The 144179-nt window shown below is 41.6% G+C and overlaps 2 protein-coding genes and 1 non-coding gene across 3 annotated transcripts; 1 reads left to right on the top strand and 2 right to left on the bottom strand.

The window, feature by feature from the left end:
• Window positions 1-30628: 30628 nt before the first annotated feature.
• LOC126295192 (ankyrin repeat domain-containing protein 17-like) lies at window positions 30629-80441 on the bottom strand. Its single transcript, XM_049987496.1, has 4 exons — window positions 80381-80441; window positions 52685-53267; window positions 48103-48255; window positions 30629-31105 (listed from the first exon to the last, which is right to left on the bottom strand). The coding sequence occupies exons 2-4, from the start codon at window positions 53248-53250 to the stop codon at window positions 30721-30723; spliced, it is 1104 nt and encodes a 367-aa protein (XP_049843453.1). The 5' UTR covers window positions 53251-53267; window positions 80381-80441; the 3' UTR covers window positions 30629-30720.
• Window positions 55444-55517, bottom strand: Trnat-agu (transfer RNA threonine (anticodon AGU)). The gene has a single exon. It is a non-coding gene; the product is annotated as a tRNA-Thr (tRNA).
• A 3004-nt stretch (window positions 80442-83445) lies between the features above and the next one.
• Window positions 83446-134063, top strand: LOC126295191 (ankyrin repeat domain-containing protein 17-like). The gene is made up of 4 exons (XM_049987495.1): window positions 83446-83610; window positions 113650-114226; window positions 121709-121840; window positions 133529-134063. The coding sequence occupies exons 2-4, from the start codon at window positions 113661-113663 to the stop codon at window positions 134016-134018; spliced, it is 1188 nt and encodes a 395-aa protein (XP_049843452.1). The 5' UTR covers window positions 83446-83610; window positions 113650-113660; the 3' UTR covers window positions 134019-134063.
• Window positions 134064-144179: the final 10116 nt, after the last annotated feature.

Below are 144179 nucleotides of genomic sequence, written 5' to 3'. Positions count from 1 at the left end.
GATTTTGTATTTATAACCCTGTATTCACCTGACCAAAAGTCTTGTTCCTCCTGCCACCGAACTTCACTAATTCCCACTATATCTAACTTTAACCTATCCATTTCCCTTTTTAAATTTTCTAACCTACCTGCCCGAATAAGTGATCTGACATTCCTCGCTCTGATCCGTAGAACGCCAGTTTCCTTTCTCCTGATAACGACGTCCTCCTGAGTAGTCCCCGCCCGGAGATCCGAATGGGGGACTATTTCACTTCCGGAATATTTTACCCAAGTCTTTGGATTTCCGTTTCACGTGGGACTGCAGCCAAGCTGTCGCAAGTTCTGTCAAGTACGATAATAAGGGCACGTTTTGTGCTGTACATTACTGGCAGACCGACTTAGCGGTAATACGGGACAACAGCGTTACCGGCGCATTTGACTTGGACAGCACTGGTCGGTCAGCTGGTACAGCTAGCCTGGTGTGGCGTGGCCAGCTGCAGTTCACTCGTAAAAAGAGACGAGCAGAGGAGCAATACAGCTTCGAATGTCATATAATTTTTAAGCAGAATGAAATAATACACTGCAAATCTTCCACAACACGCTCCTAAGACGACTAGACGAAAACAGTAACACGTTATCGTTTTTCGCTAAAGTACTATTGAAAGTAAAAACAAGAATGATGAATATTCCCGACTTAACCACAGGGTAATTTTTCTGCATAAGCTGTGTGAAGTAAGAAAGTGTTGAAGGATTTCACCGTATAGTTAAATATTAAAGCCACTGAAGGTATTACTTAAGTCAGTCGTTTGGTAATCTCTTAGCTCCTTCCTTATCCGAATCCGAGAAATACATTTCAGTTCTGGAAGTGTCACCTGCTACGTTGATAACTAGCCTCAACAACGGAGTCTAGGAAGCCAACCAGGGGCAGCAGTTTCTCTTTTTGGCGAGCCGTTCTGTATCCCGCATACCGCCAGCGTTCGGCGGTGCCGTGTGAAAAAACTGCGTCTGTTAGTTCCGTTACGTTTGGCACCTTAACAGTCTTGTTACTTCTCGGGCCAAATCCAGCAGCTTGGCTCCAGATCAGTTGTGTTGGGTTCATATTGTAATGGCACAGTAGCAAATGTAGCCGGCCGTGGTGGCCGAGTGGTTCTAGGCGGTACAGTCTGGAACCGCGCGATCACCACGGTCGCAGGTTCGAATCGTGCCTTGGGCATGGATGTGTGTGATGTCCTTAGGTTAGTTAGGTTTAAGTAGTTCTAAGTTCTAGGGGACTGATGACCTCAGAAGTTAAGTCCCATAGTGCTCATAGCCATTTGAACCATTTGTAGCAAATGTAAAAATGCAGCATATGTGTGATGTGTTCGATGCTGTGAAAATGATTGTTTTCCATGCTTCTACGATACTTACCTACCTCTGCGGTATAAAACGATGGACATAGTCCAAATAAAGATGATTTGGTTTTTCATTTTTGCCTTAAAAATTTATTATGTTTTCTTAATTTAAACAACTTTTATGAACAGTCTTTCACAAAACATCGATAATCAAGAATTTGTATTTGAAATGGAGGCAGGAATTTCGCGTCCAATATGTAATTAGAAATAAGAAGACGTGCATTATTCATAAAAAATGATGATGAGTTTTATAATTACGAGATGTACGTATTTCAAATTGAACGATAAAAAAAATGATACTGAGGACATTCGAACCATTGCACGAATTTTCGCATTTGATTCACACACCAACACACTACCAACTGCCCTAGACATTCAATGTGGCTGTGTTTATCAGTTGCATTATATACAATCGTGGGAAAACTTAAAAGCCGATTTCATACGTAAATTTATGAAAGACATTAAGAACAACCTATTTCACGGCACTTTTTAACCGTTTTCCACATGCGTGTTTCACTACGGAACAGAAAGCAGCCTCAGCCATTTTCATACTACGCGTTAACAGCGCGAGAATCAGAGCACAACGGAGCGTAGGCTGTGACTATACACGATTTTTTGAAATGAAAACTACGTAGCTAAAGTGTGATTCATAAATACGTTGATGAATGTTAATACATTAGAATATATTAAAGTTTCATTTAACGTAACTTAGTAATAAGATATCTAATACATAGCCGGCCGCGGTGGTCTCGCGGTTCTAGACGCGCAGTCCGGAACCGTGCTACTGCTACGGTCGCAGGTTCGAATCCTGCCTCGGGCATGGATGTGTGTGATGTCCTTAGGTTAGTTAGGTTTAAGTAGTTCTAAGTTGTAGGGGACTGATGACCACAGCAGTTGAGTCCCATAGTGCTCAGAGCCATTTGAACCATATCTAATACATAAGTAGGACCTACTTCCAAGAGTGCAACAACGCCAAAGTACGTGTGCTACTGCTTCTGACCACCAGTCATCGCGTTTGTGTTTCTTTACATCAGGTTTATTCTTACGATGACAGGGTCATAGCACAGATTTCCGGATACTATTAGTTATAAAAGCAACGGAAACATAAATTCATAGAGCACCATGCGCATTTAATTAAAGTAACTGCATTGCAGGGATTGCTCAGAAGCGATTCCGGAAAACACACTTCGTTTAAATTCAAAAACACGGTTTTCTCTTCAGTCAGATTGATCCGATGGACGAGTAATTGCTCATTCCTGTGAAAACAGATGCACCTAATTAATACAGAGTTATTTCATTAGAATGGCCGCCTGACGAGATTTCCCTTCTAATTCTTAGGAAATCGACAGAATTTTCAAATATTTTTTCGGATTTTTTTTTGGTTCGTGAATGAACTTTTCAAATTTTTATTGAACAATTCGAACAAATTTATTGAATGGTTTTTGCGTACATGAGAAAACGTAAGGGAATATGCTACAGGACGCGGCTATACTAACTATTCCGTGTACTGAAGGACTGTCTAAAAACTAAACTCCTTCCGAACAGTCCATGAAGGCCCAACGGTACCGACCGGCCGCCGTGTCACCTCAGTCCACAGGCGTCACTGGATGCGGATATGGAGGGGCTTGTGGTGACCACACTGCTCTCCCAGCCGTACATCAGTTTTCCAGACGGGAGCCGCTACTTCTCACTCAAGTAGCTCCTCAGTTTGCCTCACAAGGGCTGAGTGCATCCCACTTGCCAACAGCGCTCGGTAGGCCGGATGGTCAACCATCCAAGTGCTAGCCCAGCACGACAACGCTTAACTTCGGTGATCTGACGGAAACCGGTGTTGCCACTGCGGCAAGGCCGTGGGCGTGAAGGAATGTCTAATAATGTTCAAATCTTTTTCCACAACAGGAGCGCTTTTCGCTCCTTGTGCCGCAAGGAATCTACTGTTCGTCCATTGGTACTGTCAGCCAGTTTGATGGGAGTTTATTACCTAATGGAGGTTCAGATTAGAGATGAGTACTTTTAACTGCATATCGAATGACATACAGTATTTAACGATATTGTGAACGATGAAAGGGAAAAAGGAAAGAGAGTACATAGCCAGGATCTGAATCTGTGTGGCCAGCGTTATAGTTGTGAATCTTAGGCGATGCGCTACACCCGCAAGTATAAGGAGGGCGCATAATATTTTTTTTTTTTAAAGAGCATGGCTGTCATGACAAGGAAAAGTAGGGTTTCTCTGAGATATGAACCCACCACCTCCTGCAAGCCTACGAAGGATCATATTCCTTCTTTTATTTATATTTTTGCTTCCCTGTTCCTACCAATTTCGATACGGATAGAACTATAAAAAAAGGATCTACACGTGGGATTGAACTTACGTTATCTTCTCCCCACCCAGATGTGCCCCTTTACCTTTTTTTGTAATAGAAACGAACAAAGCTGTCCGCCAGGTGGTCTGGGGGTAGGGTGGGGAGTCATCCAGAACTGAATCATTGTCACGGGGCCCATCAGTGAACCACATTGATCAAATAGGAAAGGAAACGGATACATCGGAGTAAAGTAAAGGGTGCCGGTATGGCTTTTGTTTCTTTGCAAAAGCATTAGATAACTACACATCTGTGTAGTATATGTCACTCAAATGTTTCTCTGACATAACCAGAAAAAGGACATCACGGCCACACCGGCCGGCAGGAAAAAGGGGGTACCATTTCTTGTGCATGTCTTCTATCCATACATGGTGTAGTACCTCCCCAGTTATGGAGCTCCATCTCCAGCGTTGATCTATGGTGCAAAGATCCGCAGCGAGCCCACTATCACTCTGCTTTGGGTGTCGGAAAGAACCCCTTTCAGGTATTTGGTTGGTAATGTATATTCGAGAGGGCCATGTATGTCCTGACGTTGTGTGTCCTGAACCTATTGCCAATAACCATGATTCGTTTTCTTCTAATCCTGGTCGAGATATTCATTGGACATGCCCTTAAACGATTTTGGTGCATTATGTTCGGTGGGTGAGAGGTAAGAGTCCGCTGGAGGAGCATCCATGGTTTGATAACCTCGAGTTGGAGAGTGAAGTTAACATGCAAGATTGTGGTACATTGCACACATCAGTGTCTCAACGACAACAACTCAAGCACAAAAGGAAATTGATTAGACCAACAGGGCTCGCTACAAATTTGTAATAGTATCACAATGCCTTGCCTGCAGTAAGAAGAGAAGACATTTGGATTGACCACTACACTATTGGTTATCGAACTTCTGGGTTCTTGGCTTCTATGGTGTTGCAGGCAAAATGATGCAGTAGCATCTGGGAAAAATCCACCACCCTCTGTGGTCATGTGGTTGGGAGTCAGCATGTGCAGAGTTGTATACTGTGATGAAGTCAGAGATATGGAACAAGGGGGTGCAACATGTGTGACCATCACTGGTGATGACGATTTTGAGCAAACTGTGTGTGACACACGTGTGGCGTTCAGTCCGTTGTTTCATCGTGGGGCACATATATAAGGCCATACCCTTTCCTCGCTTATTGATAAGGTCCAGTCCACCATCACATGGAGAAAGGACGTCATAGCAAACCTTGGTATCGAACCTTCAGAGGTACTGGCGCCTCAGCTCCCCTGCCACAGGAAAGAATTCTGCTACATGAACCAGTTTTGATGCCACGTCAGTGTCGGAGAGTTCCATAGGTTGGAGGGGATACAGGTTGCGTGGGAGATTCTGGCAGAAGTTTTTATGTCCGAGCTGACAGTAGCAATCTGTGTTAGTTCATCTTCACCACACAATGCACATTACTCCCAAGTATTGAAGTTCATCCACCTGAGTGAGGGGGAACTCCCCATTCTGCAGAAGGCCACGTCCAGTGTTCATGACTCATGACTTGGCTACGTTCAGAAGACTGCTTCTGGTACTCCCCATTGCATAATCCACTCCAGTGCGACGCGAATCTCGGCACCCGATCATACAAGATGGAGAAAGTCGTCAGTGTGAGATCAACACTGAATGATATGAGCATGTAAGGACAGAATTGAAAGATAGGCTAACAGACCTCTTATGTGTGGCTCCAAGGCAGCTGCGTATGAAATAGTGGAGAGAGGGCATCTCTGCAGTATGGAGCACCAGATGGTACCATCCATCCCCACCACTCTACTGTTGATCTGCACTTGCAAGGCAAGATCAGTTAACAGTCAACATACAACGTCGATGAAAGGCACCCGGAAACCCAGATGGTGCACTCTCAACAAGAGAAAGAGGTGTAGTGTTCTGTCGAAGGCGACGAGTGCAGCACGAAGGCAACAAGATGCCGATAGTGCTACAAGTCCCAGGAATCGCTGATGGCCACATGTTGATTGATTTTGTATGCTTATGAGGTGTGCTCTGGGGATAGAATTAGTGGTAGTATGATCTATATATGCATTGCCAGAAGTCTAGCACAGACTTTAGCATTTAACATGGTTTGCAGATGGCAAGCACCAATCGTCAAGACCTAAAGAGCTTGTGGATCTGTATTAGTAGGTCTGTGATGTAGTTGGGGGTCATCAGTTCTTGGTACATATCCACCCACCACAACATAATTAAGTTGCACAAAGTTCGCTAAAATTCAGTTGGAAGACTGTCTGCTCCAGGTGATGGTTCACTACTACTTTGTTATGTGCTGCACCAACATCATCTGGGATGTTTTCCTCGATCAGTGTCTAATGTGCATGTCACATGTCGCAACACGTCCTCAGTCGTTCATTCATCCACATTGCTTCCATTGTAAAAGTGGCAACAACATTCCACAAAGGAGTTAACGATGGCCGTTTTGTTGGTAACCTGTTGGCCATCCTTTGTGATGTGAGATGTGATGAGCTGCCAATGGTGCTATGCTGTGGTATGGTACGTGGAAGGTGGTTCCTCAAACACAGCGTCACAGTGCTACAGGTGGAATTGGAGAACGGCATGTGGAGCAGAAACATATCGACCAGGTTCCCCCCTACCTTCCATCCCCAACAAAATCTTACACAACTCTCTGTTCCAGAAACACAAGCCAGAGTGGACCTTCCTGTATACTCCCTCTCAATCTGTGAGTTCGCTTGGTTGATAGGTGTCAGTATGACGTAGGGTGATGGACATCATACCACAACAACCCCATGGACATCGACCTGTACCCAGCTCTACTCCTCCCCAGGACAGAGAACCCGCTGGTGATTCCCATTTCTTCCTCCAACTATCCTCCCCTGCTTGGGGAGAGAGTGGCGTACTAAACATCAGGCGCAGAAGTCACCAACCACAACACATGCAACGTGAAGATTGCAACTAGCTCGGCTCCATCGTCTTAGTTGATGTGGGTCTTTGTGACCCAGAACTCAGGGCCAGGCCAGGAGAGCGAATTAACAGCTCTCTGGACAGGTCACCAGGCAGCGTACACAGCGACGTTAGAGGTCGTTGACAAATTGCACGTCTTCATGCATCTGGCTTGTCGTATGTCGTAGAAAAGCCTGCAAGGCGGCTAGTATTTAGGCCAGTGGACGAGCTCCAGACCGCAGTTCTCTTGCAGCCAGCAGCTGGTAACAGATCTAGCAGCCTGTCTCTAAATTGCTTCGAAGTCATCCTTGAATCCGACCTGGTACAGATCCCAAACACTCAAGCAGCACTCAAGAATAGGTCGCACGAGCATCCTATACGCGGTCTCCTTCACACATGAACCACTTTTCTAAAATTCTCCCAACAGACTGAAGCCGACCATTTGCATACCCTACCACTGCTTCCACATGCTCGTTCGACCTCACATCGCTTTACAACTTTATGGCCAGGTATTTAAATGACTTGACTGTGTCAAGCAGGACGCAAGTAATATTGTATCGAAACATTACAGCTCTCTTCTTCCTACTCTTCCGCATTAACTTACATTTTTCCACATTTAGGGCTGGATGCCATTCACCAACCAGAAATTTTATCTATAACGTCTGTATCTTACAATAGTCACTCAACTTCGACACCTTACCGTACACCATGGCAGACTGCTGCTCACCCTGTCCGCCAAACCATTTATGTATACAGAGAACAACAGCATTCCTGTCACACTTCCGTAGGGCACTCCTGACGGTACCCTTCTCTCTGATGAACACTTGCTGTCAAGGACAACACACTGGGTTCTATTATTTAAGAAGTCTTGAGCTACTCACATATCTGTGAACTTATTCCATATGCTCGTTCCTTCGCTAACAGTCACCATGTCATATGCCTTCCGGAAATGGAGAAATATGGAATTTCCTCTTGATTTTCATCCATAGTTATCAGTACATCAAGTGAGAAAAGAGGAAGCTGAGTTTCGCACCACTGATGTTTTCTAAAACCGTGCTGATTCGTGAACATAAGCTTCTTAAACTCAAGAAAGTTTATTATATTCGAACTGAGAATGTGTTCAAGGATTCTGCAGCAAACAGGATTTACGGATTTTGCTCTGTAATTTTGCGGGTCCCTTCTTTTACCTTTCTTATATACTGGAGTCACTTGCGCTTTTTTCCAGTAGCTTGGTACTTTGTGTTGGGCGAGAGATTCACGATAAATGCAAGCTAGGTAAGGGGCCAATGCCGTAGAGTACTATTTGTAAAATCGAATTGTGATTCCATTTGAACACTACCTCCTCTCAACATGTAGAAGAGATGTCTTTCGTTGTATCGAAGATGAACAAGTGCTCTTATCTCTTTAGGTATGTATTTTTTTATGTTTAAGGGGGGACTAAACAGCTAAGGTCATCAGTCCCGGTATGCATTTTAAAGCCCATATTAAATACCCATGTTTTTCCTATTTTGGTCGATACTGCCACCTCTGAAGGTTTTTTGGTGGAGTCCTGGATCACACTGTAAATGCATGTAGTGAATAAAATCAGGAGCATGCTTAATGGATGCAGTGGGAAATTCAGTTTATGCTTCACTAAAGGTGACTAAATGTAGTGCCATGCTGTACTCATACTTTCACGTGATGTGGTTCATACTATATAGGTGACCAATTACTGGTAACTCTCCAGACAAACAAGTCTTGGGAGGTCAACTCTGTCATGGCAAAGCAACTGGTGGACAAGACCGACTCACCTAATCAGAAATAGAAAGCCTCACAGAATATTATGGTCTAGACATCAAGAGAAACAGTGAGAAGTGAGATGAGATGAGAAAAGCAATTTGGGCAACTGTGTTTCACACAACATCCACTGATGAGCATTCAGAGGATGGCCTCTGACCTGAAGGAAACACTTGATGAGGCAAGTATAATAGGTGTGAAGCTAATGGACAAAAACGTGCAGATGCACACCACATGCCAGAAAGTGCTATGGTAGAACCAAAGCCAGCTCATAGAGCATTCCAGATTCTAAGCTCCTGGCAAAACACAGAATGTGAATGAAAGCTTCAATAGTTGCACTTGGAAACACTTGCCAAAAACTTTTTTCTGTAAGTTTGTCAGCTTTCAGGTTAATGTGGTGGATCCCGTAATATGTTTTAATGACGGAGTAATGACCTGATAAAAACTATCACCAAACTAGGCGCCGAAACGGAGGATGACTGAAAATTATTGTAAGAAAGTGAAACACCTATAGCCTTCCTTAAGGTGTTATTTATTGCATAGCTTCCAGTTTCGGCGCTTCAACACAGAGTCTTCAGGCCTTAGCTGATGCTGAGGGGGTTATCACAATCTATAAATAGTATGCATCAATGGCCAACAAAACTGGTTTACACAGATTGTAACTGTGATGTCGTTGCTCCCACTATCAACTGTTAGTTGTGGGTTGACAGTTGACAATAAAACGGATTGCAAATCTTTATCTGCAGTTTCTCATTATCAACTTTTCTACATATTTAAGTATCTTTATATCTCATACAGTATTAACACTACAAAAAGAAAATTTGCATCATTAATTATACAGTGATTGCCTACACAGAAAACGACATTATTCAACAATGTTTTACATATTTTAAGCTGAAGCTTGCCATATGGAGAAAAGAACTGACAATTTTTTTAAAAAAAAGTACGCAGAATAACATTTAGTTAAAAATTGCTGGTTTACGGTTTCAAAACGTTAATAATTAAAAGAATATAATTTTTGTCACCATTGTGGAATTACAGTGTACCTAAAATAAAAATAACTAGTAATTCTGTTATGTAAGATAAAAATCAATATTCACTCCATTATATATTCCACAATATTTAATTTCTTTACGTAGAGGTCACATCATACTGATTATTTCGTTAAAGTTTCATGCCAGTATCTATTAAAAGTTTTGAGTTACTAAACTTCAAAGCACTAGTGTGAACTACAGGCCATGACTTCCACGTACCTTAATACACTCCTGGAAATGGAAAAAAGAACACATTGACACTGGTGTGTCAGACCCACCATACTTGCTCCGGACACTGCGAGAGGGCTGTACAAGCAATGATCACACGCACGGCACAGCGGACACACCAGGAACCGCGGTGTTGGCCGTCGAATGGCGCTAGCTGCGCAGCATTTGTGCACCGCCGCCGTCAGTGTCAGCCAGTTTGCCGTGGCATACGGAGCTCCATCGCAGTCTTTAACATTGGTAGCATGCCGCGACAGCGTGGACGTGAACCGTATGTGCAGTTGACGGACTTTGAGCGAGGGTGTATAGTGGGCATGCGGGATGCCGGGTGGACGTACCGCCGAATTGCTCAACACGTGGGGCGTGAGGTCTCCACAGTACATCGATGTTGTCGCCAGTGGTCGGCGGAAGGTGCACGTGCCCGTCGACCTGGGACCGGACCGCAGCGACGCACGGATGCACGCCAAGACCGTAGGATCCTACGCAGTGCAGTAGGGAACCGCACCGCCACTTCCCAGCAAATTAGGGACACTGTTGCTCCTGGGGTATCGGCGAGGACCATTCGCAACCGTCTCCATGAAGCTGGGCTACGGTCCCGCACACCGTTAGGCCGTCTTCCACTCACGCCCCAACATCGTGCACCCCGCCTCCAGTGGTGTCGGGACAGGCGTGAATGGAGGGACGAATGGAGACGTGTCGTTTTCAGCGATGAGAGTCGCTTCTGCCTTGGTGCCAATGATGGTCGTATGCGTGTTTGGCGCCGTGCAGGTGAGCGCCACAATCAGGACTGCATACGACCGACGCACACAGGGCCAACACCCGGCATCATGGTGTGGGGAGCGATCTCCTACACTGGCCGTACACCTCTGGTGATCGTCGAGGGAACACTGAATAGTGCACGGTACATCCAAACCGTCATCGAACCCATCGTTCTACCATTCCTAGACCGGCAAGGGAACTTGCTGTTCCAACAGGACAATGCACGTCCGCATGTATCCCGTGCCACCCAACGTGCTCTAGAAGGTGTAAGTCAACTACCCTGGCCAGCAAGATCTCCGGATCTGTCCCCCATTGAGCATGTTTGGGACTGTATGAAGCGTCGTCTCACGCGGTCTGCACGTCCAGCACGAACGCTGGTCCAACTGAGGCGCCAGGTGGAAATGGCATGGCAAGCCGTTCCACAGGACTACATCCAGCATCTCTACGATCGTCTCCATGGGAGAATAGCAGCCTGCATTGCTGCGAAAGGTGGATATACACTGTACTAGTGCCGGCATTGTGCATGCTCTGTTGCCTGTGTCTATGTGCGTGTGGTTCTGTCAGTGTGATCATGTGATGTATCTGACCCCAGGAGTGTGTCAATAAAGTTTCCTCTTCCTGGGACAATGAATTCACGGTGTTCTTATTTCAATTTCCAGGAGTGTACATTAAAGCTATTTGAATGACAGTGTCGATTACTTATTTAGAGAATTTTGTGGGGAGTAAAAGTCTAAACTTTTTTAAAACTAGTTATACAACGTGTGTACGTTTAACCCATACTTATCAGTTGTGCACAATCTTGTACAATGGAACAGAATGAGGTCTTTTACCATGTAGCATCTGACATTTGAAAATGAACAGAGCTTTTTTAATCTGTTGACAGTGTTACTTGTTTTGAAAATTTGTGTTAGTTTCCAACAGTTACTTTTCAAATTGTATCTGACTAGTTACATGTTTTTGATAAACATTTTACTTAATGAATTTTCTGATTACTAGCCTGTTGTAAATATGTAACACATAGAGTACTAACCATACTATCGACAAGATTCTATCGATTTGCAACACTTTTAAATTTCAGTTATATAGTTATTTCCATGTTCGTGGCAATGTTGCACCTCAGAACAATGTTTCACATTTGGAAAGATTTTACTTCTCTGGAGTAATATTTGTATTTCCAGAAAAAAGACTGAAGCACGCAAAAGTGTATGCCGTCATTTAAGAATGGGATAAAAAAAATATCGAACATGAAACTTCTCTTTCATGGCAGGTTAGAGCCAAAGATCGGACAAGTGTTCCAAGGCACAACAATCTCTCCTACTAGTCACGTGAGCGTTGCGTAAAACGCAGACTACTGTCCTCGATGGAGGAGGTGACCCTGAGTGTATGAGGATCCGTTCACATTGAGATGGCCTCCTGCTCGGGCGACCTGTCCCTCGACCTCAGTCTGCCTCGTGCTGGCTGCACATTTGCTTCGTTCTGTGTGTCCTGTGCCAAGCGTAGTTTGGGCTTCCTGCTACCTGAAGTTCTCAGTCTTTTGGCAACCGTTCCTAAGTACATAGTACTAGTACCTTTTGGAGCTAGCGAGCCGTAGTGGCGGAGCGGCTCTAGGCACTACAGTCTGGAACCGCGCGACTGCTACTGTCGCAGGTTCGAATCCTGCCCCGGCCTTGATGTGTGTGACGTCCTTATGTTAGTTAGGTTTAAGTAGTTCTAAGTTTTAGGGGACTGATGACCTCAGAAGTTAAGTTCCATAGTGCTCAGAGCCACTTTTGGAGCTAAACAAAGAAAATCAATAGCGTTTTAACCCCAGTCTGATTTTGTAAGGATGTGATTATTTCCCTGGATGACGAATACAATATATCTCCAGCCACTCCAAACTACCTAACACTATAAACAGTGTGGATGGGGCTGTCAGAGAGAAAGAAAATTTATAATTAATTATTTCTGGGAAAGGACTGTATTACGGAACCACCAAGAGCCGGTCTAGGTTTGTTCAGTTCAAAATCAATAGGAAACTTACGCGAATGACAATTGCTTAAGTATACATAGCGGCGTCACGTGCAGAAGAGGAAGAGGTATAGAATGTCCATGAGGATACTGAACGGGCAACTGAGTACACAGGGAGACATGATTATCGAATAATCTTGAGGGGTTGCGCAGCAGAGGAAAGAATAGAAGAAAGTGTTATGGGAAACTATAGGTTTGCTAAAGCTAATGAGAGAGGAGAAAGACTAACTCAAAATTCTAGGAAATTTCAGTTTACTGATCAGAAATCACAAGAGGAACACATACACATGGAAAACACCTAGAGATAAGGAAAGATTCCAAATGGTTTACATCGAAATGTGACTGAGATTCCGAAATGAAATTTTGAATTGTAAGATGCACCTGGGAGTAAATGTAGAGTCAGATCACAGCTGAGTAGTGAAGAGTAGGCTGAAGTTTAAGAGGTTCGTCTGGAAGAATGAATTTGTAAAGAAGTGGGACAATGAAGTTCCTAAGAAAGTTGAGATGCGACTGAAGTTCTCTAATGCTGTAGATACCGTCGCTACAAGTTAGGTATCGCTACAAGTTAGGTAACTGCGAAGAAACGTTGGGTTCCAGAGGAAATTATTCAGTTGATCGAAGATAGAAGGATGTACAAAATTGTCCAGGGAATATAAGAATACAATACTTTCAGCATCGGGGCAGACTTTTTCAGGAATTTTTTGAAAAAAAAACCCTACTTGCAGTCTTGTTGAGGAGGTGCAGCGGTAGCGATACCTGATTGTAAGCCAATGCCTATTTCCTTGGGGCTTGTTGATTGTACTGAACAGGTCTTCAGTGTCACCCCTAAATTTATATTTACCGTCAAAAGGTAAAGTAATTGGTCTCCAATGATTAATTGCCAATTGCTTAGCTTACGTTTTACTGGAAATCATGCAGTTTTATTTCCCAGTCTGAGTTTATACAAAATTCAGAGTAAAGATGGTTCTGTTCGATGGTGAGAGACATCAAAAATTTTATTTCACATCTTTCGGTGTGTCACAAGCCTTTACGCTGCCCGCATTTCAAAAATTTCTTAGATAAAATTGTAATTCGAATACAGCCAAATCGTTCTGGTAGCTAAGACAAAACACTTAAAAAATGTGAAGTAGCTATCAAAATTTTTTAAAAATATATGAAGTTTCAGGGTGTTTCCCTTTAAAATAGAAGTTAGCTGTTTATAAAGGAATGAACAGTAACATGATGGTCGCGTTAGAGACTTCAAAGTGGTCAGACCCATCGTCATCAACGTACCAGTGCAGGATGTCTATTCCATATGTCTGTTGTAGGTGATGATGTCTTAATACTCTTGATGTTGTATTAATGTGCCTCAGGACTTCGAACACAAATAAAACGTTCAGTTTATGACAACATAACAATAGATTCCATTCAAAAGATGATGGAGACTTGGTAGGCCAACAGCGAGAAGCTGCTGTCAAAACAAAAAAGAAGAAGAATGGCTGTAGAAAGTACTCATTATATGGGTGCAGAGAAGTTAATGTCTCAATAATTTTCCCAGCATTTTCTCTGTGAAAACACATTTTTGTTTTCAGGAGGAACACTCAGTGGGTGAATCAGCAGTTAGATCAAGTTATCAACAGTCGTTCAGCCTCAAAAGGGTTGGGCAGTTTCACTGATTTTTGGGTTATGTTAACATTTTGGAAAAACCGCCTACAGCTAGAGCTTACATACACTTATCGAATGACGTTAGCGTGAATAGTTTCATATCAAAATCAGTCTGGCAGGCTTCTGTTTCCTCAATGAAAATTTTCACTAGGTTACAAGTGTGCACGTACGTTTATCTCGTTGTTTAGTCTTACATGGACAGGCTACTTTTTTACGCAATGAAGAGGACGAAACCCACCCACAGTGTTTCACTGGTGGACCTCCAGCTAAGAGCTTGTCTTCGAATTAGCATTATTCGAAAAGTGGTGCCAGACACTGATCCTTTATTGAGAAGCAAAATAAGTAAGATTCATTGACGTTCTGCGCTCTTATGTTTAATGTTTAAATAAAATGGTAACGAAATACAGATTTGTCAGTTTAAATTTCATCCAAAAAGGCACTCATCAAAACGCGCAACGGTCATAAGAAATACCTGGTTTCCTGTTGAGCTAGCCCCCTCAGCTGCATCATCGAAATATTAAAAGAGATATTAAATATAAATTTGCCACGAAACGCGTTAATGATCCACTCTGAAGCGAATGGTGGTTGGTGTGGTGTGGGAGTGAGCCAGTTCACAAGAGCAGCTGTGCTGGACTGCTAGACTTCTTAGCGTTCCTGTACCTGAGAAAAGCCGGTTACCCCGGCAAGAGCCCCATGCTCCGTGCAAGTGTCACTCTATGTTCATGTCACTCTGTGCAAGTGTTCCAACCCCCTGGTAAATTCTTGCTTGGGAGAGAGGGTAAGGAAGAATGCCATTTCCCACCCTCTCCGCTATCTGCACCAGTCGCAGCCGTGCAAATCTGATGGCGTCGGCCGCCTCGTGTACACACGTGTCTGGAGGGAGCGGGGCAGCGTCCCGCTACCACGCCTATAGGCCACTGAGGAAGTTGCGAGGAGCTGTCAAAACATTTGCGGGCAGTGTATACGCACGACCTGCGGGCCACAAGGGGCTGCAACACATTTCTATCTGACCTAATACAACCAAACAGCCATGCAGTACCATCAACTGGAACGTCTGACTCACAGTCAGGCATTGCGTTACTGCAGGACATACACAGATGGAAGAAAATGAGGAATCTGTACACCCAGGGGGATGTGATATCAGGAATGGCTGTCAGGGACCCAGTCACTGACAATACCATCCCATATGATGGGTGCATTGCAACCACATCAAGGGGCATGTCTCGCCAATGTCAAGGGGCCTATCTGACTCACAACCCATGGTCAGGCATTGTGGTGTTCCATGAGATACATACATGGAAATGACGAAGAAGGGGTACACCAAGGGGTTTCTACTCACTGGCAACACCACAGCACTACAAGACATCAGAGGAGTGAGTCGATGTGCCTCTAGCCAACTGGAGAGCTATGGTGGTGTGACATGTAGGGTTGCTGTCATTCAGTCCCTGCGGCCGACGCCCATCTGCTGTGTCTGTGTTTGCCACCATGTCCTGCAGTAGGCTCGTACGCAATACATGGCAGGATCGACATGAGCTACATAAAGACAGTTGGAGAGAAGTCAGAGTGAAGGAGGTGACTTATATCGCAGATGAATGGACCACAGTCGCTGACAATTGCACATCAAGTCTTCCCAGTGTCCTCGCCGGCCAGTGTGCCCAAACAGTCTTAGGCGCTTCAGTCTGCAACCGCGCGACCGCTTAGGTCGCAGGTTCGAATCCTGCCTCGGGCATGGATGTGTGTGATGTCCTTAGGTTGCTTAGGTTTAAGCAGTTCTAAGTTCTATGGGACTCATGACCTCAGATGTTAATTCCCATAGTGCTCAGAGCCATTTGAACCATTGTCCTCCTAGTATCCCACATGGAAGTCCAGCCACATGTGCTGATCCCATTAATGTGAGTCAAACATTCCAGAGTACTTTGAACATAAAGTGAGTCTTGTATGCTCTCTTTTTATTGGGACTGAAAACTATTCATTGGACTATTTTTCAATTATTGTTTCTCATGTATTTGCTGAACTTTACTGCACATGATTACTGGCTGACAGTAGTACACACCTCTCTGTAAAGTCCTGTGCGTGTACCTGGGAGCAGGACTGATAAAATATTGTCTGTAATTTATTTATTTTTTAACATCTCTTTTGTACATGTCATAAATTTTAGTCAATTTCGCGACTTCATAATTCAATGTTCTTGTCTCCACTTGATCAGTAGTTTAACTGATAATATGAAGAAACCTCATTCTGATGATTAATGGTTTATTCTAATTGACTGATTTAATGACACTGTGTGATTCAAAGGCAATGTTTTTAACATTCATCACTCCCAGAACATGAACAAAAGCATACTTTATGTTCTCTGCATAAACTTGGTATTACATAGTACTTATGCTTAATTTTATTTATTGATCTTTTTCACAGTATTCCGTCTTGTCATCTTGCGTATTTTACGTCATTTTAACTTCTCTTTTATTGATGTTTCTTGTATAGTGATTTTGTTTTCTTTTTCCTCTCTTTTTATGTACTGCCTATGTTATTTTATCCTGTGATTTTGTGTATTTTATTCATCTGAGTTCTTACAAAAGACTGAATGCGCTGTATCAATTTCTACTGATTATTATATCCATAATTTCATCCACAATCTATATTTTGCAGTCGTTTGTCTTGCATTCTGCGTAAGGTAAAATGTTTATTTTATCATAATATTCATACCTGAATACTTGGTAAAAATTTTGATTCTTTTTGACACATGTTTTTCTTATCTCTCTATTTTTGGTACCTTGTTCATATTGTTAAAAAAATGAAAATCCCTTTCCCTGGAAAGAACACTCCATGCTCATTTTTTTTCTGCTGAAGTATATGATTATGAATGCCTCCATATGAACTGTTCCACTGAATTTACAAAACAAATTTCGCTTTTACAACATCTCTTCGAATCTGTAACGTTCGAAGCATTTGTGCCGGAAACTGAAGAGAAAGATGAATGGTGAGGCCGTGATTTAATATCTCAGTGAGGTTTCAACACTAACAGTGAATAATTTCTCAATTTATAATTATTAATGCAGGTACGTTAGGCCTATGCACTAAATGGTAGGCAACTCGATTTTTGCAATACTCGTTCTGCCTCTTTTATTTATCTTCAGTAGTCTGTAAATACATGTCGTTCTTTATACATATAATAAATGTGTTATACAGCAGATGCAATATATTACTTTATTACATTTTGTAACACAAATTTCGGGATGTTAAGTTATCTTTTGGTGTTACTTACGATTTCCAGTGATGCTACCCCATTTGTGTAGTTCTGCACATGTGTTAATTCGGTCCCCATGGCCGAATTGGAAGTCACTTGCTCTTATCATTTCATGATCATCATGTGTGTGTTTACAGTGTTCAGTGTTGCCAACTGTCGCTGAGTGTTTATATTTCGTCTTGTGATTGTGTTTTGTGTGTGGTTTGAAAATTTTCATTTGTTTTGTGTGTGTGTATTTTGTTATTTGTGAATGTATCGTCCCTTGCGAGAGCATTCTTTTTATTTTTTTTAAAGAAGTGAATATCTGCGCGTGGTGTGTGGGTGAGTTTGTGTGTGTGTGTGTGTGTGTGTGTGTGTGTGTGTGTGTGTGTGGTGGGTGGGTGGGTGGGTGTGAGTCACGTATCATATTAGCCACTAAAACAATAACAAAGAGAAATCTGAAACAGTACCAGAGCAGATAATTGATGAATCTTCCTGTTTCCCATCTTCTCTCTCTCTCTCTCTCTCTCTCTCTCTCTCTGACTCTGCCTCTCTCTCTCTCCCTCCCTCTCTCTCTCTCTCTCTCTCTCTCACTCTCTCTCTCTCTCTCTCTCTCACACACACACACACACACGCACACACACACATTCACAACTCAAACAAAATACGAAAGATAAAACTCACAGCAACAGTTGCAACATTCCACATTCTAAACACACACTTGTTGATCACAAAATGAAAAGTGCAAGTGATATATAGTAATAAATGTGCTAGAAATCGGCCATGGGGACGAATGAACAAATCTTCATGGCTACACATATGGATTAGCAGCACTGCAAATCGTAAGTAACACGAAACGAAAATTTAACATCACGAAACGTGTGCTACAAAAGTTGTATCTAACCTGAAAAACAAAGAGTAAAAGATGACAAAATGTAAAAGAGTTACATATCGTAACTGCTATGTAACACATTCATTGTATGTATAAAAAGAAACAGGTATTATAAGCCACTGAAAATGCTTCAGTTCGGAACCTCGGGACTGCTACGGTCGCAGGTTCGAATCCTGCCTCGGGCATGGGTGTGTGTGATGTCCTTAGGTTAGTTAGGTTTAAGTAGTTCTAAGTTCTAGGGGACTGATGACCTAAGATATTAAGTCCCATAGTGCTCAGAGCCATTTGAACCATTTTTTTGAAAATACTTCATAAATAAAAGAAGCGAAACGTGTATGGTAAAAAACAAACTGTCTTTCACTTAGTTGCGTAGATGGAACATTGGTCTACGAATTTTGAATCAACTAAGGAAAGACGAGAAACAGAAAAAAATGGTGATTATAATTTATCTTTCATGCTCAGTATCAGTCCATATAACCTTTTTGTCGTGTATCCATGCCATATCTTTCATGTCCCAACTTTCGTCCGCTATAGTGAATGTGTGAGTAGTCTGTGTGTGGCACTTTGGTGGACTCTACGACCAATTCAGCCAACCTTTGTGTAGAGTTTGAATAGAGCTACGTTAGATCAAAGAGACATTACTGGCCACAATTCAACAGCTAGTGTAAGGTAGCCACCACATCGTTTCTGGCTTCTGCGAGGACCCTGGCTACAGTGGCGTGTAAGCTTTACTTTTTTCCTTGGTCGCCAGTGAGTAAGGTTGGTCTGAATGGCCATCTCTGGCGGCGTAGGTTGACATGTGTAAGACTGTGTTGTGTTTCAGTTTCTAGTAGTCCTTCTTCAGTACAGGCACCGGTATTTAGCATATGGCAGTTCACATCATTTTACATTTCTTACAAATGTTTAAACAATGATATGCATAAAAATACAATAAAACACAGTTAATGGGCAATAGAATTAAATAGAGACATCAAGATTATATATGGCCAATACAATTAAATACAAACATCAAGATTATATATAAAGTCTTTTACAGCATCTGCCACTGTACACTCTTCGGTCGCACTCTTGGACGATGTGGTGGATGGACTGCCTGTTTGTCCCGCAGCCACAGTTGGGAGTTGGTGTTTTCCCCATTTGCGAAGAGTATCTGTACATCTTCCGTGATCTGTCCGTATTCTGTTAAGGGATGACCATATTTTACGTGGTAGTTCATATCCAGGCAGTCTCTCAGTGATGCAGGGAAGGGCTTGACAATGCTCTGGGCACCCCTCTCGCCACTGTTCCCTCCAGGTCTTCATTGCATCAAAGTCTATACTTTGCAATTCCTTGGTTGTTATCATTGTTGGATGTCTAGACCGAAGTCAGTTTCTTTCCAGATCAGGCTTGTCGCAGTGTATAGGGAGCTGGGCATTGTCAAATGTCTTCCTATGTTCCCGGAGAAGGGCATTCTTCCGACGAAGGTACTGTACAAATCATTTCAGTTAGAGACCGGTGTTATTTTTATCAAATATCAGTTTACTTTATGTGATCCTTTGTTCCATAGCAACTTGGTGGTAGCGAACACTGACGCAAAATGAAGTAAAACTCAGTTTTGCATATTATGTAAAAAAGTGTCATGTGCTTTTCTGCATACTGTTTATTTGATTTATCGTTTGTTCCACATTTCATTTTCTTGGTTTAGTAACGTGTATTCTGCTGCAGCATGTGCGTTTCTTGTAGGTTATCAGACTGCGATCTAACGTAAGGACCTATCGTGATGGGATTGTTTTGTGTTGCCTCATCATCACTGTAGGCTTATACCATGAGAAGCAATGAGAGGATGTTGTTTAGTGGCTGGAATCCTCTTTCTGCAACACAAACTGCACATATGTATTAACAGGGATCTTTATTAACTTAAACAGGGAGCTAATTAACTTAAGATAACCCAGGTGTTGTGGTACAAGCTCTAACATAATAGTCCATGTTAGCATCACTGCTGGTGAAGTACAAGTCCGCTATACACACTACTCTGGTCGCTAAGTGCTGCCTGAGACTGAGACTCTGAGACTGTGACTGATTGCGAGTGCTGACTCTCTGTGACTGACTGGGCTGGGCTTATTGTTGACTCCACTCGGACTGCGGTGGCGATCTAAACACAGGCGGCCGAGAGGGCGTTGGCGGCGCCTTTCTTACGAATTTGTCTTTGGCCCCTCTCCCGATAGGCTCGCTTCTCCAGCGCCTACTATCGATCTTCCCGCAGCCTCTTTGCCGTGCGGTATGCTGGCGACAGAGCGAATCCTCAGTTCCACTGCAGAGTAGATGTGGTTTTGTTATAACTGTACCGCAAATTAGTGAACCTGTACCGAATTCCTGGAAAGGGCCTTTGTCCTCAGAAATTGGCCATCAAAACTAGTTACGCTGACCCATTGTTCTTAAACGTAGAATATAGGAGCATTCCTCTAAATTCTATCCCTGTCTACTTTGTGGATAGTCAGTGCGAGTGTTCATGTATGTGTGTGTAAACAAGGTAATGTTATCCATTACTTAGCAGATTCGGTTCCATGTATGAATCCTGTGTTGTTACGACAAATAGTGTACCATATGCCGAATTTTAAGCACCAGCATCCCAAGTAATTGTGTTTTATTTAATATCCTTACGTGTTTTAGTTCAGAAATAAACGTTCAGTGTCTAACGATCTCAAAGACTTTTTTCGACAATCTACTTAACCAGTATGTAAATGAATTTGAACCACCAATCTAATTTTTTGTTTCTGGTACTAGTTCAAATGAACCGAATGGAAGCTTTGTTCTGCATAGTGGTTATAGGTATTTAAAGTCAGGCACATATTTTATTCAGAATTCTGACCTTGTTGTTAAATCTAAGTTTTGAGAAAAAACTGGTATCATTTGATAAGTCAGTATTCTGCAGAGGAATGCATTATAATGGAAGTTAAATAGAACACTTTCAGAAAGACGGTCATTCTTTGAAGCCCTGATGAGGAAAATGCAGAAAAACACTATGGAAGGGAACTGTCAATTTCTTGTGCTGCCTACTTTCTATGCCAGTGGAGAGACTTGTGGAATAATGAAAGAGAGGCATTACACAGTCTTTTATCATGTCTGAGTCGTGAAAGAAATCAGTCAGTATTGGTATGGAGTACATGATGCCATTCACTGTACATAGATATTTGAAGTGGATTTCTGTACATTGCTTCATCAACATCCATACTCTGTAAACCACTGAAGCGCATGGCACAAGATGCTTCCAATGGTACCACACAGTAGTACCTCACGGCATTTTGTTCACATATGGAAAACAATAAGACCGACTGCACAGTTGCCTCTGTGCATGCTTGATTTAGTTTTATCTTGTCTCTGTTATATATTCTTTGCTATATATTCTTAGGTTTCTCAAGTAATGCTAGTTGTTCAAGCTTTTGAACCTGCTTTTGTGGAATAGATGGAGTCAATATTCAAATATGTGACAGTACACGATTTCTAGCACTGCTATGATATTCTCACCTCGATGAAACAAACCTGTAATCATTCACACTGCCCTTTGTATACATCTAATATCTCCCATTCTCTCAATTTTTGTGGTGGGTCCAGCACACTAGTAGAATATTGGAGTATGGATTCTGCAAGATATTTGCAAAGTACCTCGTTTGCAGACTAACTGACAATTTCGAGTATCCTACCACAGATCTGAAGTTTGCCACCTTCTTCAACTACGGCAGAGCTCATGTGATCGTTGTGTTCATAACTCTATAAATACTTGCACAAGTGGACTGATTCTAGTTTCGAGGCACTGATATTGAAATCATAGTATTTTTGCTCTTGCAGTGGATGAAATGAAATGCACACTTTTATACTTTGGATCATTTAAAGAAAGCTATCAACCTTTACACCACTATTAATGCATGAAAGATCTGAACACACTGTGCTCACATTTGGGTGGACGAATGTTTGTCCCTTCAGGCAAATGCCAGGATGGTTTCTTTGAAAGGGAGTGGCAAATTTCCTTTCCCATCCTTCGCTCAACAGATGGAAGTGATGACGTCGTTGTTTGGTCTCCTCCCCCAGATCAACCAACCAACTACGATCTGAATGTTTCTCAGCCTGTTGTACCACACTGTACTTCATTAAAGCAAAACCTATAATTTTCAATATTGTTACGTTTTGTCACTGATATACAACATGAAGACAAAGTGTCACAACACACTTCCCTGGGAAACACCTGCAGTTACTTGCACTGCTGTCGATGGCTCTCGAACTAAGATAAAATACTGCATTATTCATACCTTTAAATCATCAGTCTAGTCAGAAATTCCATTTGCTAGCACGTATGAAGGACTTATTTCAATAGTTGTACAAGTCCATTTTTGTTTATATTGAGATACAGAGTCCTAAAGTTAAAAGAGCACTGAAAAATCTGCAGTTCACATACCAAAAATAGTCAAGCACATGGCTTCTTGCCGGAGACGAACCTTTCTTTCTCTCTGACTGGCTCATTAATTTCAGACGCATTATAGACAGAAAAGTGGAGGTAATGGACTTGTACCACTATAAGACCTTCATATGTTTGTAAATTAGCCAATAGGCGTTGTTATATTAGTTAGTCAAATGCTGTTTGTAAATAAACAAATGCTGGATCTACCTGAGACCATGATCAAACGCTTTCAAGGGGTAATGTGAGAAAAGCGTGAGATGGGTTTCGGATTATCTACATTTCCGAAATCGATTCTGGTTGGCATTAAGGAGGTAATTCTTTTGCATCTACTGCAGATACTATTTCACCGTCTTTTTTAAGCAATGCCAGATATACGTTTGCTGTCTATTTACGTAGCACATAACAAAAATGAAAGACTTAAATCTGTGCCTAAAGGCTTCCTAAGTGTACCAGTATACTGGAGTACGAAAGGCTTATTGTGTGCAACAGTTTTTTCTGCCACAGATATATAGCTCATCGTTTAGAAAAATTCAGGAAAATTCTTTCATATTTATTGAACGTTACACTCAGATACTATATAATTTCGCCAATAATGACTTAATTAGAATTATTTACTTGTTTTGTGGGCCTACACAGATGATTCTCTTTGCTTTTATAATTTTAATTACTACATCACTGCCGGCCGCGGTGGTCTCGCGGTTCTAGGCGCGCAGTCCGGAACCGTACGATTGCTACGGTCGCAGGTTCGACTCCTGCCTCGGGCATGGATGTGTGTGATGTCCTTAAGTTAGTTAGGTTTAAGTAGTTCTAAGTTCTAGGGGACTGATGACCACAGCAGTTGAGTCCCATAGTGCTCAGAGCCATTTGAACCATTTGAACTACATCACTGCACCATGCAGACTGATGTGTGTCACATCTCCTGTACAGTGTTGTGAACTTATGTTGTTATTATGTGTTCAAACCAGACAATCTCTCTCCTGCCTGATGTGCATCTTAAATTGTATTGACGAAATTAGAGAATCAATATTTAGAGATTAATAATTGTTTTCATTTTTCGAATATGCTATCTTCAGTTTCTCACTGTAGTACTGCACCTGCATACTCCTCCAGCCCTTCTATCGTAAACAAAATGAAATCCTGTTGGTTTACATTTTGTTACAAAAAGGACTATACACACATAAAAAAGTCTTGCATCACCCCATTTCCTAGAACTCCTGAAGATAGACGTTCACTGTGCACATTGTATCACAGACATAGTCAGAGATGTCACTAAACCGGCCCAAAGATGTAGACAACCACGCATTAGCAGCGCCTATTAGACGGAGGGGGGTCCGACAGCCAATCAGTTGCAGTCATTCCACCAAGAAGGAGGTACACGGCTCGTGTTGTCTGTAGTTCAAGCATGCCTAGACGGTCAATACCGCGTCCTTATTGATACATTGTGCCAGAAAGGGCTCTCAACAACGGAAGTGTCCAGGCATCTCGGAGTCAACCAAAGCGATGTTGTTCGGATACAGGGAGACAGGAACTGTCGATGACATGCCGCGCTCAGGCCGCCCCAGGGCTACTACTGCAGTGGATGACCGCTACCTACGGATCATGGCTCGGAGGAACCCTGACAGCAACGTCACTGTGTTGAATAATGCTTTTCGTGCAGCCACAGGACGTCGTGTTACAACGTAAACTGTGCGCAATAGGCTGCTTGATGCGCAACTTCACTCCAGACGTCCACGGCGATTTCCATCTTTGCAACCACGACACCGTGCAGCCCGGTACCAATGGGCCCAACAACATGCCGAATGGACTGCTCAGGATTGGCTTCACGTTCTCTTCACCGATGAGTGCGAGTATGCCCCCAACCAGACAATCGTCAGAGACGTGTTTGGAGGCATCCTGGTCACGCTGAACGCATTGTATACACTGTGCAGTGAGTGCAGCGAGGCGAAGGTTCCCTGCTGTTTTGGGGTGGCAGTCTGTGGGGCTGACCTACGCCGCTGGTGGTCACGTAAGGCGCCGTAACGGCTGTACGATACGTGAATGCCATCCTCCGACCCATAGTGCAGCCGTTTCGCCTGCATATTGGCGAGGCATTCTTCATGCACGACAACTCGCACCTCCATCGTGCATATCTTGTGAATGTCTCCCTTCAGGATAACGACATCTCTCGACTAGAGTCGCCAGCATGATCTCCAGACATGAACCCTATCGAACATGTCTGGAATATACTGAAAAGGACTGTTTATGGACGACGCGACCCATCAAACACTCTGAGGCATCTACGGCGAAACGCCGTTGAGAAGTAGGACAATGTGGACCTACAGTGCCTTGATGAACTTGTGGATAGTATGCCATGAGGAATACAGGCATGCATCAATGCAAGGCGTGCTACACGGTATTAGAGGTACCGCTGTGTACAGCAATGTGGACCGCCACCTTTGAAGGTCTCGCTGTATGGTGGTACAACATGCAATATGTGGTTTTCATGAGCAATGAAAAGGGCATAAATGATGTTTATGTTGATCTCTATTCTAGTTTTCTGTACAGGTCCCGGAACTCTCGGAACCGAGGTGATGCAAAACTTTTTTTGGTATGTGTATTATATTGTCATTATATTGCAGCTTGGAAGATGGTGTGTAACTATTGATTGGTAGTCAGAAGCAAAACTCCGAAAGTCGAGACTGGGGCCTGTAATGTTGTGTCACGTATTCTGGAAAACTGCGAAGATCTTTCTATCTGCGAAGGCATTTTTTTAAAATATCATGATCACCACTGCTTTCTGTTCCTTCGAATTGGAGTAGCATTCACGTGTTTGTGTGATGTGTTCACAGACTGTGTAACAAACTGCTAAATCAGTTTCCCAGTTCCTGTAGGCCATAATTCGCCAGACTGCCGGCTGGGGCACAGGGGGCGTTGTCAATGGCGAGTTCTGTCCGACCAGAGTCGCTACACTGCTGAAATATCGCCGGGTTGAGGCAACTGCAGTGCAGGCAGACAGAACGAAAATGTGGAAAGAGGGAGAAATTCTTTTAGGAGCCTGTAATGTGAGAGTGAATTTCCTCGTTACCTGATACAATAAATGGTAATGTTTCCTCTAACTGCAGCATTGCAGCTGGAAATTGTACGATTAGAGGCCGTTCTATGATGATTTTTAATTAAAAATGAAGTGGTAATATGATTTCAGGAGGTAAGCACATAACATTGTGCGAATATAGGTTGTTGTTGTTGTGGTCTTCAGTCCTGAGACTGGTTTAATACAGCTCTCCATGCTATTCTATCCTGTGCAAGCTTCTTCATTTCCCAGTACCTACTGCAACCTACATCCTTTTGAATCTGCTTAGTGTATTCATCTCTTGGTCTGCCTCTACGATTTTTACCCTCCACTCTGCCCTCCAATACTAAATTGGTGATCCCTTGATGCCTCATAACATGTCCTACCAACCGATCCCTTCTTCTAGTCAAGTTGTGCCACAAACTCCTCTTCTCCCCAATTCTATTCAATACCTCCTCATTAGTTATGTGATCTACCCATCTAATTTTCAGCATTGTTCTGTAGCACCACATTTCGAAAGCTTCTGTTCTCTTCTTATCCAAACTATTTATTGTCCATGTTTCACTTCCATACATGGCTACACTCCATACAAATACTTCCAGAAATGTCTTCCTGACACTTAAATCTATATTCGATGTTACAAAATTTCTCTTCTTCGGAAACGCTTTTCTTGCCATTGCCAGTCTACATTTTATATCCTATCTACTTCGACCATCATCAGTTATTTTGATCCCCAAATAGCAAAACTCCGTTACTACTTTAAGTGTCACATTTCCTAATCTAATTCCCTCAGCATCACCCGACTTAATTCGACTACATTCCATTATCCTCGTTTTGCTTTTGTTGATGTTCATCTTATATGCTCCTTTCAAGACACTATCCATTCTGTTCAACTGATCTTCCAAGTACTTTGCTGTCTCTGACAGAATTACAATGTCATCGGCAAACCTCAAAGTTTTTATTACTTCTCGATGGATTTTAATACCTACTCCGAATTTTTCTTTCGTTTCCTTAATACAAAGATTGAATAACATCGGGGAAAGACTACAACCCTATCTCACTCCCTTCCCAACCGCTGCTTCCATTTCATGCCCCTCGACTCTTATAAGTGCCATCTGGTTTGTGTATAAATTGTAAATAGCCTTTCGCTCCCTGTATTTTACCCCTGCCACCTTCAGAATTTGAAAGAGACTGTTCCAATCAACATTGTCAAACGCTTTCTCTAAGTCTACAAATGCTAGAAACGTAGATTTGTTTTTCCTTAATCTTTCTTCTAAGATAAGTCGTAAGGTCGGTATTGTCTCACATGTTCCAACATTTCTATGGAATCCAAAGAGCTCTTGCCCGAGGTTGGCATCTACTAGTTTTTCCATTCATCTGTAAAGAATTCGCGTTTGTATTTGGCAGCTGTGGCATATTAAACTGATTGTTCGGTAATTTTTACATCAGTCAACACCAGCTTTCTTTGGGATTGGAATTATTATATTCTTCTTGAAGTCTGAGGGTATTTCGACGGTCTCATACATCTTGCTCACCAGGTGGTACAGTTTTGTGAGGACTGGCTCTCCCAAGTCTATCTGCAGTTCTAGTGGAATGTTGTCTGCTCCTATGGTCGTTGTTCAACTTAGGTCTTTCAGTGCTCTGTCAAACTCTTCACGCAGTATCGTATCTCCCATTTCATCTTCATGTACATCCTCTTCCATTTCCATAATATTGCCCTCAAGTACATCGCCCCTTTATAGACCCTCTATATACTCCTTCCACCTTTCTGCTTTCCCTTCTTTGCTTAGAACTGGGTTTCCATCTGAGCTCTTGATATTCATACAAATGGTTCTCTTTTCTCCAAAAGTCTCTTTAATTTTCCTGTAGGCAGTGTCTATCTTACCCTTAGTGAGATAAGCCTCTACATCCATACATTTGTTCTCTAGCCATCCCTGCTTAGCCATTTTACACTTGCTGTCAATCTCATTTTTGAGACGTTTGTGTTCCTTTTTGCCTGCTTCACTCACAGCATTTTTATATTTTCTCCTTTCATTGGTATCAACGTTAAACTGCAATTAATCACACTAGCTATCAAATCATTAGTGCTGCAGACGGACGAGTAAATTCAGCCTGTGATCAAAACTAATGTGTTATGAACACTGGCAGTTATATCACATTGTAAATAAACACCAAAATTAATGCAGCATCTGTATGGTACACATCGAAGAAAACTCAGTCTGATACCCGAGGTGACGATATATTCTAACCATAGAGCATATAAGGCAGTAATCTGTGTATTATAAAATTTACAATGCTTGCACAAACATATTTCTAACATGCACTTTTCAGTACACGAGTGTTGCAGGAAACTGGTGCTCAGTAATGCAGTATTTCTCGTTTTTTGTTGAGTTTTGGAGAAGGGAAGCTTGTCTCTTGTTATTTACATTAGTTGATAGACATCTTCCTTTATAGCTCTTGTTGTGTTACTACAGAAGCTATACAGGGTGATTCACTAAGATATGTAAATATTTTAATATGTTATTCTGCAAGTAAAAGTAAAGAAAAAAGGTTCATATAAACATAAGTCCGCAAATGTTTAGTTACAGAGTTATGGCTAATAAAGGATTTTGCCTGAAATTTTGCAACTTTGCTACTATGAAACCATCGCAAAACTGTTTGAGGTTAAAGTAAAGCAAGAGTTCCATTTATTTTGTTGTTATTGGTCTGGTGAATGTAATAAAACATGCCGTAAACGTCTATCTGCAGTAGTTTTCCAGACCAATAACAACAAAATAAATGAAAGCTGCGCTTTACTATAACCTCGAACAGTTTTGTGATCGCTTCATAGTAGCGAACTTGCTAAATTTCGGACAAAATCTTTTATTAGCCATGACTCGGTGACTAAACATTTGCAGACCTATGTTATATGAACTTTTTTCTTTAGTTTTACTTGTAGAAAAACATATTAAAACATTTGCATATCTTCGTGAATCACCCTACACATGTATAGGGTGGTCCATTGATCGTGACCAGGCCAAATATCTCATAACATAAGCGTCAAACGAAAAAACTACAAAGAACGCAACTTGTCTTGCTTGAATGGGAAACCAGATGGCGCTATGGTTGGCCCGCTAGATGGGGCTGCCATAGGTCAAACGGATATCAACTGCGTTCTTTTAAATGGGAACCCCCATTTTTTATTACTTATTCGTTAGTACGTAAAGAAATACGAATGTTTTAGTTGGACTACTTTTTTCGCTTTGTGATAGATAGCGCTGTAATAGTCACAAACATATGGCTCACAATTTTAGACGAACGGTTAGTAACAGGTAGGTTTATTAAATTAAAATGTAGAACGTAGGTACGTTGGAACATTTTATTTCGGTTGTTCCAATGTGATACAAGCACCTTTTTGAACTTATCATTTCTGACAACGCATTCTATTACAGCGTGATTACCTGTAAATACCACATTAATCCAATAAATGCTCAAAATGATGTCCGTCAACCGCAATGCATTTGGCAATATGTGTAACGACATTCCTCTCAACAGCGAGTAGTTCGCCTTCCATAATGGTCGCACATGCATTGACAGTGCGCTGACGCATGTTGTCAGGTGTTGTCGGTGGATCAGGATAGCAAATATCCTTCAACATTCCCCACAGAAAGAAATCCGGGGACGTCAGATCCGGTGAACGTGCGGGCCACAGTATGGTGCTTCGACGACTAATCCATCTGTCATGATATACGGTATTCAATACCGCTTCAACCGCACACGAGGTATGTGCCGGACATCCATGAAGTTGGAAGTACATAGCCATTCTGTCATGCAGCGAAACATCTTTTAGTAACATCGGTGGAACATTACGTAGGAAATCAGCATACGTTGCACCATTTAGATTGCCATCGATAGAATGGGGGGCAATTATCCTTCCTCCCATAATGCCACACCATAAATTAACTGTCCAAGGTCGCTGATGTTCGACTTGTCACAGTCATCGTGGATTTTCCGTTGCCCAATAGTGCATATGATGCAGGTTTACGTCAGCGCTGTTGGTGAATGACGCTTCATCGCTAAATAGAACGCGTGCAAAAAATCTGTCATCGTTCCGTAATTTCTCTTGTGCCTCCAGTGGTAGAACTGTACACGATGTTCAAAGTCGTCGCTATGCAATTCCTGGTGCATAGAAAGATGGTACGGGTGCAATCGATGTTGATGAAACATTCTCAACACCGACGTCTTTGAGATTCCCGATTCTCGCTCAATTTGTCTGCTACTGATGAGCGGATTAGCCGCGACAGCATTTTGAACAGCTACTTGGGCATCACCATTTGTTGCACGTCGTGGTTGACGTTTCACATGTGGCTGAACATTTCCTGCTTCCGTAAATAACGTAACTATCCGGCGAACGGTCCGGACACTTGGATGATGTCGTCTAGGATACCGAGCAACATACATAGCACACGGCCGTTGGGCATTTGATCACAATAGCTATACGTCAACACGATATCTACCTTTTCCGCTATTGGTAAACGGTCCATTTTAACTCGGGTAATGTATCACGAAGCAAATACCGTCCGCACTGGCGGAATGTTAGGTGATACCACGTAATTGTACGTTTGTGACTATTACAGCGCCATCTATCAGAAAGCGAAAAAAGTGGTCCAACTAAAACATTCATATTTCTTTACGTAGTACACGAATTTGTAATAAAAAATGGGAGTTCCTATTTTTTTAAAAAAAGCAGTTGATATCCATTTGACGTATGGCAGCGCCATCTAGTGGGCCAACCATGACGCCAATTGGTTTCCCCCTTCAAGCTAGACGAGTTTCGTTCTTTGTAGTTTTTTCGTTTGATGGTTATTTCGTGAGATATTTGGCCCGGTCACTATCAATGGATCACCTGGTACATAAAACTGCACAAAGAGGGGTACATGCAATGAATCCAAGACTAAATTTTCTGTACTGTTTTTATTTAAGAAAAACATGATAAGATCAATTAGTGAATCTTTATTAATTTTGCTAGTAAGTTTGTTGTACTGATGGTTTCATGTTAGCATCTCTACAATCTCCTGGTGGCCGCACACCCTGGCGACGTATAGCGGCGTGTCCCCATCTCCGTCGCGGGCCCCCTTGTCGGCCCCTGCCTCCAGCAGCCGAGACACCACCTCTGTGTGGCCGTACTGTGCGGCCAAGAGCAGAGGCGTGCTCTGCCAGTTGTTTCTGGCGTCCACCTCAGCCCCATTGCGCAGCAGACATGTCACAGCCTGCAGACATCCCTTCCGAGCAGCCCAATGAAGGGCAGTGTCCCTCTTGAATGTGTCCCTCGCTCTCACATCTGCACCAGCCGCGAGCAGCGCCCGGAGACTTCTGATTGCCCCCTCCTTAGCCGCATCAATCAGCTGCCTGCCCTTCTGCTCTGCGGTAAGGCCCCTGCAAAATACTGAGGAGTTCTCACACATTTCTCCAAATACACTCGTCTAATGAAGAAAACTGTCGTAGAACAAGAGCAGTTCCGAAAATGGAGAAACATACTATTTATAAGGAATTTATTTACTCGAAATAACACACACACACACACACACACACATACACACACACACACAACGACATACACACTTTAACTTACGTTCTTATTTCTTTTATGTGTCTGAAGACAACAACAAATCTGCAGGTTAGAAGAGTAAATTAGCATTTTACAATTTCCAGTGCGGTAGGGTCCGCAGCTGCGATGAATTTTTTGAATGATTTCTTGAAGCCTTCAGCTGCCATTCTATTTATTTCCTGTACGATTGTACAATTTCGGACTTAAACCATTTTCAAGTATCTAAACCGGAAGTTTCATACATTGGGTACATTACTGACACTTATGATTTTGATGTAGCAGCAAGTCATATCTGTAGATATACTAGGCGCATTATATCTTACTTTATGGATGATTTTTTAGTAACAGATTATGCCACATACGTCGCTGCTGCTATGACACCATGTTGTGCAGTGTCAAAACGCACGGGTTACGTTCGCCTTTACAGCTGATGAGCATCCGACCTGACAAATGGCCAAAAACACCTGGTGCTTACTATAAATATGTGTGTACGATGTATTAAGCGCGACAAAACATGTTATAAGTGATCCGAGAGCACCGACGCAAAAAAAAAAAAAAGATAGTGGTGACGGGACTTCAGCGATGCAACAACTCGCCATCGCTGGGTCCAGAGATGCTGCCTGAGCGACGCGCAGCAGCCGGCCACTGTCGTAGGCATCCGACAGCATCAACGAATAATTAATTAAGTGTCAAAAGTTGGCGTGGAGCTGCGTGTTTGTTCTTATAAGTGGTTCCTATTGTATGATGTAAGAAGGTAGTTAGTTTCCGAGTAGACCTCTTACCGTCTAAGTTGATATATCGGGCTACATCTAGGTCGGATTGGATACCGACCCATTGCGTGGTGTGTTGAGGCACTGCAGTTGATGTTTAAGGCTTGGGAGAGGGAAAGAAGTTTTGGTAGTAGAACCAATATCTTATTTTGGTGCAGTTCACGGAGGCAGTGTGGATACTTCATCTTTTAGGCCCCTGTTCATGTACGTGGCTGTGACGGTAGTTTACTCCCAAAGCTGAACTGTGGAGTGTACGTAGGCACTGTGTGATTTTATAAATAGTCGCGGATGAGACACTGGTTTTGGCGAATTTATGTGCTACGGTGATCGATTACTTGTCGTCCTGGGGACAGTTCGGTAGTAAGGAACAGTTTGCTGCGATAGATACAGCATGAGCCGTGTTAGAGAGAAGGAGATTTGCAGTTGATGAGATTTGGGAATCGTTGGAACCGATATCCTGTCTGTGGTGTACGATTAGTGGTCGCAGCCCGCCCAGAGGTAATTGGGTTGTTAGCTGCCTTGTTGGAGTGGTATGGTAGTGATTGTCGTGTGTCGAGAAGGAAAAGAGTCGAACACATTTTTGTTGTTGTTGTTTAAATACCACAATCGTACAGCGGACCTAGAATTGGCTCTTATGGATTCGAACTGTTTCAGTGTACTATGATAGGTCGCACCAGTAGTTGAGTTGATAAGCGACGAGGATAAAAGGAACCATTTGCAAGTAACAACTAAACGAAATCTTTGTTACTCAAAGTGACAAGTGACCTTTTTCAATTTGGGGAACTTAGCGCGTCGAGTTTTGCTAACGCCTGAAGAGGCCCAGAATTGTGTTAAGTTGTTACTTAAGGTGGCGCCTAGGACTTTATTTGTTTATTTATTTATTTATTTTTATTATTGAATTTCCGTTTTTGTGGGGTGTGTTAGTCTTTGCTGGCACTCGCTCACTGACGTGAATTAAATTGAATTGAGACACCTAGACCCAATAAATACAAGTTTTCTTGCGTTAAAAGTAACCCTTCGTGTGGTCAATTAGTAGCTGTTCTGTGTAGCTATATTTTGTGAGAAAAGCAAAGGTTTAGTTTCAGAGATATTCATAACGCTTTGTAAGGCACAATTTTACGATGGTATTTGTGAGTTTTGCCTCATCAAAAAGTTCATTAATTGAGTTGATCCACGCTAAACATACAGAGGTTAGATATTCTAAACAGTTAAAACGATTTCATTTACGCAAAGAGTATCCTAAGTAATTTTAGAATTGAAGTTGTCGAAAGTTATCACAGACAAGTCAGCGGTTGTACTAATAACAAAGATTGGTAACTCTGTGGAATACGTTACTTCGTATTATTTACATAGGAACGCTGGACTAAACAGAAAGAAATTTAATGATAGCTTCAATTATCTAAATCCTTATAGATATCGGTGAGAGCAACTTAAAGTGAATTGGTCGTAACACGACGATATATTGAATATAGATATTGTAAGTAATTAAAAGATTACGATACTTTTCCAGACATAGTGTGCTGCATTGTAAGAATTTTGTTGTGTGTGAGAACAATTGCAAGCTAGAAGTAACATTTAGCTTGACATAATATAAACAGTTATTATATTTAAAGTAGTTTGGTGTTTTGTTGTGTCCGATAGTACGACAACAGGAGTTGTTATCGAAATCTGCCTGTCCCGTAATTGGCTCTGAGGACTATGGGACTCAACTGCTGTGGTCATTAGTCCCCTAGAACTTAGAACTACTTAAACCTAACTAACCTAAGGACATCACACACATCCATGCCCGAGGCAGGATTCGAACCTGCGACCGTAGCAGTCACGCGGTTCCGGACTGCGCGCCTAGAACCGCGAGACCACCGCGGCCGGCTCCCGTAATTGCTGCTTGATATTGTTTGTCAGTGTCATTGGAATGTTTTAGCGTGTCTATTCGTGGTGTTATAGTGTCACTGTGCGATTACGAAGTTGTGTGTAGTAAAGGTGCTGTTTATTATTATTCGACATTTGACTCTGCCGTCCCGTCAATGTTTATGATTGCTGCAGTAGTAGTTATCCGAGGGTTGATCTGTCTTCAATTCGTGTTTTAAGAGTGCAACTACGGTACGAGATAGACTTCGAGTATTTGCCAGGAGTTTCGCTACGACTAGAATCTTCTGAAAACTAATAGCGATCCACAGTCATAACATCGACTGTAAAATTAAAGCTGTACCAAATTAATGCTGTAGTGGTCGATTGCTTCGCTCAAGTAATTTTGCGCGGCAGGAAGCCATACATCAGTGGCATACCCGGCCGGAGTGGCCGTGCGGTTCTAGGCGCTACAGTCCGGAACCGAGCGACTGCAACGGTCGCAGGTTCGAATCTTGCCTCGGGCATGGATGTGTGTGATGTCCTTAGGTTAGTTAGGTTTAATTAGTTCTAAGTTCTAGGCGACTAATGACCTCAGAAGTTAAGTCGCATAGTGCTCAGAGCCATTTGAACCATCAGTGGCATAGCGACGTTTGTAAAGTACGATCCGTTGTCGTAGTGAGTTCAATCTGGAGTACCGCCAGTTGGCTCGTTACAATGTTTTGCTCACAAATTAGTTTGAGGTGTTCGCGCTATTTCAGGAACACGTTAATTTCGATCAGTTTACTGGACTCTCGTTGTTCTCAGTACTATTTCATTAGAATACTGTGATAAATGCGATATGTAAGATCTTTGTACCAACTGTTCAAAAATGACGTGCTCCTACAATAACAGAACAAATAATTGCAAGTTATTTTAAAGAAATTACATTCAGTAATATTTACACCAATAACGAACGATAATTAAATATAACTGAGAACAAAAAACATATGCAGGTTAAGTAGCAAATTTCTGTAAACTAATTATAATCTTCCTAGTGATAAGTACGTTATGTATAAGAGATGTGCAACAACTGCTCGAAATTAACGTGCTCCTAAAATAGCGTGAACACCTCGAACTAATTTATAAGCATAACATGATGTCATATGAGCAACGACGTATATGACATAATCTATTACTAAAAAATCTTCCATAAGTAAGTTATAACGAGCCTAGTATATCTACGGATATGATTTGCTCCTACATCAAAATCACAAGTATCACTAGTGCATCCAATGTATGAAACTTCACTTTTAGGTACTTGAAAATGGCCTAAGGCCGAAATAGTACAGTTGTAGAGGAAATAAACAAAATGACAGTTGAAGGGTCCTAGAAATCATTCAAAAAATTAGTATTTCATACACTTTTCTGGATTACCATTTGGACTACTGCTCTGACTAAATCTTAGCTCCTTGAACAAACTGTGGACCTCTCGCTGATGATGTGTATGCTGAGAAATGCACTTTGTCGATTATACCCATGTGTGACAGCCTCACTGCATGAGCATAGCAGACAATCCTGCTTCCTGATACTACAAACTGTGTGTAGCTTTTGCTCAAGAGTAAAAGGTACCAAAATCTTTTATAAACTAAAGACATTACTGAACAAATTCATTCTGTTATTCTGCCAAGTGAGATATTGCAACTGATAAACCTAATAGCCACCAATCTATAACACACACACACACACACACACACACACACACACACACACACACTTTTAATGAAAATATAATGTACAAATAGGGCTGTTAATGTTGCTGTTTCAATGAAAATCTTTCTTTTCATATACACCAGTCGGATTCAGTGTTCGGTCATTTCTATGAAATGCTTCTTAGTATTTCCTATTTAATGACGAGACAGGTAATTTCTCCTGGGAGCAATAGTGCTTTGCACTTACCATCAATGTAATGTTTTAGAAGTTTCTGATTCCCTATAGATGCTTTAATTCCCTACATTTTAATGTTTGCTTCCTTCTTCAAATCCATTACCTTTTTTGCTAACCAAAGGTTGTGGTGGGGAGGCTTGCGTGCCTCAGCGATACAGATAGCCGTACCGTAGGTGCAACCACAACGGAGGGGTATCTGTTGAGAGGCCAGACAAACGTGTGGTTCCTGAAGAGGGGCAGCAGCCTTTTCAGTAGTTGCAGGGGCAACAGTCTGGATGATAGACTGATCTGGCCTTGTAACACAAACCAAAACAGCCTTGCTGTGCTGGTACTGCGAACGGCTGAAAGCAAGGGGAAACTACGGCCGTAATCTTTCCCGAAGGCATGCAGCTTTACTGTATGATTAAATGATGATGGCGTCCTCTTGGGTAAAATATTCCGGAGGTAAAATAGTCCCCCATTCGGATCTCCGGGCGTGGACTACTCAAGAGGATGTCGTTATCAGGAGAAAGAAAACTGGCGTTCTACAGATCGGAGCCTGGAATGTCAGATCCCTTAATCGGGCAGGTAGGTTCGAAAATTTAAAAAGGGAAATGGATAGGTTCAATTTAGATATAGTGGGAATTAGTGAAGTTCGGTGGCAGGAGGAACAAGACTTCTGGTCAGGTGAGTACAGGCTTATAAACATAAAATCAAATAAGGGTAATGCAGGAGTAGCTTTAATAATGAATAGGAAAATAGGAATGCGGGTAAGCTACTACAAACAGCATAGTGAACGCATTATTGCGGCAAAGATAGATACGAAGCCCACACCTACTACAGTAGTACAAGTTTATATGCCAACTAGCTCTGCAGATGACGAAGAAATTGAAGAAATGTATGATCAAATAAAAGAAATTATTCAGATAGTGAAGGGAAATGAAAATTTAATAGTCATGGGTGACTGGAAGTCGGTAGTAGGGAAAGGGAGAGAAGGAAACGTAGTAGGTGAATATGGACTGCACAGAGCACAACTTAATCATAGGTAACACTTGGTTCAAGAATCATAAAAGAAGGCTGTATACATGGAAGAACCCTGGAGATACTAAAAGGTATCAGATAGATTATATAATGGTAAGACAGAGATTTAGGAACCAGGTTTTAAACTGTAAGACATTTCCAGGGCAGATGTGGAACCTGACCACACTCTATTGGTTATGAGCTGTAGATTAACACTGAAGAAACTGCAAAAAGGTGGGAATTTAAGGAGATGGGACCTGGATAAACTGAAAGAACCAGAGGTTGTACAGAGTTTCAGGGAGAGCATAAGGGAGCAATTGACAGGAATGGGGGAAAGAAACACAGTAGAAGAAGAATGAGTAGCTTTGAGGGATGAAGTAGTGAAGGCAGCAGAGGATCAAGTAGGTAAAAAGTGGAGGGCCAGTAGAAATCCTTAGGTAACAGAAGAAATATTGAATTTAATTGATGAAAGGAGAAAATATAAAAATGCAGTAAATGAAGCAGGCAAAAAGGAATACAGACGTCTCAGAAATGAGATCGACAGGAAGTGCAAAAAGGCTAAGCAGGGATGGCTAGAGGACAAATGTAAGGATGTAGAGGCTTATCTCACTAGGGGTAAGATAGATACTGCCTACAGGAAAATTAAAGAGACCTTTGGAGATAAGAGAACCACTTGTATGAACTACAAGAGCTCAGATGGAAACCCAGTTCTAAGCAAAGAAGATAAAGCAGAAAGGTGGAAGGAGTATATAGAGGGTCTATACAAGGGCGATGTACTTGAGGACAATATTATGGAAATGGAAGAGGATGTAGACGAAGACAAAATGGGAGATACGATACTGCGTGTAGAGTTTGACAGAGCACTGAAAGACCTGAGTCGAAACAAGGCCCCCGTAGTAGACAATATTCCATTGGAACTACTGACGGCCTCGGGAGAGCCAGTCCTTACAAAACTCTACCATCTGGTGAGCAAGATGTATGAGACAGGCGAAATACCCTCAGACTTCAAGAAGAATATAATAATTCCAATCCCAAAGAAAGCAGGTGTTGACAGATGTGAAAATTACCAAAATATCAGTTTAATAAGTCACAGCTGCAAAATACTAGCACGAATTCTTTACAGACGAATGGAAAAACTAGTAAAAGCCGACCTCGGGGAAGATCAGTTTGGCTTCCGTAGAAATGTTGGAACACGTGAGGCAATACTGACCCTACGACTTATCTTACAAGAAAGATTAAGGAAAGGCAAACCTACGTTTCTAGCATTTGTAGACCTAGAGAAAACTTTTGACAATGTTGACTGGAATACACTCCTTCAAATTCTGAAGGTGGCAGGGGTAAAATACAGGGAGCGAAAGGCTATTTACAATTTGTACAGAAACCAGATGACAGTTATAAGAGTCGAGGGACATGAAAGGGAAGCAGTGGTTGGGAAGGGAGTGAGACAGGGTTGTAGTATCTCCCCGATGTTATTCAATCTGTATAATGAGCAAGCAGTGAAGGAAACGAAAGAAAAATTCGGAGTAGGTATTAAAATCCATGGAGAAGAAATAAAAACTTTGAGGTTCGCCGATGACATTGTAATTCTGTCAGAGACAGCAAAGGACTTGGAAGAGCAGTTGAACGGAATGGATAGTGTCTTGAAAGGAGGATATAAAATGAACATTAACAAAAGCAAAACGAGGATAATGGAATGTAGTCGAATTAAGTCGGGTGATGCTGAAGGAATTAGATTAGTAAATGAGACACTTAAAGTAGTAAAGGAGTTTTGCTATTTGGGGAGAAAAATAACTGATGATGGTCGAAGTAGAGAGGATATAAAATGTAGACTGGCAATGGCAAGGAAAGCGTTTCTGAAGAAGAGAAATTTGTTAACATAGAATATAGATTTATGTATCAGGAAGTCGTTTCTGAAAGTATTTGTTTGGAGTGTAGCCATGTATGGAAGTGAAACATGGACGATAAATAGTTTGGACAAGAAGAGAATAGAAGCTTTCGAAATGTGGTGCTACAGAAGAATGCTGAAGATTAGATGGGTAGATCACATAACTAATGAGGAAGTATTGAATAAGATTGGGGAGAAGAGAAGTTTGTGGCACAACTTGACCAGAAGAAGGGATCGGTTGGTAGGACATCTTCTGAGGCATCAAGGGATCACCAATTTAGTATTGGAGGGCAGAGTGGAGGGTAAAAATCGTAGAGGGAGACTAAGAGATGAATACAGTAAGCAGATTCAGAAGGACGCAGGTTGCAGTAGGTACTGGGAGATGAAGAAGCTTGCACAGGATGGAGTAGCATGGAGAGCTGCATCAGGCCAGTCGCGGGACTGAAAACCACAACAACAACAAGGTTGTGACTGTACTGTGTCGTTTTGTCTACCCTCAGATGACTTAACTATTCCCTTTCTTAAAGCTACCCATTTGAGTTCTATTTTATTCCTTTCTTCTGTTTCAGGCAATAATTTCCAAATAATCTTTATGAAACCTGCAACAGACTCCAGTCCTTTCAAATAATTCAAGTTGTAGCTCATTAATTTCCTAATTTTCTGAAGTTGCACCATTTTAACTCTTTAGCTCATGAACTATAAATTAAGTTCAAAGTGCACAGTTATCCCTGGAAATGATTTCCACTTAATACACTGCTTTCGAAATCTTTGACTTACCATTATGTCATAATGTGAAATATCCTGGTATCTCCATATATCTTTTACGTTTAGAATCTCGTTTCCTTATTTTTAAACCAAATCTTAGCAATGATAAAGTTGTATTGTGCAATTTTTTTTTTTTTACTCTTTTCTTGCCTGAACTGTTCACCATGAACTTCCATATTAGGTCAGTCCAGACAAATATCTTGATAAAAGACTTCCCACCATTTAAATTTATATTTGTTGTTAATAAACTACTCTTTCTGGGAAATGCTTTTCCTTCTACTACCACTTTGCATTTTATATCCTCCCTACTTCAGCTGTCGATGGTTATTTTCTTATGAAAATAGTGCTAATGATCATAAGAGCAAACTGTGAGACCTAAATTACATCTGAAGCCAGCATAAATATTCTGAGATATGTATATCCATTTGATGCTGGTTTAGTTAATATTATTAATTGGGTATTGTTGTGACATCAGAATATGTGGTGCAATCAAGGAGAGTTCGTCAAGAATTAATCTTAACATTTTAAGCGTTTAAGAACGTATGAGCATGTACACAGTGTGTAATGAGATAGTAAATCAAATACTGACTTTTTTGATGTGGCTAGCCAATAGATCATTGGTTCAATATGGATGCCTGTCAATGAGAGTGTACATTTTGTGTGAAATAAACAAACATGAACTTTTTTGTGAATTTAACGAGCCTGAAATACTACACAGCTCTTTCCCAAGAGCTTACTTTAGTCAGCTAGCGAACCTAAACTAGTATGTGAAAACAAATTTATAGCCGTCTAACACTCAAGACATCGCAATTTATGTGTATGAATACTACAGCTACTTTTCTGGTTTTCCTTTATTGCGCTACATTGTTCTTTGCCCTACGTTAGTGATTAGATTTGTGGAACATACTGAGGAATGTGAGCATTAGTAGAGGAAGCTTAAGTCAGCTTGCTAAGCCCCATGCTTTCATGCACAGATCGAAAGGCTACACCACTTCAGTTGGTTCGTTTCTGTTCACAATACTTATGTTGAGTCTATTACCATCATTCATTTGATGCCACAATTCCCTACCCTGTCCATTATTGAGGTTTTGCAACGCTTTCGCCAACACATTGTCTCCATTGTGTGAAGCTTTCTTTTTGTTTCCCTTAACAGGTTTCACAATTCTGCCATATTTCCAATTTCCCCAAAGCTCTTGTAAATCGCTTTTTTGTAACTTTGGAGACTTTGGCACTTTCTGCCCACTAAGTTTTTATAATGATTGTCAACATTATGACAATATTGTGGGTATGTAAGATGGTGTAAGACTATCACTTATCTAGTCTGTCAGCATCTACAAAGCCTGGGATGCTTCCATTTTTTGGTTGATTCAATAACTGTGCAGTGAACAAGTTTTGTAGCCCACACACAATGTATTCCTGTTCTAATATGCTGTTTGCTGTCCTCATTAGGCAGTCTATACAGCAACATCAAGGGAATTTTAAGGCATGTTGAAATGATTGTAACACATCTATTTGTGTAGAAGGAAGTGTAACATATCATCAAGGGAGAAAAATTAGACTCTTTCCAAGCATGGCTACCACTCCACAAAATCCTTTCGGGTAAATATAAGAAGCTGTATTGAGGGTGAAATGTGCAATACTTTCGCTAGCTGCTTCTGTAGCCTGCAAATGACTGCTGACAATAATATATGATAGATGATACCTCAAATGAAGGCAATCCAGACTATCTTTTATTGCTGGTCGAGTCGTGGGAGCTGTGAATCAAAATGGGTATGCAGAACTGTCTGTCATTTACTGTACACTGCTAAAGTGGGTTTCTGAACTTTCATTGAGCATATCATACAATGTTAAAATTATATTTCGTAACAGGTTAACAGAGGCCTATCAGTTAAATTGCTCATATAAAATCTTTTGTGCCGTTAATTACATCCTAAGTAAACATAACAGAGCCTAAGTGAGCAGTTTGCTTACATAAGGAGAGCTAGGACAAGAAGCTAGTTTGTTTACATAGGGAGAATAATGGACTCACTGTTCCCCCTAGATATGTAGTAACACTACTCAAGAGAACTGTAAGCACAACTATTCAGGTACAAACCTGCTATATTCCCAAATCTGCGATAGAAAATAGAGTGGAACCGTATGTAGATTAACTCCTTAACTGTGGACGATTTTCCGATTTTTCCATACAAAAGCGTGGAGCATTTTATTAGATAATGAGATTGATTATAATTATAATAATGTAACAAGAAAAGCAAAAACTTACTTCAGAGTTGATTCTTAACTGACATTGAGAGTAAATATAGTGGGGAAACTGAAAGTCGCGTTCAACGTTATAAAACCAGAACAAACATACTGATAAATATTCTGAGTCTTGTATATCTTAAAGCAAGGTCCCACACACAAGCTCGAGGATGAAACTGCTGCCACATGAAGGTATATGTGTGGTATGTGAGTGGGACTGTATACCATGAAAACCGAGACTACCGCGGTTTGCCGACCGGAGTGGCTGTGCGGTTCTGGGCGCTACAATCTGGAGCCGAGCGACCGCTACGGTCGCAGGTTCGAATCCTGCCTCGAGCATGGATGTGTGTGATGTCCTTAGGTTAGTTAGGTTTAATTAGTTCTAAGTTCTAGGCGACTGATGACCTCAGAAGTTAAGTCGCATAGTGCTCAGAGCCTATTGAACCATTTTTGAACTTCCGCAGTTTCAGGCGATAAAATAGCAGTTACAGAGTGCAAACAGAGCCGAAATTACGTCCGACGCGATAATCGCGGGCCTCACGAAATTGTCCAGAAACAGCCGAAAGCAGAAGTCCACGTCAGCCGCAGCTGGAGGATTAAGGTACAGAGGTATTATTGTATCACGTTATCAGAGTCTTCATCCACCTTCCATTATAAGTTCTTTTACTGAATCTCTGAAGGAAATGAGTTACCACATTTTGTAACATTGATTCCTGTAAATCAGTTCCTCAGACTCCAAGACGTTACTGCAACCAATCGTTGGCCTCTACTGAAACAGATGGCTCATGCAGAGAACTCCAGTTGTCTGAGTGTGGCAGTCCTTCCTGAGTCTATCCAAGACGGCACACACAATTCAACTCATCTTCAGGTATTCAAATGTACTTTTCTGACATAGAAGGAAACAAGTTCAGTCCAGTTACTGGAAAATATCATGTCGCAGCCGCACCAAACAGGAAAATTTTCTGTTGCACACAAAAGATTTACTCAGAATATTTCACATATAGGGGCATTATGTCGGCTATGCTTTATGTAGGCTACGTTTTAGCGAATCCATACTTTCAAATATGCACGAAATGCACCGAGACCTATAGTAGTGCACACTTAAAGTAAAAAGGAGGAAAAACACACACACATAAAAGCTGCACCAGCTGTAGAGTGTGAGTGTATACTAATATTTTATGCTGCTTTCTATAGTAGCATTAGAAATACTCCTGTCAAGCAGACATTGGCTTCGTGAACAGATTGTCTGCTACACGGTGCTAATATATGTACTGTGAAATAAGAAAGTGTCACTTGTGTCAGAAAACCTCTCTTTACTCATCCTAGCAGAGAATATCTGTATTCTCATGCGGCAAACTGTGTGCCACAAGAGTTAAATAATAAAATGTGGCAACTTCTCTACAAATGAAAAATTATATAAAAATAATATTGTTTTCAAATTCTGACAAGATAGATGTTCCAACTGGTAAACGTACTATTCCTTTTGCATTTACTTAGTTTAATTATCTGTGAATATTAGAAGCGTATGGAGATGCCAATGGGACTGTTACATTTTAAAATAAGCCTATGCAAAGAGACGAAAAATTAATGATCTGATAAACACTTTGTATAGGTATTCAAAAATAATCTTAACATGCTGGTAATTTATATGAAAAGCTACCTATTGCATCCTATCGAATGGTAAAGTAGAAAACGTGAGTTTTGAACAAATCCACTGTTTTCAACAGCCTGAAAGTTGTTTTGAATCCCACAGTGCTTTACTAAGTGTGGCCATGGTGGAAGTGGTGGGCCTTTGCCTGCCTCTGGTGGGTTGACTGGTTCGCTCAGACCCACCATCTGACATGGAATAGTAGCAATGCTGATGTTTCATTCCGAAATGGACAGAAGTTAGAACTTGTAAGGACTGTGTGTCTGAATCAATCCCTGATGTGTGGAATCCGAGACTTTACCAAGGAGCAATCATGTACAATATGTGTCTATCTTTTAAACTGTTATAACGGCAATGCACTGGTAGGGTTCAGTGACGTTTTAGTCACTTAGTTTACCATGTACTCTCATCACTGAAGTGCATATTTTCTTGAACCTGCTCGTTAATTAGCAACTGTTTCTCTCCACACCACTTCTTGTTGAAGTACTCTTTGCTCCATTCCGACACATGTTTAGGATGGCAAAGTTACTGGAAGTCTACACTCTGTATCCTGGGACATACGTATGAGCACTTCAGTGCTTAAGGAATTTTTAACTGTTCAGATGATAATCACAAGATGCAGAGGTATATTTAGTTAACGCCTGGAGACAGGGTTAGATTACACCTGGATTATATGACGATGAGATAGAGGCTCCACAATTAGATATTGTATTGTAAGATGTAATATCCACAAGTAAATATAGACATAGAGAACAATTCAGTAATGATGATAAGTACATTAAAGCTTAAGAGAACCATTAGCAGAAATCTAAGTGTAAATAAGTAGGGTCTGAAGTGCCAAGGAATATGACATGCTATTTAAATTATCTGAGGTTGTAGATAAAGAAATAACAAAGAACACATTAGGCAGTTAATTTCAGCATGAGTCGATTTATTCAATAAAAAACCGACCACAGAAGTTGAATAGACAGTTGCAGATACTGTAAAACGAACTCTGAAGAAATACTGGTGAACTGAAAGAAAATTTGAATTGAGTGACGAAAGAAGGAAGAACAAAAAAATTGAAGAAAAGACAGGAATACAGCCGTACACATCACTAACGAGTAAAATCAATAGGAAGTTAAAGGACATAAAGTAAAATATCTGCAGGAAAAATAAGAAGAAAACGAAAAGGAAATGGTCATTGGAAGGACAGTTTCAGCACACAGAAATGTTTAAATGCTAGAGCACCAACACTGAGAGTTCGAAAGAATGCTGCTGTTCAACACCGACGAGAAAGCGATGGGTGGAAAGACTATTTTGAAATCCTCTAAGGGAGAGGAACCACTAGGTACATAGTATGTACATTAGGACATGGAACTCGATTATAAAAATTTAGAAGATTCAGTATTAGACCCAGAGTTTAACAATATTTGGAAAACCTGTGAACAAACCAGGTGGAATAGTTAGATAATATACCTTCATAATTTCTTAAATCATTGGTAGAAGTGGCAACCAAACGATTATTCAAGATAGTATGTAGACTCTACGAGACTGCAGACACACTATCACACTTTCAGCAAAATATCTTTCAGATATTCCAGAAGCGAGAAAATGCATGTGAGTGCGAGAACTTTTGTTCAGTCAACTTAACAGCTCGTGCATCAAAGTCACTGACAAGAATAATATACAGAGGAATGGAAGGGAAATGAGGGTCTGTTTAGATTTAGGAAAAGTGAAGCTACCAGAGAGGAATTTCTGAATTTGCAGTAGATAATGGAAGCAAGATACAATAAAAATCAATAAATTATTTAATCTTCCACTAACAACATCTGACAACATGAAAATGTTGCAAGGTGTTTGAAATTCTCAAAAACTGGGTATGAGGCATTGGGAAATGAAGGTAATATACCGCATATACGATAATCAGAAGGGAACAACAAAAGCGGAAGAAAGACCTGTCCAGATTAAAAAACTTATAACTCAAGAATGCAGTCCCCTCCTCGGCTGTTCCAACTTAATATGAAAGAGTCAATGTCGGAGATAAAAGTAATGTTCAGAAGCAGAATTAAGATTCAGGCTGAAAGAATTTAACTGATAGGCACATTTGACAAAATTGCTATCCTCAGCGAAAGTGAGAAAATACTGTGGGCTGTTGAATGGAATGAAGTGTAACCAGCACATAAATTAGATTTATAAACAAAAGAGGGAACATAGTAACAGAAATAAGAGTTGGTATAATCTTATGATCAAAATAGGGAAGTACAAAGTAGGCGAGGTGAAGGAATTATGCTATAGTGGAAAAAAATTGTGCATGGTGTACAAAGCAAAGTCGTTAAAGAATACAAACTAGCACAGACAAAATCATGGTACTGATGTAAAACATAGGCTTTGATTTGGGAAAGAAATATCGTAGAATGTATATTTGGTGCACAGGATTGTACGAAAATGAATCATGGATTGCGGGAAAACAGCAGCAGTAGGGAATCGAAGCGTTCCAAATAAGGTGCCATAGAAGGATGTTGAAACTGAGGTGAAATGGTAAGGACAGAAAGGAGGGTCTTACTGTAGAGTCGGTGAGGGTAGGAGTATAAGAAAAATCCTGACAAGTAGTAGGGACAGTTTGGTTCGACATAGATGAAGAAATCAGTGAACTGTCATGATACCGTAGGTAGCTACAGAGAATAAAAACTGTAGGAGAAGACAAAGACTGAAATAGATGCATGATATAACCCACGACTTTGGGTGCAAGTGCTACTTGGATGTAAAGAGGTTGTCAGGGGAGAGGAAGTTGTGGAGAGGCACATCAGACCAGTCAGAAGCCTGTATCCCCACATTTTAAGGAAAAAAAGAAACAAAACTGGGAAGCACAGAAGGGGAGTTCAGAACTGTTAATCTATTATTGAAATAGCCACAAACGTCATCTATAAGATTTTGCTTTGCATGTGTATGTTTACTGGAACTCATTTACCCATTCTACGGCGATATGAACAAGCCACTCCACATCCTGAGGAGCTCATGCAGAACGGCCCTTCTTCACTATGAGTTCCTTCTGTTTTACTTCTTGAACACTGTACTTCTTGTTACCAGCAATAATTTAACCAGAGCTCTAGAATTATTTCTTCTCTCTCATTCATACTACATACCCCACATTGTAACATAGCACTGACCTTAAATTCTTTCCTACTACAGCATTTCCATACCTCATGATTGTTATATCATCATCTTTTTTTACGTACTTAGTTACCAGTTCAGTGCTGTCGTATACTTAATCTCCCTACATCTTCATTTTCTGCATGTGACACTGCATTATGTTTCTGATGCTGGCATTGATTTGCTGATTATGATGAGAATAAAGCTATCACTGAGCTGTTTAAAATAACTTTCTGACCTATCCTCCTATTCACAATAAACCTTTCTCCCATAATACCATTTTCTGGGGCTGTTGATACGACACCACATTTGTATGACCAGATATCCAAATCATCATTCCATTTCGCTTTGCTGATCCCTACTAAATGTAGATTGAGCCTGAGGCGGCTGTTTCATACGAGAGCTTTTCATGCAGTGCATGACTGCATTTAACCCCTTGTCGATTCACAGACCGCCAGTCACGAGTCGTCTCTGATTGTGAGAAGAATTCACCTTTGCCAAAACAAGGATGCCCTGGTTTGTCTTACCCAGGAGTCCAAAGCTTTGACCAGAGTCAACCAAAGAATTCATTTCAGTTTCATCATGTTTTGTAAGAGAAAACACCATTTTCTCAACCCCTTGCTTAGATCAGAATGCCGTCGGAAGCAGTATTTCAGACATTTGTCTTGTGTGAGATATGAGCGATTTCAGCCAGCTATCTTTGGTGTAATGGTGAGACCACAGCGAGAGACAATCACTTCAGTTGCCTTCATATGATCATGTGATTTGGATGTATGATGATTTTCGTTAGGTAAAACTGTGTCTGTTTCCTGCTGCATTTGAGATGCAGGTTTCACATTCTGATTGCTTGGTCTTTGTTCTCATTCTCAAAAATGTGGTGATTGAGATCTGCCTCTGTGCTAGGAAGCTGTAAATTCAAGTGACAGAAACAGTTTCCACCAGTCGCAATTACATTTTTAACCAATTTATAACTTTTTTTTCTTTTTCTGAGACATTGTTAGGCAGGGATGTTAGATACTTCGACTCTATATTTGTTCATAGACATAATGGTGAAACTGTATATTTCAACTGCTTGTAAATTGAATTGGGTTCCTGATATGTTTTGTCTTCACAGATTTATTACCTAACACCTTGTTTTTCTGAAACTACCAATTCCACCATGTGTATCTGCTTCCACGAAACTTCCTTGCTGATTGAAACTATGTGCCAAACTGAGACTCGAACTCTGGATCTTGGAAGCTGTGAGGACAGGTTGTGAGTCGTGCTTTGTTAGCTCAGCCGGTAGAGCACTTGCCTGTGAACGTCAAAGGTCCTGAGCCTCGGGGCGGCACACAGTTTCAATCTGCCAGGAACTTTCATATCAGTGCACACTCTGCTGCAGAGTGAAAATCTCACTGTAAAAACATCTGCGTCCATGTTAAACCTTTACACATAGTTTCATGGGGAAACAAGTTTATTGCATTTATCTTGCGTATACATATACTGCGTTCATAACGTTCAATGAAAACTCTTGAGTAGCTTGAAAGGCAGTGGCAGCTTACTAGTATTTACAATACATTTACTTTTTAGATTTTCTAGGTAATGTGTGTGTGAGAGAGTAGTGAGGGAACCCACCGCAGACGGGAGACGACGTCGTCATCAGGCGGTGCAGTGCGGCTGTGTTGGGCAGCCGCGGGCGGCGAAACTGCAGCAGGAGTCTGGCTGTGGGGCTTGCGATGGGTGTCTGTAGTGGTGGTGGTGGGCCTGCTGTCGGCAGGAGCTGGCGAGCTGCACACACATAGAGGAAGAGAGGGGGAGTGTGGCCAGGCGTGTTCACGTGAGGACCTGGAGACAGTTCACTACAGGCAGCACTGCTGAGGGGTTGTCCACACATACACTATGTCAACAAAAGTGTCCGGACACCTGGCTGAAAATGACGCACAACTTCGTTGCTCCCTCCGTTGGTGATGCTGGAATTCAATTTGGAGTTGGTCCACTGTTGGCCTTGATGACAGCATCCACTCTCACAGGCAGCCCATTATTCACCAAGTGCTGCACTGAGGAGAAGTATCGATGTGGGTCAGTGATGCCTGGCTCGAAGTTGGCGTTCCAAAACATCCCAATGGTGTTCTGCAGGATTCAGGCCATGACTATGTGCACGCCAGTCCATTACAGGGATGATAGAGGTGTAACCGCTCCGCCACAGGCCCTCCATTATGAACAGGTGATCAATCGTGTTAAAAGACCCAATCGCCATCCTCGAATTGCTCTTCAACAGTGCGAAGGAAGAAGGTACTTAACATTAATTTAGGCCTCTGTTGTGATAGTGCCACGCAAAACATCAAGGAGTGCAAGCCCCCTCCATGAAAAACACGACCACATCATAACACCGCCGCCTCCGAATTTTACTGTTGGCACTACACACGCTGGCAGATGGCATTCACGATACCCACACCCTGCCATCGGATCGCCACGTTGTGTATCGTGATTCGTCACTCCACACAACGTTCTTCCACTGTTCAATCGTCCAATGTTTACGCTCCTTACACCAAGCGAGGCGTCGTTTGACATTTACCGGCGTGATGAGTGGCTTATAAGCAGCTGCTCGAACATGAAATCCCAGTTTTCTCACCTCCCGCCTATCATAGTACTTGCAGTGGATGCTGATGCAGTTTGGAATTCCAGTGTGATGGTCTGAATAGATGTCTGCCTATTACGCATTGGCATGGCAAATTATAGCCAGTAAATGCGTAGCCAGGTATTTGAAAATGAGAACCCACACTTGTAAGCATCAGTCAAATCATGGAGTGGTTAGTCAGCTATGAAATTTCTCACTGAGGAGAACACACAGACTAATGTCTGGCACTATGGTTACCCATTACGGATATTTTAGAACTCATGACTGTTAATTGAATGTAAATACATAAAACTGCAACCAGCCACTTTTTTCGACAGTTATTTATTATTCCTTGAACCGGTTTTTGGACCTGTTCAGTTTCATCTCCAGATGGTTTTCTGGAAGTTACATCACTCTTTTTACCATAATGCTGGATGCTAGCTCTGTGATAGGTATGAAACACATTTTAATTTAACATGATGAGTAATGTTTATCTGTCGATATGGATGGAAAATTTTAGTTTCATACTTACTGTGACAGTATGGGCAGCTTTTTTCTAATAGCATCCCTCTGTCTGCTTCCATTTTTTGATGGCCAGTTGGTACATCACTTTATGTATTTCGACAGAATTTGTATACATTTACAGTGTGACAGCGAAACTTTGCCAGCATGCAGCATGGACCATACAACTGTTGCATGTTACAAAGATAGACATATTTTGCTCACAGATGTTATTTATTATTGTTTGAGTGTATTAAAGACGATATATGGGCAAATACTTTAATCAGACAGGCGTTAACATGAGAGTTCGAAATAAATAAATAAATAAATGTATTACTACAAGAAGAAACTTCAAGTGATCTGACGTCTTATTTCTATTCGTATATTAAGATACAATGCAGTCAGTTTGTGAGCAAATACTTTAATCAAGATTGGCATTAACATGAATGCCCAGGAATAAAATAATCCAGAGTTATAGTATTTGCAATGATATGCAGCTTTTTGTATGACCATGAACTTTATATTTAAATGTAAAATAATAACAAAACTTCAAATGAACTACTGACTTATTTCTCTTCCTACATTAACATCTTGAATATTAGAAAGGGTAGATTCTGTTTATTTTAGCTAAAGCTAATATGTATAAAAGTTATAGTACTGTAATTAAAAACAAGAACAAAGGTTCAAATGAGTTGTTGACTGATTTCTGTTCTTACCTCAATGTGAATTATAATATTAGTAAAAGTAGATTCTGTTTATTTCAGCTAGAGACAATACATATAAAAGATATACTATTTGTATTGAACTGCAGCTGTTTATATGACCATGAGCTTTAAATTTAAAACAAGTACAAAGTTTCAAATGAACTGCTGACTTGTTCCTGTTCCTGCATAACCCATCTGGGATAATGTCTGGAAGCTGAATATTATTCCCTGCATAATGAATTGATGTAAAATGTTATATAGCACTGGACTGGCTTGTATTCTCTTAGTGTCCAATCCAGAATTATGACAGGGGAGATTTCATAAGGGGGCAGTGCTTCAAGCACTACTTAACCAAGGTTCGTTTGTAATATACTTGTAATTGAAAAAAAATTGTGTGAATGATCTGGTGTAAACATAGAGCTTTACAATGAAGCAAATAACGATGATTAGGTAGAACTGGAAAACGGAAAGTATTGTTTCAAGCATTCTGCTGCATCGTACCTCACAAAAGCAGTTGTCTTTTATTGCAGTAACCGACTATGATATCGATGTGCCAGATGGCATATATATAGAAGGTGTTTGGAAATTCCAGTTACAAGCTTCTATGACATGTGGAGAGAGGTGAGTATATGATGTTTTCAATAAGAACCCGTGTTCAGAAAGGTCATACAATGAGGCTACAGAGCCCCTGTAAATATGTGAGTATACACAGTGATTGTGTGATGATGTTACAAAGTTTCTAGGATGATGGAAAAGGATAAATGTATCAATTTGAGGTGAGGGTGCCTGTACCAGAAACGAAAGAGTCGAGAGTTATAAGGGAAAACCGTGCTGATACCTCTGACACTGGAATACACATACTGGTACTGTCGCTGCTAAGATTGTAGGGTAGGCAACTTTCAGGGGTGGTAGTCTGGATCAGAAGAACGAAAAAAGTGTCCAGCAATAATGGGCTCAAAGTTCCATGTCTGAGGAGCTGTGAGCTTCTATTGAAACAGTGCTTGTAGCTCTTAAGGTATGCATTTTATAAGCCATGTTCACTACACTTTTTTTTCGTTTTTTGGGTCATACAACCATCTCTCAAAGTTCCCTACTCTACAATCTTCCTAACTTGAGTACCAGTACATGTACTCTACTATCAGTTAGTTCGTTTCTGGTTATGGGACCCCTATCTCAACTTGATACATTTACCCATCTACACACATACATTTAAAGGCACTGGCGCCTATAATTTTGACGCTATGTAGCATCGTTGGATGAGGTCTCTGAACATTGGCTCCTATTCAAAATATTAAACACTAACTCCTCTCTAAACATCCTAACACATTGTAACAGGAATTTCCAGACATCCTGTATGCGGGGTGTTTGTTTAAACTTGAGACAACTAAATATCTCGCAACATGCCTCATACAATAAAATAAAGTTTTGGGCGAAAAGTTAATCTCTCTCTGTGTTGCAGTGGGATGCCTCCTAACCACCCCACCTGCTTGAGTGGGGTTAGCTTTACATTTTCATAGGGAACTACCAACTGTTACTGTATCTTCAGATAATACACAAAAAAATGTAAGGTTTACTCAAACTATGGTTTCCCAGTTGTAGCAGATGGCAGTGTAATCGACATATACCAAGTGCGTCTGTTTTTACAATTAGGAACAGATACATTTGATGTACGATACGTGAATGCCATCCTCTGACCGATAGTGCAACCATATCCGCAGAATATTGGCGGGGCATTCGTATTCGTGGACGACACTTCGCCCCCATTATTCACATCTTGAGAATGACTTCCTTCAGGATAACGACATCGCTCAACTAGAGTGACCAGCATGTTCTGCAGACATGAACACTTTCAAACATGCCTGGGATAGATTGAAAAGAGCTGTTTATGGACAATGTGACCCACCAACCACTCTGAGGCATCTACGCTGAATCGCCATTGAAGAGTGAGACAATCTGGACCAACAGTGCCTTGATGAACTTTAGGACAGTATACCACGACGAATACAGGCATGCATCGCTGCAAGAGGAGTGCTGCTGTAATACTAGAGGTACTGGTGTATCAGTAGAGGTACTGGTACATCAAGTACGATGATACAACTTGCAATGTGTGGTTTCCATGAGCAATAAAAAGTGCGGAAATAATGTTTATGTTGATCTCTATTCCAATTTTCTGTACAGGTTCCGGATCTCTCGGAAATGATGTGATGCAAAACTTTTTTTATGTGTGTGTGAACAATCTACAAGCAGCTTCTTTATTTGTCAAAGAAAATTCGCCTCATAGCACAAGAGCAACTTAGGAAACCCTGTTAGGAACATCACAGTCAACAAAAACTAGTTTTGGAGCAGATAAACATACAGATCTGTGAGAATATGTAAACATATTGTCTGCACTTACCTACTTTCTACAGATGGTTCAGCAATTAGTCTAGTGAACTCCACGAAATCGTGTGGGTGGTTGACCACAGCGTCTGCCCATCCCTGCGTCGCCATCACCTGCTGCGTGTGGGCCTTTACGAAGGAAACAGCAGCCTGCCTGAGGCCGGGGCAGGCGTGTCTAATCGCGAGCACAGCTGCGGCCACTGCCGTCTCCACCCCCAGCCCTGCAGCAACCTGCTGCTCGCAAGATTCTTTCAGACTCGTCACTCCGTATTTGTCGGCGGCAGCGAGCAGCTGGGGGGCCATGCCAGGTAGCTTAGGGGGCTGTAGGGTGTAGAGGTACGACAGCAGTTGCCGCAGCACCGGGCCCTCCACGTCAGGGATGGTGATTTTGCCGCTGCTGGCCTCCACCGTATCGTGGCTGAACATGGCAGCGAACACGGGGCTCCTGGCTACCAGGACAGCCCTGTGAGCCAGTAACCGTGTGTCGCCAGCCATCAACTTCACCGTGGCGTCGTCCCCATCGTCCAACAGGGAACCCAAGTCCACGGCTGTGGGCTCCTGAACGCCCTTAACAGCTTCCATGGTGATTCTGGGTGGTTCTGAAACACGACATCACTGAGCAGTCCCTTGACCTTACACTCCACCACAATACTGTATGATCCACACACAGACCTGTGTCGAGCTGCAGTTAGTAAAAACTATCCTTCAAATATCAATTGCAACACCAGGACACTCTTGTGGAAAACATTAATAAGACCATTTAAAGGACGTCCTATTTGTTTCTTTTCGTTTGTTCAAACACCGCCAGGAAGGATGGATATCTCACTTCCCTAATTTCTTTCTGGACTGCACTGTTACTTCATCAGGAAGTCATTTGAAACAGAGATCCACCATAATACCGATAAGACCAGAGGGTGCTATAATAGTACAGGGTCATTACAATTAAACTTTCGCTGCTTGAGCCAATATAGCTACGGAAGAAACTGGTACAGGCATGCGTATTCAAGTACAGACATATGTAAACAGCCAGAATACAGCACTGCCGTCTGAAATGCCTATATAAAAATGGTTCAAATGGCTCTGAGCACTATGGGAGATAACTTCTGAGGTCAACAGTTCCCTAGAACTTAGAACTACTTAAACCTAACTAACCTAAGGACATCACACACATCCATGCCCAAGGCAGGATTCGAACCTGAGACCGTAGTGGTTCCAGACTGTAGCGCCTAGAACCGCTCGGCCACTCCGGCTGGCCGCCTATATAAAATAACAAGTGTCTGGTGCAGTTGTTAGATCGGCTTCTGCAGCTACAATGCAGATTATGGAGATTTAAGAGAGTTTGAATGTGTTATTATAGTTGGCGTATGAGCGGTGGGACACAGCATCTCCGAGGTAGCGATGAAGTGGGATTTTCTCGTAGAACATTTCACGAATGTACCCTGAATATCAGGAATCCAGTGAAACATCAAATCACCGATATCACTGCAGCCCGAAAAACATCCTGCATGAATGAGACCAGTGATGACTGAAGAGGATCGTCCGATGTGATGGAAGTGCAACCCCTCCACAAACTGCTGTAGATTTCAATGCTAGGCCTTCAAAAAATGTTGGGTCCAAATTAAATAACATCAATCATCGATATGGGCTTTTGGGGCTGAAGGTCTCCTTGTGTATCAGTGATGGACTTCACAACACCTTTACACCTCGTCTGGCTCCGTCAACACCAACGCTGGACTGTTGATAACCAGAAACATGTTGTCTGGCCGGACGAGTCTCATTTAGAATTGTACCGAGTGGATGGACATGTACGGGTATGGAGACAACCTCACGACTCCATGGACCCTGCATGTCAGCAAGGCATTGTTCAAGTTGGTGGAGTCTCTGTAATGGTATTGGACATGTGCAGTTGGAGTGATATGGAAACTGAAACGTCTGGATAAGACTCTGATGGGTGACATGTATTTAAGCATCCTGCCTCAACACCTGCATGCATTCATGTCAGATGTGCATTCCGACAGAGTTGGGCAAATTCATCACGACGATGCGACACCCCACACGTCCAGAATTGCTACAGAGTGGCTCCAGGAGCTCTCTTGTGAGTTTAAACATTGCGGCTGGCCACCAAACTCTCCATACATGAACATTAGTGTGGATACCTTGGATATCTTGTGTTGTTCAGAAGAGGTCTCCACGTCTCATACTACGGATTTATGGAGAGCCCTGCAGGATTCATGACATCAGTTCCCTCCAGCACTACTTACGACATTCTGCACATTATAGAGGAATGTATGGAAATTAATTTAAAAATGTACACAACTACTGTAGATATGCAGAAAGCATTTGATGGAATACGATGGCAAAATCTACTTAAGGACGAATTAACTTTCACATTGTGTGTTGCTGCAAAGTAACATAGCTTGAAGAAACAGGTACTGTGTAGACAAAGAACTGCAACAGTATAGTACAGAAGGTAACAAAGAAATGTCCAATGATACAAAAAAGTGCTTCTATTATTCACAGATAACTGTTACATTGAAGGTACCAGGAATAATGCCAGTGCCCTGGATATTACAAAAAGGAGGACTTGGTTCTTAATAGGGTGTGTGATCACCACAGATGGCAACATAAGCTCTCCAACGTATTCCCATACTGACCACTAGATTGGGGAGGGGTTATGTAAATTAAAGGAGGAAGGGGGAGGGAGGAAATGAAACGGACTATTGATATCAGCTGCCTCAAGACCTTGTGCAACATTAGTGGCAACGAGTGAAAATGTGTGCCAGACTGGGATTCGAACCCAGGACCTCCTGCTTACTAGGCAGTTGCTTTATCCACTGTGCCATCCAGACACAGTGTTTATCGCAGTTGTGAAGGCTGTCTCGTCACGCTTCTTGGCCGACCTATCTGCCGTGTTTGTGCGCATCCTCCATGATCATTACTTTGAGATTCCCACAGGAGGTCGGATGTAACTGTACGTCAGCTCTGAATGTGGTGAATACACTGCCCATGAAGGTTAATTAACTATATAGATGTGTGGCTTCTGATTTTTTGGACGTGTCTGAAGGAAGACATCACATATTGATATAATCTGGGAGGAGTGCTTGTGGTACGACATTCCACTCCTCAACCAGCGTGGCTGGCAACTGCTGGCTGGCCATTGGTGCATTTTGCACTACAATATGTCTTTCCAATGCCTCACACATGTATTCAATGCAATTTAAGTTGGGGAAAAGGACAGATATGTCCATCTGCTGAATATCCTCTCGTTCTGAGAGCTTCTACAGCTACACTGTTTGATGCAGTTGTGTATTGTCATCCATAATATGAAGGCAGGACCGAATGCAGCCCTGGAAAGACACACATGGAGAAGGAGAACAATGACACAATAACATTGACCAATCAGTGTTTCCGGTTCAAAGATATGCTGGTCAGTACATACAAGCAATGTTATCCATCTTCACACCAAAACGCCTGAACCATGAACATGACCATGTTCCTGGGTGCATTACATGCTCACACTTCTCGCCATGTAAGTGTCACTATGCAGACTAACTTTACTCTCATCAGAGAAGAGCGCATGCCTACTCTCCTCATGGGTCCAGTGCTTATGCTCTTGGCACCATCAGAAACGGTGTGGCCAATGTAATGGTACCAATGGAACAGAATGCACTGGTTGTCAGTCAAGGAGACCAACCCATGCAGTTGCTGTGCTACTGCGGAGTGTGGGATTGTGTGCCTTGCAGTGCTTTTAAGTGTGTTTGCAACAGCAGTCACTGTTAGCCTTGAGTCTCTTCTTGCATGTTGCACAATGCAGTGGTCATCTGAAGTGATAGTTGACCACGGTTGGCCACCTCGTCTCTCTCGGACAGCAATGCCTGTGGTTTGGAATGCTCCCTATGCACTTGAAACAACTCTGTGCACAGTACCAAATTCTTGAGCTACAGTCGTCATACTTTATCCTTTTTCTAGTTACCCAACGATCCTTCTCTGAGTGAAGTAAATCAGACATTCCCTCTGATCCATCTCTGACAACGGTTCCCAGTGTGAAGTAATCCAAATATTACCTCCAGTCAATTCTGTAACGAAGAACATGACCACCACAACCACCACCACAGTGCACCGTAACCAATAGATAATTGGCACACAATATATATTCCTGTTCCTTCGACATCCCCATTTGGGCTGCTGGTGTCACGATGGCCTCACTCTGTGTTAATGTCCAGTTTTCTATGCGTTATCATGGGACCTCTGGCAACATGTCTCTGCATTTCCATTCATTTCGATGGAATATTAATTTGTTATGTTACTTTGTCCAACTCACCCTTACGTTTTGCAGAGCAGTTTAGCTTGAGGTAGTGTACTGTGAAGAAAGTAAAAATGAAGCACAGACACCAACAAAACGTTATAAAAACTAGACAGACGTTATTAGTTTGCACTCTACATAGGCAGATGCACACTGCATATATAGGAGAGATATGATGATACACAGGTGTCCACAGAGATTAATCAAGGGTGGGGCAAGAGTGTAAAATTTCCATTTTTGATATGATGAAACATCTCATGTTACAAAAACTAAATTTCATAGGTGACATGAAAACTTAATATATCTTAATGAACTGATGGTAATGCTCACAATATAGAAATTAAATCTCTCTATTTCAGATTTCTGAGAGGGGTAAGGGTGACAAATGCCCTCTGTTGCCTACCTCTCTTATGGACAGGTTTCTGATAATGTCCCAGGTGTTTTAAGTGAAGCTGAACAAGATCTTGAATTCATGTTAAACAAAAGGAATAAGGTTATCTGCAAAAGAGTCTGAATGACAGAGTCCAGTTTGTGGTGAAGGAGGACAAAAGAAATGTTGCTTACATGTATGTGACAATCTAGTGGAGAAAGATGACTCATTTACTTATTTACTTATCTAAGACCTCAGGTATGGAAGAAGCAAAGACCAGACAAGCAGCTGAATTGCTCAAGGAAGCAGTGGTTTCAATTAAAAAAAGAAGATATTAACGTCTTAAAGTAACAGCCTCAAACGACTAGTAGCTTTCTGAAAGTGTGGCCTGGACTTTGGGGCTGAAGAATGGAGAAGACTGAATTTTTTTAGGTCTGTTGTTACGAGTGGGTCCTGACAATCACATAGCCTCATAAGATGACAAGTGATGAAGTCCTTACAAGAGTGGAGGATAAAGAGAGTGTAAGAAATAATACTGTAAAGCAAAGGTCAGATTCTATAAGGACAGAAACTGAAGGAATGAAATACAATTTGGGACTTAAAACTATGTCTCGTGATTACTAGTCATTACACCTTCCACTGCTTCCGCTTATTTGTCTATCAAGGATAAAGCTGAGCAATCGCAGTTCCATCAGATCAAAATATCAGATTGTTGGTTACCTACTGAAAAATGACAAGTTCCAAAACCGAATCATAAACGGATATGTCAATGAAAAAAAAATAGACGAACACGCAACTGAAACACACCGCTCATAATACATGAAAGTGAAGAAGGAAGAAAGACGTGAAGACAAGATCTCTTGCCAACTCATTCTAGAACTGAGCACTCAAGAAAAAGTTCTTGCAAACACTTTAGAGTAGGCAGCTAAGTAACTGATATTGCAGTATCTTATCTCTCAATTCCCTGTATCAACTTTACGTATCGTGTGTCAGCATTTCAGATTATCTCAGTCATGTCACTTTAACAGTGATGATCTGTGTGTTTCTAACAGTCAAACTGTTATACAATCCTGTTGGCGGAACATCTGAAACTGGGCACTGTACCAGACGTTGGAAATACCGCTCGAGTTGTAAGTAGATCACGAGTGGAATAACGAGATTTACGCTTGCTGGTAACCCACCGCGGCGCTCGGGGTCACAGCACGAAGTTATAACACCTGATGATGGGCGTATAAGAGCCCGAAACCGGTAGTATTCTAAATATAAGAACCTTACACTGTAGCGGTATTTTCAACCTCAAGTAACACTGTTATTTATCGCAGCCCACGCCGTCTTTCGGCTTAGAGCTTTCCTTCTCACTCGATCATTACCAGCGATTGTTATTTTGCCACATGTGTGATTTTTAACCTGTCACAGCCGATGCCATGCTTGATGTGCAATGCTTCACAACAGAAGCCATACTTAAGTGTCCAACAGTTCTGTGCAGTCGGCTGCGACAGCTGTGAATTGGCTGGCGTTTACTCGCCCACGCCAAGCTTTGAAAGCCAGATACAAGGCATGTCACAACAAACATAGAGCACTCTGCAGTGCCGAAAATATGCCGCTCTCCTAGAACGATGTCTGAATAATTCAGTATCCAACAACAATAACTATTCAAAGTCCAAGAAATAAATTCCTTGTTTTCTTCTTCTTTCTGTATTCACAGCAACTTTTACACGATGAACCCCTTTAGTGCGACGTCGCAGAAGGCCAATGATGTTCGCGGTAGTATGTTCCTAACATACAACATGTGATCAAAAGTATCCGGACACCCCCAAAAACATCAAAAACATAAGTTTTTCATATTAGGTGCATTGTGCTACCACCTACTGCCAGGTGCTCCATATCAGTCACCTCAGTAGTCATTATACATTGTGGGAGAGCAGAATGGGGCGCTCCGCGGAAATCTCGGACTTGGAATGTGGTCAGGTGATTGGATGTCACTTGTATCATACGTCTGTATGCTTGATTTCCACACTCCTAAACGTCCCTAGGTCCACTGTTTCCGGTGTGATAGTGAAGTGGATACATGAAGGGACACGTAAAGCACAAAAGCGTACAGGCCGACCTCGTCTGTTGATTGACAGAAACCTCCGAATGTTGAAGAGTTTCGTAATGTGTAATAGGCAGACATCTATCCAGACCCTCACTCACGAATTCCAAACTGCCTCTGGACTCACTGCAAGTTCAATGACAGTTATGCAAAAGGTGAGAAAACTTGGCTTTCATGGTCGAGTGGCCACACATCACGCTGATAAATGCCAAACGACACCTCGCTTGATGTGAGGAGCGTAAACATTGGACGATTGAACAGTGCACAAACGCTGTGTGGAGTGACGATCACGGTACGCAATAGCTGTCATCAAGGGTAAGGGTGAGTCAACTCCATATTGAATTCCGGCATTACCGATGAAGGGCGCCATGCACTTGTAACTCATTTTCAGCCAGTTGTCCAGATACTTTTGATCACATAGTGTATTGTCTACCATCCAACCGCAATATTCTTCGTACATCCATATTTAAATTCGACGATGGTAAGACACCAGCTGGTATAATTTTTATTAAAAATGACACTCCTCCAGCTGTACTTAAGATTTCATATTTAGTTGGCTACTAGTTTCGAAGTTGCGTCAGCGCCATCTTCAGGCCCTATATAACACAAGCATTGTACAGAGAGTGGGTATTATACATTATTACGTACATGCAAGATCGCCCTCAACACAGTAAAAAACAATTATGAACAGATTTCGAGTACGTTCGCAGCAGTATGACTGTACACTGCATTAGAGAAACTATAGATGTTCAAACCTGCTGTTTGCGCGGTTCAAGGATGCTCAATACAATTGACAGGATGTGCATGAAAGTGATCTACTACGATATGCACATCAAATTGCGTGCGACATAAATTATAGTGATCTCGAGGAAAGTAGTGGATGGATCCATAACTTCAAACAGTTCTACAGAATTGGAAGACAAGAGATAACGAAATTTGATATGAAGTGTCAACATGGCGATGCATGAGAAACTGCGGAATCGGCCCGAAAATTTTTAGATGAGGTAAACAAACTTATCCCCTCGTTCAGTAAGGAATTTGTTTTCAGCTGCGACCAGACGCGATTTGAAAAGGATATGCATGTGAAATGCACATGGGGAACAGAGGTACTATAACGGTACTTTGCGGGCAGGCGTGTCAATTAGCATCATATTAATTAAAATCGGGGATAAATAGCCTTTATTTTGGAAGAATTAAAAGGGGGAAAGTAACGAAACTTTAATAACTGCACAGTATTACTAAGAAGCAATATAATGAAAAGCAATAAAAAGCAAAGTAGCAAAGACCAAGCGGTGCAGGAAGATATAGGGGCGCGTTTGTTTTTTAATACATGTAAAAGAACATGTAAAACATTGAGCTCTCTACCTTCACTTATTGCGATCGGGCTAGTCGATGAAAAAGTGGTACGCGACTGCGAAATTCGTTAAGGAGATTATTTAAAGACTCTTCAAGCACATTACGTTTGACGAAGTGGTCAGAGACGTTTATTGTCGGGAGAAGTGAAAATGTTTCCGACAACATAATTGGAACTTTGTGTTAGCTGTGAAAAATACTCTTGGGAAACTATGATGGTTGTGGAACCCAAGAAAGTTGTACACAACGGAAAGCTATAGTTTACGTAATTATGCATTTTATAAAATTGTGAAACGCGTGTGCGCGGAACATTAAGAGAATCTTATCCTTGGACGGTTGCGGGGGTAATTAATAGAAACAAAAAATAAAAATAATTAGCTACCAGATATTAATTAACGGGGACCTAAAATACTAAAAACAGTGCATACACCGTTAAATTGAACCCTGCGTGTGAAAGACAATCACATCGAACATTTCGAGAGCGAAGAATAGACATTTAAGTGCCGAATTGATAGCCGGGGTCGTGTCGATATTTGGACATTATATGACACGCGTTATTCAAAACACGATATCGACCATTTTAATGCTGAAAAGAAGCATAGGATTATCACCCCCAATCCCGATTCATATTTCATATTTAGTTAGTTGAAAGAAATGTGTTAATAAACAAACTACATTTCAATTTTATCCACGATTTTGGCTTCATTACATAGTGTTGACTACATGATAAACAATATCTGTGGAAGTTGTATACGACGTATCTTCATAATATTTAGCCAACCAATATTGTGGGACACCAAAAATGTAAATGCATGAAATGGTCCTTACAGCGGATGTATAATGTGTGAGTGCGACGAACTCTATTGAGAAACTGAACATCCATTACGTACTTGCATGTTTAGCTGCGAAAATGGCCCTTGTCGGTGCATCAGCATCGAGTTCTAATAGAATCGCTGGAACATTGCAAACCATTCAGATTAATCGAACATCTAAATACGCATAATCCTGGTATCACCAATATGTGTTCTTTCTCCTCACCCCCGTGGCAGTAATTGAATTAAGAGTCAGCCGGGAATAACATTTAAATCAATTGACGACCATTGAGTTAGCGTCACGAATTTTCAAACGTCCACTGCCATGTATGAATGCGAGTGACACCACGAGTGATAACGACGATCGAGGCGTGTCGTCGTGATCGTGTTGAATGACACTGAGTCTCGCGGTTAAGGCGCTCAGTCCGGAACCGCGCGACTGCTACGGTCGCAGGTTCGAATCCTGCCTCGGGCATGGATGTGTGTGACGTCCTTAGGTTAGCTAGGTTTAAGTAGTTCTAAGTTCTAGGGGACTGATGACCACAGATGTTAAGTCCCATAGTGCTCAGAGCCATTTGAACGCGTCCTGAATGACACTGAGCGGTCACAGTACCAAGAGGATTTCGGACGTAGAAACTAGTGGTTTACAGGAAGCAGTTAGAGTGGTATGTGTATGAGTCAGGAAGGCATCAGACATTAGCAAAACTTGGACACCATGACTGCGAATCTGACGAAAGAAGAAGTCTGGTGGGAACCATCGCTTGCGTTATGACCTCGCACAATGTTCCTGTGCTAAGTACAGAGCTGCCACATACAGACTTAATTCAGTGTAGAACTGGAAGAGGAACTAACAAATGAGAGAGAAATATAGCACGTGTTCAGCACACCAAAAAAACGCGAGAGAGTAAACAGGAGTAGCAGAGCATCCACTCACCTTAAAAGTCTGCAGCGGGGATGGTCGTCAGGCACGGAAACGCTCTGTCAGCTGGCGGGCTATCCATGTAGGTAGGGGCAGCCCGTTCACCCGCTCCTTATATACACAAGTCAGAGGGCTCTGTGGCCACGTGACGCCACCTGGCCTGACCGTAAGCAGGTGTCGCCTGCCTGCTCACCGCTTATCTGTACTGATTACCGCCAGGTGTGAAGGTCTGACATCACGTGTGTACCTCGTGAGTACAACTTGCGTAATCCATCTATCGACTCGCATACCGATATTTGAATTCCAGGAGTCCGAAACTTGATAAGGCCTTCAGTATGCTATCTTGGCGCGTCCGACTTCCTTCCCTAATCCGATCGGACCGATGACTTCGTTGATTGGTGCCTTCCCTCGAATCAACCTACCAACGGATCTCCTGCGAAACTTGCAAGACTGCCATTCCTGGCAGAAAGGATACTGCGGAGACATGGCTTAGCCAATCCTGGCGGTTGTTTCCAGAATGAAATTTTCTCTCTGTAGCGGATGTAGCGAAGTGTGCGCACATTCTGCTTCAGTGGGAAAGTTTTACTTTATACATTCTTTATTTTGGAAAAAAGAATGACACAGTATCAGTTACTGACAAATGAAATGAGAAAGATTAGAAAACTCAGATACCACAAATCTGTGTAGCTGCCCGTAATTTAGGTCCCTTATCAGACTTCAAGAAGAATATAATAATTCCAATCACAAAGAAAGCAGGTGTTGACAGATGTGAAAATTACCGAACTATCAGTTTAGTAAGTCACAGCTGCAAAATATTAATGCGAATTCTTTACAGACGAATGGAAAAACTAGTAGAAGCCGACCTCAGGAAAGATCAGTTTGGATTCCGTAGAAATGATGGAACACGTGAGGCAATACTGTCCCTACGACTTATCTTAGAAGCTAGATCAAGGTAGGGCAAACCTACGTTTCTAGCATTTGTAGACTTAGAGAAAGCTTTTGACAATGTTGATTGGAATACTCTCTTTCAAATTCTGAAGGTAGCAGGGATAAAATACAGGGAGCGAAAGGCTATTTACAATTTGTACAGAAACCAGATGGCAGTTATAAGAGTCGAGGGACATGAAAGGCAAGCAGTGGTTGGGAAGGGAGTGAGACAGGGTTGCAGTCTATCCCCGATGTTATTCAATCTGTATATTGAGCAAGCGGTGAAGTAGAGAGGATATAAAATGTAGACTGGCAATGGCAAGGAAATCATTTCTGAAGAAGAGAAATTTGTTAACATCGAGTATAGATTTAAGCGTTAGGAAGTAGTTTTTGAAAGTATTTGTACGGAGTGTAGCCATGTATGGAAGTGAAACATGGAAGATAAATAGTTTGGACAAGAAGAGAATAGAAGCTTTCGAAATGTGGTGCTACAGAAGAATGCTGAAGATTAGATGGGTGGATCACATAGCTAATGAGGAGGTATTGAATAGAATTGGGGAGAAGAGAAGTTTGTGGCACAACTTGATCAGAAGAAGGGATCGGTTGGTAGGACATGTCCTGAGGCATCAAGGGATCACCAATTTAGTATTGGAGGGCAGCGTGGAGGGAAAAAATCGTAGAGGGAGACCAAGAGATGACTACACTAAGCAGATTCAGAAGGATGTAGGTTGGAGTAGGTACTAGGAGATGAAGAAGCTTGCACAAGATAGAGTAGCATGGAGAGCTCAATCCAACCAGTCTCAGGACTGAAGACCACAACAACAACATCAGATAAGGGCGTCTTTGGAGAGAGTTTGCACGTGACTTGCATCATGTCGCTGTAGAAAACAAGTCAGTTACCTTTATCAGACAATCCATCAAGCATCCCAAGTACCAGACACGTTATATTTTATCTTTCGACGATTTCACTTGTGTCACAAGGAAAACCGTACGAGTTCAGATTAACTGCAGCTTGCACAACATGTAACTCCAAACCTTTGATGCCATGTCTGGTTTTATGTTCTTCTTTTTAGTAAAAGAGGTTAAAAAGAGTTCATAGAGAGCCAAGTCTGGACCCATAATGCCATAAAACTAGACAGCGAATTAAGTACTTCAAGTTTTAATGTTGCTCCCTTGAAGTTAACGTCCCTGAATGTAACAGGAAGAACCGTGCAAAAGAACAGCAAGGAAAGGCGTGTGGTTTGAAACCCGAAAACCCTCCATGAACCGTATTTCACACAAGCCGCCCTAGCAGATCAACAGAGATGTGTCGGAGGTGGCGGCATCGAAGCAAATGTCAGAGATGGAGGCTGGTCAGTAGTTTTTCTTTTTGAGTGGTATTTACGTAATTACAGCTTCTAAATAACAACAGCAGTATGTAAAATAATCAGGCTATGTAGTTATGAAACAAAACTTAGTTTCATTGTAAACTGTTTATGTAATTATGATTACAGCATGTTCTTGTTGTTGTGGTCTTCAGTCCTGAGACTGGTTTGATGCAGCTCTCCATCCTACTATATCCTGTGCAAGCCTCTTCATCTCCCAGTACCTATTGCAACCTACATCCATCTGAATCTGCTTAGTGCATTCATCTCTTGGTTTCCCTCTACGATTTTTTCCCTCCACGCTGCCCTCCAATACTAAATTGGTGATCCCTTGATGCCTCAGAACATGTCCTACCAACCGATCCCTCCTTCTCGTCTAGTTGTGCCACAAACTTCTCTTCTCCCCAATCCTACTCAATACCTCCTCGTTAGTTATGTGATCTACCCATCTAATCTTCAGCATTCTTCTGTAGCACCACATTTCGAAAGCTTCTATTCTCTTCTTGTCCAAACTATTTATCGTCCATGTTTCACTTCCATACATGGCTACACTCCATGCAAATACTTTCAGAAACGACTTCCTGACACTTAAATCTATAGTCGATGTTTACAAAATTCTCTTCTTCAGAAACGCTTTCCTTGTCATTGCCAATCTACATTTTATATCCTCTCTACTTCGACCATCATCAGTTATTTTGCTCCCCAAATAGCAAAACTCCTTTACTACTTTAAGAGTCTCATTTCCTAATCTAATTCCCTCAGCATCACCCGACTTAATTCGACTACATTCAATTATCCTCGTTTTGCTTTTGTTGATGTTCATCTTATACCCTCCTTTAAAGACACTGTCAATTCCGTTCAAATGCTCTTCCAAGTCCTTTGCTGTCTCTGACAGAATTACAATGTCTTCGGCCAACCTCAACGTTTTTATTTCTTCTCCATGGATTTTAATACCTACTCCGAATTTTTCTTTTTCACTGCTTGCTCAATATACAGATTGAATAACATTGGGGAGAGACTGCAACCCTGTCTCACTCCCTTTCCAACCACTGCTTCCCTTTCATGCCCCTCGACTCTTATAGCTGTCATCTGGTTTCTGTACAAATTGTAAATAGCCTTTCGCTCCCTGTATTTTACCCCTGCCACCTTCAGAATTTGAAAGAGAGTATTCCAGTCAACATTGTCAATGCTAGAAACGTAGGTTTGCCTTTCCTTAATCTTTCTTCTAAGATAAGTCGTAATGTTAGTATTGCCTCATGTGTTCCAACATTTCTACGGAATCCATAATGATCTTCCCCGAGGTCGGCTTCTACTAGTTTTTCCGTTCGTCTGTAAAGAATTCGCGTTAGTATTTTCGAGCTGTGACTTATTAAACTGAAAGTTCGGTAATTTTCACATCTGTCAACACCTGCTTTCATTGAGATTGGAATTATTATATTCTTCTTGAAATCTGAGGGTACTTCGCCTGTCTCATACATCTTGCTCACCAAATGGTAGAGTTTTGTCATGACTGGCTCTCCCAAGGCGTCAGTAGTTCTAACGGAATGTTGTCTACTCCCGGGGCCTTGTTTCGACTCAGGTCTTTCAGTGCTCTGTCAAACTCTTCACGCAGTATCGTATCTCCCATTTTGTCTTCGTCTACATCCTCTTCCATTTCCATAATATTGTCCTCAACTATATCGCCGTTGTATAAACCCTCTACATACTCCTTCCACCTTTCTGCCTTCCCTTCTTTGCTTAGAACTGGGTTTCCATCTGAGCTCTTGATATTCATACAAGTGGTTTTCTTCTCTCCATAGGTCTCTTTAATTTTCCTTTAGGCGGTATCTATCTTACCCCTAGTGAGATAAGCCTCTACATCCTTACATTTGTCCTCTAGCCATCCCTGTTTAGCAATTTTGCACTTCCTGTCGATCTCATTTTTGAGACGTTTGTATTCCTTTTTGCCTGCTTCATTTACTGCATTTTTATATTTTCTCCTTTCATCAATTAAATTCAATATTTCTTCTGTTACCTAAGGATTTCTACTAGCCCTCGTCTTTTTACCTACTTGATCCTCTGCTGCCTTCACTACTTCATCCCTCAGAGCTACTCATTCTTCTTGTACTGTATTTCTTTCCCCCATTACTGTCAATTGTTCCCTTATGCTCTCCCTGAAACTCTCTACAACCTCTGGTTTAGTCAGTTTATCCAGGTCCCATCTCCTTAAATTAGCACTTTTGTAGTTTCTTCAGTTTTAATCTACAGGTCACAACCAATAGATTGTGGTCAGAGTCCACATCTGCTCCTGGAAATGTCTTACAATTTAAGACCTGGTTCCTAAATCTCTGTCTTACCATTATATAATCTATCTGATACCTTTTAGTATCTCCAGGGTTCTTCCATGTATACAACCTTCTTTTATGATTCTTGAACCAAGTGTTAGCTATGATTAACTTATGCTCTGTGCAAAATTCTACCAGACGGCTTCCTCTTTCATTTCTCTCCCCCAATCCATATTCACCTACTACGTTTCCTTCTCTCCCTTTTCCTACTGACGAATTCCAGTCACCCATGACTATTAAATTTTCGTTTCCCTTCACTACCTGAATAATTTCTTTTAGCTCATCATACAATTCATCAATTTCTTCATCATTTGCAGAGATAGTTGGCATATAAACTGTAGTAGGCGTGGGCTTTGTGTCTATCTTGGCCACAATAATGCGTTCACTATGCTGTTTGTAGTAGCTTACCCGCATTCCTACTTTTTATTCATTATTAAACCTACTCCTGCATTACCCCTTTTGATTTTGTATTTATAACTCTGTATTCACCTGACCATAAGTCTTGTTCCTCCTGCCACCGAACTTCACCAATTTCCACTATATCTTCCCTTTTTAAATTTTCTAACCTACCTGCCCGATTAAGGGATCTGACATTCCACACTCCGATCCGCAGAACGCCAGTTTTGTTTCTCCTGATAATGACGTCCTCTTGAGTAGTCCCCTCCCGGAGATCCGAATGGGGGACTATTTTACCCAAGACGACGCCATCATCATTTAATCATACAGTAAAGCTGCATGCCCTCGGAAAAAATTATGGCTGTAGTTTCCCTCTGCTTTCAGCACAGCACAGCAAGGCCGTTTTGATTAGTGTTACAAGGCCAGATCAGTCAATCATCCAGACTGTTGCCCCTGCAACTACTGAAAAGGCTGCTGCCCCTCTTCAGAAACCACACGTTTGTCTGGCCTCTCAACAGATACCCCTCCGTTGTGGTTGCACCTACGGTACGGCCATCTGTATCGCTGAGGCACGCAAGCCTCCCCACCATCGGCAAGGTCCATGGTTCATTTACAATTGCAAATATTTTGTACCAAAGTTTCTATAATTATTAGTGTGTAACCGCAACTTTATAGAAATAAAGTAAAATAACTCACTGAAGAAGGCACAAAAAGTGCTGAAACATGTCTGGGTAAAAGGAAACTGAAAAGGTATCTTGCATAAGGCGGAATTCCTCGTCCTAATTTCATAGCAAGCACGGACATAAGAAGAAATGCAACACCACAAGGTGATTATTAACGGAAACTACACTACTAGCCATTAAAATTGCTACACCAGGAAGAATTGCAGGTGATAAACGGGTATTCATTGGACAAATATATTATATTAGAACTGACAAGTGATTACATTTGCACGCAGTTTGGGTGCATAGATCCTGAGAAATCAGTACCCAGAACAACCACCTCTGGCCATAAAAACGGCCTCGATACGCCTGGGCATTGAGTCAAACAGAGCTTGGATGGTGTGTACAGGTACAGCTGCCCATGCAGCTTCAATATGACACCGCAGTTCATCAAGAGTAGTGACTTGCGTATTGTGACGAGCCAGTTGCTCGGCCACCATTGACCAGACGTTTTCAGTTGGTGAAAGATCTGGAGAATGTGCTGACCAGGGCAGTAGTCGAAGGTTTTTTTGTATCCAGAAAGGCCCGTACAGGACCTGCAACATGCAGTCGTGCATTATCCTGCTGAAATTTAGGCTTTCGCAGGGATCGAATGAAGGGTAGAGCTACGGGTCGTAACACATCTGAAATGTAACGTCCACTGTCCAAAGTGCCGTCAATGCGAACAACAGGTGACCGAGACGTGTAACCAATGGCACCCCTTACCATGACGCCAGATGATGCGCCAGTATGGCGATGACGAATACACGCTTCCAATGTGCGTTCACCGCGATGTCGCCAAACACGGATGCAACCATCATGATTCATGATGAAGTAGTTAGGGCATTGTAAATACTATCCAATACATCACACAAAAGCTCTGAAATTGTACTTTTCAGAACGCGGTATAGGCCTAATCATTGGAAACATGTAATTACCAGGCGTGAAATATCAAAGTGTCACTTCTAGTTACATTGGTGCCATAACTATACTTTTAGTCTGAGTATTGGTTTTGTTAATAGAACTCTAATCACACCTACACAAATTCTCGAAATCTGTTTTACTGAATTTATTCGAAATTGAACAGACGTATGTCAATTACCCATTGTAGTTGTCGTGGCTGTGTTGGGAAAGTACCAGAGCTCCAAGCGCTAATACACTCCTGGAAATGGAAAAAAGAACACATTGACACCGGTGTGTCAGACCCACCATACTTGCTCCGGACACGGCGAGAGGGCTGTACAAGCAATGATCACACGCACGGCACAGCGGACACACCAGGAACCGCGGTGTTGGCCGTCGAATGGCGCTAGCTGCGCAGCATTTGTGCACCGCCGCCGTCAGTGTCAGCCAGTTTGCCGTGGCATACGGAGCTCCATCGCAGTCTTTAACACTGGTAGCATGCCGCGACAGCGTGGACGTGAACCGTATGTGCAGATGACGGACTTTGAGCGAGGGCGTATAGTGGGCATGCGGGAGGCCGGGTGGACGTACCGCCGAATTGCTCAACACGTGGGGCATGAGGTCTCCACAGTACATCGATGTTGTCGCCAGTGGTCGGCGGAAGGTGCACGTGCCCATCGACCTGGGACCGGACCGCAGCGACGCACGGATGCACGCCAAGACCGTAGGATCCTACGCAGTGCCGTAGGGGACCGCACCGCCACTTCCCAGCAAATTAGGGACACTGTTGCTCCTGGGGTATCGGCGAGGACCATTCGCAACCGTCTCCATGAAGTTGGGCTACGGTCCCGCACACCGTTAGGCCGTCTTACGCTCACGCCCCAACATCGTGCAGCCCGCCTTCAGTGGTGGCGCGACAGGCGTGAATGGAGGGACGAATGGAGACGTGTCGTCTTCAGCGATGAGAGTCGCTTCTGCCTTGGTGCCAATGATGGTCGTATGCGTGTTTGGCGCCGTGCAGGTGAGCGCCACAATCAGGACTGCATACGACCGAGGCACACAGGGCCAACACCCGGCATCATGGTGTGGGGAGCGATCTCCTACACTGGCCGTACATCTCTGGTGATCGTCGAGGCGACACTGAATAGTGCACGGTACATCCAAACCATCATCGAACCCATCGTTCTACCATTCCTAGACCGGCAAGGGAACTTGCTGTTCCAACAGGACAATGCACGTCCGCATGTATCCCGTGCCACCCAACGTGCTCTAGAAGGTGTAAGTCAACTACACTGGCCAGCAAGATCTCCGGATCTGTCCCCCATTGGGCATGTTTGGGACTGGATGAAGCGTCGTCTCACGCGGTATGCACGTCCAGCACGAACGCTGGTCCAACTGAGGCGCCAGGTGGAAATGGCATGGCAAGCCGTTCCACAGGAGTACATCCAGCATCTCTACGATCGTCTCCATGGGAGGACAGCAGCCTGCATTGCTGCGAAAGGTGGATGTACACTGTACTAGCGCCGACATTGTGCATGCTCTGTTGCCTGTGTCTATGTGCCTGTGTTTCTGTCAGTGTGATCATGTGATGTATCTGACCCCAGGACTGTGTCAATAAAGTTTCTCCTTCCTGGGACAATGAATTCACGGTGTTCTTATTTCAATTTCCAGGAGTGTAGAAAGCACTGTTGCTCAAATCGTTATGGGCACTGAAAGCTGGCCAAAGCCGGATATAAGCACAGCCGAAATTTTTGCGAAGGACCTAACGGTGCTCCGAAAGGATATGGTAAACACGGTTGGCGGTAGATGTTTGTTGCTGTTAGAAGTAGTTTAACTTGTCACAAAATTGAAGTAGATACATCCTGTGAGTTAGTATGGGCAGAGGTCATTGTTGGCAACCAGAATAAAATAATAATTGGATCCTTCCACCGACCTCCCAATTCAGATGATACAGTTGCTGAAAGTTTCAAGGAAAACTCGAGTTTGATTTCAAACACGCACCCGCATCATACGATAATAGTTGGTGGCGACATTAATTTACCCTCGATATGTTGGCGAAAATAATTCCGGATGTACACATAAAATGTCACCCGAAATTGTGCTAAACGCTTTCTCTGAAAATTATTTCGAGCAGTTAGTTCATGACCTCACGCGATTAGTAAACGGTTGTGGAAACACACTTGACCTCTTAGCAACAAATAATCCTGAGTTAATAACCAGCATCAAAACTGATATAGGGATTAGCGGACACAGGGCGGTCGTAGCGGGATTGAAGATTGTAATCCTGAAATCCTCGAAAAATAAGCGAAAAATATACATATTCAAAAAATCAGATAAAAATTCACTTGGCGCCTTCCTGAGACACAATCTCCACTCATTCCAAATTAATAATATAAGTGTAGACTAGATGTGGCTTAAATTCTAAGAGCCGGCCGCGGTGGTCTCGCGGTTCTAGGCCCGCAATCCGGAACCGTGCGACTGCTACGGTCGCAGGTTCTAATCCTGCCTCGGGCATTGATGTGTGTGATGTCCTTAGGTTAGTTAGGTTTAAGTAGTTCTAAGTTCTAGGGGACTAATGACCACAGCAGTTGAGTCCCATAGTGCTAAGAGCCATTTTAACCTTTATTTAAATTCTAAGAAATAGTATCGGCAGCAAGTGAGAGGTTTTTACCCGATAAACTAACAAACGACGAAGCTGATCCTCCTTGGTACACGAAACGGGTTAGAACACGTTGCACGATACCAACATGCCAAATTTAAACAGAGGCAAAATCCCCAAGATTGGCAATCTTTAACAGAAACTCGAAATTTAGTGCGGACTTCAATGCGAGACGCCTATAACAGTTACCACACAGAAACTTCGTCTCGAAACCTGGCAGAAAATCCAAAGAGATTCTGGTCGTATGTGAAGTATGTTAACGGTAAGAAACAATCAATGCCTTCTCTGCACGATAACAATGGAGATACTATCGTAAACAGTGCTGATAAAGCAGGTTTACTAAACGCAGCCTTCCGAAATGCCTTCACAAAAGAAGACGAAGTAAATATTCCAGAATTCGAATCGAGAACAGCTGCCAACATGAGTAAGGTAGAAGTAAATATCCTCGGAGTAGTGAAGCAACTCAAATCACTTAACCCTCGCATTACCAAGCGGGTTATTCTGACTGCCCCAGGTTGATTTTTTTTTTCGCTATAATAATGTTATCTGAAGGGCCACATGCCTGTGGTTTCATGAGTTTGTACTAAAATGATTGACCTTGAAGTCACACTTACGACTGCCTTTTTTTTTTTTTTTTTTTTGCCTTTATCGTTCACGTTCAAGTCATTTATTGGTGGGATTGTGAGACTACCCGGCTTGGTATGAAACGTCTTATTTTCTTATTTGTAGAAAAAGAAGATTTTGGGAAATGTATCTGTCATTCAACTTCTTTGTTGAGGTTTTCCATAGATCCAATGTTTGTTATTGTTGCTGGTTACTATTGTTGAGTTGAATTTGACGTTCACTGTTGAGCTGACATTACACGAGTCATTATTTCATCTGCAAGTAAGGATGTCCAAAGGACTTTCTAGCGAAGAGATCATGGAAATTCTAGACAGGTCTGATGTCAGTGACGGTGAAAATTAATGGAACATTGATAATGAACTGAATGAATATATGGAACTTCTTGATAAAGACCATATCATAGCATCAGATGAAGCTGATGATGAAATATCAGAAGACACTACACATTCATGTGAACAAGTAGAAGAAGAAGAAGAAGAAGAAGAAGAAAATGAAGAAGACACTGGAGATTTGTTTGTTTCTAGAAGTGAACTACAATTTTCTAGTGAACCACCACCATAAGGTGGGTGGCGTCGACGTCGCAACATTTTGAACGTAACACCTTGCCCAGCGAATGATGGAAAAACAATCAAAACAATAACAGAGTCATTTTTATTATTTATCTCACCGGAAATCGTGAGCATCATTCTAGAAGAAACGAACAGGGAAGCCCAACGAGTAATTTCTTTTTGGAATGCAGCTCATTCTTCGAACAAAACGACATGGAGAGTTAAAAATGCAACTGAAGTGTACGCTGTATTAGCAACTCTAATAGGAGCTGGTCGAACTCATGGACATCGCACAAGTGCTTCCGATCTGTGGGGAAGTAACGTTGCCTTTCGGCAACCACTCTTTTCCGCTGCCATGTCAAGAAACCGACTTTTGTCTATACTGAAACTCTTGCGATTTGACAACAGAGACACAAGAGCACAGAGAATTGAAGATGCCAAGGACAAGCTACAAGCCATCAGGGTAGTGTTCGACAAATTTCAGTCTAACTTGTGCAAAAACTTCTATCCTTACGAATATGTGACTATTGATGAACGATTAGCAACGTACCGAGGAAACTGCCCTTTTAGGGTTTATATGAAGAGCAAGCCTGGGAAGTATGGCATTAAAATTGGGTTTGTGCTGATGTGAAGTCATCATACTTATTACGGATCCAAATTTACGCAGGAATGGTGGACAATACTTGGGAAGTGAATCAAGGGCAGAGAGTTGTTTTGGATCTGATGGAACCATTTCTGAATAACGGTCATGGTGTAACAACTGATAATTTTTTCACCAGTTTTCCATTGGCTGCTGAACTACTAAAACGAAACACGACATCGGTTGGTACCTTGTGTTCCAATAGGAAAGAGATTCCACAGGAATTCTTGCCAAACAGAAAGAGAGAAGTTCACTCTTTAATGTTTCACTTCACAAATGACTTGACCTAGTTTCCTATGTTCCAAAGAAGGGAAAGGCAGTAATACTGCTCTCTACTCAGCATAATGAGAGACAAGTTAGTGCTGAAGAAAGTGAACACAAAGCCGAAATCATACTGCACCACAACAAAACCAAAGGTGCTGTAGATAACGGGGACAAAATGACAAGAGAATACGGTTGTGTTAGAGGAACGAGGCGGTGGCCACTAAGAAGCTTCATGCAAATGATAGATATTGCAGCACTGAATGCATATATCCTGTACACTCTAAGATTTCCTGAATGTCAGAAGAATAACTGAAGCCGACATAAACTCTTCACGACTGAAATGGCATTTGGGCTCAGCAAAGGCAGCATGGGAGAAGGAGCCAAAAATATCTTCATAAGCATGTACACGATGCAATGAAAGCTTGTGGTATTGAAATTCCTACAGCCGTGATCCAGACGCAGTGTTCCAAGTTACCAACGCCACAACGATGTCAAGACTGAAAGAGAAACGAAGGTCGGAAAACAAGATTCTGTTGTTAACGTGCAAGAAACCTGTTTGAGTATACTGTTACTGTGAGAAGAAACTGTTACTGTGAAGTGCGTGCAGTGTAAAAAAGTACTTGACTGAAAAGTTGAAAAAAGGCTTGTGTTATTTTACTGCAGTGACTGTTGAGGTACATAGACTAGTAATTTTCTGTTTATTGAGTACTTAATTTAGTGAAAGATATAAAAAATTTTGTCTTTGTATCTGCGATCTGATTAAATACTTCTAATTACCTGGAAAGCTGTTTTTCAATACTAAATAAACCCATTGAATGGAAATAACGAAATCTGAGAACAAATATTACAATAAAACGCAAAACTCTTTTGGGGTAGTCCAAATACCCCGCTCGGTAACACAGAGGTGTGAAAAAGCTTGGTAACGGGAGGGTTAATAAAAGCAAGTCTTCTGGTCCAGACTGTATACCGATTAGGTTCCTTTCGGAGTATCCTGATGCATTAGCTGCAAACTTAACAATCTTACACAACCGTTCGCTCGACGAAAGATCCATATACAAAGACTGGAAAGTTGCACAGGGCACAACAATACTCAATAAAGGTAGTACGAGTAATCCACTAAATTACAGGCCCATATTGTTAACGTCAATATGTAGCAGGAGTTTAGAACATACACTCCTGGAAATTGAAATAAGAACACCGTGAATTCATTGTCCCAGGAAGGGGAAACTTTATTGACACATTCCTGGGGTCAGATACATCACATGATCACACTGACAGAACCACAGGCACATAGACACAAGCAACAGAGCATGCACAATGTCGGCACTAGTACAGTGTATATCCACCTTTCGCAGCAATGCAGGCTGCTATTCTCCCATGGAGACGATCGTAGAGATGCTGGATGTAGTTCTGTGGAACGGCTTGCCATGCCATTTCCATCTGGCGCCTCAGTTGGACCAGCTTCGTGCTGGACGTGCAGACCGCGTGAGACGACGCTTCATCCAGTCCCAAACATGCTCAAGGGGGGACAGATCCGGAGATCTTGCTGGCCAGGGTAGTTGACTTACACCTTCTAGAGCACGTTGGGTGGCACGAGATACATGCGGACGTGCATTGTCCTGTTGGAACAGCAAGTTCCCTTGCCGGTGTAGGAATGGTAGAACGATGGGTTCGATGACGGTTTGGATGTACCATGCACTATTCAGTGTCCCCTCGACGATCACCAGAGGTGTACGGCCAGTGTAGGAGATCGCTCCCCACACCATGATGCCGGTTGTTGGCCCTGTGTGCCTCGGTCGTATGCAGTCCTGATTGTGGCGCTCACCTGCACGACGCCAAACACGCATACGACCTTCATTGGCACCAAGGCAGAAGCGACTCTTATCGCTGAAGACGACACGTCTCCATTCGTCCCTCCATTCACGCCTGTCGCGACACCACTGGAGGCGGGCTGCACGATGTTGGGGCGTGAGCGAAAGACGGCCTAATTGTGTGCGGGACCGTAGCCCAGCTTCATGGAGACGGTTGCGAATGGTCCTCGCCGATACCCCAGGAGCAACAGTGTCCCTAATTTGCTGGGAAGTGGCGGTGCGGTCCCCTACGGCACTGCGTAGGATCCTACGGTCTTGGCGTGCATCTGTGCGTCGCTGCGGTCCGGTCCCAGGTCGACGGGCACGTGCACCTTCCGCCGACCACTGGCGACAACATCGATGTACTGTGGAGACCTCACGCCCCACGTGTTGAGCAATTCGGCGGTACGTCCACCCGGCCTCCCGCATGCCCACTATACGCCCTCGCTCAAAGTCCGTCAACTGCACATACAGTTCAGATCCACGCTGTCGCGGCATGCTACCAGTGTTAAAGACTGCGATGGAGCTCCGTATGCCACGGCAAACTGGCTGACACTGACGGCGGCGGTGCACAAATGCTGCGCAGCTAGCGCCATTCGACGGCCAACACCGCGGTTCCTGGTGTGTCCGCTGTGCCGTGCGTGTGATCATTGCTTGTACAGCCCTCTCGCAGTGTCCGGAGCAAGTATGGTGGGTCTGACACACCGGTGTCAATGTGTTCTTTTTTCCATTTCCTGGAGTGTATATTGTATTCGAGCATTATGAATTGCCTCGAAGGGAACGGTCTTCTGACACACAGTCAACATGGATTTAGAATACATCGTTCCTGTGAAACACAACTAGCTCTTTATTCACATGAAGTGCTGAGTGCTATTGACAAGGGATTTCAGATCGATTCCGTATTTCTGGATTTCCGGGAGGCTTTTGACACTGTACCACACAAGCGACTCTTAGTAAACTTGTGTGCTTATGGGAATATCGTCTCAGTTATGTGACCGGATTTGCTATTTCCTGTCAGAGAGGTCACAGTTCGTAGTAATTGACGGAAAGTCATCGAGTAAAACAGAAGCGATTTCAGGCGTTCCCAAGGTAGTGTTATAGGCCCTTGCTGTTCCTTATCTATATAAACGATTTGGGACACACTCTGAGCAACTGTCTTCGTTTGTTTGCAGATGACGCTGTCGTTTATCGACTAATAAACTCATCAGAAGATCAAAACAAACTGCAAAACTATTTAGAAAAAATATCTGAATGGTGCGAAAAGTGCCAGTTGACCCTAAATAACGAAAAGGAACTCGTTAAACTTCGGCTACACGATAAATCAGTCTGATCTAAAGGCCATAAATCCAACTAAATACCTAGGTATTACAGTTATTAACAACTTAAATTGGAAAGAACACACAGAAAATGTTGTCGGCTAGGCTAATCAAAGGTTGCTTTTTATTGGCTGGACTATTAGAAAATGTAACATACCTACCAAGGAGACTGCGTACACTACGCTAGTCCGTCGTCTTTTAGAATACTGCTGTGCTGTGTGGGATCCTTACCAGGTAGGACTGACGGAGTACATCGAAAAAGTTCAAAGAAAGGCGGCACGTTTTGTATTATCGCGAAATATGGGCGAAAGTGTGACAGAAATGATACAGTATTTGGGCTACACATCGTTAAAAGCAAGGCGTTTTTCGTTGCCACGGAATCTTCTCACGAAATTCCATCACCAACTTCCTCCTCCGAATACGAAAATATTTTGTTGACACCGACCTACATAGGACGGAACGATCACCACAATAAAACAAGGGAAATCAGAGATCGTACGGAAAGATATAGGTGTTCGTTCTTTCCGCGCGTTATACGAGATTGGAGTAATAGATAATTGTGAGGGTGGTTCGATGAACCCTCTGCCAGGCACTTGAATGTGATTCTCATAGTCTCCATGCAGATGTAGAACCATCAGTCACTGTTACTCAGAGCACGAGTGAAAGATGAACAGAGTTTAGAGTAAGATCATGTGAAGACCTGAAGCACTGGAAAGTGGAAACACGTATGCGCATCACATCTGCAGACCACTTCATGTAATGGAAGCATATTCCTAGTGGCATAACAGCAAAAACAATAATCTGTAGACAGCTAATGTCCACCCACCACAGCCCAAAAAGCTGCCTTAAGAGTCGCCTTCCTTGTCACTTGGACGAAACATTTTTCGAAGTTATATAATCTCCACTCTAAATTTCCGGTGAAGGTTTAGCCTACTTTCTGTTTCCAATAAACATACGATTTCAGTTCACAGAGTTCGCACTATATCCCGATTATTATATTTTTCATCATCAGGACACCACGAACTCCTCCCTTGCCTAAACTTACCAGTTTCTCACATTCCATATTTAGTATGGTGTCAGCCATAAGTTTTGATTTTCAGAGATTGTAGTCCAAAATCCTTATGATCACGCGATGCGATCGGCTGCGTTGTGACCACGTATGTAGTGGTGTAATGATTTGGAAAGATCGGCCATCTTCGGCCGATGTTGGTCGTCAGTGGAACCCACCGATATCGGTGTCACAGTGGCCTCAGCCTAAACAGGTCCAATTTGTCAGGCGCTCAGTTGTGTGACCTATTTAGCACTGTTACAGAACTGTTCCTATGTGACTGTATTGTGGTTGCCTCGGGCGAATGCTCCGGCGTGGGGCCCTATTCTGTATCTTCCCACTATTTTGCCGATCGGTTCGGTACACGAGTGCACCGAACAGTCTTTTTTTCGAAAGGGAGACCCAAAATTATTCTGTAAGCATTTCAGAGGTGATGCCGAGCGTTCCTGCCGAACCAAACCACTGTGGTCAGCTCTCCTTGTGCCAACCAATCAGAAGCAGTCTGCCTCAGATCCACGCATGCACACTGAAGCGCCACAGCGACACGAACTTGTACGTAATACCGTTCAAATTTCACTGAGCACAGGCTTCCATGAATGCATGATAGCGATAGAATATTGACTGGGTTCTGGAAACATTGTCATTTTATTCTCATTCATATCGAAATCTTGTTCTGGATTATACGTTTCGTAATATGAGCTACCACATTCTACAAATACATGTATAGAAACACTCGAGAATATGTCATTTTTTTTCTGTTTTCCGTCATTCCTTAGTTGCTTCAAAATTCATGGAGGTCTATGCAACTAATTCAAGGCAGTTTGTGTATTGCCATACGCGTTTCGCTTGCTTTATTCTTGATGATCATTCACAAATAAGAGAAGCAAAACGCGTATGGCAATAAACTGCCTTCAATTAGTTGCATAGACAGAACACATCTCCATGAACCCGAAAAATTGTTTAAGAGAGTGTCAAAGCATAACAAGGTGCATATAATATGGTTGTGACTCGCTCCTAAAGATCCAAATAATGAAGTAGCCTATTTCCCTATATAATACATCAACGATTTTGTTCATAAAAACAAAATTTGAAAAATCACCTTTGCGAAAGCACGTGACTGGTACAGCTATAGAAGTTGGTTCTATTTTACAAAAAGCACCTGATGAATCGAAATGTTTCATATATGGTGGTATAGTCTGAAAATATTGGGGCAGGGACCTTTCACCTCTATCTACTGTTGTTAAGGATTCGATCGCAGATAAATACTTGAGACAAGCTAGAGCATAAAGACGATTGCTGCCAGTTTCATCCACAGTAATTTACGGTGTGCTCTTAAATTCCTGTCTGACCACACGCTCGGAAATCGCTATGTATCATGAAAAAAATGGTGTATTGCTTATGACAAGCAGAATTATAAATGTCACTGTCAGTTGTTTCACCACAATAATTTCATGTTTCATTTCTTAAACATATGGAAGCCACGAAATCAGAGATGTTACTAAGAAAGTAAGAAAGCGCCCTCTTACGTGCAAATTACAAAGCATATTTCATAAAAGTGCTTAACTTTGATGATTCACAAAATCTCAGAATGTGTTGCAAACAGAGGAGGAAAAAAATCACATCCAGCAGTATATGAACCTACGTCCTTTGCCTTACCAACTTCGCTACGCCGGCCGCGGTGGTCTCGCGGTTCTAGGCGCGCAGTCCGGAACCGTGCGACTGCTACGGTCGCAGGTTCGAATCCTGCCTCGGGCATGGATGTGTGTGATGTCCTTAGGTTAGTTAGGTTTAAATAGTTCTAAGTTCTAGGGGACTGATGACCTCAGCAGTTGAGTCCCATAGTGCTCAGAGCCATTAGAACCAACTTCGCTACTACAAGTGACATGCTGTCAGCGCTTTATTTTATGTAATTCCATTCGAGAGAGATGCAGGCTGACTTCGTTGCCGAATGATGCAGGCGCAAGCCGTAATTGCAAGAAATTTTGCAACGTTTCCTCTACCAGGCTTCACAAAATACCTTTGCATTGTTACTTAGAAGTTTTAAACGCGTTTCGATAACTAATAACTTGCGGAAAAGACTACACTAAGTCACTAGTAATTTCAGGTAATACTCATGTGATATACATAAGCAGACCTGACCTTTTGAAATTTAATGATTTTTTCAAACTCTAAATTACATAAAAATAACAGGTATTTTGTGAGAATATTGACCGAAACGGTTTTTTATGTTATAATCATTCACAGTAACAGTAATACCAACCATGTTTCTAACAAAGGAAAAAGTCTATTATGAACTCACGTTCCACCCGGACATGTCCTTGTGATTCTTCAGTAGCACAATCACTAAATCCGAAGCTAAAACCGCTCAATATGTTTAAAATAATAAATTCTAGGTATAAATAAATCACACTGAACCGCACGAAAGGGCCATACCGAGTTCAAAACCTCTCGGTACAGTTGGAGAAAAATCAGCAGGAGGACCGATTAGTATCAGGTCTCAGAAGCTTACTGAATAGGAACTTCAGATTTAAAAAAAAACGATAATGGCGTCACTACTGAGGCTAACCTACTGCACCGATCGGTAGGTACGATACAGAATATGGCCCACAGTCTAACATAACAGTCACGACACTCACAGCTGTACAAGTTGTTGCCGTTTGACAGACGGAGCGACACTAGCGCTCCAAGCGGCGAGTAAGGTGAACATCAGACGAGTCGTAAGCATAATGTTTGTTTTGCTTCCATTTCCTAAGTAATTTACGAAATATTTGAGTTATTTTCTTGCCTCCAACAATTTGTGTAGTATCAGAAGGCATATATGTTTCTAAAAATGATTCTAAAATAAGCGCAAGTATGGACAAAAACTATGTATGAATCGAAGAACTTTCAGCATTGCAGCGCCTCAGCAATCGTAATTATCTAAATAAAGTATGAATAATCCGCCTCGATTGAGTGCAGTGGAGAGCCTGTGACCCATCGCACGTTGGCTGGGGCGAGGCAGCACACACAGTTAAGTAGTGTTATTGGCTTGGTACGGATGTACCGTGTAATGTTAATAAATTTTATTGGGACCTGCCGTTGTGGGTGTTCATTTTAGAAATTGACTATGCCCATTTAGGCAAGCTGTTTTTTATTTTGTTCTGAAGAAGGCGTGGTTATCCACGTTGAAACTTGGGTAAACACTGGGAATTTTCGCAATCGAGGCGGATTATTCATAATTTATGTATGAATCGAGTGGCAAGCTACGACACATTCGTGAGGAAACACTTGTTATGTTGGATAGAATTGCACGCTACCTCGTTGATATCAAAGGAGTACAAACACACAGATTCACACGTAAGAAGCACAGACATGTTACTCCACATGCAAAAGCGATCGACAGCTCATTTATCGTTCGGTAGGCCTACTGTGTTTGTCATCATCGCCTGTTGTCACAAGTACGACCTTCATCTTCATATTATTGTAAGTGGGACTAGCAACTGCCAAATAGTGTGTGAAATACGTTGAAAACATTATAATGAGTTCATTACATTTTACGCAAAACCAAATATTTGAATAATTTTCAAACAATCTGTCGGTGAACAAGGTGCTAACAAAATCCCATGACACGAAGGAAGCAAGGAAAATTAAGTGACTAACAACAGCAGTGAAATGAAATACATACCAAACATTACGCTTTTGTAAGACACGAATAACTGCACTTAATCTAACCACTTCATCGTCAAAGCAGGTCTGTGTTGACGATTCACACGAATCTAGAAGTGATACATGGAGAGCTGAAGTGGCTGCTTCTGTGTCATAGGACTGTTTTACAGCTTTAGATGGATTGTCGAATCTTTGTGGCAGTTTCCTCTTCATTGTCAGTTGAGGTGATTGTCAAACAGTGTGGGTAATGCATTCCACACGAGTTTATTATTGTCTGCGTTCATGAACTGTTTATGTTCTAAATGTAGGGAACAAAACCTGATATTATTACACAGGTAAACTGGGTCTTTTTTCATGAGGTCTTCTCGTCTGCTATTAACTAGCCATTTTCTGCTCCTAAAACAAAACTTTAATCATTTATACACATGTAGTTTGCGAGTGAATCCCGACGATACTGTTCAGTAACATGATGGTATATAGGGTGACCAGACGTCCGGATTAATCCGGACATGTCCTCCTTTTTAGCTCTTTGTCTGGGATCCGGTCGGATTTTTACAGTATCCGGCTTTTTCGCAAAAGTGAGAGTAATACAGTTAAATTTACAATTCGTCCCGTTCTATTGCTCTTTTCTTCAATACTCTGACTATTGGCACAGCTTTCGTGATAAACACGTATGAAGGCGGTGTTAGTAGGTGGCACCAGGATCATCGATGTTATCGTTAATCGACATATAAGCGATTGCAAATATCGATTATTTAAAATTTTCGTTTCGTATCTTCGCTTTGTATTGGCTTGGCTTACTGTAGGACAGCACGTCTGAATTGTGAGTATAATTTTTAACCGAGTGAGTTCCGTAAAATATTTGGGTATGCCTAAACGAAAGTGTACATTTTCTGATGTCCTTTCCTGGAAATATCCGGCTCTGAAGAAAGGGAGAAATGAATTTGAAGCGGAGTGTATGATATGTGGAGCTGGAACGTACACCTCAGTGGCCAATAAAGGTAAGAAATAACTCGACAGATTAACTGTCATGGTTTTATTTCATTGTTTCGTAGTCATTCAATTTATTTGTATTCGGAAGGTTAAAGTACAGTTTACATGCCGTCAGTTGCTTCAATGGTAGATGTTGGTAGCAGTGCGTCGAACGAAGGGAGGTGAATTGGTTTTACGTTTTTCGCTTTGTAAACAATTCTATGTTGTTGACATAACAAAACAATTGACGCCAGATTGTCACCACAATCAATGTGCTTAATTTTTTTTATATTGACCACCAACTGACCATCAGTAACAATTAACTACTAGTTTTACTGGTAATTCCCAGCAGTCACGTGACTTGTCCAAAGCTGACGGGTGGTATGCTCATCTGCAGTTGACTCGCTTGAAGTGTCCTCTTTTTCCTTCGTTCGTTCTCCTTTTTGAAGCTGTTTGTCCTCCTTTTTAAACAATTGCATCTGGTCACTCTAATGGTATATACCTCTCAGGAAGTTTAGGAAACCTAAAAAAAAAGACAGCTGTGGTGTCTTCCTCCTGCTGTTGCTGCAATTTATTGCGCTACAAACGCTCCCGCTTGTAAAAACCATTGTAGAAATCAATAGAAACAACCACTATTCGCTTTCAAGATCGCGCCGAACTCACAGTTTAATAAGTTACTAGCCGCTTGGGGCGCTGCTAGCGCGGTAGACATAGAAATGGAAGCGAAGAGTCGCGACTCTTACGTTAGACTGCTTTTGCCCGAACTGGCAACGCAGCACCGTGACGTCAGCGCTGGGTGCGGTAGCTTGGCCCAAACCTCCGCGCTGCGTATTTACGGTTCAATTCTGGCAGAGAAGACTGGCGGGAAGTGTGCAGTGAGTGTTCTCTCCTCCGCTACAACAAAACAGATAGGTAAGGTGGGTAGCTGGCCTCGCCTAGAGTTACTATGTGCTGCGAAGATGGCCGCGCTTATGTAGTTTTGATTCGCTCGTACCACACAAACATCGAGTAACAGCTGGTGTATAATATGGCGGTTGTTTTATTAATCAATAAAAGGTAGCACCGTTTCGCGCTAAAGGGTTTCAACGTCGTAGATTCTCATCTCTAGCGTTTCGTAATGTACTCTCCGACATTTGTCACTCTTCTATCGCCGAACACATGACAGAGTAAAGCCCAGTGAACGGAAAATGGCGCCGATTGCATCTAGCTATACTTCGTCATAAGAATAAACCGGACATAAACAAACACAAAGGCGATGATGATGGGCACCCATTGTTACCGATCATGGAAGTAGGTCCATCTTATGTATTAGGTAACTTATTACAATGTCACTGTAAATGAAACTTTACGACATTCTGATGTATTAATAGCCATCAATGTTTTTCTTAATCATACTTTAGCTACGGAATTTTTATTTCAAAAATCGTGTGCACAGTGTCTGTAAGCGCTACTTGTGCTCTGACTGTTCCGCTTTTCATAAATACCGCAAAAATGGATGGTAAACTGCTTCCTGATTCTTAGTGAAACACTCGTGTAGAACACCGTTAATGGCGAGAAAAAAGTTTTTCTTAATGGTTTTTCACAATATTGCAGAGAAAAATCAGCTTTGGTGGTTTCGGAGAAACAGTATGTAATAACCTTAATATCGATATTTTATGAAATATTGTTAAAGATTTTTAAGTTAAGAAAACCTCCAACAATTAAGTTTTTGGATAGAAATCGTAAATACTCTGTTAGAATGTGACCCATGTTTTGTAAGACATGAGCCACACACAGCGTGCGTCGTAGAAACATGAAAAACAGTTCTCGCGGCGACGAGCAGACTACATATCCTGCATTTTTAAAGTTGTCAATTTAACACAGCAATCTCAACCCTAATAGAATTGATCTGCAGCCAGGTTCAGGCATTTGTCGCGAGAAATAATACGTTTGAGCTGCCAAACGTACTGCAACTATAATCCATTTAGCATAAGAATAAACCTGATGTAAACATTCGTTATGTCTTCTCGCGCGTTTACGGGTAGCTCACTGATTTCCGTTTCACGTGTGACTGTAGCCAAGCGGTCTCGAGTACTGTCAAGTACGATAATACGGGTACGTTTTGTGCTCTGCTTTATACGCTCATCGACTTACTGATAATACGGGACAACTCCACCGGCGCATTTGACTTGGACAGCACAGGCCGGTCAGCTGGTGCAGCTAGACTGGTGTGGAATGGCCAGCTGCAGTTCACACGTAAAAAGACGAGCAGAGGAGCAATACAGCTTCGAATGTTGTTTAATTTTTAAGCAGAATGAAATAATACACTGCAAATCTCCCACAATACGCTCCTTGGACGACTAGACGAAAACCGCAACACGTTAACACGTTATCGTTTTTAACTAACGCACTGTTGTAATTAAAACAAGAACAATGAAAATTCCTGACTTAACCACGGGTAATTTTTCTGCATAAGCTGTGTGTGACGCAAGAGAGTACTGAAGGATTTGACCGTGTAGTTACATATTGGAGCCACTTAAGACATTACTTAGAGTAAGTTGTCTGGTAATCTCTTAGCTCCTTTCTTATCCGAAACAAAGTAATACATTTCAGTTCAGGAAGTGTCACCTGCTACGTTGATAACGTGGCTATCAACAGTCCACGAAGACAACCAGGCGCCGGGTTTTCTCGTCTTCTTCTACGACGAGCCGTTCTATATCCCACCAGCGTTCGGCAGTGACGTGTGAGAAAGCTGCGTGCGTTAGTTCCGGTACGTGTGTCAGCTTAACAGTCTTGTTATCTCTCGTGACAAACCCCTTAACTTGGCTCGAGATCAATTCTGTTGGGTTCGCATTGTAATGGTAATGTAGCAAATGTAAAAATGCAGCATTTGTATGATGTGCTCGATGCTGTGAAAATGATTGTTTTTCATGTTTCTACAATGCTTATCTACCTCTGTCGTATAAAACGATGGACGTAGCCCAAATAAAGAGGATCTGGTTTTTCATTTTTGCTTTAAAAAATTAAACTGTTTTCTTCATTTCAACAACTTTTATGAAGTCTTTCACAAAACATGGATAATTAAGAATGTGTATTGGAAATGGAAATAGGAATTTCGCGTGCAATATGTAATTAGAAACAGGAAGTCGTGCATTATTCATAAAAGAGTTTTATAATTGAGACGTAGGTATTTCAAATTGAACGAGGAAAAAATAAACTGTGGAAGTTTGAACCACAGCACGAACAACCGCATTTGTTTCAAATTCAATTCCATTACACTACAGACTGCGCTATGCTTTCAATGTGAGTTCATATATGAACTACAATATATGCACCACTGGGAATGCTTCAAAGCCGATTATCTTCATACTTCATGAAAAACATTTCGAACAGCCTGTTTTCGGCACTTTTTAACTGTATTCCACTACGGAACAGAAAGCAGCCCAAGCCATTTTCATACTGCGCATTAACAGCACACCAATTAGAGCACAACGCAGCAGAGGCTGTGACTGTACACGATTTTTGAAATAAAAACTACGTAGCTAAAGCTTGATTACGAAAAACGTTGAAGGCTATTGATACATTTGAATATCTTAGTTTCATTTAACGTAACTTGGTAATAAGATATCTAATAAATAAGTAGGGACCTATTTCCAAGAACACCAGTGTACGTGTGCTACGGCTTCTGACCAGTCATCGCGTTTGTGTTTGTTTACATCAGATTTATTTATTTTTTTAATTACGATACTATGTTACCCAAGATCAAGATCATGTCATGTTTTCTGTCTGGTCACCTAAGAAGCGTATCACCTGAGCTATACCATACATTTTCTTCTGTTTAAAAATCAATTAAATGACATTCAAAGCTATATTGTACACTGCTCGTCTCTTTTCACATATTTACTGCAACTGTTCACATCATTACAGATTATTTGGATATCTTGCTTGGCCGGTGCTAGTTAAATGCGCCGCCAAGGCTCTTGTACCGTATTATCGCTGAGTCGATATACGCGTAACTCACAGCATAAAAAAAACCTATAATTACCGTACTTGACTGTACTCGAGACGGCTTGCATTCTGCTCCACGTGAAACGAAACCCAATGAGGTTTCAGCAAACCTGGAAGAATACATAGTGTAATATTTACACGAGGTTTAGTATAATGAATTCCGCGGTGTCATTGTGGCGGCTTTCGTTTACTCCTCTGCTTCGATGTAACGGTGGACGAAATTTACGAAAACCATCTAATCCATCGCTGTCAAAGACATACTGGTTACTCATACTCGTACAGCCAATTCATAGTAGTAATGAAACATTACATAAGGTACATTTGTCATTGCAGGTGTTAGGAGGTCATAGGAGTTACTATTTGTAAGTATCTTCTTGTGATAATGGAGTGATGGTCTACCTGTAACGTAGACAAGTGCTAGTTACTTACCAGAATTGTACACATATGTTTTCTCGTTTTGGTACTGGGGGACCGGAAGACCAGCGAAATCGATTGCTGTCAGTAAAAATAGGAATACAGTTGTGTATTTAAAATGCAATTCTTAATATTCATTACTTACGTTTTGTCCCGTAACGTTTTAATCACGTAAGATAACCTCTGTGGTTCCATAAGCCAAACCTTATGCCCCTGGCGACGAAACGCAACATCTAACATACGATTATTCCAAAATCTTGGTTTTTTGGCTGTGGTGAACGTGTGTAGCTTTTCTCAAGACATTGCTTAAGTTAAAAGGTGAAATTTTCTTTGGGAGTTACCGAGTTCATGAAATCCTAGCGTAATGCTCGTGCACTATGCAAATCTTGTATAGTTTGTTTCGTAGCTCTGTGCCGCATTCCGTGATTTGCGCCATAATGATTAGAACATGGTGAAGCTGCAGAGCTACATTTGGATCTGTATCGTACTGAAATTTGCGCGATACCAAACCACGACCTCTGTCCACAATAGCGCATGAAACTGCCGGAACTGCGTAAATTTCCGTTCGGCCTGTTGCGCAGATAAGTTGCTGTCGCGTAAGTGCACTCATATCAGCAGTACAGAAGAATGGATGTTCGTGAACGCAACGCTCTGTTAACTACTTTTTAAAAGACATCATATTCGCTGTTGACCGTAGAAATTACGTATTTCACAGTTCCAGTTTCGGCCTATTGGCCATTTGCAAGTGGTAATGCAAACTACAAAATCCTTCGATACGTTGTCTTATCGGACTATTTTAAACTGACATGTGTTGAAAGAAAACCTTTTGCAGTACCGATTAAAAATGCAGATAGGCCGAAATTTCTACTATGAAATAATTGCTACGGTCGAATATAATTTCCAAAAATTCTGCAAGACTGTAAATCCTGACAGTCAAAAATTAAACGGTAACGAACATTTTTACTTAACGTTAATATGAAAAGATGAAATGACTGCCGACTACACAAGTGCTTTATAAATTTAAACTGTGCATCGACGAAATCTTTTGCTAAATTCGTTTGAAACATGAGCTCACATACCTATTATTAACCGCAACTCGTGGTTCTTTGAAACGTGGCTATCCCCTGACATCACATTTCCCGACACTTCACCTTAACAAAAAGTACTAAAATGACTTCACCGGAGAGCATCAGTATAAACTGCACACTGTCTTAACATGGAAGTGTGAACACGAAAAATATCAAATACAGGATTTTAGCTTCAAAAGCACATAGACCGGTGGTTATCAACCTGGGCTAAAATGATATTTTCTAAGGGCTAAAAAACCAAAAGCGTGTGATTGTCTGTCATGAAACTAAATTACTTTCAAAACATTACTGTTGTCACACTTTTGTAAAACTTTAACACTGATTATGTAAGTTCTCAGTAATTTTCCTTGGTTACTAGCATTAATGTGGTGAAGATCAAAAGCACCTCACAAAAACTACCGATTACAAACATACTTTGCGAACAGTACATCATCTGTTTTTGTGGTCTTCAGTCCTGAGACTGGTTTGATGCAGCTCCCCATGCTACTCTATCCTGTGGCAGCTTCTTCATCTCCCAGAACCCACTGCAAACCACATCCTTCTGAATCTGCTTAGTGTATTCATCTCTTGGTCTCCCTCTACGATTTTTACCCTCTACGCTGCCCTCCAATACTAAATGGTGATCCCTTGATGCCTCAGAACATGTCCTACCAACAGATCCCCTCCTCTGGTCAAGTTGCGCCACAAACTTTTCGTCTCCCCAATCATATTCAATACTTCCTCATTAGTTATGTGATCTACCCATCTAATCTTCAGCATTCTTCTGTAGCACCACATTTCGAAAGCTTCTATTCTCTTCTTGTCCAAACTATTTATCGTCCATGTTTCACTTCCATACATGGCTACACCTCCCCCCATGAACCATGGACCTTGCCGTTGGTGGGGAGGCTTGCGTGCCTCAGCGATACAGATGGCCGTACCGTAGGTGCAACCACAACGGAGGGGTATCTGTTGAGAGGCCAGACAAACGTGTGGTTCCTGAAGAGGGGCAGCAGCCTTTTCAGTAGTTGCAGGGGCAACAGTCTGGATGATTGACTGATCTGGCCTTGCAACATTAACCAAAACGGCCTTGCTGTGCTGGTACTGCGAACGGCTGAAAGCAAGGGGAAACTACAGCCGTAATTTTTCCCGAGGACATGCAGCTTTACTGTATGATTAAATGATGATGGCATCCTCTTGGGTAAAATATTCCGGAGGTAAAATAGTCCCCCATTCGGATCTCCGGGCGGGGACTACTCAGGAGGATGTCGTTATCAGCAGAAAGAAAACTGGCGTTCTACGGATCGGAGCGTGGAATGTCAGATCCCTTAATCGGGCAGGTAGGTTAGAAAATTTAAAAAGGGAAATGGATAGGTTAAAGTTAGATATAGTGGGAATTAGTGAAGTTCGGTGGCAGGAGGAACAAGACTTCTGGTCAGGTGACTACAGGGTTATAAACACAAAATCAAATAGGGGTAATGCAGGAGTAGGTTTAATAATGAATAGGAAAATAGGAATGCGGGTAAGCTACTACAAACAGCATAGTGAACGCATTATTGTGGCCAAGATAGATACGAAGCCCACACCTACTACAGTAGTACAAGTTTATATGCCAACTAGCTCTGCAGATGATGAAGAAATTGAAGAAATGTACGATGAAATAAAAGAAATTATTCAGGTAGTGAAGGGAGACGAAAATTTAATAGTAATGGGTGACTGGAATTCGAGTGTAGGAAAAGGGAGAGAAGGAAACATAGTAGGTGAATATGGATTGGGGCTAAGAAATGAAAGAGGAAGCCGCCTAGTAGAATTTTGCACAGAGCACAACTTAATCATAGCTAACACTTGGTTTAAGTATCATGAAAGAAGGTTGTATACGTGGAAGAACCCTGGAGATACTAAAAGGTATCAGATAGATTATATAATGGTAAGACAGAGATTTAGGAACCAGGTTTTTAGTTGTAAGACATTTCCAGGGGCAGATTTGGACTCTGACCACAATCTGTTGGTTATGACCTGTAGATTAAAACTGAAGAAACTGCAAAAATGTGAGAAATTAAGGAGATGGGACCTGGATAAACTGAAAGAACCAGAGGTTGTACAGAGTTTCAGAGAGAGCATAAGGGAACAATTGACAGGAATAGGGGAAAGAAATACAGTAGAAGAAGAATGGGTAGCTCTGAGGGATGTAGTAGTGAAGGCAGCAGAGGATAAAGTAGGTACAAAGACGAGGGCTGCTAGAAATCCTTGGGTAACAGAAGAAATATTGAATTTAATTGATGAAAGGAGAAAATACAAAAATGCAATAAATGAAGCAGGCAAAAAGGAATACAGACGTCTCAAAAATGAGATCGACAGGAAGTGCAAAATGGCTAAACAGGGATGGCTAGAGGACAAATGTAAGGATGTAGAAGCTTATCTCACTAGGGGTAAGATAGATACGGCCTACAGGAAAATTAAAGAGACCTTTGGAGAGAAGAGAACCACGTGTATGAATATCAAGAGCTCAGATGGCAGCCCAGTTCTAAGCAAAGAAGGGAAGGCAGAAAGGTGGAAGGAGTATATAGAAGGTTTATACAAGGGTGATGTACTTGAGGACAATATTATGGAAATAGAAGAGGATGTAGATGAAGACGAAATGGGAGATACGATACTGCGTGTAGAGTTTGACAGAGCACTGAAAGACCTGAGTCGAAACAAGGCCCCCGGAGTAGACAACATTCCATTAGAACTACTGACGGCCTTGGGAGAGCCAGTCATGACAAAACTCTACCAGCTGGTGAGCAAGATGTATGAGACAGGCGAAATACCCTCAGACTTCAAGAAGAATATAATAATTCCAATCCCAAAGAAAGCAGGTGCTGACAGATGTGAAAATTACTGAACTATCAGTTTAATAAGCCACTGCTGCAAAATACTAACGCGAATTCTTTACAGACGAATGGAAAAACTGGTAGATGCAGACCTCGGGGAGGATCAGTTTGGATTCCGTCGAAATGTTGGAACACGTGAGGCAATACTGACCTTACGACTTATCTTAGAAGAAAGATTAAGAAAAGGCAAACCTACGTTTCTAGCATTTGTAGACTTAGAGAAAGCTTTTGACAATGTTGACTGGAATACTCTTTTTCAAATTCTAAAGGTGACAGGGGTAAAATACAGGGAGTGAAAGGCTATTTATAATTTGTACAGAAACCAGATGGCAGTAATAAGAGTCGAGGGGCATGAAAGGGAAGCAGTGGTTGGGGAAGGAGTGAGACAGGGTTGTAGCCTCTCCCCGATGTTATTCAATCTGTATATTGAGCAAGCAGTAAAGGAAACAAAAGAAAATTTTGGAGTAGGTATTAAAATTCATGGAGACGAAGTAAAAACTTTGAGGTTCGCCGATGACATTGTAATTCTGTCAGAGACGGCAAAGGACTTGGAAGAGCAGTTGAACGGAATGGACAGTGTCTTGAAAGGAGGATATAAGATGAACATTAACAAAAGCAAAACGAGGATAATGGAATGTAGTCAAATTAAATCGGGTGATGCTGAGGGAATTAGATTAGGAAATGAGACACTTAAAGTAGTAAAGGAGTTTTGCTATTTAGGAAGTAAAATAACTGATGATGGTCGAAGTAGAGAGGATAGAAAATGTAGACTGGCAATGGCAAGGAAAGCGTTTCTGAAGAAGAGAAATTTGTTAACATCGAATATAGATTTATGTATCAGGAAGTTGTTTCTGAAAGTATTTGTTTGGAGTGTAGCCATGTATCGAAGTGAAACATGGACGATTACTAGTTTGGACAAGAAGAGAATAGAAGCTTTCGAAATGTGGTGCTACAGAAGAATACTGAATATAAGGTGGATAGATCACGTAACTAATGAGGAGGTATTGAATAGGATTGGGGAGAAGAGAAGTTTGTGGCACAACTTGACTAGAAGAAGGGATCGGTTGGTAGGACATGTTTTGAGGCATCAAGGGATCACAAATTTAGCATTGGAGGGCAGCGTGGAGGGTAAAAATCGTAGAGGGAGACCGAGAGATGAGTACACTAAGCAGATTCAGAAGGATGTAGGTTGCAGTAGGTACTGGGAGATGAAGCAGCTTGCACAGAATAGAGTAGCATGGAGAGCTGCATCAAACCAGTCTCAGGACTGAAAACAACAACAACAACAACAACAACATGGCTACACTCCATACAAATAGTTTCAGAAATGACTTCCTGACACTTAAATCTATACTCGATGTTAACAAATTACTCTTGTACAGAAACGCTTTCCTTGCCATTGCCAGTCTGCATTTTATATCCTCTCTACTTCGACCATCATCAGTTATTTTGCTCCCCAAATAGCAAAACTCCTTTACTACTTTAAGTGTCTCATTTCCTAATCTAATTCCCTCAGCATCACCTGACGTAATTCGACTTACATTCCATTATCCTCGTTTTGCTTTTGTTAATGTTCATCTTATATCCTCTTTTCAAGACACTATCCATTCCGTTCAACTGCTCTTCCAAGTCCTTTGCTGTCTCTGACAGAACTACTATGTCATCGGCGAACCCCAAAGTTTTTATTTCTTCTCCATGGATTTTAATACCTACTCCAATTTTTTCTTTTGTTTCCTTTACTGCTTGCTCAATATACAGATTGAATAACATCGGGGAGAGACTACAACCCTGTCTCACTCCCTTCCCAACCACTGCTTCCCTTTCATGTCCCTCAACTCTTATAACTGCCATCTGGTTTCTGTACAAATTGTAAATAGCCTTTCGCTCCCTATATTTTACCCCTGCCACCTTTAGAATTTGGAAGAGAGTATTCCAGTCAACATTGTCAAAAGCTTTCTCTAAGTCTACAAATGCTAGAAACGTAGGTTTGCCTTTCCTTAATCTTTCTTCTAAGATAAGTTGTAGGGTCAGTATTGCCTCACGTGTTCCAACATTTCTGCGGAATCCAAACTGATCTTCCCCGAGGTCGGCATCTATCAGTTTCTCCATTCGCCGGTAAAGAATGTGTGTTAGCATTTTGCAGCAGTGGCTTATTAAACTGATAGTTTGGTAATTTTCACATCTGTCAACACCTGCTTCCTTTGGGATTGGAATTATTATATTCTTCTTGAAGTCTGAGGGTATTTCGCCTGTCCCACACATCTTGCTCACCAGATGGTAGAGTTTTGTTAGGCCTGGCTCTCCCAAGGCCGTCAGTAGTTCTAATGGAATGTTGTCTACTCCGGGGGCTTGTTTCGACTCAGGTCTTTCAGTGCTCTGTCAAACTCTTCAAGCAGTATCTTATCTCCTATTTCATCTTCATCTACATCCTCTTCCATTTCTATAATATTGCCGTCAAGAACATCACTCTTGTATAGACCCTCTATATACTCCTTCCACCTTTCTGCCTTCCCTTCTTTGCTTAGACCTAGGTCTCCATCTGAGCTCTTGATGTTCATAGAAGTGGCTGTCTTTTTCCAAAGGTCTCTCTAATTTTCCTGTAGGCAGTATCTATCTTACCCCTAGTGAGATAAGCCTCTACATCCTTACATTTGTCCTCTAGCCATCCCTGTTTAGCCATTTTGCACTTCCTGTCGATCTCATTTTTGAGACGTCTGTATTCCTTTTTGTCAGCTTCATTCACTGCATTTTTATATTTTCTCCTTTCATCAATTAAATTCAATATTTCCTCTGTTACCCAAGGATTTCTACTAGCCCTAGTCTTTTTACCTACTTGATTATCTGCTGCCTTCACTACTTCATCCCTCAAAGCTACCCATTCTTCTTCTACTGTATTTCTTTCCGCCAGCCTGTCAATTGTCCCCTTATGCTCTCCCTGAAACTCTGTACAACCTCTGGTTCTTTCAGTTTATCCAGGTCCCATCTCCTTAAATTCCCACGTTTTTGCAGTTTCCAGTTTCTTTAATTTTAATCTACAGGTCATAACCAATAGATTGTGGTCAGAGTCCAAATCTGCCCTGGAAATGTCTTAAAATTTAAAACCTGGTTCCTAAATCTCTGTCTTACCATTATATAATCTATCTGAAACCTGTCAGTATCTCCAGCCTTCTTTGATGATTCTTGAACCAAGTGTTAGCTATGATTAAGTTGTGCTCTGTGCAAAATTCTACCAGGCGGCGTCCTCTTTCATTTCTCTCCCCCAATCCATATTCACCTACTACGTTTCCTTCTCTCCCTTTTCCTACTACCTAATTCCAGTCACCCATGACTATTAAATTTTATGTCACCCTTCACTATCTGAATAATTTCTTTTATTTCATCATACATTTCTTCAATTTCTTCGTCAAATTGAAACTACCAACTTTAGTCTTTCATGATAGTGGTTATATATATGGAAGACTAAAGTTGGTAGTTTCAATTTTCTGATTTTATATTATTCTCACGTTATTAGCAATCAACCAATAATCGTCTTAATTTATTTTTGTCAGTTTGCTAGAGAAATTTGATTCTATTAATCTTTTCCGTCGAGGCACTCGATTTATTTGAAACTAAGTATTCTATTTCACACTACTGGCTAGTGTCAACTTTGTTCAGTTTCAAGTCTACATTTTCATTTTCTGGCACGAATAGCATTATGCCACAATAAGGAGCCGAACATGAGAACACAGAACCGGTACTCCAAGAAAGTTTGTATCCCGAAAACCGCATAAAAAGCTGAATATATATATATATATAACCACTATCATGAAAGACTAAAGTTGGTAGTTTCAATTTTCTGATGTACCCTTGTCCGGTTAATGGCTGACGCTACAGATCAATTTGCAAATAAACAATTTATTTATGAAAATATACAGTACAATCACCAACAAACTTTACATATTCACATACACCTTTACCTTTTATCCAAATGAATACAGACTCATTTAAAGATATTTTTCTCCTGTTACGAGTATATAAAGACAAAGAAGAAGGTGACATATATGCTGACAGAGACACTATTGCTTATCGTACCTATCATATGGCAGAACTCGCTATTAAAGACTTTGGTAAATCAGCATATATGTCGCCTTCTTCTTTGTCTTTATATACTCGTAACAGGAGAAAAATATCCTTAAATGAGTCTGTATTCATTTGGATAAAAGGTAAAGGTGTATGTGAATATGTGAAGTTTGTTGGTGATTGTACTGTATACTTTCATAAATATATTGTTTATTTGAAAATTGATCTGTAGCGTCAGCCATTAACCGGACAAGGGTACATCTAGAACCGGGGGGCTCAAGGATGTAACAGCATGTTGCGCCTACAAAGGATTATTTTGGTCATGGTAACGGGTGGTTTACTGTAGCTATTGTACGTGGAGGTACAGGAGTACCTAGTGTTGGTGGACTTGAAAGTTTTGTTGACAGATACATTATTGCTTATCGTACCTATGATATGGCAGAACTCGCTAGTAAAGGCTTTGGTAAATCAGCATATATGTCGCCTTCTTCTTTGTCTGTACAATCACTGTATATATATATATATATATATATATATAAGAAAGTTGTGTTATTTACACTATTTATAACTAAAGAACGGCTGGACCGATTTGGCTGAAAATTGGTGGAGAGGTAGCTTAGAACCAGGATACTTTTTATTCCGTTCGACCGCTCTAAAACGTGATATAACAAAAACGCATCTGGCGAATAACAAAACGCAAATGACAGCAAAACGTCTATGGTTAAGTATCAGTATGTATCTTTAATTAAAAATTTAAAGAAATAATTTGTATTTTCTTTGAATCAACATTAACAATGCCGCGACCAAGACGATCGAATATTTCTCGACAAAGCCGTAATACAAGAAGGATACAAAACATTACGATTGAAAGGACTGAAGAAAAATTACAAATTGCCCGTGAAGAGGGGCCGCTTTAGTATGGCTCGACTTCGTGCTTCTCAATCACAAGAGCAAAGTGAGGCAGCCCGTGAAACGGCTCGCTTGGCAATGCGAAATCGTCGAGCGAACAACAGATATCAACATGTAGATAATTTTCGACGCACAAGAAGAGATTTATCACGGGATGATTTGAATCGAGCAGCGTTTAGATACGATTGCAGCACTGATTACTTCTTGCATCCTTGCGTTTGCATTGGGCCGATGGACTTTGTTTGCGGGTATTGTGGCGCATTGAAGTTTTCCGGAGAAATGCACGGTTTGTGCTGCCTTAGTGGGAAAGTGAAATTTCCATTATTGACTCCACCACCTGAGCCATTCCATTCACTGCTTTGTGGCGAATCACCCGAATCGCGTCATTTTCTTGCAAACACCCAAGAATACAATAGTTGTTTCCAAATGACCTCATTTGGGGCAGACAGTATCGAAGAACGAGAATTTAGTCCGACATTAAAGGTATTGATTTATTTTTGTACTTACACACAATATAGTAGAAGAATAACTTACTGTACTTATTCGCACGTATTATGTTTGCTAATTCTAAAAAATTACTGACTACAAAAGTAATGAATGGTTGAGTGGGCGAGCAATTTTAGCGGCTAAGAATAAAGATCTAGATGACCTAAACTACATAATTCAGAATGAGATCATTGTTAAAATGCATTCATTAAAATCTATTGACAGTGTAACAAATGAAGATGAAGCCACTAACTATCCAATTGAATTTTTAAAACTCCTTGGATGTGCTTGGCTTACCACTGCACAATTTACGCCTAAAAGTTGGTTCCGTAGTAATCATGCTTCGAAACATAAACCAGCCACAAGTGTGCAACAGTACATGTTTGGTGGCAAGTAAATTGATGAACATTGTTATTTACGCGACGATACTCAACGGAAAATTCGAAGGTGAGGAAGTTCTCATTCTGAGGATCCCGATGATCTCAACCGATATGCCGTTTGAGTTTAAAAGACTTCAGTTTCCGATCCGTCTTGCATTTGCCATGACCATTAACAAATCACAAGGCCAATCCTTGAAAGTTTGTGGTTTAAATGTGGAATATCTATGTTTTTCACATGGTCAGTTGTATGTGGCATGTTCACGGGTCGAAAGTCCATCTGCATTGTTTGTTCTTGCGCCTGATACTAAAACAAAAAATGTCGTGTATCACAAGGTACTTGATTGAAGAGTGGAAGCTATGCACCAAAAAACATAATCATTAAAATACTTATTTTTTTATTTCAATTTCCTAACAACAAATTGAACTTAACATTCAAAATATGATTATTGGCTTTAAGGCGGAACAGGGTTCACCGGGTCGGCTGTCGTTCCCAGCCACAGAAACATTTTTTGTTTTCATTTGGCGTGGAAGGTGTAAACCGAGAGAACAGCAATATCACAAAACGTATACACGGGTCACGTGGAGAATAACCCCCATCCACACACACTATAAATCGTATTTCTTTGCGCATGCGCGAATCTGGCAGCTCGGCCGCGCCAAAAAACGTTTTCTGTGCAGCATCTGGCGATTTCTAGCTGCTACAGCCCAGTTCTAAGCAAAGAAGGGAAGGCAGAAAGGTGGAAGGAGTATATAGAAGGCTTATACAAGGGCGATGTACTTGAGGACAATATTATGGAAATAGAAGAGGATGTAGATGAAGACGAAATGGGAGATACGATACTGCGTGAAGAGTTTGACAGAGCACTGAAAGACCTGAGTCGAAACAAGGCCCCCGGAGTAGACAACATTCCGTTAGAACTACTGACGGCCTTGGGAGAGCCAGTCATGACAAAACTCTACCAGCTGGTGAGCAAGATGTATGAGACAGGCGAAATACCCTCAGACTTCAAGAAGAATATAATAATTCCAATCCCAAAGAAAGCAGGTGCTGACAGATGTGAAAATTACCGAACTATCAGTTTAATAAGCCACGGCTGCAAAATACTAACGCGAATTCTTTACAGACGAATGAAAGAACTGGTAGATGCAGACCTCGGGGAGGATCAGTTTGGATTCCGTCGAAATGTTGGAACACGTGAGGCAATACTGACCTTACGACTTATCTTAGAAGAAAGATTAAGAAAAGGCAAACCTACGTTTCTAGCATTTGTAGACTTAGAGAAAGCTTTTGACAATGTTGACTGGAATACTCTTTTCCAAATTCTAAAGGTGGCAGGGGTAAAATACAGGGAGCGAAAGGCTATTTATAATTTGTACAGAAACCAGATGGCAGTAATAAGAGTCGAGGGGCATGAAAGGGAAGCAGTGGTTGGGAAAGGAGTGAGACAGGGTTGTAGCCTCTCCCCGATGTTATTCAATCTGTATGTTGAGCAAGCAGTAAAGGAAACAAAAGAAAAATTTGGAGTAGGTATTAAAATTCATGGAGACGAAGTAAAAACTTTGAGGTTTGCCGATGACATTGTAATTCTGTCAGAGACGGCAAAGGACTTGGAAGAGCAGTTGAACGGAATGGACAGTGTCTTGAAAGGAGGATATAAGATGAACATTAACAAAAGCAAAACGAGGATAACGGAATGTAGTCAAATTAAATCGGGTGATGCTGAGGGAATTAGATTAGGAAATGAGACACTTCAAGTAGTAAAGGAGTTTTGCTATTTAGGAAGTAAAATAACTGATGATGGTCGAAGTAGAGAGGATATAAAATGTAGACTGGCAATGGCAAGGAAAGCGTTTCTGAAGAAGAGAAATTTCTTAACATCGAATATAGATTTATGTATCAGGAAGTCGTTTCTGAAAGTATTTGTTTGGAGTGTAGCCATGTATGGAAGTGAAACATGGACGACAACTAGTTTGGACAAGAAGAGAATAGAAGCTTTCGAAATGTGGTGCTACAGAAGAATACTGAAGATAAGGTGGATAGATCACGTAACTAATGAGGAGGTATTGAATAGGATTGGGGAGAAGAGAAGTTTGTGGCACAACTTGACTAGAAGAAGGGATCGGTTGGTAGGACATGTTTTGAGGCATCAAGGGATCAAAAATTTAGCATTGGAGGGCAGCGTGGAGGGTAAAAATCGTAGAGGGAGACCGAGAGATGAGTACACTAAGCAGATTCAGAAGGATGTAGGTTGCAGTAGGTACTGGGAGATGAAGAAGCTTGCACAGGATGGATTAGCATGGAGAGCTGCATCAAACCAGTCTCAGGACTGAAGACAACAACAACAACAACAACAACTGCTCACACTGCAAACGGCCTCTCCTCAAGTAGCCAGAAGTGGGAGAAGGCACTGGTCATATGAGAATTCAGCTCTGCACATGCGTACGAGCCCACTGGCAACTGCTCGAACGAACCTACACTAAATCATTGCCGCACGGTTTGAGGCGGCATGTTACAGACTGAACCGCGGCCCTTCCCGAGGGAGGTTAGTGTCCTCCCTTGGGGTGTGGGTGGGCGTGTTTTTTTATCTTAGCATAAGTTCAAGTAGTGTATAAGCCTAGGGACTGATGACCTCAGCTGTTTGGTTCCTTTTGTATTCACACCCACTAAACTTTTTGAACTAAATCATTTATCTTTCATCTTAAAAATAAAAGTTAAAAAAAATCTTTTTCGTTCTGAACTCTAGTTTGGCGTTAAAGTTGATGGTGGCGGGGAAGCGGTTGAGGGGAGTGTGTAGTGTTGGGCGGGGGTGGGGGGTACTAAGTAATACCTGATTGCACCCGTCCTCCCAGGGAGAGTGGTCTAAGAAAGGTTGAGTCACTGACATAGACCATCGTGTGTTGTGGCCTTCAGTCCAGAGACTGGTTTGATGCTGCTCTCCATGCTACTGTATCTGGTGAAAGCTTCTTCATCTCCCAGTACCTACTGCAACCTACATCCTTCTGAATCTGCGTAGTGTATTCATCTCTTGGTCTCCCTCTACGACTTTTACCCTCCACGCTGCCCTCCAGTACAAAATTAGTGATCCTTTGATGCCTCGGAACATGTACTACCTACCTACCTTCCTCCAGTCAAGTTGTGCCACAAATTCTTCTTCTCCCCAATTCTGTTCAGTACCTCCTCATTAGTTACGTCATCTACCCATCTAATCTTCACCATTCTTCTATAGCACCACATTTCGAAAGATTTTATTCTCTTCTTGTCCAAACTATTTATCGTCCATGTTTCACTTCCATACCTGGCTACACTCCATACAAATACTTTCAGAATAGACTTGCTGACAGGCAGAGTACAAATAGTGATCCTCTGCCATATGGAACGAATCGGGTACAAGATTTGAAGAGCCAGTCTGTAATGGTATGTGAGCCTCACTGTCCTTTTCTTAACTAATTTGTGCCTAATTTTATTCTGAAAAGCCGTGTAATGTATGTAAATACCGTAAATGGAGATTTGGTTCGAAAAGTACTTGAAGCGCAACTGGACAGCAAGAAACTCTTTAGCGCGCAATCCCCGCAACGATAGTAGTTGTGAATCTTTGAGTACAGACTCAAAGACAATAGATTTATTAAAAAAAAAGGGCTGTTAATCTTTATCTTGTGGAAAGAGTGCGTGTTGCTAGGCCGTATTGTTACATTTAATGAAAATTGCTATTTCAGCGTAAAACAAAGTATGTGTATGAGTTACCAAACATTTATGTATACAAATTTTCTGGAAGTGAAGAATAGAAATGTCTTGTATCTGGAAAGGGAAGTGAACTTGATTGTCGTCGCCGGCTGTCAATCGACGGAATTGTAAGTGTACAAATTTCAATACAATACAGGAAAGGAAATGCATTCTCTATAGTTTTAATTCAATACGTAACAACCTGTCTTCATTTCTTAAGTGCAGTAATTGGATTACGTTCTTGTATAATAGTATGGAGCAGAACTCCGCCGACCAATTTTGATGCAACAGGGCATGTACTTTGAAGGAAGTCTGTGTGCCAAGCAATCTCCTTTTCTCACGACAAGCAGCTTGCTGTTTGATCTTATTTACATACATCAGTGGTCCCTTTAGGTATGAAAAGCTACAAAAATTTGAGTTCAAAGGTATCTGCAATGCGGCCAAGTAACCAACAGAGCCGTAATTTAAATCTTATTCCTCCAAATTATAATACGTCACCAACTGGTGCAGAGGCTGATTATTTAAGGAGGCAACAACCAAAATTCTGGTACGAGCAACAAGTTAAACTAAAGTCTCAATCACAAATCAGTCTCTCTCTCTCTCTCTCTCTCTCTCTCTCTCTCTCTCTCTCTCTCTCTCTGTCCAAACACATATATAAATATTCATATTATTAAGATAAAAGTCATTTTATAAGTGCTGTGGAAACGATCTCACTAAATAATTTAAAAAAGAAAACAAGTTTGAAATTCTGTCCTAGTCTTCTCGAAGAGCTTTTTTTACGTCTTCCTCGTTATAAATTTGTCTTTTTAGACTGTCTCCCAGCCCTTTCGAAGGGTATCCTGTAGTATTAATATCTGGACTTCGAGGAGACGTGTTGTTTCGGTAGATTATATTGTAAGATGTTGATATAAATTTTTTGATCGATCAGACCCTCCACAAAATGTAGTTGATAGACACCTGCAGCAGTCAGACATCCCACGCCACCAGGGAACCCCCACCGTGTTTCCCAGTGGGCACAATCTGTGTTCCTATTACGCCACACCATTCGCTCACAATGCGGTATATCTACTTTATCAGAAAATACAATTATCCAGAAGACTACATTCCTGAATCCATGTTCAAGGGTAAAATAAAAACATTTCTTTAGATTTTGACTGTCCCAAAATTTCTTGTTAGGTATGCAGCCATTACATCCGTAGGTCTTGCAGGTATATTTGACTGTGTTTGGACGTACTTTCTTGCCCATCAACTACACAGAAAGATTGTAAGATTTATCTGGATTTCTCTGATGATAAACTTGACGTGTTCATGGTAAGTGCGCAAGGGTGTCCGGTCCGTGATGGGTTTATCAGTGTTCTGGCTACGCAAAAGCGCCCTGTTCCCGATTTAACCATTGCTCTATACACGGTGTTGCAAAAAGGTACGGCCAAACTTTCAGGAAACATTACTCACACACAAAGAAAGAAAAGATGTTATGGGGACATGTGTCCGGAAAAGCTTACTTTCCACTTTAGAGCTCATTTTAGTTTCGCCATTATGTACTGTACTTGGCCCAATTGAAGGAAGGTAATGTTGACTTCGGTGCTTGTGTTGACATGGGACTCATTGCACATCAGTACGTAGCATCAACAGGTTAGTGTTCATCACGAACGTGGTTTTGCAGTCAGCGCAATCTTTAGAAATGCGGAGTTGGCAGATGCCCATTTGATGTACGGATTAGCACGGGGCAATAGCCGTGGAGCGGTACGTTTGTATCGAGACAGATTTCCAGAACGAAGGTGTCCCGACAGGAAGACGTTCGAAGCAACTGATCGGCGTCATAGGGAGCGCGGAACATTCCAGCCTATGACTCGCGACTGGGGAAGAGCTAGAACGAAAAGGCAATTCTTCGTGCAGTTGACGATAACCCTAATGTCGGCGTCAGAGAAGCTGCTGCTGTACAAGATAACGTTGGCCACGTCACTGTATGGAGAGTGCTACGGGAGAACCAGTTGTTTCCGTACCATGTACAGCGTGTGCAGGCACTATCAGCAGCTGATTGGCCTCCACGGGTACACTTCTGCGATCGGTTCATCCGACAATATGTCAATCCTCATTTCAGTGCAAATGTTTTCTTTACGGATGAGGCTTCATTCCGACGTGATCAAATTGTAAGTTTTCACAATCAACATGTGTGGGCTGACGAGAATCCGCACGCAATTGTGCAATCACGTCATCATCAAAGATTTTCTGTGAACGTTTGGGCAGGCATTGTTGGTGATGTCTCGATTGGGCCCCATGTTCTTCCACCCACGCTCAATGGAGCACGTTATCACGATTTCATGCGGTATACTCTACCTGTGCTGCTAGAACATGTGCCTTTACAAGTACGACACAACAAGTGGTTCATGCACGATGGAGCTCCTGCACATTTCAGTCGAAGTGTTCGTACGCTGCTCGACAACAGATTCGGTGACCGATGGATTGGTAGAGGCGGACCAATTCCGTGGCCTCCACGCTCTCCTGACCTCAACCCTCTCGACTTTCATTTATGGGGACATTTGAATGCTCTCGTCTACGCAACCCCGGTACCAAATGTAGAGACCCTTCGTGCTCATATTGTGGACGGCTGTGATACAATACGCCATTCTCCAGGAGTGCATCAACGCATCAGGGATTCCGTGCGACGGAGGGTGGATGCAGGTATCCTCGCTAACGGAGGACATTTTGAACATTTCGTGTAACTAAGTGTTTCAAGTCACGCCGGTACGTTCTGTTGCTGTGTGTTTCCATTCCATGATTAACGTGATTTGAAGAGAAGTAATAAAATGAGCTCTGACATGGAAAGTAAGCGTTTCCGAACACATGTCCACATAACATATGTTCTTTCTTTGTGTGTGAGGAATGTTTCCTGAATATTTGGCCGTACCTTTTTGTAACACCCTGTATATACCGACCACTTAAGCAGCCTCGTAAAGGGTTGTGCGCTGATTATGCAAGCTTAGAATGGTGTGTTTGTTAGGGTCGTGCCACTAACCTCATAGCCCACTTCGCAGACTGCACTGTCTGGGCACCGTGCAAAACAGGCGCCAGAGAGACTGTGGCTGCGCCAGCTAAAGTGTTTTTTTTTTTATGACATTTTGTTAACCTTGCTATTTGCTACAAATGTCCTTTGTTCCTTGTTTATCACTAAAAATGATTTACTGGTGTACTTTCCACAGCATTTGTCTTTCAGATTTTGTGTTGGTTTCTTTTTACATGCCACAGATGTACTTGGGTAGGACGTCAAACGGGCCGATTTGGAGCAGGAGAGGCATCACAGGACATTTTAATTTCCAGTGCCTATTATTTTACAAATAAATTCATAAAAGTTGAGTCAGCAAGACCAGGAAAGGTTCAGGGTTCATACTCATTGCAGTGGAAGTTCGAAAACATAACAAAATGAGTTTTTTTAAGTGCGAAATTTCATCATTTTTTCACTTACTAATGGCTGCATTTGTTGCTATAGGTACACTTTTCTTCGTAAGTTAGAGAGATTCTTCGATGAATTTTGCACAGCATACATACCATATGCACAGGTGCATGAAACTCTAGAATTCACTTAATTTATGAAAAAACGAATGAACTGTTACATTTTAAACTTCATGTTTAGGAAAAACACAAATATTATAGTTAATTACCTCAATTTCACCACAGTTTTTAATAGATTTGGGAAATTCTACTGTTTTATACACCTTTAAGTATGGTTTGTGTGCTGTTCAAAATTCATCGAAGAATCTCTCTTACTTACGAAGAAAAGTGTACCGATAGCAACAAATGCTGCCATTAGTAAGTGAAAAAAATGATGAAATTTCACACCTAATAAAAATCATTTCGTTAAGTTTTGGAACTTCCACTCCTACGAGTGTGAATTCTGAATCCTTCCTGGTCATGCTGACAAATTTTTATGAATTTATTTGTAAAAGTATAGACAGTGGAAATTAAAATGTCCTTTGGTGCCTCTCCTACCCCAGGTCGGCCCGTTTCACGTCCTACCCCCGTTGAACAAGTGTGCAGCTAGATGGATATTTTTTGGATACACTGTAGCGACTTCCCAATCTGCCTGTCAGAAGACCGTAGCGCAAGACACATTGACATGTGAACGTGGCGTGAGCGGCAGCATAGCCCAATGCAAAATGTACATATATTATCAATAATAACCAACCCAAAAGCGGTGCACTACAGGGCTTTCCCTTCCATGATACAAAACAGTACGTGGTGGTTTCCGCAGTTAGTCTCTACCACAAAATATGCAGCTTAATTGGTGCATGACATCAAAGAACTGTCCAAAATGTCTCTTCTTTAGGGAGACGAGTTGTACCAAAGTCTTGGGAAATGACATCACCTGCTCAAAAGGAGCTGCCATACACACACACATACACACACACACACACACACGCGCGCGCGCGCGCGCGCAACCAGCTTTAATGGGGGAATAACGTTAGTTGTGTCGCAGGAATGTTCACAGTATTTCTGTATTCTGGATGGTTTAAATTCTTTAGGTGTTTGTCCACTTGCAAGATTTGTCATAGTTAACGGAAATTTCTCAATGCTGTGTCTCGCTTCGTATTGTTTCCACCATCAGTAGATGTGATCCGTGGGGGGACAGTGGTGAGGTGTTTCCATGAGGTGCGGAATAATGTGTGGGTAACGTGTTGGACTGCTTCTGTGTGTTGTTGTAAAACACGGGTAACATACATTTCAGGTTCACGTATCAGACGATGTGGCCGCAAATCATATAGGAATTGGTTAATTAGAAATGTACAGTTCTCCATTTGTGGCATGTATTGACGTCTGAATTTCACTTTCCTTGAAGTATTTACCACTGATTACGCCAAAGAAATACCAGTATTTTCACTACAGGCAACTGCCTGAACTGCGAGAGCTCGAACGTAGCACTCGGTATAGCCCAAGGTCTAGGCTACGTTGACTGGTCAGCTAGTCGAGCGATCTGCTGTCTTATATTTTAATACCTTCCGCTACTTTTAGATGACGGACATGATACCCCATATGACCGTACTTTCGACAATAAGCGTGGGTGGGATACTGAGTCAAATGCTTTCCAGAAATCAAGAAACACTGCACCCACCTGGTTGCCTTGATCCAAAGCTGTCATGTGAGAAAAGTGCGAGTTGAGTTTCACATGATCGATGCTTTCGAAAACGATGCCCATTGGCACTGAGGAGGTCATTCCATTCAAGATACTTGATCATGTTTGAGAGCCCTGAAAATGTTCCAAGATTCTACAACAAATAGATGTCAAAGGATATTGGACGGTAGTTTTGTAGATCACTTCTACTACCTTTCTTATAGACGGGTATGGCCTGTACCTTTCTCCAAGAACTGGACGCGGTTTTTTGTTCCAGGGATCTACGATAGAACAGAGGGGCTAACTCAGCAGCAAATTCAGTGATGGTAAGAACAACCGGTTTTTTAATCTTATAAACAAGATTTTCGGTTGGTTATTGTTGTCAGCTATAATTGCTTTTTTGAACAAAAAATAGCCAATAAACAGCGAATGAAAACGGGGAAAAATTCTAGTTGTGTCAGTGGTACTAAAAATTGCCGGTTTTGAATTAAGAAATTGGAAGTTTGTGGTAAGTTCTTATGGGACCAAACTGCTGAGATCATCGGTCCGTAACCGTACACACTACTTAATCTAAGTTAAACTAACTCACACTAAGTACAACGCGCGCGCACATATGCCCGAGGGAAGACTCGAACCTCAGATGGGAGAAACCGCGCGAACCGTGACAAGACGCCTGAGACCTAAATTAAGTTTTAATTTGTAAAATTTCCATTGGTCTCACATACTTGATTTTAAAAACAAAGTAACGCAACCCGTGCTCGTTTAACAGCAACCCCGAGCAACAGTCATGTGACACTAGAAATGTGGCGCCCATGTCAGTTAGATTACCCTACTAGACGGTACACGCTGCACGCTCTCGTCTATTCGTTCGTGGAAAAGGCAGTTTAAAAGTGAACTGCCGTTACGATACATTCGGAGGTGTAACTACACTACTGGCCATTAAAATTGCTGCACCAAGAGGAAATGCAGATGATAAATGAGTATTCATTGGACAAATATATTCTACTAGAACTGACATGTGATTACATTTTCACGCAATTTGAGTGCATAGATCCTGAGAAATCAGTACCCGGAACAACCACCTCTGGCCGTAATAACGGCCTTGACACACCTGGGCATTGAGTCAAACATAGCTTGCATAGCGTGTATAGGTACAGCTGCAAATGCAGCTTCAACACCATACCACAGTTCATCAAGAGTAGTGACTGGCGTATTGTGACGAGCCAGTTGCTCGGCCACCATTGAACAGACGTTTTCAGTTGGTGAGAGATCTGGAGAATGTGCTGGCCAGGGCAGCAGTCGAACATTTTCTGTATCGAGAAAAGCCCGTACAGGACCTGCAAAATGCTGTCGTGCATTATCCTGCTGAAATGTAGGGTTTCGCAGGGACTGAATGAAGGTAGAGCCACGGGTCGTAACACATCTGAGACGTAACGTCCACTGTTCAAAGTGCCGTCAATGCGAACGAGAGGTGACCGCGACGTGTAACCAATGGCACCCCATACCATCACGCCGGGTGATACGCCAGTATGGCGATGACGAATACACGCTTCCACTGTGCGTTCACCGCAATGTCACCAAACACGGATGCGACCATCCTGATGCTGTAAATAGAACCTGGATTCATCCGAAAAAATGACGTTTCGCCAGGCAACGCCGGTCAACTGCTGGTTGTGCATGAGAAATCGGTTGGAAACTTTCCTCATGTCAGCACGTTGTAGGTGTCCCCACCGGCGCCAGCCTTGTGTGAATGCTCTGAAAAAGCTTATCATTTGCATATCACAGCATCTTATTCCTGTCGGTTAAATTTCGCGCCTGTAGCACATCATCTTCGTGGTGTAGCAATTTCAATGGCCAGTGGTGAAAGTACATCGCCATGTATGCATATACCCAACTTCTATTCAACCAGTATTTGAGACTGAGAGCACTTAGTGACTCGCAACTGACCCCTACGAAATGATCGAAGGATATTTCAGTGTCATTCCAAATTACGATGCAATGTACCTTGGGACATGCATTCATGTCTGGAAGAATATGACATTGTAATTCGGAATAACGCTTCCTTGCAATATCGTATTTATTGCTCGACACTGGGCAAACGACTTTCAAATAAAATAAAATAAAAATGACGTCTTGCCATTCGTGCACCCAGGTTCGTCGTCGAGTACACCATCGCAGGCGCTGCTGTCTGTGATGCAGCGTCAAGGGTAACCGCAGCCACGGTCTCAGGGCTGATAGTCCATGCTGTTGCAAACGTCGTCGAACTGTTCGTGCAGATGGTTGTTGCCTTGCAAACGTCCCCATCTGTTGACTCAGGGATCGAGACGTGGCTGCACGATCCGTTACAGCGATGCAGATAAGATGCCGGTCATCTCGACTGCTAGTGATACGAGGCCTTTGATATCCAGCACGGCGTTCCGTATTACCCTCCTGAACCCACCGATTGCGTATTGTGTTAACAGTCATTGGATGTCAACCAAGGCGAGCAGCAATGTCGCGATACGATACACAGCAAACGCGATAGGCTACAATCCGTCCTTTATCAAAGTCGGAAACGTGGTGGTACGCATTTCTCCTCCTTACACGAGGCATCACAACGTTTCACCAGGCAACGCCGGTCAACTGCTGTTTGTGCATGAGAAATCGGTTGGAAACTTTCCTCTTGTCAGCACGTTGTAGGTGCATATCACAGTGTTTTCTTCTTGTCGGTTAAATTTCGCGTCTTTAGCACGTCATCTTCGTGGTGTAGCAATTTTAATGGCCAGTAGTTTATAATATTGCGGACTTTACAACACTGACCTCTGTTATGAGTCGATGACTGATGAACGTTGCCGTCGTCGGACATGTTCTAAAACACAGTATGAGAGGAAATGTATTTTACAATAGCAGTATAATATTTTCAACTGAGCGTCCTGGGAGATCCTGACTAGAGATGGGCAAACTCGTTCATCCTTGGGAAGTAGTTCACTGGTGATTGCTATTTTTTGGGAACCGTTCATTTTTACTCGTTCACCGTTCATTTGTGCTTGGTATGTTGTTCTTATGAAAAATTGAAAATCAGTGGCATAAGTGACTGAAGGATGGGGGGCGCTAAGATTGAGCATTTGCCACACCCCTGGAGTACAGAATTTTTATTCATGACAGAATTCTCACACACTTCCGATTTTCGTGATCCTGAAAACATCTCTATAGCGTTATGTGACTGACCGCAGTCAAATAATACAAGGTGGCGCACGAAAAACCGGCCCCGAGTATAGACTGCTCGCCATTACGCACGATTTGTTTGACAGCTACGAGCAGAATAGATAAACATGTAATAATTAGGCAGTGGAGAAAAAACAAATAAGCTAATGAAAACAAAAATTTCGGAACAATAGATGACGATTGGTGGGCGACAATGAGTAGTCTAGTACTCGGGGCCAATTTTTCGTACGCCACGCTGTACCACTGAAACAATATTGTAGGAGTTATCATATTCTCTTTACAAAATGTGGCACCAGACACTCGATTGTCGAATATGGGCTTCATTCGGTTGTAAGTCGGTCTGCCTTCCACATCAATAAACTTGCTCTTTTACCTTGGATAAAAAAAAGGACGGAAAATGGCCACTTGTGTGTCTCGTGCCGACATCCTTTGCATGGGTAATAACAAAAAAAAACCTTGCCTTTTTACAAGTATTTCTTCTGCTGTTTATCGAAATAAACTGATACGCCATTCTGTTTCCTGAAAAGGTGTATGTATTACATACCAAGTAATTTTTATGTAATTTACGTAATTATAAAGTACATTTTAACTACCGGTCGTGGGCTCAAGGTATTTTGGATTTTGCCACTCCTGCCCTCGCCTAGCTCCCCCCCACCCCCCCTCCTCCGGGGACTCCGAATACCACTCTAATCACTTGCCTATATGTCGGTGCTTATATACCCATATCAGAGTTGCGCGACATTGAATATACACTGGAGCAACGCACTAAAAATGGAAACTTTTTGATCACCCCTTGTATTTTGTGCAACTGTTGGAAACCATTAAGGCAGTAGACTGTGAGTCATTGGCGCTTATTCACAATACTTTATATTGAATGTTGCAATGTGTTTTAAGTAGATCCAAAACTAAATAAGTGTTACCTGATTATTCCGGAAAAAGTACAAAACCTCTCCTACTTGACCCTCGGGGTACATTGGGTACAGGACATTTTATTACAATTGGTACAAGGTTAGCTGCATTTTTTACTTGAGTTGATTACATTGATTGACAACTAGCTCGTTTCGGTGTAAACGTCATTTTAAAATGTTGTTGTTGTTGTTGAGATGTAATTATTGTGGTATACGTAAGTCGATGTAATACTAAATTACATTGTGCTTACATCTTGGCGGAATGACGTCCATAATGCGGAATGACGTCCATAATGCATCTTGAAGCGACTTTTCTATCTGGTAATATGTATGTCATTACTGTGAATGATGTAGTTTCCTTTGTATTGAATGTTCACTGGACCTGTGGCCGACTCTGCGCCATCAGTCGTGGGATGTGTGGAACTTGGAATGGTTTGGCCTGGGCTCCCCGAACAGAGGGCAAGAAGAGAGATGATGACCACGTGGCAGTCTTCCCTTTGTTCTCTCAGGGAATCCACTGTCTTGTCAGCTATGCATTGAGCACACTTCACTGACCCACTGCCACTTTCTCTGAGGTGTGTACCCACCCTACCTGATGGTGGGCCACATCCAAGTAGATTGCCCAAATTGGGCTGCTTTGTGGTGATCTCTCAACCTACCTGATATGGTACCTTTTGTGTTAGCAGATGACACCAAAGTGGCTGACATGATTTTTACATTTTACCCATGAAGGTGGTTTCTGCTTGCCTCTGAGGTGGGGCTCTTCAATCTCCATGATTGCCCTAAGGGATTGGATTAGAAAGGGTCCCATTGCGGCCCTTGCATGGCAGTATGGCCGGCCCCGCTATCCTGTCGACCATTTTATTCTCCTTGATCTTTTCCATTTTCTGTTTTTGATGTTTTATCTTACCTAGACTTTTATCATCCCGTCCGTGTTGCTCATTTTCTTGATGTAATGGAGGGTGAGATGGTGGTGTTGGGATGCAGAAGGTCTCTCTTCCTTAGCATACCCTGCTCTGGGGACGTCAAACAATATTCTGGGCAGAGCAGTTAGGCCACCTTAGCCCTCTCACTCACCTTCAACTTCTCCTCTATTTTATCTGTCTTATTATATTTTGCTTAAAACAGGGCTTTCCTGGATTTGTCTCTTCTCTTCATGAGGGTTATTCCTGATTCCATAGATATAGGATAAAGGAGCTGATGACCTCGCAGATTGCTCCCTTTAATTCCACTAACCAAGCAACCAATCTCCTGACATTGCTTGCAGCTGGTTGCCAGAGCTTGGACTGGTTCAGTACACACTAGTTCACAGCTGTTCAGTGCCAACTGCACAGAAAAGCCAGCAGGGAACCACACAGTGAGTCTGGCTTCTGACGCCAGGCATTGTACACGGAACACTGTATTGGCTGTGGAAGGTTAAGATCATATATAGAGAAATTATAATCATCGGTAATGATGCAGGAAGAGGGAAAGCAGTCAGCCAAAAGACTGTGGCCTGTGATAAGGAACTGTGTGTCAGCTGGAAAGTCGTTAACATGACATGCCCCAGAAATTTTGAAGAGATTTCATGTAAAGTTGGTGTGGGCTACTAAAAGAGGTAAAGTATTGAAGTGTCAATTACTTCCTCATACATGTATGTGTGCATGTGTCTTTACTGTGAAGTCCAATGACTGTTTGGCAGTGGATGTCCAATCTTCACATCGTTCAGCCTTTATTACCTCGGTGTAGGAGCTGCAGCTGACATCTATAATTCAAAATACGTACTCCAGTCGTGGTATTTCTCTGCTTCTTTTTTCCACTGACAGGTTCTATTACTGTATCCAAATGGCCGTTGTGTGACAACAGATAAGCACGCTAACATTCCTTCTCAGATTCTGTTTTGTCTGCAATTATAGGCGATGGTTACAAGGTCAAACTTTTTAAACTACAAACACACACACAGTTGCATTGGTAGTATTCACACTCTTTTATTTACAATGTTCCTGTAACCAAGTTTGCGAAAGTAGTAACATAAAGTACTTGTCATTGTCTGTTGAGCTGGTAGCTGTTCATCTAACTGAAAAAATCTTTGTTTCACAGCGCCATAACCTCTTGCATAGTGATGATCATAATGCTCTCTCTGTGGGGCTCCGATATCAACCTTCCAGTATTGGTAGTATCTTCTCCCTCAAGTACTTCAAATCTATTGACATTTGAGTCAAGGCTGAACACTCTTGGCTGCACTGAACGCATGGCCATTAATGGCGACCTCCATCCACATGTGTAGAGCCCACTGTTGTCCATTATGCAGTGGCCAAACTCGTTTGGCTCGATAGTACAGTCATGTGTGTGGTATACGTAAACACTGCCAATCCTGAAAATTTCTCGTTTTGTCTTTTTTAAGCCAAAGTAAGTTTTTGAGAATGTGGCTTCACTGTTTTTAGGAAATGAAGTTACTATTTCTGGTGGATAGACAAATAGCTTAATTGTCCAGTAGTTTTTTCCCTTTTAAAGACAGTGTTCCTGTAGGGATGGAAATTAAAATTTTTCTCAAGATCTGTGCATAGTGTTTCTTGTTTATTTCTGTAACACATAATAGCTTGTATCCAGATTTCCATTTTGATTGCTCCCTCATCAAGATGTTCTGCAGACATATGGTCTGTACTTGGGGCTTTCGTAATTCCCAACTTATTCAGAGCTCTTGTGAATATGTTTTAAAATGGATTCACCAACAACTGCTTCTTATGAAGAACACTAAATTCAGTAAATGAATTGTGATTTGCTGTCTCCTTCCAAGTACCAATCTGGGCATCTTAAACAGGCCTTCTACACACTCAGTATTTAGGAGGAGTGAGAATTAGATAACCTCAGAAATTACATCAGCGAGCTCTATGTACTATTGAGAGCACCAATGCTGTTGTGCCGTGACATCACTTACAAAACAATAGTATACAGGGTGTTATAAAAAGGTATGCCCCAACTTTCAGGAAACATTCCTCACACACAAAGAAAGAAAATATGTTAATGGACATGTGTCCGGAATAGCTTACTTTCCATGATTAATGTGATTTGAAGAGAAGTAATAAAATGAGCTCTAACATGGAAATTAAGCATTTCTGGACACATCTTTTCTTTATTTGTGTGTGAGGAATGTTTCCTGAAAGTTTGGCTGTACCTTTTTGTAACACTCTGTATATCCTAGTTGAAGGGAAAGGATATTCTCTGTGACTGGCTGTGACGTATTGTGCTGCGCGTGGTTCCTTAATGTTGCCATATCGGGCTATTTGAGAATTAGTTAATGGCTGAATAGGTAATGTTTCCCAGAAATATGACCCAGGCTTAGTAGATGTTTGATTCCCTGTGTGAAGCAACTTCTGCATGGCTACAAGTATGGCCACTGGCTAGGAGTAGAATAATACAAATTCCAGTCAGAAAATATTGTTGTTTCTCTAAAAAACTGGAGGAGTAAATAGAACAACTCTTTCAATAAAGTACTGCTATAGGTCCTAATGACCTTGTTAATATCATGGCAGATGTACATTTCAAAAGATTTCCAGGTCAAGTATGGTTGCAGTGTAGGAAGACTATCGAAATCAAATCTTCATTTTTTCTGAGGCTTGTTGTGCAAACGAAATGTGCAGAAATAAAAAGGTAGCTCTTTAAAATGGTATTATTAAATATCTGCAGCTATTCACTAATGGCATCAGTTGGACACAGCAAAAATAGTATGGTATTGGAACTGATTGGTGATGAGTCACATTTATCAACCGTTGCTGGAGATTGATCTGCTTGTAGCTCATAGAACTTCTGAGGGTGACTGTAAAGACAGTGGGCTACACACTGATGTCGTGTTTCAGAATCGTCCACAATGGAAGCAGTTAAGGGCACTAAGGAGACAACGGCTGTGGGCATCGGTGCCCTTCTGGACGCCGGGGACTGCGCCATGGTGATCTTGGTGGCCGGCGACACGCGGCTGGTGGTGCACAGAGCAGTCCTGGCAGACAGGAGCCCCATGTTCGCTGCTATGTTCAGGCATGACACGCTGGAGGCCAGCAGCGGTAAGGTGAACATTGAGGACGTAGGGGGGGCAGTGCTGCGCGAGTTGGTCTCGTACCTGTACACCCTGCAGGTCCCCCAGCTGCCCGGCATGGCCCAGCACCTGCTGGTTGCAGCAGACAAGTACGGCGTGTCGAGGCTGAAGGCAGAGTGCGAGCGGCAGGTGGCCGCTCAGCTGACTGTCGAGACCGCGGCGGCCGCAGCTGTCCTCGCAGTCCGCCACTCCTGCAGTGACCTCAGGCACGCTACACTGGCGTTCATTAAGACCTGTCCGTTCGAGGTGATGGCCACTCAGGGGTGGGCAGATGCGATGCTCAATCAGCCTAAAGACTTGATTCAAGTCTGTCAATTGCTTAATGATCCACCACCACAAACCAGGTAAGCATGAGACACCTCACTTATTTCTCATTTCTACATGTGTGTGTGTATTTCCAAGCCTACAATTTTTGCTACTGAGTTCCCTCAGATGTGTCTCTACGGTAAAATACACTATCGTAGACAACCATTTCCTGATAGCTCATGATGCTATTGTATCCTTGTTATAACAGGCTCTCACTGAATCTCTAAACTGGACCCAGTCCATTACCAGATAAATAGCTAACAAAAACCATCAAAGAGTCAATTTGTAGAGGTTAACTTTCTTAAACTACATGCGTACAAAAGTTGTTCTTTGGGTTGTGGCATAAAATGAATAAAAAAAACCACTCACTGTGTGACTACAGTATGAACCATTCTGCTGTGGACACAAAGTTGTCTTGCTCAGCACAGTAATCACTATTCACACATCAGTATTACAGCTTTGTCTCGGCATACGTGTCTTTCACTTTTTGCTACGTGCATGCCGTGTGTCTGTAACTTTCTCAAAATAATTCTTTGTTCTCTCCAAATCCAAACAGTACATGGAAGATTATGGATTACATTAAAGGCACATTATACGAAAGAATAACATGTCTCCCTGCCAGGGCTTGTATGGAAGATGGGCAGAAACCAGGTAAAGTAAGCACCTGCACTCAAATATGTCACTGCTCACACCGCATGCAGCATGCGACCACCTCATGGGACCACAAACCAGTCCTATTGGCTGTTCCAGCCTGTTCCACAAAATTCTGAAATTTCCCATCTCAGTTTGTTCCACTCTCTTTTCAGCCATTACATAAAGCTCACACATTCCCCTGTGTGACACACAGAATAACATGCTTCACTGAGTCCTCAATGAACGGGCATCAAACCTCCATCTGCCTATCTCAATTGCACTATGCTCTGTGGGTTGGGTTGGGTTGTTTGGGGAAGACCAGACAGCGAGGTCATCGGTCTCATCGGAGTAGGGAAGGACGGGGAAGGAAGTCGGCTGTGCCCTTTCAAGGAACCATCCCGGCATTTGCCTGGACCGATTTAGGGAAACCACGGAAAACCTAAATCGGGATCGCCGGACGCGGGATTGAACCGTCGTCCTCCCAAATGCAAGTCCAGTGTGCTAACCACTGCGCCACCTCGCTCGGTGCTCTGTGCTATTCACTCAGTGAATACCACAGAATTTCATTCTACTGTGTCACTCCTTATGACATCATCTATCTCATTTATTGCTGTTGCAAATCCATCTCTGGTAATACGAACATTTTTTTCTGCACCACATTACAGTTATGTATGCACCTAAAAGTCTAGTAGCAATTGACACTGATAAATTGTCTTTGTTTCTCAGCTAGATTTTTAATATTTATGCAGTACATTATGTGCTACTTGTTATACTGCAAACCTTGTGCATAAGATGACACTCCTTGCACTCCTTCAAGCAATTGTGATGAACTCATAGCATGTATTGGAAATCATTCAGTGTGTCTCTGTTTTATTCAGTAAAGAGTAACAAGAAAATTTAACTCTGAATCAACTAACTTATTACAATTGCTATGTATGTTCCTGGAAAAAAAAGAAAGAAAAGCACATCACACCTAAATATTTCTCTGTATTACTCCATTGCTGTGGGAAACAACGCTAGTTCTTACATTTGAAAAAAAAAAAAAAATAGTAATTGCAATCTCTGTGTACATTTCACAAATTCTCTTGGTGACATACATAAGATTCTTGTTGCAATTCCTGACCTTCACCTTCTTCACTGTCTCATACTTTAGACCACTGGATATTAGTTGCTGCAGGTACGTACACACTGTTTGGTTCTGGAGCTGCCACGGTCTTCAGTCGTCAGACACCCCCTTCCCCCTCTCTCTTCCTCATAATGACACTTAACATCACACATTTTATATGCCACAGATGCCTAGAATTTTAATAATTACAATAAGAAATATTGCATTAAGCAGCATATAGTTTTACTGCATTGGTTGGCACAGTTCTTTTGCATTTTCTGGAGAGGGCTTCTCGTGACTCCATGATTAATTTTCCTCACCTTGTGTCCATGCCCGACTTTCTTAACATCGATTTCTTATGGAATTTACAATAGTCAGTCAGTCAGTCAGTCAAGACCGTGTCTTCTCCAGACAGGAAGATATCACAGCTTACTTTAACCACCCATGTCATGGTCCCATAGATGCTTACAAAGTGAGAATGCTCATTTGAAAAATTCTTAAATTTCTGTCAACTATAGTTATTGTATGAAATTTTGATTTATATGTGATTTTTCATACCAAATAAATTCTGCAGTACCATCACCTCTTTCTGTCATTAAATCATGATTTTCATCTTGCTCCCCTGTTCACTGCTCTGAATGCCTTCTCCAGCTCAGTTCAAAACTCGCTGTTGACCTTTCCATTATCTGTAGCTTTCAAAGCCCACTCTTTAATACATACTTTGAACACCATCTGATCATAGTGTCATGTTAATACTTTTTTCTTTTTTTTACAGCCAGATGAGTGCCTGTCCAATTCAAAGGCATTTGTTGATTATGTGGTGAACTGACATGCTCAAAAGTAGCCAAATTACCTAAATTGTGTTCTGCCTGATTTGTATGCAACCACATAGTGTAACTGTCTTGAAATTTGTCTGCTATTTCCACTACAGTTGTCTCATATACAAAATTATTACTACAAGAAACCAATAGAGAGAACTGTTCTCTGTGACTATCAGTCAAGGTAAAAACCAATACCACAATAATGTAAATACCAAAAATCTCATTACTGGAGATAACAGTGCTCAGTGCTTGTGAACTCTAATTTATTACAATGATATTTCGAAAAGCAAGATTCAAATTTAAATAACTTACTGTAGTTTTGGCCCGGGACCCAGGACTCCAATCCTACCATTACTGTTTCTGCTAACTAACCACAATATATCTTAACTATCATTTTAACCACAAGTAACGATGTGTGTGCATGTTTAAACTTAATGTGATGTGGTGTAAAGTTTTGTTTTGGGCAGGTATTCAACTCCAGCACCTAGTAGGGTTGTTAGTGAAGCTCAATAAAATGTTACATAACGAAACATTTCACCAGTAGAGGGACAATCAAACTGAAATAACTTGACAACAAAATTTCCCACTACCATGTTTGAAACCCACTGTACACCATCATTTTCAGGCCATGAACAGTTATACAATGTCAGTTTATTTCAACATTAGTGAGATATGTTAGTGTCTCATCTAGGAATCATGGAATGAAAAGCTCTGTGCTGACTGGGACTCTTAACTATGTGCATATGATTGCTATTTATTACATATGAATAGATGTTGACTATCAAATAGTCTTTCACCAATAGCTAGAAGTAGAATTGATTATGATAAAAAGTTCTGTGTGTGAGAGTCAAAACCTGTGCCAATCGTTATTTTTGACAATGCGTGCAGAAATGTTAAAAATGGCAATTGCTTTTCACCTATGATTTCATGTACATTTGTAATTGAGATAGTGTGTCATTGTCAGAGGAGTTAATTATTTTCTAGTTCTTTATTTATGTGCTAGAGATTTGTTAATTTACTAAAAGAAGAGATACATTTGACTTATAATGACATCAGTCATTGGTAGTCACTACTCTATTCTGAGAATGGGTCCATTATTGTTCATGAAGTGTTCTTTTATTGTAGTTTAAAGAGGAATTTATTTTTTACCATCAAGTGTTATTAAGTTGCAAAAAAGCTTTATTTATCCAACAAGAGACAAACTGGTACACCTGCCTAATATCGTGTAGTGCCCCCGCAAGCATTCAGAAGTGTTGCAAATCGATGTGGCATGGAATTGAGTAATGTCTGTAGTGGTGGTGGAGGGCAGTGACACCATGATTCCTGCAGGACTGTCAATAAATCCATAAGATTACGAGGGGGTGGAGATCTCTTCTGAACAACATATGGCAAGGCATCCCAGATATGCCCAATAATGTTAATGTCTGGGGAGTTTTGTGGCCAGTGAAAGTGATTAAACTCAGAACAGTGTTCCTGGAGCACCACTGTAGCAATTCTGGACATGTGGGTTGTCACGTTATCCTGTTGGAATTGCCCAAGCCCATTGGAATGCAAAATGGACATGAATTGATGCAGGTGATCACATAGGATGCTTATGTACATGTTACCTGTCAGTCATATATTAAAAACAAAGATTCCAAGACTTACCAAGCGGGAAAGCGCCGGCAGACAGGCACATGAACAAAACACACAAACACACACACAGAATTACTAGCTTTCGCAACCGATGGTTGCTTCTTCAGGAAGGAGAGGGAAAGACGAAAGGATGTGGGTTTTAAGGGAGAGGGTAAGGAGTCATTCCAATCCCGGGAGCGGAAAGACTTGATGTCTGCTTGTGTCTGTGTATGTGCGGATGGATATGTGTGTGTGTGCGAGTGTACACCTGTCCTTTTTTTCCCCTAAGGGAAGTCTTTCCGCTCCCGGGATTGGAATGACTCCTTACCCTCTCCCTTAAAACCCACATCCTTTCGTCTTTCCCTCTCCTTCCTGAAGAAGCAACCATCGGTTGCGAAAGCTAGTAATTCTGTGTGTGTGTTTGTGTGTTTTGTTCATGTGCCTGTCTGCCGGCGCTTTCCCGCTTGGTAAGTCTTGGAATCTTTGTTTTTAATATATTTTTCCCATGTGGAAGTTTCTTTCTATTTTATTTACCTGTCAGTCATATATAGATGTATCAGGAATTCCATATAACTCCAACTGCATGTGTCCTACATCGTTACAGAACCTCCACCAGCTTGAACAATCCCCTGCTGACATGCAGGGTCCATGAATTCATGAGGTTGTCTCCATACCTGTACACGTTCATCCACTCAATACAATTTGAAATGACCCTTCCAACCAGGCAACGTATTTCCAGTCATCAACAGTCCAATGTCATTCAACATAGACGTTTTCTGGGTCTGGTACCATGTCATAATGTATAAAACTACTGCTGCTGGACACAAACCAACGTTTCGGCCACAGTTGCAGTGGCCTTCTTCTACCAGCAGACCCAGAAGAAGACTGCTGCAACCATGGCCAAAATGTTGGTTTTTGCCCAGCAGCGGTAGTTTCATACGTTATGTGGTACCATACCTAGAAAACTTTTATGTCAACTGACTCTGGCCGTGAAAGCCTATGCAATTACATCCAGTTTTGTTGTTTATGGGCCCAGACGAGGTGTGAAGCTTTTTGCCGTGCAGTCATCAAGGATACATGAGTGGTCTTCTAGCCCCAAAAGCCCATATCGATGAGGTTTTGTTGAAGCTTCACACGCTGACACTTGATAGCCCAGCATTGAAATCTGCAGCAATTTGTGGGAGGATTGCCCTCTAATCACACTGAACAATTCTCTTCTGTCGTTGTTGGTCCCATTCTTGCAGGATCTGTTTCTGGCTGCAGCGATGTCAGAGATGTGAAGTTTTATCAGATTCCTGATATTCATGGTACATTCACAAAAGGGTCATACAGGAAAACCCCCACTTCACCGTTATCTCGAAGATGCTGTGTCTCATCACTTATGTGCTGGCTGTAACACCATTTTCAAACTCTATTAAATCTTGATAACGTGCCATTGTAGCAGCAGTAGCTTATCTAACAACTGCACCAGACACTTGTTATATGTAGGTGTTGCCACATTCTGCCTGGTTACATATCTCTGTATTTATATATCACTGTTATACCAGTTTATTTGGTGCTTCAGTGCAGTTTCTTGAAGAGGTCATTCATTATTATTATTATTTCTTCTGTTACTATTAACACCACTGATCGTGGCAAAGACGAGGGTAGCCTTAAGCAAATGTAACTTTAGTAGCACAGATGATCACTTTGGATAAATTCCATGCGGAAAATTTTACCAAAGCCAGTAGTGTGGAAGGAGTCCTAATAAAAGTACCATGCAATTGCATTAGAAAATGCATAATTTTTTTCTCATGTAGCATACTACATTGATGTTTATAACCTAGCAGAGCAAAATTAGTTTAAACAAGTAGATACATACATAAGATAATTCAGATTTATCATTTGTCAATTTTTATTTGAGATTCTAAATTGTTCTTTCAGTGACTTACCGGATGTTGTACATCTGAAAGTAGTGAGGATTACTGTGTAAGCATCAGAAAGTGGTGCATGAAATGTCTGTGCCCTGTATGTGGTGAGAGCATTGAAGAAATCATGTCAGAAAATAGTTTACTCATATTGAGTAGCAATGTTTTGTTGTGATGGGCACACCAGTATGGTCCAATCAGTTACTGGCAAATGTGATGCAGTCTGATAATTTAAGCCTTTGTGAGACACTTGCATTTGATGGGTTATGGACTGTGTTGAGGAAGGCAGAAAGAAGTAATGTAGGGTCAAATGTGCCATTGACTGCAAGATCTTTAGAGACAAGCAGAAGCTACATATTGCCAAATGTGGGGAAGGAAATCAGTAGTGCCCTGTCAAAGGAAATTTCTCAGAATTTGTGTTAAATGATTTAAGGAAGTGATGGAAAATAAATCAGGATGGTGATGTGGAGATTTGAACCACTGGGTCATAATTTCATAGAAAGAAAATGTTCGTCCCTGACAAAAAAACATCCAAGCAAAGGCCAATGTGTGTGCTCAGAATGTAACATTATGTACCTGCTGGAATGATGTTTTTTGCTAAGAAATGCTTCTCAGGGGCGTGTCCATAGCCATTGGCATCTGTTGTAATAGTGGTCGGATGCAATAATTTTCATGTCATGTCAAGCTGTAATGTGCACATAAAATAAAAAAGAAGAATAATTATGATTTTTTATTGGGTCTATCTTGTTAACAATGGCAGTTGGTGTTGGTTTAGACTTCCACATACAAAACTTTTCAAGGCATCATTTCAGTTTCAAACATGCCACTCCTAGCAACTGGTGAAAAAGATTTCGATAGTAAACTTCTCTTTGTGTGCAGTCAATAACGATGTTATGAGCAGGGTTTAACTCCCACTCAGCACAGAACTTTTCATTGCATTATTTCCAGTCACAACAAAAATATTTGGGTACCTAACACATTATTGTGCATAATTAACAATCCTAATATTTTCTGGGTTCGAATCCCCATCCAACACCAGACTTTACCATCATTTCAACATGCAAACACAAGCACTCTTGTTTACCCATTGTTGAAATGATATTTAAGATCTTTAGTACGTAGTTAACAGAGACATAGTTGTTAGATTGGAGTCCTGGATGCCAGTCTAGTAAAGTTTTACTCTCATAATTTCATGTTGAAACTTGGTTTTTGAAATGTCATTTAATGCAATAAATTTGAGTTTACAAGCGCACCTGGTGAGAGGTAACTCAGGTGGTTAGCTCACTGTTAAGTCAGGACTGCTACTCTCATTGTCACTGTTTGTTTCACATGTTGTATGTGTTTGGACAGTCACTCAGCAATGCTGGATGCAGTGAGCTGCCCCCAGGTCCCCCCGTGGACGCACTTGCTGACACTATTCCCCTCTCTGTGTGTGCACAGTGTACCAGCTGCTACATCGCTGAGGCCCACCACCACCACCACTACTGCTGCTGGTGCACCTTGCCAGTCTCCTGCCACGGCTGTGCTGCCCACATATCCTCCACTTGATGAAGCCACTGTCTCTCAGATGCGGTAAGTTCTCTCACTATACATGTGCTGCGTGTACACAAACACACACAAACTACTATTATGTTGTAAAGAAGATGGAAAACTGAAAAAGGAAATGTAAGGGTCAGCTTAGATTTATTTAGGGTAACTAAAGTGAAGTGGAACGAAAATCAGAGAATATTGTCAAAAGAACAATAGGGCAGTATCAAGAGACTGAGGAAGTTGTATAATGATAGAGAGAGATTACTTAAGAATCGGTTGGTAGGGAAAATAGTGATTTATTCTCATCAGAATCAGCAAACCAATGACAACAATAACTATGGCATGTAAGCCGACATCATATGGAGGAAATCTAGTGACAGGGAGAGGGAATGACTTCACTGAATTTGTAACTCTCCATGTAAAGAGATAAACATCAACATTCGTGGGGTGTTGGAATGGTTTGGTAGGGGGACAGATAAACACATGTTCGTGAGACCATTTGGGGTGGTCATTAGGAATGAGAGAGAGGAGAAAGAAACTTAACAGTCGACCAAAAAATTTCTGCTAGTAACAATAAATACAGTCATCAAGAATCAAAACAGAAGGAAATGTTGGCAGCTCACCATCGTGTGGACCACCTAGGTTGCACCACGATACTTAGGTGTAATAGCCAGCCCCTGTAATCAAACATCGGAAACTTCACGTTTGGTAGATGATGGGTCTGTGTGAACAGTAGATAGAGTACCCTGAGCATGCAAAGTCCTCAGTTACTTATGATATGTATTCCTATCTCTGTCTTGCTCTACACTTTTAACCCTCTACAGCTTTCTCTATTACCATGGCAATTATTCCCTGCTGCCTTCACATATACCCTATTATGGTGCCCTTCTTCTTGTCAGAGTTTTCCACATACTGCTGTTGTCAGCTATTCTGCAGAGATCTCTCGCAGTTTCTCTCTCTATGACTTCACCTAATTTCAACATCCTTCTATACTACCCCATTTAGAATTCTCTGATACTCTTCCTGTTTTTCCCATAGTAGATGATTCATTTTCATACACTACTGTGCTCCTATCATACATTCCTATATTTCTTACCCAAATGAAGCCTTGTTTTGTGAGGAAAGTCTTTTTTTCCTGTGCCACATCGCAAACTCGCTTTGTCCCTCAGTGTAAATTAGCTTTACGGGTTACAGAATCTGTACAATTTGACTACATTGTGGTTCTTACTTTTGATGGTAAATTTGTCACCAATGTTATTCCTGCTACGCCCCAATACTTTCTTCTTTTCGTAAATCATAATTTGATGCTCAATCGACTGTTGATTACATGCAGCAACTACGGTAATTCTTTCTCACTTTCAGTAGACAAACCAATGTCACCAATGAATTTTATCAATGAAATCCTTTTCACCTTCAGTTTTAATTATATTTTGGGAAGTTTCTTCAGTTTTACCAGTGATTCATCAGGGTTTAGTCTGAACATTTGTAGAAACTACCTGCATCCCTGTCTTGAATCATCTTCAACCAGAGCACTATTTGTTGTTAATTATTGTACATACTATATGTTACCTGCAGTTCCATATGTCTTACACCTATTTTTAAAATTTTGTACATTGTCACTGTTTCATGTTGTCAAATGCCATTTAAAGATTGACAAATACAATAAGGATATATATTTTTTTCTTACATATTTCTTCCGTTATCACGTCAGAGGTCAGATCGACCTCCCTGTGTGCCGGGCGTGAGTCATGCTTTGGTAGCTCAGATAGTAGAGCACTTGCCCGCAAAAGGCAAAGGTCCCGAGTTGGAGTCTCAGTTGGGCACACAGTTTTAATCTGCCAAGAAATTTCATATTAATGCACACTCCTCTGCAGATTGAAAATCTCATTCCTGTTATCATTGTTGACCACATACAAAGAGACATTGACTATTGAATTCATCTTCGCCAGTAGATAAGAGTAAATGTTTGTACCTGACATGATATGACAATGTTCGCCGAATGTGGCCAAGCGGTTCTAGGCGCTTCAGTCCAGAACCACATGGCTGCTACGGTCGCAGATTTGAATCCTGCCTCAGGCATGGATGTGTGTGATGTCCTTGGGTCAGTTAGGTTTATGTAGTTCTAAGTTCTAGGGGACTGATGACCTCAGATGTTAAGTCCCATAGTGCTCAGAGCCATTTGATATGACAAAGTTCTTTGTCTGTCTTGGATTAGAAAGAGATACCCATTGTATTGTTGACAAAGCATGGAGAGGCATTAAACACAGAGTTCTAATATCAGTACAGCACATATTTTCCACATCTCAAGCGCAAATACCATAAGAAAGAAATGCCCTGTGACCTTTCATGGCAATTGGCTCATTAAGAAAAAAAGTTGTGTAAGAAAGGTTACTGGTGGCAACATTTCAAACTTGCATGGCCCAACCTATAATGTCTTTGCTCCAATAGGTAGTGAAGGGATGTTGTGTTTCATGTTGCTTTGGAACCATGGTGGAACTCTACATTGTTCAAATGACATTGCTAGAGGTGAATATGTGCTGTTTGTGCTTGTTAAAAATAATTGCCTGCTGTGAGAGTTGAACTGAGACCTTCGGCATAAGTAGTTAGTATAATTCCAACATAGCACCAACCTACAAAGAGCATTTGTTCATATTTGTGTCGTAAAGACAGATGCTGCACACTGAAGGAGAACTGATTCCCTGGAGGTTGATGACAACTTGTTCTGAACATTATTTTTTTTGTACATTCATTATTCACTAGCTGTTTTGGGTACCCAATGTGTGATTTTGACTTTGTTTTGTAATCATGGGAATAAAATCACATAGCAGCCTACTGCAGGAACTGGCAATACAGTAGGATGTGGAAATTTCTGCTGAAAGTGTTGTTTTCCACTTGTGATTCTGTGCTGATGTATGTGTTTATGGTAAACTTATAAATATGGCAGCAGTAAACACAAAGGCTAATAATCAAGTGCACTCTTTTTTAAATGGCATTTTTTTTCTCGTGCAATAGCTTAGAGAAGGGGGTAATGGTATCGTCATATGCAGATTTTTATATGAAGAATATCGGTTTATAATCGAAAATGGCCAAATTGACATGAAAAAAATTAGGATGGGGATTTTGTTAGGCATGTTGTTAACATATTTATCTTACTGGTAATTCTGATGAACCACCACCACTTAACCTCCGTTGGATATGTGCAGTCAGTGGACAATGATGGGTGAAGATGAAAGACAGGAAGATTAAAAATAATAAACACCTTTCACATGTGAGTTCATAAGAGATGAAGCAGAAGCTACAATTGGAAAGGATGGGAAAGGATATCGACCCCATTCACAAAAGGATCCCAATATTTGCCTTAATCGATTTAAGGAAATACAGAAAATCTAAATCACAATGGTCATATGGCGATTTGAAGCACCGAGCATTAACTTCGTAAACAGAAAACTTTAACTGACCCTAATAGAAAGTATCTGAAGCAAACATCAGTCTGAACCACAAAACATTCCATTATGGATATAGTGTTAAGAAATGAATTCTGGTGATATGTCCATTGCACTTGTGATCTGTTTTAAATGAAGAGGTCAATATATATGAAGAGGGCCAGGAAAATGGCAGCTAATGTTGCTACGGTACAACAATCATCCGTACTATGCTGATTTCAGAAAAGAAGCTGTCCAAGTGTTTGGCTGGAAAGTAATCCGTACCACACTACTACTTCAGATTTAGTGTCCTTTAGCATTAATATTTCTCTTCCCCTATTGAACAACCATCAAGAATGTTTGTTCGTAGACAAAAATGCACTTCAGACTCGGATTTTTGATAACTTTATCTCCAAACTAAGTGTGAAACAGACAAATTGCATGCCCATTGTCAGACTGTTTCAGTTAATGGGGGCATGGAGAATATAGATATTGTTGATGATTAGTTTCTATCTTACATCTTTTTGTTACTGCATTAGAAATTCTATAAAAATTTGCTCTGCTGTAATACAAATTAATTGCAGCTTACCAGGATACCCTTATGGCCGAAGCCTAATTTAATCAAATGAATAGTATCTGTAACACGAGTCCACACACAACATGCATTAGCAAGACATCATGCACTTTTGGCCCCCATCTGGTCTGTGTCTACATGAACTCCTGTGTCCTACCCAAGAAGCATGTTGAGATTACCTCATAAATATATTAACCTTGCTTTGAGAGTAAATGGAGAAAGAAATACAGTTTACAAATTATTCAATTCCGTACATAATCAAGTGGCTTATGCATTAGAAAATACTGTCATATCTGTTGAAGTAAGAAGGAAAAATGTAATTTTTTAAAAGGGACTGCAATTTCTTAAATTTTTCACCTTTAGATCAATGGGGTACTAAATTGACAATGCGATGAGATGTAAAACAGTGAAGTTAAGATTTCCGTAGTTGCTTTTGATCTGGACTTATATAACTCATTAAGAGTAGAGGTAAAAAGCCGAAAAAATGTTTAGACTTGTAGCATGATTAGGACCTACAGCTAATGCAGTGTTCCTTGCACAAAGCAGCCACATTACAATTTGACACCCCATTGTTAAACCTTAAGTGAGAATGTTGAAATATCCAGTGAATATATCAGGACAATTATGAATCATATACACTAGGAAGTAAATCAAAGATCACATAGTTCCCAAACATACTGTACAGTGTTGCCAGTTCCTCGTTAAGACGTAGGGCTAGGGAGATACGTTTGTTCAGATTATTTGCTGAACTTACTAGCACTTGGGAAGCACGCTTTTCGAAAACACAATGAAACTGTCTGCTACTGTGTTATTGGCAATCAAAAGTTCTGAAACCTAGTCAGAATTTTATTCACATATTTGTAACTATGCTTTTGGTCTGCAGTATACTTATGAATAATATTAAGAGTCACCAACTGTAAATCAAATAACATAAAGAGCATAGGGAATTATTTGGATGGTCCTACTCATCACTAGCTGTTGTAACTATTTCTTTTATTTTATTTTTTTTAAATTGTACTGCAGACATGCAGCTCATTCACCAGAAGTGATTCACTTTTCTAACACCACCTGACAGTATCAACATTATGAATAATGTTCTTACTGTTCACTTAAAGTTGTTTTCCTTTCATTGGCATCACCTCTAACATGCAACAATCCAGGTAAAAAGACAGTGTAACACTGACTAGAAAACACGACCATCCACAAAGATTTTTCATAAACTGCAAATAACATGCACTTTAAATATCAGAAAAGCAAACAGCACAGGCAAAACTTATCAATGACCAAAGAAAAAGCACTCAGAAAGCTGTGAAAAAATGAACAAGTGCATGAGTATAGTGCAAATTCAATAATGTTACGTTGAGAGGCTATATTACTGATGGTGACGTATTTCTTATGTTTATTTGTTGTGTTCACACAAGGCCGTGTTTAAAGTGGTTTTTTCAAAATATTTTATTGTTTCATAGTCAAGCTTACGCTGAGATGTGAAATGTGGGTGTAGATGTTTCTTGTCCTGATCTGAAATAGTGTGCTTGAAGGCTGTTCTTTATAACATATCTTTCATGAGTTTATATTTACTGCACAGTCACTTATTAAGACATGGAATCTAAACACACATAAACTCTCATTTCAAATCTTCCATAATGCTACCAACACAGCCAATGATTCAGAATGCGCACGCCACACTTTGTGCTTCACTCTGCTATTCTGACATAGCGTGTCCATTTTTCTCTGCCCAGCTGAGTACAATCAGAGCAAAGCATCTTCCTTTGGCACTGTAATAGATGCCTCTGTGTACTGCAAATATCAACTCACAAGAAATGTTGTAAAGAATTGCCTTCCTGTACTTGATTTCAGATCAGGACAGGAAACATTTACATGGACATTTCACAGGATGAGCTTCACTACCAAACAACTGAATATTGAGAAAAAAATGCGTCAAACATTTCATATCACATCACACGGAATCTTACACATACAGGGTGGCCTCACGAAGATAGGCGAGAAGAATAACAACAATCTGATCACTGACCAAGGCTTTGTATTGGATTTTACCACACAAGATACCCAACAGAAAGTTAAGGACCTGACTCACATCTTGAGGCTTAAAGCAGAAATACATTCATGTGTTATTGCCATGATACAAGAGCTACTTGGAAGATCACCACTGAAATATAAACTTACTTTCCATTTTATGTTTGGACCCTTTAGCAGCATTAAATCAAGAAATGGATGTTAAAAGGTAGGCATTGTGCCTTCGAATTCTCGTTTCTGGTGTAACGTTATCTAGTGTAAAACCAGATTGTGTTAAACAAGAGTTTGTCAATATTTGTAGCAATCATCTTACTCAAAATGAAATGATAGTTCAAAGAAGTGAAATTTGTTTCGACGAATTTTGAATGAATGTCGTTAAATTTTCACAAAAAGCATGTTACAACTTTGCAGATTTTCTCTGAATCACACTTTTGTGTGGAAATGATGTTGGAAATGAGGTTTTTCATTGAATTTTGAATTTATTGTTGAGAATCATAAAAAAGAAAATGTCTTGTTGCTCACAGACATTTATGCTGCGATCCATGCTGTTGACAATTTCAAAATCAACAAAAGTTTAATTTTGTCTTTATGGAATACAGGTTTGTTGCAATAAAGACAATAAAAAGAAACAACTAAGTGAAACTGAAAAACAAGAACAACAAGAATTTGTCAGAAAAAGGATGCAATCTAAAATTAAGATGTTATAATCTAAGAAAACAACAATGTTGGCTGAACCACCTAAAATTATGGCAAAAAATGAATATTTGAGAAACTAGTTTTTGTTTAAATGTTTTTCATTGGTTTTTGATCAAATTGTTCATAATAAAATATAAATTAGAATACTTCTCTTTGTGAAACTTATAGTGCCAAAAGCATGACAGGTAGATGCGTTTATATGTTAAGTGATTTCATAAAATACTATTAAAACTGATAAAAAAAGATAAGAATATAAAATCAGACCAGTATAAAGCCTGCATACTTTAGCGCACTCTGAGCCATTAAAATTCATTGATATGGTGCTAGAATTTTGTTTGGCTGTACAGATTTTAAAAAAATTATTGTGAAAAATATAAATGAGAAACTGAAACAGAAAACATAGCTGTTAATTTCCTGCAAGTACAGTATAACATATGAAATGTAGTGTGTGTGTGTGTGTGTGTGTGTGTGTGTGTGTGTGTGTGTGATTTTACCTTAGTAAGTATCTTATAGTATGGCCAGTCACTCAGATGTCACATAAGGGTAGTTATGCATAGAAACAGGAATATGCAGGGTGTGTGTTGTATGCATCAGACAACACTTGATCTTTATCTTGACAGACTTGGACGGGTGAGACTTTTTGATGAATATTCAAACTGCTATATCTCATGCAATAATTGATGTCTCGCCACACCGTTTCCTCAAAAATAGCCCTTGCACTGATATGTCACTTCAAAGAGAAACAGTATTGTAACATATGATTTGTTGTGAAGTATTGGTTACGGAATCATACAAAGACATTTTTTGTTAAAGAAACTAATTTCACATTCTCATTGCCACGAACAACTTAAATGAGAAAGTTCTACATGAAAATTAAAACTATTCTTTGGATGAAATGCAACATTCTAGATGCACTAATTCATGAGAAGTGATTGTGTTTCAGTGTGTCTGCCCTTTATTGCTTCTGTCACCTGACTGTTCAAACCACCGCATGATCATAAGAAGTGTAGTTTAAATGGACAGTGTTCTATAAATGAATGCAATTCAAATACCATACAAATTACAAAGTGCAGTACCCTGCAACTGTTCAAACTCGGCTTATTCAGTTATACTGTAGGCTATGTGTATGACATATTTTAAAGCTATTACTTGTCATGTCCAGCAGAGTATGTATGTACGTACAAATGTATGTAAGTATCTATTGAACTGGGGACCTTGAAACAACAGAGGCTCTGTCCCCGCCATAAACCTCAGTGACTCACAACCCCACAACACGGCACAGCAGTCCACTCACCCCACCACTGCCCCACACCAAACCTAGGATTACTGTACGGTTCAGCCCCCAATGGACCCCCCCAGGAATGTCTCATTCCTGACTGGTGTTACACCAGTGTTTGCGTAAGTGGTGGGAATTTAAGGAGATTGGACCTGGATAAACTGAAAGAACCAGAGGTTGTACAGAGTTTCAGGGAGAGCATAAGGGAACAATTGACAGGAATGGGGGAAAGAAATACAGTAGAAGAAGAATGAGTAGCTTTGAGGGATGAAGTAGTGAACGCAGCAGAGGATAACGAAGGTAAAAAGACGAGGGCTAGTAGAAATCCTTGGGTAACAGAAGAAATACTGAATTTAATTGATGAAAGGAGAAAATATATAAATGCAGTAAATGAAGCAGGCAAAAAGGAATACAGACGTCTCAAAAATGAGATCGATAGGAAGTGCAAAATGGCTAAGCAGGGATGGCTAGAGGACAAATGTAAGGATGTAGAGGCTTATCTCACTAGGGCTAAGATAGATACTGCCTACAGGAAAATTAAAGAGACCTTTGGGGATAAGAGAACCACTTGTATCAACATCAAGAGCTCAGATGGAAACCCAGTTCCAAGCAAAGAAGGGAAGGCAGAAAGGTGGAAGGAGTATATAGAGGGTCTATACAAGGGTGATGTACTTGAGGACAATATTATGGAAAAGAAAGAGGATGTAGATGAAGACAAAATGGGAGATACGATACTGCGTGAAAAGTTTGACAGAGCACTGAAAGACCTGAGTCGAAACAAGGCCCCTGGAGTAGACAACATTCCATTGGAACTACTGGCGGCCTTGGGAGAGCCAGTCCTGACAAAACTCCACCATCTGGTGAGCAAGATGTATGAAACAGGCGAAATACCCTCAGACTTCAAGAAGAATATAATAATTCCAATCCCAAAGAAAGCAGGTCCTGACAGATGTGAAAATTACCGAACTATCAGTTTAATAAGCCACAGCTGCAAAATACTAACACGAATTCTTTACAGACGAATGGAAAAACTAGTAGAAGCCGACCTCGGGGAAGATCACTTTGGATTCCATAGAAATACTGGAACACATGAGGCAATACTGACCTTACGACTTATCTTAGAAGGAAGATTAAAGAAAAGCAAACCTACATTTCTAGCATTTGTAGACTTAGAGAAAGCTTTTGACAATGTTGATTGGAATAGTATCTTTCAAATTCTAAAGGTGACAGGGGTAAAATACAGGGAGGGAAAGGCTATTTACAATTTGTACAGAAACCAGATGGCAGTTATAAGAGTCGAGGGACATGAAACGGAAGCAGTGGTTGTGAAGGGAGTGATACATGGTTGTAGCCTCTCACTGATGTTATTCAATCTGTATATTGAGCAAGCTGTAGAAGAAAAATTCGGAGTAGGTATTATTATTCATGGAGAAGAAATAAAAACTTTGAGGTTCGCCGATGACATTGTAATTCTGTCAGAGACAGCAAAGAACTTAGAAGAGCAGTTGAACAGAATGGACAGTGTCTTGAAATGAGGATATAAGATGTACACCAACAAAAGCAAAACGAGAATAAGGGAAGGTAGTCGAATTAAGTCGGGTGATGCTGAGGGAATTAGATTATGAAATGAGACACTTAAAGTAGTAAAGGAGTTTTGCTATTTGGGGAGCAAAATAACTGATGATGGTCGAAGTAGAGAGGATAGAAAATGTAGACTGGCAACGGCAAGGAAAGCGTTTCTGAAGAAGAGAAATTTCTTAACATCGAGTATAGATTTAAGTGTCAAGGGATCACCAATTTAGTATTGGAGGGCAGCGTGGAAGGTAAAAATCGTAAAGGGAGACCAAGAGATGAATGCACCAAGCAGATTCAGAAGGATGTAGGTTGCAGTAGGTACTGGGAGATGAAGAAGCTTGCACAGGATATAGTAGCATGGAGAGCTGCATCAAACCAGTCTCAGGACTGAAGACCACAACAACAACAACAACAAATGAATAATTATTACTGTAAAATTGTTGTTTTGGTACAAAATATTTACAACTGTGAATGAATATAACAATTATTAATGCGTAAGTGGAGACAGTATTTGCGCAGCAGTCGCCTACATAGTGTAACTGAGGTGGAATAAGGGGATAACTGAGGTGGAATAAGGGGAAGCAGCCCGCATTTGCCGAGGCAGATGAAAAACCACCTTAAAAACCATCCACAGGCTGGCCATCGCAATGGACCTCGACACTAATCCGCCTTAACCTGGATAAGCTGGGAAAATTCAAATTTGGTAGTCACCCTGACATATAAGCAATCATTTCACTCCTTGGTAGCGCAGCCAACACATCCAATGATTCAGAATGCACATTCTAATCTTCCTATGTTTTGCTGTGGTATTCTGCCACACTGGGTCCATTTTGTTCTGTAGCTAAGTACAAACAGCCCAATCATCTTCCTTTTGCGCCTCTGTGTGTAAACTCACTCAGGAAAGACATTATAAAGAACAGTCTTCTCATACTCAAGTTCAAATTGGGACAACAAACATTGACACATCTCAGCATAAGCTCCACTATGAAACAACAAAATATTGACAATGTTTGATTGTGCTTAGTTAACCAGCCAGTTACGTACTAGGTTCGAATCTCTGGTCACCACAAAAGTTTATATCATGTCACTTAAAGTTTAAACATGCTCATTCTTTGTTACTTGTGACTGAAACCATATTTAAGATATTTCGTTTTTACTTAGAGGAACAATAGCTGCCAGATTGTATTCCAGACCCTTGAGCAGTAAAAATATTTTATTGGTATAATTACGAGGTGACTGTTGCTTTTGCAAATGTCGCTTATCGTAATATATATGCATTTACATGTGTAATGGCTGTATGATGTCAAATAGAGTTTTCTGATATTTGCATTATCATGGTATTACTTTGCATTTAGACTGACAGCCATACAGAGCAGTTGTCTCTTGTGGCCTCTTGCAGTGACCATTTTGTGTAGTCAAATGACTGTACCAAAAAGAGTGCAGACACCCTGCAAGACAGTTCAGTTATGTGGGTTGCAAGCAAACCAGGTGAAACACAATTCAGGTCATTCGTTTAAGTTTGAGGATAATAGTACACACACAAACACACACACACACACACACACACACAGAGAGAGAGAGAGAGAGAGAGAGAGAGAGAGAGAGAGAGAGAGAGAGAGAGAAATGATTTGACCAAATCGCCATCTTTATGTCATAAACTTCCAGTATTTGGTGAGGCTGTATCAAGAAATGAGCCAATAACCAGATGGAAATTTTTTGGCTGCGTATTCGGAAGGTACCCCTTTGAAAACCTGGAAATATGATTCCTCTTGTGAGTGACTTCCAAGCTGCAGACAGAGAACCAGTGTTAGCTGGAAGAAGCTTGTGTTGTGGAGGTGAGCGACTGTTTGGACATAGCATCCTGAGATCAGAGGTGACTTACAGGAATCAGTGTGGCAAATTGTGAGAACGTAATTCCTTCAGAGGTTGTATGAAGCAATTTTGAGTGGACGATGAAGATTTTTTATAAGAGGTATAGAACAGATCTGCTGTACCTTAACACACACAGCTTTGCACACTGTTTTGTATTGTAGAAGGGGATATAGTAAATATGTATATCCAGAACAGAACTGTTTTCTGGTGTGGTAGTTTTCTTCATTATGTGTATGTTGTGTACTTGTTCCAGAGAGTGGGAATTTCTGTGTTTTGTGCAGGAGCATCTCTGCAGAGGAGAGAGATGACAGGCTGTTCAGGGCAGCTGATGGAGGGGCGGTGGAGGAGGTGAGGGTGCTGCTCGCCGCGGGTGCCAACGTCGAGGCAAGAGAGGGCGGGTGCGGGTGGGAGGGAACCCCCCTGCACTGTGCCGCACAGGAGGGACATGTGGAGGTGGCGAGGTGCCTTCTGGACGCCGGTGCAGTGGTGGACGCCAGGGACGAGGACCAGCGCACACCTATGCACTTTGCTGCAGAGAACGGCCACACGCTTGTTGTGCAGATGCTGCTAGAGGCCTCCGCCGACCCCAACGCCACAGATCTCACTGGGCGGACACCACTTCTCTGGGCGGCATCGAGGGACCACACAGATGTGGCGGCTTTGCTGCTCGCAGCAGGGGCTGAGAGAGGGAGCAGAACTGTTAATGGGCGCACAGCCCTACATTTCGCCAGGGGGAACAACAACAGAAGGCTCGTGGAGATGCTGTCCTGAGCCAGCCCAGCAATCTGCTTTGCAATAAAACTCTTATAACTCTTCCACATCTGTTATGTTTTTTTTTTTTTTTAAGTTAAGAATGCAAATATTCAATGCTACTGTCACTCATAAATTGTACCCCTCTCAAGTACCAAAGTGTACACAAATATTCTAGCAACACTGCAGCTAAACTGAGACAACGCCAGATAAGAGTAAAGTAATTCAAGTAACAGGCAACCTTTCTCTCAAGAAAAATGAATCGAGCACACTTCCAGGCTAAAATTCGCAAATGTCAACATAGACTGAAAAGTAGTTCACTTCATTTCAAATAAACACAATTACTCTAATATCTGATCACAGTATTTCGCCCAGTGTACAAGCTGCTGGTTTAGAGTGTTGTAATGTGCAGCTTGCCGAGATCACTGGGATATGAGTTCTCGCCTCTCAATTTAGTTCTGTATATTCAGCAAACTTTGTACAGTACCTTGCTTCCTGTGTTCAATTACAATTTGATATTAGTAGCAATATTCATACCACATAATGCGCTTATCATCTGGAACTAAGCAGTCAGTAGACATTTAACTAAACAGAATCAAAACATAATCTCATTCAACACAGCTGTAATGCTGTCCTTGCAAAACGCATCACCATGTACTGAATGATGTGGACCTTTATACTGATATTACAGGGTAACACAGTAAACTAACCCCACTTTCATCCGAATTCCCGCCCCGTCCGTCTGCAGGGCACTGTCCTCAGCCAGGGGCCGTCTTGCAACCCGCCACGCCACTGCAGCCAGCGCCCTCACTGCCCCAGGCGGCTGTCTGCGGAACTACGGCTCCCACCAGCTCTGCGACCGACTCTGGAATGAAAGGTCTACCCTCCTGGAAATGGAAAAAAAGAACACATTGACACCGGTGTGTCAGACCCACCATACTTGCTCCGGACACTGCGAGAGGGCTGTACAAGCAATGATCACACGCACGGCACAGCGGACACACCAGGAACAGCGGTGTTGGCCGTCGAATGGCGCTAGCTGCGCAGCATTTGTGCACCGCCGACATCAGTGTCAGCCAGTTAGCCGTGGCATACGGAGCTCCATCGCAGTCTTTAACACTGGTAGCATGCCGCGACAGCGTGGACGTGAACCGTATGTGCAGTTGACAGACTTTGAGCGAGGGCGTATAGTGGGCATGCGGGAGGCAGGGTGGACGTACCGCCGAATTGCTCAACACGTGGGGCGTGAGGTCTCCACAGTACATCGATGTTGTCGCCAGTGGTCGGCGGAAGGTGCACGTGCCCGTCGACCTGGGACCGGACCGCAGCGACGCACGGATGCACGCCAAGACCGTAGGATCCTACGCAGTGCCGTAGGGGACCGCACCACCACTTCCCAGCAAATTAGGGACACTGTTGCTCCTGGGGTATCGGCGAGGACCATTCGCAACCGTCTCCATGAAGCTGGGCTACGGTCCCGCACACCGTTAGGCCGTCTTCCGCTCACGCCCCAACATCGTGCAGCCCGCCTCCAGTGGTGTCGCGACAGGCGTGAATGGAGGGACGAATGGAGACGTGTCGTCTTCAGCGATGAGAGTCGCTTCTGCCTTGGTGCCAATGATGGTCGTATGCGTGTTTGGCACCGTGCAGGTGAGCGCCACAATCAGGACTGCATACGACCTAGGCACACAGGGCAACACCCGGCATCATGGTGTGGTGAGCGATCTCCTACACTGGCCGTACACCTCTGGTGATCGTCGAGGGGGCACTGAATAGTGCACGGTACATTCCTAGACCGGCAAGGGAACTTGCTGTTCCAACAGGACAATGCACGTCCGCATGTATCCCGTGCCACCCAACGTGCTCTAGAAGGTGTAAGTCAACTACCCTGGCCAGCAAGATCTCCGGATCTGTCCCCCATTGAGCATGTTTGGGACTGGATGAAGCGTTGTCTCACACGGTCTGCACGTCCAGCACGAACGCTGGTCCAACTGAGGCGCCAGGTGGAAATGGCATGGCAAGCCGTTCCACAGGACTACATCCAGCATCTCTACGATCGTCTCCATGGGAGAATAGCAGCCTGCATTGCTGCGAAAGGTGGATATACACTGTACTAGTGCCGACATTGTGCATGCTCTGTTGCCTGTGTCTATGTGCCTGTGGTTCTGTCAGTGTGATCATGTGATGTATCTGACCCCAGGAATGTGTCAATAAAGTTTCCCCTTCCTGGGACAATGAATTCACGGTGTTCTTATTTCAATTTCCAGGAGTGTATTTCACTACCAAAGAACTAAAACCAATGATGCTGATAATATGCTACGAAACAACTAAGCACAGTGAAAGAACTTAGCAGGTTGTGAAAATAAGACGACAGCAGCAGTCCCAGTGGTTAAACACTGAATTACAGCTGAGAACCAGACAGCACCTACAGCTTATCATCAAAACTCTCGTGTAGCGGCAATGTAACGCAAACCTGGCACAAATTAGCTGCGAAATTTACAGATGGTTCATTGCAGACAACTTGGTTTATCAAGACATGCAAAAGTCACTAGAAGTTGTAAAATAATCGGAAATTGATGATGTCACACACAAAATGTAAAGGAAGTCCTGCCCTTATAGTATTGTTGTCTGTACTTGGCGTATAAGATTGCAACAACCAAAGTAATTGTAGCTGTATTTGAGGCAAAACAGACACGGTCAGATTTCAGCACATAAAAGCAAAACAAATTTCACATCACACACAAGTCTTGTCACTCATCAGTCACAATGCAGCTACAGGTAATAAAACTGCATTAACTTAAAAGAGCAGCAATTCCATATCGATACGGGTACCAACTGCCAGGGTCGACATTCTGGGCCCCAAGTAAATGTTTCTAGGCCCATGCTCAATTTTTTTTTATTTTAAGATTTGTTAATTTGGATAACATCAGAAAGAGTTAATGCAAAGAAATGTATGGGATACTTTTTTTAAGAAACTATAACCCTCGCAGTTTACATAAATTTGATACTTGACCAAAATGTTCTTTCTCTCTACCTTTTTTTTAGGATTTACCCGTTTCATAATTCTGATACAACATAATCAGTGAACAAACTCTAAGTTTATTGCCATTGTAGCCAGTCCAACAAGCTGCTGTTGCCCCACTGTCATTCCGTAACAGTTCTTAACTGTTGCAACAATGCTCAGTGACCACTCTGCTTGTGGAATAGCAACAGGCAAAGTGCAGAAAAATCTGTAAGGCTGTCATTGTGTTGTGCAGTACATAATTAAAATTGCACTTAAGAAGAGCATTGAGAACGCGTAGAGGTAGTGGCTCCGACCGAAAATTAGTTGCATGAATCTTTATTAACAGCAAATTTCTCCTTTCAGAATCTGCTTATTAACGTCCACACTGTAGAAGAATTCGGTATTTTGTATGTGCTCAGACAGTGGACAACTATGTTAACCTGTGTAGTTCCAGAGAATCCAAATGTGGCCATGTTTGTCTATGACACCATAGACGAGTTTCCTACGACTGCACAACATTGCAAACATTTAGTTTAAAACTGTCATTTAGGCTCTGGTTTAAATCATATTCTGGCATTTCTTCTGTTTTCTTTTGTGGTTCCATTTCTCTCTGTCTTGAATAATTACATTCAGTTCTGGTGGTGTCCCAATATTTTCTGCTATTTAGCAACATTATGCGAAAATAGTATTCCAGCTTTTCTCAGTTGATTTAACACTCCATCAAAATCTTAACAATTGCAATTATATCATCTAGAGTGGTTTCTGTTGCTTGAAGCAGAACGTTACGTATGCTCATTGCAGGTAATAATTTGTGGCACACTGAAGACATCAAGTGATATGGAAACGATTTCAAATACTTCTGAATAGTCTTCTGTTCAGTATGTTGCTCCCACAGTTGAAGTTATTTGCTAGTTCAGCCGCCATTTGTAATCCAGGCAAATGCTTAGCAAATGGACGTGTGGCACCTATCAGCACAAACCACCTCGTTGCCGATATCCGTCAAAGGGCGATCGATTATCTTCTTTTAAGGCTTTCCATCTTTAGGGATGAGAATAAAAAAAAATTAGTTTTTGAAACGATTACAAAAAAGTGACTACTTCGGCGATACTCTATGCAGCATGGACGCCACAGGGCGAGCACAAGGGGAAAATTTGCCAACGGATTTTCATTCAGTTTATGCACTTTAGCTCCCTGCTAGTTGCCACTCATATATCTCCTGCTGTTGTAACCGTGCTATAGACAGTAACGTCTCAGCTCAACGCAAGTCACGATACCGACTGCTGACCAATCATCTGGCAATAGTCAACAAAGTCGAGAAAACGTGCTCTAATTCCATATTTTCTTCAACGAGGGCAAAGTAGCGCAGTATGAAAACATTTTGCTCTGTCTGAACTCCATCAGGAGTCGCATCCACCATAAAAGAAAAATATTCATTACGTTCTACCTCTGCTAAAAGAGTTTGGCTATCAGTTTCCAGCTATTTCAGTAAATCCTTTCTGAACATCGTGTGATAGATAATGAACCTATGCATTTTCCTTCATTGTTATGACGAGCCAACTTTTCTTAAATGCTTTTTTTTTATAAACCGATCAAACTTGGCTAAAACTGTAAGTTGACCTAAAAAGGTCCAGTTCTACGATCTCCATCGAAGTCACTATCACCTCTAAACTGTTTACATTTCGATTACATGACGAAATATTTAGTTCCAATACTGCTCTTCTCTTACCCTCTCCGTCCAAAAGGTTTTGCACGGTTGAACTGGTGTTCAGCGCATTTTCTAATGTGGGCCATTCTGAGTACGACATTTTATGACCAGCGCTACTTTCACGGTCACCCACTTCTCATTTTAGCTTTTTCTGGCCTCTGGATAATCTCCAGTCGTAGCCTCGAGCAAAATCAGACTTAAGAGAGATCCATGCATAGCGAAAGCACTCGTCTAACAAAACAGTTGTATTCTTGTTTCTGTTTGCTCCAAACAAGCCAGCGCCTTTCTGAAGTATCCCCATTCTTTAAGGTGCGCTGAGACTCATCTGAAGGGAGAGATTGACTACTCACTCAATCCCACAGGCGTCTTTTTGGTGTATGCTGAGGTCGTCGCCTATCAGCTTCTTCTAATTCTAAACTGCTGAAGCTTTTTTTCTCCATTCCATCGACCATCACTGAAATCTGAAAGGTTCTCGTTCTCTGTTGACACCACCATTACAACGTGTTCAGATTATGGAACGATTTCATCATGTCGTTCGACTGTTCTAATACTGTTGTTCTGCACGTAATCCTCAAGGTACAAGGCAGTCTTACTCCCGTCCCACACGGGAGCTTACCAACAATCTTCCTTCCCGCGAACCATTCGTGTCTGCAAAGTCCACTCGAGAAATACAGTTAATACTGCACTGTCCCACACTTTTGAGTTGTGTCGGAAGTTTCAAGTCTCTAGCTTACTGGGATGTTCTCCTTGTCAGTGTTCCTCTACGTGTCTTTTCTTGGCTGATTCAGCGATTGTAATACATACAAAAAGAACATTGTTTACGAAACTATGGCTCCAAACTTGGTTGCCACTGCCCTGGTTGTTCATTGTACTCGCGCTCTCGGTTACGGTCACTTCGCCATTGCGGGTTACCGTGACTATTGCATCCATTGTTCAAATGCCCGTCCTGACGCCTTTTCCTACTTTGATTCGTATACCCATTACCATTATTCAGCTCCCAATTTTGTTGCCTCCATTTGTTACAGTTACCATTACCGTTAGGTGTTTGCGTAATACTGTTGCAGTTGTTTTCATCTTTTCGCTGACTACAACCTGAATGATTAAGTTTCCATTCACTTTTCATGTCTTTGATAAACAAGTCTTCAGAGTCAACAACCTCCATAAACTATTCAATGTCATATTCCAGTACATTAATAAAGTACTTTTTATGTGACTGGGTAACGTAATTTTAATTAGCATTATTATGTTCTTGTCAGACATTGTCTCATCCCAGTGTCTTGTCTTATTAATATACTTTTCAAAATACTGTGGAGGATTAGTAATGTCCCCACAGCAAATACCCTCTACCACGCACCAATTAATCATTTTCAATCAAACCATCCACATTCATTCACTTTGGAAAAGTTATCTGATCTGATTTTCTCGTAATATATGCGGCGACAGCTCGTCGACGCCAAAGTATTTTCTAGTGCGTTTATTCTTTGAAATAACAGAGATGCATATATGCAACTAGGACACCTTCTGGAGTATCTGTTGAGGAATTGACGTGTTTCTGAGATATACATATTCTGCTTTTCTTCTCACTAAAGCGAGCCAGTTAACATTTGTGCCGCTAGCGGTTTGTTTTGAAGAGAAACAGATTGTAAAAGGAAAATAATTAAGGCGTGAAATCAATCGGAGATCTGGACATGTAATGGAGATGGATTTAATACACGATTTCCTCCTTAAATAAGGTTTGTGACTTTTTTTGTTCTGAATGAATGAGTTTTTTCTGAATCATTTGTTGATCACGTTGGCCCTGTAATTAGTGGGGAACTTTGAGCTGTGTCGAAGAGAGCCTGCAATCACTGAGTCAGGTTTAAATCGTCCAAAAAGGCTTCGTACACATCTGAAATTCGCAATATTTCGTAAAAGGAACACATTGTCCTAATGATTGATTTTCCCGACTGACTGCAGTGTTTAACAGTAATAATAAATGTAAAGATCTCTTACAGCTGATTACCAAGACGAAGGACTCCACCAAAGATTCTATTTGGCTGATTCTTTTTATCACTATATCACGTAATGAAATCTTATATTAAAAACTGTACATAGATAAAGGAGAGAAAGAGAGAGAGCGAATGAAAATAGAGATAATACTAATAATCCTCCATTAGTCTAATTTTTCGCCTGTCTTATCACGGATCAGCCGAGAACTGAGAGGGCCTTACTTTCCTGTATAGGCTTATGTGTGAAGGTGAAGGGATCTTAAAGACAACAGATACACGTCTATACAGACAAGACATTACATTAGCTGCATTGATCATCTATTCTCAGATTAAAGAGACGGCAACTTATTATCCGAACATTAAAATGTTAAGTGTTTCCAGCCTGAATTGTACATCTCATAACTGTACAAATCCTTCCTTAGTCTGACCTGTATACAACTGTACGAGAACTTTTGTAAAAATATGTACTCAAACTGCTGCATGGTATGGTATGTCTCGGACACGTTCATTGCCCAGAGTGCCGCGTCACCTTGCATGAGTGATACATTAAATTGAATTCTTTGCCTTTCCATTCATCCCTGTGGAAAAACATGTCGGAAACTTTTAATGAACACCGCAGGGTGTATGGCATGCTTTTAGCCTTTTAACGGTTGAAACTGTCTATGTTAAATAACATTATCCTCTTTATGTGACAGTGAATTACCACCGTCGATTTCCATCTTCATATCAGGTGGTGGACCGTATGGCGTTCTGCCCTGTGAATTGCTGTTGTCCACCGGTGCTGCATTGTTTATGTTATTGCTCATTTCCAGCCGAGGGCCTGATTGGCTACTGGTCCTCAACTGACAGCTTGCTTTTCCAGTTCGGTTAGTCTCTGAGCGACATCTCTTTGCCAAACGGATAACTCTGCCGGTACATGTGACCTTCGTCACCTTAACTGAACTAACTGGTAGAACATTTGCCCGCGAAAGGCAAAGGTCCCGAGTTCGAGTCTCGGTCTGGCACACAGTTTTAATCTGCCAGGAAGTTTCATATCAGCACACACGCCGCTGCAGAGTAAAAATCTCACTCTGAATCTGCTATCATCCCGTCCATTCTCCTTGTCACACAGTTTCTATATGTTCCTTTTCTTCGCTGATTCCGTTATCATAATACATACAAAAACAACAGTTTTTACGAAACTGTATTAACTTGATAGTCAAGCTTCTTCCATTACAAATGAAAACAGTGAAAATCATTTAATTAGAAATTAGGGTAATGTTACAAGAATTAGAAATTGTTTCTTGTAAGACAGAACAAAATTGGAAAAATACACAAATATTATCGTTAAAACAATAAGTGATTATCAGATTTATGTTAGTGACATCAGTTCTATTTCTAATTAAATATTCCCCCTATTTTTTGTATCTGAAAAATGATTGTGGCTTTCCCAGTCGGGAGTAGCTATTAACATGTCGTGTACGTATAGTGTTACATGGTCCAGTAGATCAGGTCCTAACACTGTGTCTAGCGCTGTTATAAAAACTCCTGCACTGACGTTCAAATCAAATGGCAAAATTTCGAATTGGTAGCTTCTCCCAGAAAATACAAAAGCAGTACGTATCCTTGATGATTCAGTAAGGGGCATCTGCCAGAAGGACGATCTCAAATCAACAGATGTCGAATATTTGATATTTCTATATTTGTTCATCTGTGTTGATGGCTGTCGAACAACAGTGGCCACATGAAACGGGGTGTTATGGTGTTACGATGCAGCATCCGATTGTCTGGAGTGTCTGGTGTCAATCGATTCACAACTTCCTGAGCCTTTCAGAGACGTCTTTATAAACCACTTCCTTGACAGTTCGTCCTGGAGGAACAATCTCACAAGAGCACGCATACGTTCGACATTTTCGTCGGGTTTTGAAGTTGGAGGTCTTCCTGAGCGATGTTTATCTCCAACGTGTTAACGGCCTTCCAAAAATGATTTGTGTCTATGAGAAGCCCGTGCGTTTGATAACGAATGTTCCCCATGAGGCTGTTTCTTCTTTTCAAAGGTAACGATCTCGGATTCCCCAAGTATAATACAAAACTTGAAGGCATAAGATTGATATAAGTTATGCTATTCGATATTCACGTCACTGTTAACACTCAGAAATCACGCGACGCAACTGGAAAGGATTAACACACTGGTCTGCACAAGTGGAACAACACAGCTTTGCCACATCGTTCACAGTGTCGTCAGTCTCATTACTTTTCTCACACGTATCGTACAGTAAAGATGGAGTAGCAATAAAGGCGCGTCAGAAAAAGGAAAAACTTTTCTGAAGAAGACAAATTTAATGACATGCAATACAAATAGAAATGTTACGAAGTCTTTTCTGAAGGTATTTGTCTAGAATGTGACCTGAACGGAAGTGAAACGTGGATGATGAACGGTTCAGACAAGATGAGAACAGAAGCTTTTGAAATGTTGTGCTACAGAAGACTGCTGAATATTATTTGGGTAGATCGAGTAATTAACGTGGAGGTACTGAAACAAATGTGTGTTGATGGGTCGACGTTTCCTGTCAGACTGTGCAGCGGGCAGTTATGGACTTGTTCAAGCAGCAGGACACAGTGTTTTAACAAACAGGTCTCATCAACCTGATGCATCGGTCGGATGATTGTCTCAAAGCTCACTGCTATTTTGCGTGTTTGTCATACGGATTCTATACTGTACACCCATCGAACAGAAGCTTGTTGATCACCCCTTATACCTGCATGATTAATGCTACCCACCCCACCGCGGCAAGGTCCATTGTTCATGGGGGAGCAGACTCAGGTGATATGGTTGCTCAAAGGACATGTGAATCTTATTTCCAATAAATGCCATATCCATACAGTTATAGTTGCTGATGTCTTCAATCTACTAGGATAGGTTGGCGACAAGGCGTATTTAACGTCGGTGGCTGCCCTAAAACGCCATCTGAAAATGCACTAAATACTTTCCCCAAAGATTATTTTTGACCAATATTTTCAGGAGACCACTCTAAGTGTAAACAGTTGCGAAAACATGCTTGGCCTCTTAGCAACCTATAGTCCTGAGCAAACACACTGAAGAGCCAAAGAAAGGCCGGGCGAAGTGGCCGAGCGCTTCTAGGCGCTACACCCTGGAACCGCGCGGTCGCAGGTTCGAATCCTGCCTCGGGCATGGATGTGTGTGATGTCCTTAGGTTAGTTAGGTTTAAATAGTTCTAAGTTCTAGAGGACTTATGACCTTAGCAGTTGAGTCCCATAGTGCTCAGAGCCATTTGCCAAAGAAACTGGTATAGGCATTCGTTTTCAAATACAGAGATACGTAAGCAGGCAGAAGACGGCACTGTGGTCGGCAACACTTATGCAAGACAACAAGTGTCTGGCGCAATTATTAGATCGGTTACTGTTGCTGCAATGGCAGCTTATCAAGATTTAAGTGAGTTTGAAAGTGCTTACAGTCAGTGCACGAGAGATGAGACACAGCATCT

Source organism: Schistocerca gregaria, chromosome 11, assembly GCF_023897955.1.
Source record: "Schistocerca gregaria isolate iqSchGreg1 chromosome 11, iqSchGreg1.2, whole genome shotgun sequence".
In the NCBI taxonomy this organism is placed as follows: domain Eukaryota; kingdom Metazoa; phylum Arthropoda; class Insecta; order Orthoptera; family Acrididae; genus Schistocerca; species Schistocerca gregaria.
Note: the sequence above shows the minus strand (reverse complement) of the source record. Positions and strands in the feature narration are given on the sequence as shown.

Coding starts and splice junctions, on each gene's coding strand:
- LOC126295191 (XM_049987495.1), top strand. CDS start 113,661: ATGGAAGCAGTTAAGGGCACTAAGGAGACAACGGCTGTGGGCATCGGT. Junction 114,227..121,708: donor GATCCACCACCACAAACCAG/GTAAGCATGAGA, acceptor GTGTGTGCACAG/TGTACCAGCTGCTACATCGC. Junction 121,841..133,528: donor GCCACTGTCTCTCAGATGCG/GTAAGTTCTCTC, acceptor TGTTTTGTGCAG/GAGCATCTCTGCAGAGGAGA.
- LOC126295192 (XM_049987496.1), bottom strand. CDS start 53,250: ATGGAAGCTGTTAAGGGCGTTCAGGAGCCCACAGCCGTGGACTTGGGT. Junction 48,256..52,684: donor GAACCATCTGTAGAAAGTAG/GTAAGTGCAGAC, acceptor ATGTGTGTGCAG/CTCGCCAGCTCCTGCCGACA. Junction 31,106..48,102: donor GACGTCGTCTCCCGTCTGCG/GTGGGTTCCCTC, acceptor AGTATTTTGCAG/GGGCCTTACCGCAGAGCAGA.